At 44.6% G+C, this 121,896-nt stretch overlaps 3 protein-coding genes and 1 long non-coding RNA gene across 5 annotated transcripts; 1 reads left to right on the top strand and 3 right to left on the bottom strand.

The window, feature by feature from the left end:
- Positions 1 to 7,617: 7,617 nt before the first annotated feature.
- On the bottom strand, positions 7,618 to 13,002 carry LOC146302560 (uncharacterized). The gene is made up of 6 exons (XM_084698217.1): positions 12,280 to 13,002; positions 12,065 to 12,179; positions 11,262 to 11,379; positions 10,964 to 11,155; positions 9,548 to 9,738; positions 7,618 to 9,280 (listed from the first exon to the last, which is right to left on the bottom strand). Exons 1-6 carry the CDS (start codon positions 13,000 to 13,002, stop codon positions 7,971 to 7,973), a joined length of 2,649 nt encoding a protein of 882 aa, XP_084554343.1. The 3' UTR covers positions 7,618 to 7,970.
- A 4,254-nt stretch (positions 13,003 to 17,256) lies between these two features.
- Positions 17,257 to 28,623, top strand: LOC146302559 (solute carrier family 4 member 11-like). Its single transcript, XM_084692205.1, has 20 exons — positions 17,257 to 17,432; positions 20,413 to 20,463; positions 21,262 to 21,360; positions 21,751 to 21,794; positions 22,003 to 22,222; positions 22,490 to 22,571; positions 22,816 to 22,939; positions 23,085 to 23,285; positions 23,954 to 24,038; positions 24,187 to 24,312; positions 24,397 to 24,510; positions 24,637 to 24,769; positions 25,172 to 25,245; positions 25,666 to 25,936; positions 26,098 to 26,204; positions 26,308 to 26,473; positions 26,781 to 26,954; positions 27,060 to 27,255; positions 27,482 to 27,651; positions 27,835 to 28,623. The coding sequence occupies exons 1-20, from the start codon at positions 17,396 to 17,398 to the stop codon at positions 27,899 to 27,901; spliced, it is 2,541 nt and encodes an 846-aa protein (XP_084548331.1). The 5' UTR covers positions 17,257 to 17,395; the 3' UTR covers positions 27,902 to 28,623.
- Positions 28,624 to 30,279: 1,656 nt separating this feature from the next.
- On the bottom strand, positions 30,280 to 109,717 carry LOC146302557 (ecto-NOX disulfide-thiol exchanger 2-like). Of its 2 annotated transcripts, XM_084692206.1 has the most exons (15): positions 109,460 to 109,715; positions 84,701 to 84,844; positions 60,666 to 60,797; positions 53,575 to 53,730; positions 49,849 to 50,064; positions 48,131 to 48,364; positions 46,394 to 46,606; positions 43,071 to 43,177; positions 39,146 to 39,266; positions 36,748 to 36,932; positions 36,380 to 36,520; positions 34,299 to 34,355; positions 33,087 to 33,192; positions 31,245 to 31,330; positions 30,280 to 30,486 (listed from the first exon to the last, which is right to left on the bottom strand). In XM_084692206.1, the coding sequence occupies exons 1-15, from the start codon at positions 109,479 to 109,481 to the stop codon at positions 30,355 to 30,357; spliced, it is 2,052 nt and encodes a 683-aa protein (XP_084548332.1). In that variant the 5' UTR covers positions 109,482 to 109,715; the 3' UTR covers positions 30,280 to 30,354. The 2 variants fall into 2 exon arrangements, 1 of the variants encoding a protein (XP_084548332.1); XR_014747699.1 differs by lacking the exons at positions 30,280 to 30,486; positions 31,245 to 31,330 and adding an exon at positions 35,437 to 35,567 and having other exon boundaries at positions 33,174 to 33,192; positions 109,460 to 109,717.
- Positions 78,121 to 81,420, bottom strand: LOC146302558 (uncharacterized). The gene is made up of 2 exons (XR_014747800.1): positions 79,930 to 81,420; positions 78,121 to 79,400 (listed from the first exon to the last, which is right to left on the bottom strand). It is a non-coding gene; the product is annotated as an uncharacterized LOC146302558 (long non-coding RNA).
- Positions 109,718 to 121,896: the final 12,179 nt, after the last annotated feature.

Below are 121,896 nucleotides of genomic sequence, written 5' to 3'. Positions count from 1 at the left end.
GAGCTTGATCCACCAGAAATTGACCAGTCTGCACTACAGTGGCAATGCTACTGTAAACAGTAACCGATACATGACGTGCAACACACAAAAAAAGTATATTTCATTGGTACGAAATTCTAGTGGATGCTGAGTATGTACAGTCTGTGAATTAAGGCTTATACTTTTTCTTTTGTGCCTCCATAAATGTTCATGTCATGAGTGTCATGTCATTTATGCCAGTGGCACATTCGAGTCTGTTCCCACTTACATGTGTGTTTAGGGACCTGCCCTTCAGGCTCTCCATCGCTGTGATACATTTCAGTGCCCTCCTGTCTTTCACAGCTGCCCTGCTGAGGGAAGAATGGGAAGTCACACACACGTCTCAGTAGGCCCTTACCAGTGACAGCAAGTGGGTCAGGGACATACATGCCTCTGTGTGTGTTTGTGTGTGCCCATTTGCGTGTGTTCTTGCCTCTGTCTGAGTACACTGTACAGCATGTGGGTGTGTGAATGCATGTGTGCATGTTGGTATGGTGTGTGATTGTTTGTGTGCACGTGTGAGTGTGTATTAGTGTGTGCGTTAGTGTGAGGGTGTGTTCTCGGTGCTTTTATCATAGCAGCCAGCAGCTGGACTGTGGCAGATGCACTTATGTCTCTGAACAGAGGGGGGGGGCGGGATCAGCTGGACTCTCTCGGATGGCCTCTCTCTTCCCCCTCTCTCCGTTGGCCTATACTCCCACTGGACCCACTCATAAAACCCCAGGCCCCACATATGAGACCTTAGACTCCCTTAGAGACAACCAGATTGGCCCCAACATGAAACTCTGCCTGCTGGGTCATTTTTGAGCAACTGTTCCTCTTCTAGTCACAGTACTGTGCATTCATTATTTGTCATGTTGTATCATGGTGATATCTTGCTGGTATACTGCTTACAGAATTACAACACCCCAGGTTTGCCTAGTTCACAAGACTCCATTTCTGATTTACCATCTCTTAAAGTATGTGGGTATGTGTTGTAAATGTGTTTAACTAGAACACTGTATTTGTACAGTATGTTTCTTTCTCAATTGATAGGAGTGTCATTGAATAGGTGAGGCTGAAAGGCCTGGTATTGACAGTGGTTAAGTCACATAGGTAGCAGTGGCCACAGTTCAAGTCACTATTAGTCACCTCAACCAATTCATCAACATTTGAACCTGTGTATATTCTAGCATCCTTTCCAGCTTGGAATTCAATAAAAATGTATATCAAGAAGAAAGCCACATGTGTTCTTGACAAAGCTACAGTCTGTTTGTACTGCATATCTCCACAAAAAGACCACAGCCAGATAACTTTTTATGAGCATATGTTTTTTTCTTGTTCAAATTAATTGGAGAGTGTCATAGAATCATCTTCAACATTAGAATAGGAACAAAGAATGTCAAAAGCACTCTTCACAGCTAATACCAAGGCAAACCATAACAACACTAAATAGCATGTCAAGATTTCACAAGACTGCTAGTAGAAGTAAGTTTTAAAATATCTTGTCTGAATTGTTCTTGTGTACTAAATTCCTTAATCCATGTCTTCTGGCCCCTCTATGGTAAAGGAGGCTTGGTGTTCCTCCTGCTTAAAACCCATTCCAAACTATACCTGCTTTTCTGATTTGACTGGAGCTGAACGACTGATTTTAATCTGTCTGAGCGGTTGCCTGTGTGCTTCTGGTCGGCTGCTGAACAAGACATTCTGTATGCAACAGGCTGGTGGGGCGAGAGTGTGGTGATGTCAGTTTGCATCCTCTCCTGATCCCGATGATGCGCGCGCTTGGCTGCTGTTGTTAGGGTGAGCCGTTCCCACTGGAGCGAGGAACGCTTTTGCCCCCAGGGGACGTTTGGGAAACGAGCTGAGATTCGGTTGGGCTGGAGGTTGGCATGTTTGCTGCACATCTTTTTTTTCTCTATTCTGTCATCCACCACCGGTCGCAGAGACCCTTCCAACCAGGCAGCTTAAGCCACACCCCTCATCATCAGGGAAGAGGGAGTCACCTGATCCTGCCTTGCTTCTGGCCAACAGGCAGAGCAGATGTGTTGGTGTTAACTGCCTATATTCCTAGCCAAAAAGAACTTGTGCTTCATCAAAAATGACAGTCGATGAAAGAAAGGAAAACAAATCAGTCAGGATTTCCCCTTAGCTTGACATGTCACTTTTTAGAAAGCATGTGATTGTTTTTGTGAAGTGGTTCATTAATGTCAGTTAATGTCAATTGTGTCTCTCTGGAGGCTCCTAAATTGGTTGTGCAGGCATGGACTAAGCGTTGAATGATTTCCCACATGATTGTGTGGTGAGGCCGCAGGTGAAGTGGAATATGAGCACCAAGAACCACAAGGTCCCTGCACAGGTAGGGTGCAATTAGCAATCAGAACCAGAAAAGGCAATCAGATGATTATATAATCCTATCGAGATTTTTGTCATTAAGCTCAACAGTAAAAGCATTGACTACAATGTTTTTCTCAGCGTGAAAACCACAATCTATTTTGTAATTTATGAGCAAGATCCAAGTCACCACCTCTACGATTTTCATTGACAAGGACGGCCCTCCAGGACCATCGACTGAGTTGGCACTAGCCATAGTGACTTTACATCTGTAATGAGAATTCTGTTTGCACGGCCGATTGCACTTCGAATTGCATTGTTCCTCACTTTAAACTTTGCTTTATTTCCACTTGTATGTGGATATAGTTATAGTTAATGCTTTGTTGATTCATTTTTGTACTCTTTATACATCTTATCTTTATATATGGCTGCCACGTTGTTTACCAGAGCACTGTCACTCTATATTTGATGAATGAAATGACTGATGATGAGAAAGGTGGCTGAAGTCATGAAGACTTGATGCATAACACATTGGTCAGGTACAAAACTGCAGGCTGCAGATAGACTGCTCTCTACTGCTCAGATAATGTACTACAGGCCGTTTGTGAGAGGTTACAGAAGTACACCAGCATTCTGCATAACCTATGCTGTACCAGATCAACAAAAACCACAGCACTAGAGCCTGGCAGAGGTTGCTACTTAGTGTATGCTTTTAATAGATCTTCTGCTGCTTTCCACCAGTCCAAGTCTGTACTGGGCATGCTCAGAACAGCAGGGAGTCACTCTGCCTCTGCCACCATGGCAACCCCAAGGGACACTGATTGGAGATCTTTTAGAGGTGCTCCAACATTAATAATATCAAATGTCACATCTGATTTTGACCGAGAGATAGCCATCAGCAAATGACAAACAGGATTGGCACTTTTAGAACTGTGAGGAAAATAACTATTTTCTTCTAGCACATTCTGTGCATACAACACAATCATGACAAACACAAACAGATGTGTTAGACATAAACCATACGATCCTGCCTCCGCATGACAGATGTTGCACAGCACTGGTGTGTCTGAATGGTGCCGTCACAAAAAACTCAGGCCAGATCTGTGAGCCTGCCGTTGTTGCCAGGCCACTCAGCGATCTCACTCACCTCTGGTCAAGAGGACATGGCCAGGGAACTGAGCGCTGCCAGGCACAGTAGTCTGAGAGCTTTATGCTACATGGTGCTATTATTACTCTGCCATGGACATCCTGTGGGAGTGCAACCACATGCACTTCGTGACTGCTCATAACCTCACTGACCTCCTTCTTAAAAATGCAAAGCAATGTGGGTAGAGTGAAACATCAACCTGGGATTAACTTTAGTTCATGAAGATGTTTTGGAAGCTGCTTTTTCCTTGGTGTAGGGAATTTTGGTTGAACTACAATTGGTTCTATGAGGATATTGAGTTGTTCTCGACATTAATTTGACCTACTTACATTTGAAGAATGGACAGGCCTTAAAATACGTTACTTACCTGCATTATGGCATCTTTGCAAAGCTCATCGTTCATCTGTCTGGTCAGCAACCCTTGGTCATCCTGTTCAAACTAGCCAGCAGGTCTCAATAAAGAACCATTGTCAGTGTCAACAACACTGGCATCACTCATTATCCCATTGTTGCTCATTAACCTTAACAAAAGTATGTGATCTCTTCATAGCAGTTAGAACTATACACTCATGCATGACAAATAAAGCCATTCGGAGAGTAACACGTACATAAACAATAGACAAAAAGTACTTATTAACGGTAGCCTTCTAACATTGCGATAAATGACACTTAACCTATATGGACTGGTCTGTGAAGTAAATGCAAGGAAGGCTGTGTTGCTGAATAAACTGTACCTACATTTATCAGTTGTCACTGGGATCCACGCTGCTTAAACAAGTCACGTGCACTAGGCATTGTGTAATGTAACAAGAAGTGAATTACAGTGCAGCACTGTATTTGCCAAGCCTAACAGCAACTAACTCAAGATGTGATAATGCGTCAGCTCCGCGCCACAATTGGCTACCCCTTGAAATAGTCTACTAACACCCATCACTGTTGATTATAACACTAGCCTCCTGCTCTGCTATTTACCTGTTACAGTAATCAAGTCATTTAACTTTGTTGTGAGCATGACAAAGATGTGTGAAGTGTTGTCAGTTGGTTTTGCACTGTTCATGATTATGTTCTCCCCATTGACTTTGGTGTGAAAATACCTGGCGTGATTATCATTGACATTTTACTGTAAACTTGTTTAATTCTGTTAAATGCAGACTCATTCACTAAACTATCAAGCCAAAGTCTCTTTGATGATGGTGTTGTGTGTGTTTGTGTGGGCCTTTATTACCACACATTGTCAGTACAAGCAGAACACTGCAGGCAATTACAGTCTAGTAAACATACTACTGCAGTTGAAAATATATAATATCAATATATTAATAATAGCTCAAATTGAATCTATTAGTATCTTAGCTGTTTTTCCTCCTAAAATGAACATACACACAGACACACAAAGGTACAAACGTACTGCCGTATGATCCCTGCTTCTCATGGTCTTGCCTTATCTCCTTCTCTATGCTGTACATTTCACCGACCATGGCCTCATGGTCCCTGTGTACCGGCCCCCTGCCCTCAGACCTCTCTGATAACAGTGTAAAAGTAGAAGAGCTTTGACACCTCGCCTTGAAGGAGCCAACACTGACCTTTCATAGACCAACCGATCCAAGGCTACGTTTCTCACTGGTCAGCATTTGCTGCAGCATGCTGACCGGCCATCACCTCGAGATGAAGTGACCTCCAGTGAAGTCAGAGCCATAGTCAGACAGGTAGAGGAGATAGGTGTAGTCAAATGATCTGTACGTCACCTGGGAGACACATAGAGAGACGTGTGTGTGGGGGGAAGAGAGGTAAGGAGGGAGAGAGAGAGAAAGAGAGGGGTAAAGGGAGGTAGAGAACAAGATAAAGTGAAAGAGAGAGATAGAAAGGGAGAGAGAGAGATGGAGGGAGAGGAAAAGAGTCCCAGGGTTGCAGATAGGAGTCCATGCCACAACTGGCATGATGAGAACATCTAAGTCCATCTCACCGCACAATGCCTCCAGTTACATAAGAAAGCAACACACTCAGCTGACAATTGGAGTTTGTTTTGCTTGTTTCGCCCAGCAGATCTGTTACATAGGACGATTTGAAAGTGAGATTCGGGTGATAAGCTGGGGTGAATATGTTCTCGGTTGAACTTGTAAGTTATAGCCTACCTTTTGTTGCCTCTCTATATGTAAAACATTGTCACCTTTTGATTGTGCTTTTGCAATTTCTCAGAGTGTAACTTGTAGAAACGCATGCTGACTCTCTTGCGCTTGGCTTCACAACAGAAGGGGCCTGTTAGTGAAACAGTAACTGATAGTGTGCAACAATGATCACTTCTAAGTGAGCGGGAGGCTGCCCAGTAATCTATGTCTCCAATGTAGCTATTTATACAACTCTGACCTTTTCCCCAATGTCTGTTTGTCTTCAAGAGAGAACGGCTACTCTGTGCCAAAGTGGCATACAGTAGCCACAAATGCCTCAACGTGGAGACTATCTGTGACAAAATGACTTACTGTGACAAGGGGCCTGGTTTTAAAGCAGTCACTTCTCAGACTGTTTTTTGGTTGCACACCTTTGTGTATTGCAGATTTCTATTTTGTGATGAGCCTGTGATTGCTTGCTCTCACATGAGAAATTCAATGAGAAATTCAATACCAATATTTGACAAAGCTTCTCGAGACTTGAAAGTACCTGGATTGATTGGGCCATTATCTGATAATACATCAAGGGTACTTGTAATCTTAACCAAAACCAATTGTTCACATAATTTTTTACCTTGTTTTACTTTTTGTCATTTTTTTACAAAATCGAATTATTTTGTGCTGAACTCTTCAGCACTTTGGATGGCACTGTGTGTCAGACAAAGAATGAACAAACAAGGGAAAAGCACATTTTCTGTATGTTCAGGCCATCAATTTCAAACTGAAAGAGGCCTGGAGATGGCCTGGGGAATCTGTATGCAAATATTCCAAACTATAGAAACAACATGTGACATAATTACATCATGGGATGCCCAAGATCATGTGACGGAATGTACTGTACTGGACGTCCTGATAGTTCCCACCTTTATGTATCATCACACAATCGTCTCTTGATAGACTTCGCTCTAAGTAAGTAAGTGTTAGTATGATAAATACTGGCATTCTTCCATATACCAGTCCCATACACAAGTATATACTTGATGAAACCAATTAACCAAGCAATACCAGAGTATACCGTGTAAATTCATGCTTTCACATTGACAACATTTCAACACTGTTGAAAAAGTACAACTTTCAAAACTTAGCTCAGACTCGCTGGAACATTTGAGCCGTTCTTGCTGGGAGGTGTGTTGCATAACAGGAAAGGTGGTGTTGTGCGAGGAGAACAGTGATAATAAGCCAGTCCTGGGGGAGATTGTCAGTCAGACCAACACCCCCAATGGTCCCTGCCAGATATAGACTTTGTTAGGGGTCAACAGCCTGGACATGCTAGATGTTCTGGTTTATCCAGCTTGAACAGCAATACCAGACAGTCTGCATTGGTGGGGTGAGTTGAGTCTCAGGGTGAATAAAACCATAAAATATAAGTCCTATTACACATTTTATAAAAAAAGGTGGATTTGTCTTCAAGTATTTGTATACAGGTAGAACGCTAGTGGGAATTATGTGTGTACAGTATGTGAAATGACGAATGTTTTTCGAAGATTTCTCATAAAATATTCATTCAGCCTAATGATATTTTTTGTAAAGAATCAAACCATGCACAGTACCATATTAACTGTAGTGTAGGTCTGAAGAACAGAGGAGGAGGTAGAAACAGGGGACCTTTTCCTTGGGCCAAAAAGCAGGTACACCACAGAGAATGATGAGAGCAGCAAGACACATGAGCCATGTATGTTGGAACTGTGGCTCTAAGAGGGACTTGCTGTTTGCACAGCCACCGACACGTCGCTGAGAGGAGAGGTTAAGATGCCTAACCCTGGAAATATAATGAGACACTAAACAACAAGTACATGGTGACAGAGAAGAGCACAGGGTTCAGCAAATGGGCACCACTTAGATTTCACAACATTGTAAATATTCGAAAAAGTCGGAGAATGGCTTTATATTGACAAAGAAATCCATACAACTTGTGTGCATTAGAAAGGGCTTTTATTCTTCTTCAATTGACCGTTAAGTCAGCTCAAATCACATCTGTTTAGCAGCGAATTATTTATTTATTCATATTATTATCACAATGGAGCAGCAACCAAGTTTGTCAACCAAGCACCAGGCAGATACATACTGAAAAAAGCATAATATACTTGATTGAACACGTAATTAATAAATCACATCGCAACAACAAAAAGGGTCTTCCAAATGAACATATATTGTGCTTATACACTGTAACATCACATGTAAGCTCAAGACTACTTCGAATAACATGACTTTCTACAATGACTACTGTTCAACTGAACGCCTAAGGTGAGCACCTAAATGTACTTTTCAACAAGAACTTTAAATCAAACAGCATCTTAAAAAATGCCCTCCCCCTCTTTGTCCAATTAACTCTACATTTCGTTCTGCTGGCCCAGTACATCGAAGCACATGATGATGGCCATGTCTTTGGAGGTCCCTCCAACACTGGCAGCCAGCTTCACCTGGGACACTCCGGCCCCGGTGAACACCTCCCCTTCCCACACCCTGCTCTTGTTGAGTTGCAGTTCCACCAGCTGCTCTGCCAGGACACTCACCCTCCGGGCCCCGGGGACCCTCACCCTGAAGTGGACCCAGGACAGGGGCTCCAACAGGCCCTGGCGGGGCTCCAGCAGCACGCTGCCCTTCCTCCAGGCTGCATAGGTGCAGGGGAACGGAGGCAAAGAACTCTCACAGGAGGTCCTCAGCACAAAGTCACACAGAGGGCTGAAGTCCTGGTTGGTGGAGGTTTTAGAATAGAGGCCCAGCTTGTAGACTCCTGACTCTGGCAGGGCGACGCTGACAGTGACCTTGCCGCTGTTGTGAGTGAAGAAGACGTGCCGGGAGAGGGGATGGCCTGGTCGCCTACGCTGGTCTTTGAAGAGAACAGCATGGAGCTCCAGGTCTGGTTGACTCTGGAAGGTGATGTTGCATTTGCCCTGCTGAGTACTTACTAAAGCTCCCGTGTGACTGAACTTGGACAGGCCGGCGGCCTGCGTCCGAATGCCAGGACCACAGGATGTGCTGAGGGAAGAGGGAAAGAGCTCATTGAGGTTGACAGCACCAGCCGCGCAGTGCAGGACGAAGTTGCCTACGTTCTGGAAGCCTTCTTGAGTCTGCTCGTAGTCCCTCACAAACACAGACAGCCGATAATAACCAAGGTAAGGACAGAGAACGTGACAGGTCAGCTTGTCTGGTTCTATCTGGGTTGCCAGACACCTCTTGGATGTGGACGGGTCAAGGCTTTTGTGGGTCAGCTCACACAGCATCATTAGCGGTCTGGAGGTCTGGAGATCCAGCTGGAGGGTTCCCGTCTCCAGGACCGCTGGTTCGGCCCCGTGGCTGCATCTGATCACTCCCAGGCTCTCTGTCGTTCTCTGCAGGCCCCAGGACACAAAAGGGTTCTCAGGGAGCTCCTCGGATGGCTTGGGCTCAGAACACTCCAGGAGGAAGGAGCAGACCCAGGTGAATGTCCCTGATGAGCTCCCAGGACGGGCGAAGATCATGACGTCGTAGGTTCCGCTGGCAGGGGGCATGAGCCGTAAGCTCATGGTGTCCTTGGTCACTGTGAGAAGGCCGGATGAGCTGCTGACCTGCACAGGCTCACTTGCACTACGCTGAGAGATCTGGTAGGTGAAGTCTACAGATTTGAGGAACTTTATGGACACAGAAGCCTCCCCATTCTCTGTCAAAACGGTCAATATACAAAGTTAATTCATATTTACTAGTGTATTGAATGCTAAAAGCCAAGGTAATGTAATTCTCTTCTCAGTGGGACTCTTAAGGTGTGATGACAGGTATAAAAACTGCTAACAACATTGTGTTACGTTTCCAAATGGGCCACTTTCATCACGTTTTAAAGTTAAAACTGTTCAATGTAACTGTGAAAACGTAAACAATAGCATACCATGTTAAAAGTGTGAATCTAAAAGTGTGCATGGTGAAGGCAGACCTGTTAAAAGCAGGAAGTGTTTGGGGTGCTGGAGGATCAGTTCCATCCTGTAGAACTCAGAGGTCCTGAGGACCCTCTTCTCAAACTCCTCCAAGGGGATAGGCACGTCCAGTAGCTGCCACTCTGCTTCATCTGGGCAGTGGGAGTTGATGAAGTCTTCTGGGTCTGTCAGGAAGTAGAAGTCATCGTACCTGGACCCAAAAAAGAAAATATTTATCAATAGACAGAAATATTCTGGAATTTAATTCAGTTGATCAATTCTGAAGGAATGGTGTTCAGATAACAGTATGTGCACAATTACAGAATAAGAAGGCAGGTAAAGTTACACACTGAAGAATGTCTGAATAAATTAATAAGAATGTTAGAAAGACTGCAATGGAGTTTTTACTCATATACTGTATACCAGCGGTCTTCAACCCTGGTCCTTAGGGGACCCCGGTCCTGCATGTTTTATATGTTTCCCTGCTCCAACACACCTGATTCAAATGAGTGGTTGTTACCAGGCTTCTGCTGAGCTAGATAACGACCCACTCATTTGAATCAGGTGTGTTGGAGCAGGGAAGTGTCAAAAACATACAAGACAGGGGGTCCCTGAGGACCAGGGTTGAAGACCTCTGGCATACAGTAGATGAGTAAAAACTCCATTGCAGTAGGATACAGCACAGGGGGAGAGATACATTTCCCTATGAAAAATAACATTGATACTGTGCGTCATGTTCCTGTCTAGTGCAGTCCTGGGTGTGTCTGTCAAGTCTGTGTTCCAGGTCACATACCCCAACACTCTGGTCCACGTCTTCCAGTTCACCTCCCAACCAGACACACCTGTTACCCATCCATCATTACTTGCACAGTTTATCTACCCTGGCTTCCCATAGACTCATCACCAGTTCAACGTTGTTAACTTGGTGGTCGTTGTTCTTTGCCTTGTCTAGTCTAAATCCAGTCTTTCCATTTCCAGGCCTGATCAAGATATGTGTTACATTCAAGATTATTAATCCGACTCTGTCTCTGCTTACTACAGACCTCATCGACCACCTTGTACCAATGCTGTTACCTCCTACCAACGGCTCCCTCCTCACTCCCTCCTGTGTAGCATCCACGGACCTTGCCTTCATCGTTACCCTCTGTGTCTGCAATAAACCTGGTTCATATCGCGTCAGCGTCTGAGTCTTGCATTTGGGTTCACCTGTCATTCCCCAGGCAGCCGGGATCATAACATTGTGGGTCCATTAACACCAGTATAGCTTCCATAGATCACAGTTTCGTATGTTTACCTCAGCCATCTTTACGCATCTGTTTTAGGATACAAATACTTATATTTTTGCCCACCTTAATACCATCAAGTTTATATGTAAAGTATGCCATGTATCACTGGACAGTGACAATTTCTGTCTTTCACCAGACCCTTGTACTGACCTCTTGATGAAGACTTTGTTGTCCATGTCAACCCTTCCTGCACCCCAGCATGCGTCCAGCAGGTACCAGTGCCCCCCCAGCAGCACAGCGTTCCACATGTGGCTCGACTTGCTGTTCTGGTAACTAAGGCCTTGCCGGTAACCAATGCCTTTTCCATGGCCCGATACCTCTTTACACTGGATTCCTGCTTCCCTATAGCAGAAGCAAAGGAAATAGTTTGAAGGAACTGGCTGGAGAGAAGCAGGTGAGTCAAGATTTATATTTTTTTCTCAAATTATTCGGTTTTGCATAATCTTACTGGCACATCTGTAGGCAGACACTGGAGTAACCACAGCAGACACCCCTGCCCGTCTCAACGACCCTCTCTGGTTCGCACAGCTTGTCCGTCAGACCCAGGTAACCACTCACGTCATACTCTGTCAAATGATCCCACCCACAAAAACATGATCAGGAACGATCAAAGATCAATTTATTTTTCAACGTTTTACAAATGTTCAGTACCTAGTTCATTATGTATTCAATAACCTTGGAAAGACCCCACTGTTAATATTGAGACTAGGAAAAAAAAACAAAGCCACTATGTAATTGTGAATGTAGATTGAACTATAATTGCCTAATCCTACTTTGTGACCACTGGGAGTTCTTCCCCATTTAGAGAGATAACAAGGGAGCGCTTATCATATGACAGACCAAACTGGACCACTGAAGCCGCAGTAGGTTTTCCATTTCAATTTCCAACCGACCCCAGTCCCCAGAGTTAGGATTAATGAATGTCTGTCTTAATGAACGGCTGTCCCAGTATGCTTGCACTGCAAGATCTGATCCTCTGGCAGCTGATCCTCTTGGCGAAGCTATCATGAATATACACAGGGAAAGTCCTTTAAGAAGATTGTTAAGACAGCTGGAATGGAAGGGTTTCAGTTGTGTTCCCAGTACGTGAATGGAATCAATGCCTTGACTTAAAGGGCTTCAGAGAAAAGCCTGCTAATGCATATCTTTTTATTGGCACAATGCTGTCCTGAGGAAGCTGTGTGTGTGTGCGTGGGGGGAGGGGGGGGGGTGCCTGTGTGTGTGTTTAGTAGTTGTGGTTCATTTACTGACCGATGTTTTGGCACAACCAGATCCAGATGGTTCTCACTTTCTCCATCTCGCTCAGTGCTCCTTCTGTGATGGCCTGGGTGATCATCTGAATGGAGAAGATGCCTTGACTACGCAGCTGCAATGATAAAAAAATATATACATATACATTCCCTTTGTGCTGCAGACACCCACACACCTCCACACGCACACATCATTCTCAGGAACCATCTGCTCACCGTTTTTCCAGTACTGATCGTGCGTGTGTCTATTTCACCGAAGACCTCAGAACTCGAGAAGAGTTCTTTTCGAAGTTTCCTCTTAGAGACTTGTGCATTCTGCCGTGTGCTTGCCTGGGTGGCGCTGGAATTCTCTCTGAGCTTTGGCTGCAGATGGGAGCTTGTGGTCTTCACTGTGCCTCCTCCATGCGTCTCCTCCCGCCTCGGCGTACTCTTCTTCACTTCCTTGCAGGAGCGTACGGAGCTCTCCGCTGACAGCTGCCGCTTGGCCAGGGGTCTGTGGGCTTCTAGCTCCATGGCCGCCCACTTCTGAAACACAGAGCTTTTGGTCTGGATCACGCTGGCGTCGGTGGTTGTGGAGATTGCGTGGCTTTTAACATTGTTGTTGTTCTTTTCAGTCAGCACCTCGAGTTTCCATTTCTGCTGGACCGCTGAAGGCCTGTCGTTGTTTGACAGAGTTGATGTGCTGTTAGGTAGGATCTTTATGGGTTTGGAGGCCATCTTCACACTGCTGTCTTCTGATTGGATAGTCTGACTGAAGGTATCTGGCGTGGCCACCAGGAAGGAATCTTCGTTGACTTTGACTTTTGTGTTATTGCTGTTGTTGCTATTGCACTGGAGAACATGGTTGATGGTAGAGGAACTGCATTGAACAGGTGGGGTTAGGTTGGATCTCTGTGGGTGAGAGACCTTGACTGATGCAATCTGAGGAACATCTCCCATTTCACTGTCTTTCTCTTTATGTCATAAACCGTTTTCTTGTCATAAACTTTGTGACAAGAAAACTGTAGAAAAGCAGGTGCAAAGTTGTTAAGACTCCCTACTTAAAAGGTGAGAAGAAGCTGAAGAAGAGGTGAAAATGACACATTAACAAATATTGGTACTTGAATTAAGTTGCAATTAAGATGTGAGAGGTGGAATATTATCACCTTAGAAATTGGGAGAATATGCATGGTGCAATATGCAAAGATTTTCCCTTCATATGCACAGACTTGTAGACATTATGCCAGAGATGACAAAATGGATGACATGTTAAACATGAAAGTAGATGATTGATGTACATAATGGAGGCATAATGAAAAAACAAAAATGTATAGCTGGTTCAGCTTATATTTCTTTATCCATCTACTGCACCGTCTGCTGTAAGGCAGAATGCGACTGGCAGCTTAGTGATTTAAAATCACCCATAAACTTATGATGTGCTGTTCTAATGTGCAAGGGCAGTTGAAATAATAGGTGATTAACTAGAAAACTTTTGTTTCGATTTTGTTAATCATTCCTACCTGATGTGGATGCTTGGTCAGCAATGATCAGTCTGTCTGGCTGTCCGTCTGGCTGTGTCCTAGTACACCCAATGACTTGTCTCCATCTCTCTCAGGGAGGTTCTTACCTCTTGGAACTCCTGCTTGTTTTATAGCCTCTTACCCCAGTGCTGGGACGTGTAGGGTTTACACGATGAGGGGATGACAGACCTAAAAATACTACAAAGCAGCTGATAGAGACCAATGACACAACTTTCCACGAGGGCTCTGAGAAGGGTGGAGTATGGTAAGGTGACGCAGGGGTGAATAAGGCAAATGTTGGGAACCCTGGTAGTTGCTTGTGTGTGTGTGTGTGTGTGTGTGTACAATATGTGTTTGTGTACTGTAGATCTGTGTGTGTGTGCGTGTAGGGGGCTGCCAGATTTGATGGTTAGTGTAGTTGGATTAAGCATTAGACTTGCATAAGTGGCAATATTCAATCTTAGTTAGACTTCATGTTTGCAAAAAAGCGATAACCACAATGGGCCTGCGACATTTCAATGTTTCAAAGGTAACAATGACACAATAACCTTGCCCCTCCCCAGCCTCCCCAAACACTGACATGACCAGCATGCAAGTTCAGAAACAACTGTGACTGGTTGAAACGACCCCCCCCCCCCCTCCCACTGGTCTTTCTACCTGAAGGCCATGCCTGACTGAACCTCTGATGTAACCCACAGCCTCTCAGACACATCTACCCACATGCGTTGCTCCCTCCACTCCATAACTTACAACTAGGGCTGTTTGAAAACTCTCCTCATCATCAATTTCCGATCAGGTTCAGCCTGAGATGAAGACTGAGAAGGCAGACAGAGAGCAAGATAAAGTCAAGGTGAATGTCTTCGCTGAAGGTAAGAGTTTTGACATGCATGATATTTAGTCCTCTCTGGCAATATATATTTGTAAATGTTTGCTGTGAGTTGGATTTATGATGAGATTTTTAAGAGGCTGGTATGGAGTAGTCGCAATAACCTTCATCTTATCATCGGGTCAGCTTTTCCCTGAAGCAAGATAGTGTGCGTCAGGGGGCACAACAAGTTCAATACCCTGCACCTTTACCTCCAAGCTCTTTTCAAATATTGAATCAATTCAATATTAAAGCATACAAATTAAAGTTTCATACATTGCTCTGCAACAAAAAAATAAGTACATACAAATATACATGATGATGGGTGAAATGATTGGTAGTCTCCTCTTTCCCAGTGCTCTGTGCTAGAAGCAAATGTTTTATTGTTCCACTTAGTCAAAATGTTCCTAATCTCTTTTCTGGTTTGTTTTTTTACTTATGATGGGGGTAAGGTTTATGAGTTCTGCTTTATGTCTTAAAATTCAATGGTTGACTGGAGGGCAGGAAGTAAGTTTATACAGAGCTTTATTCTGCTTTCAGTTAGACATTCACAGCTGCCAAGTCACTTATTTCTGCCTTCACAATTGTAAATTGAAAGAATGGTTCATGATGACATACTACATGATTGATTTGCAAAGAAGTGCGTTTCACCTTTACGTATTTTACTTTATACTATATGTTTTAAAATATGCTTTGCAGACTATTTGAATTTGTTATTTTTTTGTATTCATGTATTGCCTTTGTGTTTGCTAACCCTTCCTAGGATAAACAATTGATTTGACTATAGTATTAGAGGGAAAGGCACTGCATGGGTGAGTGTGAGGCCAAACAAACACAAAGCCTCAGTTCAAGGACAACCATTCTCTTCTCACATGGGTCCACTGCCAGTTGTTGACAAGCTGGTGTGGTAATAATCTATGTAAATTGCATTGTTTTCACTGTTCTGTCAGTTTAACACAATTTCATTTTCTTGGATTAAAGCAAACCGAGTAACAACTCTGGGCCATGTTACTGGAGTTGGGTTAAATGAGGGTACTGTGTGCAGCCATGCAAGATATGAGCAGACAAGCTGTTTTAATTGGAGTCATGAATGGACCATTTGCCTGTTAAGCTTGAGGCAGATCAGTTTCACTGTATGGCCATTCTCTGTAAGCCCATCAGAGGGAGCTGTTTGAGAGTAAATTCATCCTCATTTCCAGTTAATTTGACTAAACAGTAATCATGCAGCTCAATGTTACCCAGCCTAGGGTTGAATATCACCGTGTGTTTTGATGACATGTACTTGAAGCAGGTATGTGCCATGCCTATATGGTCACAATGTATGCTTCATGTTTTGACTACCCGCAATGTTTGGGGCTATCTCGTTGTTATGATCAGTGACCTATGCACTTTTGTAAAGCTCTCTTTTGGAAGTCGCTTTGGATAAAAGCGTCTGCTAAATGCGTACATTTATATGGTCCTGTGCAGACACTTCATCATTGGTTCAACATCCTTTTGAAAAAGTTTGTTTTCTTCATGAGTGCATTACAAATGGCAATGCAAGGAGAGGAAAAAGCTTTGAAGCTTTAATTAACTTCACTTTGCTTTTTAATTGGAGTCAGAGTTCTTTACATACAACTCCTGTGACAGAAAGTTTAAGTTAGTAAATTGCAAAGATCATTAATTATTGCTTAACTCCACTTGTGGTTTTAATATATATAAACTAAAATATAAACTGTGGCCTTCTGCAGGTGCACTTCTCTGAGTACCTCTCAGATTTGCCTTCTGGCTTTAGCCAGGAGCAAACTAGTCATGGGAGGGACTAGAAGATACCCATGTGTAGCCCAGCTAGCACAAACAGCTTTACTGTCAAGGGGTCTGTTTGATTTTGTTCACATATACCGGAGTGCAGGCTGCTTTGTACAGCCTGAAATTAAAATTTACTGAGAGCCCTTAAGGTTTGTTGTAGAACAGCCTTTGATGTCAATAAATAAAAGGCAATATAGTTTTACGAGGCTTGTAACCTCCATGAAAATAACAAGCAGGTACGCCAGGAGTAATTACACCAGGCTGAGGGAAATGCAGTGGAATGCTTAAGTCTACATGGAGAGAACCTACAGGTTTATTCAAAAAGAGGGACTTTTCTGTGAATATAAGTTTCACAAACACATCAGTCAGCCAAGAATAAACTTCAGCAAGGCTTTCTCACAAAAGTTCAATAATTTGGTGCCAGTATCTGTCATTTGCCGTCAAATTAAAATGATTGGTGGGATGTTAATGGTGCACTCAAACGCGGATGAGGAATAGGTATTCCTAAACAAAACATAAAATGGTTTCATTCAAATGTCAGTATAAATAGTGAAAAAGGAACATAAAACGTGACTTCAATCAAACAGGCCATGGTGACCATCCACTTTCCATAAAACATGGCCTGAATTCATGCATCAGATTTTTTAAAAGGTGATGCACATATCTTTTAAGTGTTGAAAGGATACCGCATAATGCTCCAGTAGTAATCACATCGTGTCCATGTTTGAACATCAAATTAAGTTTAGACTTCAGAGCTTTTGGTATCCAAGACCTTTCAATCAGTTTAATAATCATGAACCAGATACCTGATGATGCACATACAGTTCATGAAACAATGGATTCACTTGTGTCCATTAAGATACACAAACAAAGTGTCACGGGACCCATACTGTTTCTAGCATGGTTTCTAGTGCTACACAGTAGAATAGGAGAACACACCCAGCAGAGGCAGGCCCAGCCTGGCCTATCCCCTTCCTCTTTTCTCTGTGCCTCCTCCCCCCTGTCCCTCCTCCTTCCCCATGTGCTAGGGAGCTTCTGGGAGGTGATCCTACCTCACGGGTTAGACTGACTGGGAGCTCCAGTGTAGACTGGGGGTAACAGTGAGTACAGAGTAGGTCACCCCTGAAGAACTTGACCTTAATGATGGGTTGAAAAACAACACTTGAAAAACTTTTAGATCATGGAAGCCAAGAGGGTCCTCCATTTTGTGCCATCTGGTAAGTTCCCCCCGGCAACCTCACATGCAACCTGACACACCTTGTGCCAAACATGCACATGCTACAGCCATGTGTATGATTTCTCTGTCGCTAGCAGTGGAAGGTTAGGTTTAGGGTTACCCTAACCCTAACCCCAGCATGGCCAACAAGTTATACAAATTATACAAGTTCTGTAAATAGTTTTTGACTAACTTGTTTTTACAGTTGTTTAAGAATGCCTGTCATTGAGCTGTTGGTACATGTACAGCCCTGGCCAGGATGTACAATCTGGGACATGGTATGATTTGATATTTTACCATTCTGTAGCTAGGTATTAAAACCATTAATTCCGAACAGATTGCTTTATTGCCAGGCAAACTGAAAAGTTGGAAAGCAAAGGGTACAGGTCAATATTTGCAGTTCAGCAGTAAACGGAACGCTTGCCGGCCTGGTGAGATAGTGAGGCGGTAGCCTGTTATCCTTGTGGAGTGTTCCTTTTGTTTGCTTCTGTCACTCTGGCTGTCCATAGGAGAACATGAGATTGCACAGAAGCAAACCAAACAGCTCAAACTCCTTGGAGTTGTTATTTATTTGGTGCCAACTTTTTTATTTATTTTTTTTACTACTTTTTTCTATACAGAGGTTAGTGTTGTGTTGAATTTATGAATTTAAAATTTCACCGTTCATCACAACAGGGTTTAGTCACCTCACCAACTGCAAGTCTCAATCTGTTCCTTTCTGATCTATCAAAGTGTTCAAGCCCCAGCTCCCTGTCTCTAACAGCCAGATGGTTGTGTGGGCAGTATGTGTGTGGGGCAGACTGTACATACGGTGTGCAGGGACACCATGCTAAGAACATGTAATAGAGGTAGGGTATTGGTAGGCCTTGTTCTGATGCTCTTTGTATTGCGAGAGTCTGTTGGTGGTTCTGCTTGTTTCTGGGCCATGAACTGTTTGAGGGTTTAATGCTTGTAATGGGTTAACCTACCCTTGCTGAATTTTCTCAGCAAAGGATTAAGTAGATTACCACATTTTTCATCTGGATAATCTTGAAAATGTTAAAGTTCTTCCCTCTAACCTCGGCCATTACATTCAATTGAGTCTGAATATGTATGATAATACAATTACCATGACATTGGTAATACAATTTACAACAGTCATACAAGGACTGTGATACCACTAATTGGGGAATTTTCTTTGTCACTGTCCACATCTCAAAATCCCTGAATTAAAACAACATGTTCAGGCTTACAAAGTGTATTTAATCCACTTATAACTGAACATTAGCAGGGTTCTGTCTCTGAAAGACTGTCTTCAAGGGGATTATCTATCAATGCCGTGCCGGATCACAAAGTCAGAAACGGTTGGTGTATACTGCTAGTCAACAGTGAAAAAAGACTACAGTCAGTGCCCCATCATTTCATTATACTCTGGGGTTAAGGATGATGCACGACACACATTTTGTATGGTGTGTGTGAAGCTTTGCATTACAATTGGCCCAGAGCAGTGGTCCAGAAATGTGTCAAAAGGTTATGTTCAATATGATGTGGTTGTGTTAATATGCTGCTTTTCTGAGTAATAGTTGTGATGAATAGCTGATGATTACAGCAAAATATGTTTATTTTATGTTACCCAAGGCTATGGCCTTGCAGAAACGAGGATAACGTTTGGTAGAGAAAACAGACAAGAATCAAACAGTTGATGCCGTCAAGGAAATTCTCAGCAGATTTGATGATCTGTCATAGCATTGCATATCCCAAGCATACTATTCATTTTCTTCATTAGTGGAGTCTATTCAACTGCATTCACGATGCAAACCACAAAAATTCACCACTACGCTGCCTTCAGAATCCTGAATTCCTGAATCCGAAATAAACAAGTTACCTAACATAAAAAGCCTGGCAATGACTTAAAAATACTTGAAAACAAAATATTTATACACCAACAGTGTTCAGTTATCGCATAAACACATATTATTGTGAGGCACATCTTAAATAGATGAACAATCCAAAGTTCCAAATTTTACGATAGTAACCTGCCGGATAGTGACTATTTCAAGGAGTTCATTGAGATTGAGTTGCCATGTCTCTTGAGGACAGCTTGGGCCTATACTTGGAGCTGCATCCTCGTCATCACCACCAGACAGCCTCATCAGCAAAAGGAAGTCAGCTAGCCCTCTAACAGGAAAGCCACAGGCACATGTTGAGGAGAGGGCTCCCTGGGAAGGGAATTGCATTGAGGTCACATACCAGAGGAATACGAATAAGTGAGGCATAGAATAGAGCGAAGCACTGCAACGAACAGCATAAAAGTTGCCTCAGCGTTGCTGACGTCCAGTGCATCTGATGCAGTTTTGAGATCAGACACTTTCAGTTGTCCAATGACAGACTATCGCTATGGAAAAAAGAAATCCTAAAGTTTGCAGGTCTATCTTTCCCTCTCTTCACTTGTCTCACAGAGCTGGTTGCCAGCTGTGAGACTCCCCATCACCGAGGTGAAAGGCTATATATTGAGGAGGCATGGGAATGTTCTCTTTAATCTGCTCTGAGATATAGCCCTGTTATAACCTGGGCCGTGAAGACTCGCTCTCTGCCAGGGAAGGAGAGATCCCCTGCTATGTTTCTGTCTCAGATACCTGACTACACAAGCAAACACTAGGGTTGGTTACTGTAGTTTCTATTTCACTGAAAACTCAATCCATGCGTGTCTTTGAGTTTCAATTTTCTTATTACTTTCAATGGGACAATCCTAACAGTCATTGCAGATCTCCTCAAGGATGCTGTCTCCCTCACACCTGGTGGTTCCTCAACCTTCTAAACTCAGAATCTGATTTAGCCCTGACAGCAACGTCAGATGTTAGATGTTAATTTGATTTCCGCTTCACCTCAGGCTTAGAGTGGTTCTAGCCCCCTCTGTCCTATGAGCACTATTTGAAATGATTCCCCCTGCAGTTATTCACCTTTCCAAAACTGACTCTGGACCCACTCTTCTGTTTCCACAGAGGCTCCTGCCACTGGGAGGTCTAAGAATGGATATGTTTTCCAAGAGATGGGTGAGTATATGGGATCCATATTCAATAGTGCCTTTTATTCCCTCTGTTCAACATTGCTTGCTTGGTGTCATGACACCTCATAACAGCATGCTAAGACCCTAAATGTTATTTTTCTAAGGACATGTTAAGTAGATAACATTTATTTACAAAGATAATGAAACATGCTTTTACATACTATCTGTATATGAGATGTTGTTAAAAACCAGACTAGATATTCCGAGATGTTCAGTTTAAAACTGAGAAGCTAATAATTCTGTCCACTGAGGTTACTTAAGCTAATCCTTAATTTCATGTGCCATTGAACCCGACCCTTTAACATGGTAATGGAGAGTAAATAATGAGGTTGTGATGGATTAGTCGATGGAGCGATGAGCGTATAGTCATACATCATGTTCGCAGCTGTAAATCAAAAAAAGCTAATTACTGAATTGGACAACAATGTTGTTTATAGATGCATTCTCGATTTTCTTTCTTTTTTCCTTTTCCCCTCATAAAACATGCTATCAAGCAGCCATATTTCTCTTCTATACGATAAAGGAATTTACGAGGAGCTGCTATTGTTATATTGCAGCGAGTCTGGTTTGAGTGGGATACTTTATTAAAGCCTCAGTGTTGTGTAGTCCTCAACAGATGGCGAGGTGCTTGGAGGGTGGGGCGATAAACTTGTACCGTAAATATTGTTGAACCTGGTCCAGTGTGTTAAGTTTGAGGCCAACATTGTATTTAATTCCTATAGAGTAAATGAGACCTTGTGGAAACATTATGACCCCTGACTCCTGCCTACCGGTATGTCCACAGAACTGTCACCTGAGGAGCAGGAAGACTGCGCTGAGGAGAAAGACTCCCCAACTCATAAGGACCACAACGTTGACAGTCAGAATCAGACTGGACCCTCAGGTTAGTGTGTGTTTGTCTGTCTGTATGTCTGTGTGTTCCATTCAGTCAGTAAAAACTCAAAATACATAACTCTTATAGTTTATGCAAGAACAGTAAATATAATTTCTCACATTTTGACTCATGCTAGTAAGTCTAATCAGATGGTTCTTGCCAAGTCTCTTTCAAAGCCCAGAATCAGAGATTGGTAGTTCAAGGACATGGACAGTCTCTCGTGTGTACTTCCATCATCCACCTGGCCTTCAGAACAACCTATTAATAGTGATCCCAAAGAGAAGTGAGCTGCGGGGATTTGGACGGAGATGAAAAGCTGAGCTCAGGAGAGTGAAGTATATGAGTGAAGCTTCCATTCTGATCTCAAAACAATACTGACTCAAAACATTTCATCTGTAGATCCTGACAGCTCTGGGTTTGGGCTCCTGAACACAACAAGAAAAGTAAGCAACTCTCTTTTTGCTACTTTCCTTTCCTTCCTCATAAATCGCAGAAAAATGAAATGGACATCACTTTCGCTACTTTGTCTGAAGTTCAGTCAAAGTTCATCCCATTATGTTTAAGAAAGTTATACTTTCAAATAAGTGAATAACAAGTGCACAGGAATAGTTATATTTTCCCCACTGACAACAGCATCTCTTTTTCCCTCAGTATGTGAAGCCCATGAACTTCCAGGAGGAAGTCCGTGCCCATAGAGACCTGGACGACTTCCTGGCCCAGGCCAGCATCCTATTGGACGAGAAGGCAGCCACACTTGACGAGGTTCTGAGGCACATGCTGAGCCGTGTAACGGAGGAGGAGCACGTAAGCTGTGACATGGATGAGGTCATGAGATCGCTGTTCGCAGACGCCGGGGGGAACGAGGTCAATGGTGAGCAGTAAGCAGCAGCAGGTTCACACTGATAACCAGGAACATAGTTCATCTGGTCTTGTTTGGGTCCAGTTTACTTTCTGCATAGATATTGACAGGATCTGTATGGATGTATAGATTGGATCCGCATGTGGATAGAATCAGCATAGATATAGACAGGGTCTGTACATAAATATAATCTGTATAGATGTAAATAGGATCTGTATATTTGGAGGGTTTGTGTATATATGTAAATCTTCTCGTTATTCCATCTCCCCTCCCCTACAGTTCACCTGTTGACAGAGACCATCCAGGGAGTGAGCGCTACTGCTATGGGTGTCCGATACCAGCAGTCATGGCTCTGTATCCTGTAAGTTACTGGCTCAATGTGGCAATAGAGGGTCGCCTATAACTTATACAATACTGTAATTTCCTTGATTCTTAATACCCAAATAGTTTGACCCTGTCTGTTCATCTGACTGTCTGTCTGCCCCACTACCTTCTGTCTGTCTGTCTGTCTGCCCCACTATCTTCTTGTTTGGTTGGTTGTATGTCTGCTTGCCTGACAACCTCCCTGTCTGTCTGCCTGTCTGTCTGTCTGTCTGTCTGTCCAGCTCCAACGTGCGCAGCCTCCAGAGGCGTCAGGTGTGCATCGCCCGTCTGGAACGCCCGCAGAACTGGGGGGTGACCTGCCGTGAGGCTCGCTACGTCATCCTCATCCTCACTCCACCCAGAACGGTGACCCCTCACGTCCTCCTCTGACCAACCAGATGTGTTACCATGGGTTACCAGTCCCAAAACCAAAGATCTCCCAGAATTATACCTAAACATCCATCAAACACTTTAAAATAACCTAATCATCTTACCTTTTTTGTTGTTGCAGAAAAGCACAAAAACAGCAATTGAGCTGGGAAGGACGTTCGCCACCATGTTCTCAGACATCTCCTTCAGACAGAAGCTTCTGCAAACCAATACCCAGGAGGAGTTCAAACAGGAACTGGTGTACCAGAGGCATCAACTCTCCATCGCCTGTGAGAAACCAGCCATCGAGGATGAAGACATGGGCAGCAACAAACCTCTTCAGGTATCATTATCAACAAGCAATGTTGGCTAACATAGCAAAATACCTGTGTATATTACAATTGTTTGTTAATTGATTCAGAAATTGTGCTTTTGTCACGGTAAGCTAAATCACAGGCTGTGTTTTTTGGGGACCAAGTTTCTCTGATGGTGTTTCTCCACATGTAAAGACCACCCTCTCAGTTCCTGTTCCATCCAGGCATATAAAGAGAAGCTCCACTGAGAAATGTGACTTCAGCCAGATTCTATTACCCACAACAAGACAATGAGGAGCAGCTGGACTTCACATTTAAAATGTCGGCCAAGACTGTTGTAGTTGCCTGGCAGCCTAACAGCATGCGGGCTCTTAAGATGATACAAGTATTTCATTACAGGGAAACATCTCAGCTTAGTGAGGGCAAACACCAAAACAACACTAAAACTCTTGCCCAGAAAAGGAAGGACAATGCTATTGGAAATATCATATTACGTTGTAGATACACAACACAAACACGCCTTAATCTTGAACATTGTACAACCAGGCAGCCATCCTAAACATAGGGATTTTTCTGACAGTATTTGCCCATGTTTTGGGGCTCCCGGTTGAATCCACTGAGGTTCTTCAAAGCCTCTCTCCATCTGACCGGCATACATACCTGTCGTTTAGACTAACGCCTGCCTGTTACTCTCCAGTGCCTAGACTTCTTTAAAGCCGGCAGGGGAATCTATAAGGATCTCCGTCGAAGACTCCCCCTCTACCCCTCAGACTTCACAGACGGTACGTTAAACCATTCTCGAATGATGTTATCAAAAATAAATGTGCCCATTGGTGCAATACATACCTTTTCAATGTTCAGCTGCTACCTCAGTGATGTAACATTCTATATCTTAGTAATTTAAAGTGATAATCTGATTGTTTTCTACAGGTATTGTTGGGAAAGACCGCTCCCTGTTGAAGTACACCACCACTGCCATCTTTCTGTACATTGCCATTCTACTTCCTGCCATAGCCTTTGGTTCTCTGAATGATGAGAGCACTAGGGGAGAGATAGGTATCAAACATTTCTATCAACATTTCTAGTGGGTCATTTCTATCTGGTGACATGTAAAACGAACCAATTGCGTTTTCGGGACAGATGTCCAGAAGACCATCGTTGGCCAGAGCATTGGAGGAGTCATCTACTCTCTGTTTGCTGGCGCTCCTCTCGTCATCCCCCTGACCACTGCACCCCTGGCCATCTTCATAAGCGGTATGCAAAACAGCCAGGATAAGACATTTTAAAGAAAGGTTTCCACATTTCTGAAAATGTGTGCGCGTGTGCATGTGGTTCACTATGAGGATGATGTGGTTTTTGTGTGTGTGTGGTGTGCTGCAGTGGTGAGAGGAATCTGTGATGAATATGATCTGGACTTCCCTGCGTTCTACGCCTGCATCGGCCTGTGGAACAGCCTCTTCCTCATCCTGGGTGGGATCTTCAATGTCAGTCTGCTGATGAAGCTATTCAAACGGTCTGTGGAACACCATCCACTCACACTGAAACACACACTATTTCTAAAGATCACAATATGAGACACCATACTGTGGTACATGCAAAACAAGCATGTCAACATGAACAAGTCCAGTTCTGGTGTGCCAGTAATGTTGGATATTCAATATAATATTGTAATATTATTCTTTTTAGGCATTCAATACTATAACATTTTAATATTTAAGTCTTTCGCTTGTCTGTCTTCAATGTAACCCGACTATAGGTTCAAACTTGCCTATTTTGACTCTCAGTGTGTATGTTTTAGTAATCATTGTATTCACCTCACCTTGAGTTTCCCTGTTTTGTCTTTGTCTGAGGCTGACATTGTCCTGATAAAGCAGGAATGATCACAACACGCTCACTGTGCTTCTTTTCCTGCTAGTTCCACAGAGGAAGTCATTGCACTGTTCATATCCATAGCTTTTGTCGGGGATGCCGTGAAAGGAACTGTCAAAAGTGAGTTGAGCGGTGGAGGTGGATTACATTTACACAACATTGTATTCCAAGCTATGCTTCTTCCAGTGTACCATCTGAGTTTAATGCAGGGGAATGTTTAAACTAGCTGCCTGTCAAATGTCTTGGTAAGTGCAGCTAGCGAATATCCATCATAAAGTCTTTACAGGAGCGCAACAGCTGCCATCAAACAGGCTCTCTTTGGGGCACTGAGGGAACTGACACCCTTATAATGTCCACACGCTGTCGCCATGTTCCTCAGCTCTGTTTACATCTGGAGGGTATTCCTGAAGTATGTCAAGGCTATGTGGGAGGGAGAGTGCCTCCTTCAACCTTGGTCTAATTACAAACGTACTTTAACCAACTCCACATTTGTTTTCCTTCTCAACGCCCCACCCCCCATCCCTTCCTCCTCACTTCAAGTCTTTAAGCACTTCTACCACGATCCTACTCTGGCTACAGCCAACAGCACAGCAGTGCTTCAGCAGATCCAGGAGCTGCTCGAGAAGGCTGCTCACGCTGGTAATGGAACAGGGCCCTTGCTTGGGAATGGTACGGGGCCCCTGGTAGAGCATGTGTCTGTGTTCCTGCCCAAGACCCTGGTGCTGTGTACCAGAGAGAGGCCTGTTCTCTGTCTCCTGCTCATGCTGGGGACTCTGTGGCTGGGGTACGCCCTCTACCTCATTAAGAGGAGGTAGGTTGCCCAACATTGTCTGCCACAGTGTCTTCATTTGTATTCATTTAGCAGATACTTCAATATTTATCCAAAGACAATGTGGTTTTGAGCTCTACTGTAATTGTTTGGATATAGTATGAGCTTTGGTTGACATTTCTCTGGTGGCTTCCTGCACACAGCCCCTATCTGAATGGCAAAGTGAGAGAGGTGGTGTCGGACTGCGCCCTGCCCATCGCTGTACTAGTATGCTCCTTCATCGGCTCCTACCTGTTCCTCGACATAGAACGTAAGAGCCTATTGGTCAAAGCCTTAGACATGACTTAGATGGTGAGGAATAATCACGACTAAAATGAAGGCGTGCCTGTGGATACTAACGACCTCTACTACAGTTCCTGTGTTCAATGTCCACAACGGCCCCGTGTTCAACTTCGCCCCCTTCGACAAGCTGACAGGCTGGAACACGCTCAGTGCTGCGGGCCTGGGCTTCCTCCTCGCCCTGCTCATCTTCATCGACCAGAACATCGTCATCTCTCTCACCCACGTACCTGAACACAAGTAAGGCACTCGCACACTCAGGCCCACTCACATTTCGGGTCGGGATTACTCATAGATATGCTAGTGGAATTTTAATGCTGAGTAGAAATGTGGGAGCAATGTTTGAGGTTTCACCAAGTTTTTCCCAAGTTGAGATTATTACTTGTAGTTCTGAGCGTACTAGAAGCACAGCAAGTGATTATAACTGGTGTCTTTGTCTGTTTGTGTGCACAATTTTGTATGGGTGTGTATATTTGTGTACATGTTTGTTTGAATGTGTGTATCAATGTGTGCGTCTGCTCATGTGTGTGTGTGTCTTTGCCTCCAGGTTGCTGAAGGGAACAACGTTACACTGGGACCTGATGTTGACAGGCTTCATCAACATCCTCATGTCCTGCCTGGGGTTGCCATGGATGCATGCCGCCTTCCCACACTCCTCTCTCCATGCCCGACAGCTCGCCAAAGTAGAGCAGCATGTAGAGAACGGACACCTCTACGAAACGTGAGTACACCACGAACAACCTGATTTCTTCACACACATACATGCAGTTATTTGCTTCAGTCCATCTAAAAAGAAAAGTGACTGTCTCTGTGTCTGGGCCTGCAGCATTGTGAGCGTGAAGGAGACTCGCCTTACTTCTCTGATCGCCAACATCCTGATTGGCCTGTCAGTGTTCATGCTGCCCATTCCCCTGCAGTGGATCCCCAAACCAGTCCTCTACGGTTTGTTCCTCTACATCGCTGCCACCTCCTTAGACGGCAACCAGATGTTTGACCGTATGGCCCTGCTCCTAAAGGAACAGGTGAGACAATCTGACAGCTAAAGACTACTCTGAGGATTTACGTACAGGAAAGGTACCTCGCTACCGGAATGTTCTTTTCAACTGAGTATATTGTAGAATACTTTTGCTTATGGTACCTCTCTCTCTTTCTCTCGCTATTTACCCTTCTCCCCCTCTTTCTCTCTCTCACCTATCTCTGTCTGTCTCTTTCTCCATCTATCTCTTCATCGCTCCCTCTCTCCCTCAGACGTCCTACCCCCCTACCCATTACATCCGCCGGGTGCCCCAGAGGAAGGTGCACTACTTCACCGGGTTGCAGATGATCCAGCTGATTGTCCTGTGTGCCTTTGGGATGTACCCTCTGCCCTACATGAAGATGGTCTTCCCTCTGCTCATGATCCTGCTCATCCCCATCAGGTAGGTCCTCCTCGCCACCAGGGGGCGGAGGAAGCGCACACAGACGGGATGGGCTCTTCTTGGATGTTCTGCTTGGTGTTGGTAGAAATAAATACATAGTGGAAATGTTGCTCAGTACAAGGTCCAGAGCAATGCTGTAATGATCCTCTTTTGTTGAAACAGAACATTGTTTGTCCTCCACAGAAATAACCTGCTGCCAAAGATAATCGAGGCCAAGTATCTTGACATCATGGATGCTCAACACATGTAGAGAAGAGAAGGAAAAACCTGCGAGGACAGATACACGAAGGCACCAACAACCAAATCAGTTTATTCTCTGATGACGTGTTAAAATGCACTAGAATGACACTAGTACAAGAGGGGGTCAAGGTGGGTGCTGAGATTTGTTGGAAGTGAGAATCTCAGGATGTACTACGTTATTATTCCTTATGTCTGCTCTGTTGATTTAAATACTGTACATTCACAATATATATGCGGGTGCTTGTATTTAACATTTAACATATTCGCATATTATTTTGTTCCCTGTCATATTTAATACACAGACACAGATAGTGACTGTTCTTTTCCTTCCTACATATGTGTCAAATATAAATATAATTGTTACACTTGACTTACACTAGAGACAGCAACTCCAAATTATGGAATTGTTTGGTTTATCATTGTTTTAATACTTTGGTCAAATGTGTTCGCCATACATTAGGTCTGGTTTGGCATTTTTGAAAATATGTGTCTGTTCCGCACTCAGTAGTCATGTAAATTGTCCTGGCTGTTCCATGTATTAAAATAGCAACAGAAACATTGATATAGTCAATGTTCTTTTGTTAACGTCTAAGACTGTAAGATGAATACTAAACCCAAAGTAAACCTGAGTGTTAACTGCATTACAGAAACATGATGTGAGTTTTGACCATGGATAAAACCCTTTGATATGGAAAAGCGCTATATAAATAAAATGTATTATTATTCATATTATGGAAGGGCCTCTTGGCTAACTTGTCCAATGTGAAGCTGTTTTGAGAAAAGTTCTTCACCGTTATCCCTCCAGCAGAGGGCAATATAATCATTTACAAACACTTTTAGATTCACCATAGCTGGGGAACCCATTCTTTCTCCACAAACCAATGCATGGGACGTTTTAGAAAAATAAGCTACCTTTATTAAACTCTTCTCTTTCAAAGCCATGTATTTTGTGCCAACAATAAACATGAAAACAGACACCCTCAACAGCCAGAAGCAGAACCAATGGATGCAAATGACATTTCATCAGATATTTGTGTTACTTAGGCCGTCAGAATATCACAGCTAGCTCCATCTTTGGGTTACTTTGATTGCAGCAAACAATTCCAACCTGTGCTTGGTAAACTAACTGTCAGCAGGTGTGCCCACAAACAGAGCTAGGATTCCATTTCCACTGCAACTTGCAGCCCCCATCTGTGTGTGTGATGCCTCAGTGCACCACGATCACACCAGCGCCAGCACAACTCCCTGTGCTGTGATTACTGCAGTATGTTTGAAGTTATTTGATATTGAATAATGTTTGTTCAGTAGGTTGTTGGAACCTATTCAATCTGTAGCTCTCTGTGTAGGGTACTGGGAATCAGTGGACGTCTCTACAAATGCCTCTCAAATTGTGGACAATGAATGGATGTCAACAAACTCACATACAGAGTGAATAACAGGAAAAAATGACACACAGACTAAGAGCAGCAGTAGAAGTTGATGACACTTATAATAAATGTTCAAGTAGGGTATTTCAGATGTACCAAAGGATCCATAAAAGACCCTAAACAATTATAAACAAGAGCAGTTCCCAGTAATGGACTAGACTAGGCAGGCACCATGTGAAAGCCTTGTTTGAAAAACATCCCAAAACTGATTTTAGAATATCTTTCTAGAAGTCCCTTCCTTCCTACCATAATGTGCCTGCTACTCACCCTGGAACATCATCCCTGTGATTGCCAGAGAGTGTGTTCTCGGTAGTAATGAACCTCCAATAGAACAGATTATAATAGCCTTTCTGGGTCTGTATCTGCAAAGTTTGGCATGTTCTACTCCATTGAACACAGATAATGATGAGTCAATGTGGCACAGAATACTTACAGAACAGCTGAACCCTCATCTAGATGAGACCCTTATGATTGAGTTTCATTTACATGGGACCTGAAATCATAATATGTGTCTGCCACAGCAAGCAACAACTTTGCCTTGTTATTTCACAACCTATACATACTGTATATATATATAGAAATATATTAATTTTGCATGTAGTACTTTACAAACAAGGGACCAAAAACAAGAATACTTTGAGGTAAGAGAGGGGTTGGAAATTTAAAGTGGTCCATTGACCCTGATAACCTCCTTATGTAAAAAAGAGTTATAACAGACTTGGCCAATGAATGACTCAGAAAAATGGAGTGTCCCGCCCTCGTAGCAGAGAAGCAGCCAATCCCAGGGCTCCTTCGGGATGGCGGCCGTCTTCAGGAACCCCTCCAGAGGGCTGAAGTCTCCCACGGAGCTCTGCAGAGACAGGCTCAGATCAGCGCCTCATGAGCCGGAGTTCTCTTGTCAGCAAAACAGAACCACTGGCCTCTCTGCCCCTCCCTCTGTGTGTCTCGCAGGTCCCGTATGTCCCCGCCCTCCCCCTCCCCCCGTCCTCTGAGGGTCTGCTCCGTCCTCCGTCCTCCTGAGACGTCCCCAGCAGCTCTATGTGCTCTTGATACCCTGGAAGCCACAGAAGCTCCAGCGTTTCTCCAGGCTGGCTCCCACCCCGGTCAGCTCCTGTCTGAAGGTGCAGGGCAGCCGAGACAGCAGAGCCTCCACCTCTGGAGGGTGGATCTGCAACACACAGCCGCAACAGGAAAGCTTTATGTGCGTGTGTTTGTGTGCATGCATGCGCGTGTGCGTAAACCAGACCAGTTTTGGCAAGCAAAGAGAGGTCTCAATTATCTGGAAAAAGAATACTGTCCCAGAATCACTCCGTACTTGTCCTCCTGGTTATGGGGGAGCCAGAGAGAGGGGTCTCATTCTGTCTCATCTCTGGGCCTCAGTTTGTGAGGCAGTGAGATGGTACAGGATTATCTGAGGGAGCAGCTCTGGAAGCCTCCAGAAGGAAAACTGGCAGAGGCCCCTCAAGGGGCAGAAGAGATGGGTGTTTTAGCAAAGCTTCGCAATAAATGAAACCTATCTGGCAAGGCTGAAAAATCCAGCTCAAACACGTCTCCGAGTGCCAGGGGAAATCAGATTGACACCCTCCCTCAACTGTGGCGGTAGACTGTGAGAGATCCTGCAGTCCTTAATATGGCAGGGAAACTGATGGAGCTGGGTGGCTGAGCAAGCTACAGATAGGTCCACGAGCAGGCCTGCTATGTGTCTGAATAAACAGTGATTCAATCTGCACCAAGGGACCCTGCCAGTGCCAGCAGGCCCAGCCTGAGCAGGGAGACTCTGGCATACATCAGACCCATACATCAGCCCTGTGGGGTGCTACCTCCTAGCTTAGTGTCTGGCCTGACAGGGTGTGGAGTGTCAGTCTGTGCGTGTGCGTATTCATCCATGTGTGTGTGTGTGGTTGAGTGTGTGTGTGCCAAGTCTACCTTGGTGTCCAGACGCTGTAAGTAGGAACAGATGTACTCGATGCTGGCTCCAAACGGGTGGACATGGAGGAACGTTGAGATGATCCCTGGAGAGAGAGAGAGAGAGAGAGAGAGAGAGAGGAACAATGGGTGAGAGAGATGGAGGGAGACGGAGAAAGACACATAGAGACAGAGAGTTATAACCCTAAACGGTCTATGAGAGTGTCGTGCAGCTCTTGAGAACTGGTCTCACTCCGACTCTCATTCCCCCATCTCCACTGTGAAAGACAAACCCCAACAACCGATCCAGGACCACCGCTCTGGAGAACTCCTAAGACTGATATGGAAACGTGTCTGAACGCTTCGAGTGTCGTCGTCCCAAAAATCACCGCTGTGTGGATGACTCTTGTGTTTGAAGGCTCCAGATGAAGAGGAGTGTTTAATGACTGCTTTGATGCTGTTCTCTACATTCCAGCTCTCTCTGCAGAGTACCATGGGCTTTCATCCAGCCCAACAATCCCATCTGCTAGCAGCTCTCTGATATGATGGCCCAGCCGTTATAATCCTCCACCTCTGGACAACAACCACTCTCTGAGCCTCAGGAGGTGCCCAGAACACACACACACACACTCAGGCGTATACACACACACACACACACAGACACACACTGCTAAATGAGACTTTAGAGGGTGAAATGAGCCAGGTGAGACTTCAGAAGAAGAACTCTTGAGCCTTTGATCAGATTGTGTGTCTGTGTGTGTGAATTGTGTGTCTTTGTCTGTTAGTTTGTGTGCGTGTCTGTGTATAATTGGGATTCAAAAGGAAGAATCCTCCCATTGTATTTCCTTCAAAACACATTGTTATATCTTTTTGATTTTGTAACCTTACATTTTAGGAAGAGCCTAGAGATACTTTAAGTCATCTGTTTTCTGTTCAATTCCAACCCTATCTGTATACGTTTTGCAGCGTAAGGGACAAAAGGGAGACACAAAAGTGACCCTTGGTTTCCTGGCTAAATGTGTTCTTTCTGGAAACAAAGTCCTTTTTTAACTTCTGTTGTGCTTACTCGAGCACAGCTTCAGACAACACATCACACCGAGTGGTTCTGACAGAACTAATTCCCAGAATCCTCTGGGCCAGACTCTTCTTCACTGAGCCACCAGACGTGGGCGGTCACAGGCTCAGCGGCCCATTGGTTACCTAACTATCTGTGGGCCAATCTCACGCTTATTCTGCTGAGAGAGACAGAGGAGGCATCCAGTCCATTCTTTGCGATGTAGGCAGCAGACGTGAACAAAAACTGTCTAACAAGCACACACACATGCTAGTCTGAATGCTGCCATTTGGCATCTTCTCTCATCACAAAGTCTCCAACATTTGTGGATCCACAAGTTTTTTTTTTCTAAACTTTGTATTTTCCTTTGTTTTATGTCATTTCTTTTTTCTGCAGAGGTGTGTCCAAAGATTGAAAACAGGTCTACAAAAAGAATATATATTTCATTGTACACTGAATCCAGGGCCTTCATTTTGGGGGTAGGTATAGCTCAGTGGTCGAGCATTTGACTGCTTTGAATAAAAACATAGTCCTCAGGGACCTCCTGCCCTGCATGTTCTAGATGTTTCCCTGCTCCCCTACACCTGATTCAAAGGAATGGGATGTGATCAAGCTCAGCAGATGCCTGATGACAGCATATTCATTCATTTGGTTTATTTGAAGAGGGAAACATCTCAAACATGCAGGGCAGGTGGTCCTTTGCGGACCAGGGTAGAGACAGGCTGCACTAAATGACAACAATATGAATCTGGCTCTCTTCTGTACGTAATGTCCTATACTAATGTGTGAGTGGAGTGGTGTGGACGTACCAACTAGCAGGGCCTCTCTCTCAGACTGGACAGGACTGGACAAGCTCCTCTCTGGTGCACCCTCCTTCTCCTGACTGCAGGACACCACCGACGGCACTGGGGAATCCTTGACACACACACACACACACATCGCAGGTACATACATACATACATACATAACAAACACATGCAAACCGATCCACACACAAACAAAATATCACTTCAATGTCAGGCAACATGCACATCACACATGGGCACAAATACATTGATACTGCTGACTTTGAGTTGAAGCTGTTTGATCCAAAACAAAGAACAAGATCAGAGACATGAATGACTGGAATAACCGTTTGAATAATCGCTTGAATATGAACTTTCACATCAGAGGTACAGATGACATAGACAAGGGTGCACTAAAAACGCCAGAGAAGAGAGAGAGAGAGAGAGAGAGAGAGAGAGAGAGAGAGAGAGAGAGAGAGAGAGAGAGAGAGGGAGAGAGGGAGAGAGGGAGAGAGAGAGAGAGAGAGAGAGAGAGAGAGAGAGAGAGAGAGAGAGAGAGAGAGAGAGAGAGAGAGAGGCAAGAGATAAAAAGGGAGATAATTCACAAATGGTAGTGCAGGGATGGAATTCAAACAGAGGAGAGAAGAGAGAGAAGGAGGAGCGAGGGTGTTGGTAATGCTAATGAGCAAGCTGTTGTTTACTGTAGACCGACAGAGAGGATGTGGGGTGGTCAACAGGGATGTGTGTTGTTGTGCTCACTCTCTCCCTAAGTGTGTGGGCGCTGCCCTGGTAAACCCCTCGCCTGTAGTGTTTCTCCCAAGATAACACTCCCAACTCATTACTGTGTGTGTGTGTGTGTGGGGGGGGTTGGGGGGGGTCCTTGATTTCTTAACCTCTTTGTGTCAGGGTGATTTATCCTGCGACAAATAAAGTCCCCTGTTCTGGGTTGGCCTGTAATGATCTGTCATGTCACTGGAAGAGGTTAGAGGAGAGGAGGAGGAGATGAGAGGAGGAGGGGATGAGAGGAGGAGGGGATGAGAAAGGGGTAATGTGGAGAACAGGATGGGAGGGTACGGAGACGATGGAAAGAGAGATGAGTGAAGATAATGAGAGCAGGAAAGTGACGGAATTGGGTAAAGAGGAGAGTGAGCATGAGTGAGAGTTAGACAGGAAGAGGGGAGAGAGAGAGACACTCCAAACAGAAGGATGGGGAGGCCACAGACCACTTCCACTTACACTGGTTTGATTAGCACTCTCCTCGCTCCCTCTGTCATCTCTCTGTGACGTCTCCAGCTACAGTCAATTAGAAAAATGAGAGGAGCCGTCAATGAGAAACACGTCACACCCTAATGCATCCAGACACACGCACACAAACATACACACAACACTTTCCTGCAAGTTAAAAAAAGGCAAAAGGGTGACGGACACTAAAGGATGTTTTCGATGACAAGGCACTCTCCCTTTCTCTCTCTCCCTCTCCCTTTCTCTCCCAGGCTGCTAGAGTGGTTGTAGAGGCAGAGGTGCAGGGGAGAATGGAGTGTGATGAATGTTGTTCTGCATTAATGAGCTGAGATGATAATACCTAGGGAAGTTGTGGTGACATCCAGGACAATGGGGGGAGGGGGGGACAACATCCCACAGAACACATGCACACACACACACATGCACACACACAAACAAATTTAGAGAGAAAAGGCAATCTGCCAATCGATTTTACTTTGTTCTATCAATAAGACTGTCGACAGTGATTTATCCACATGCCTATGTATGGCTTTAATTACCATATTTCCCATGAATCACTGCTGAGGCGACACATTTCACAGCCAAGTGACATTCTAATCAACGGCATCACCATTAAACCTGATATTGACAACTATGTCACTCTCTCTGAGGTGAATTAATAATCCAGTCAGCAGGTCTGGATGCACCTTCACCAAACTCTATCAACGCCGCTCCCCGCCCACGACCAGCCAAGCAAGTGTACCGCGGCACAGACCGGAAAACTAGCAAATGTGGAGCATGCTTCATTTGACTGCTTCATGTTAGTATTATCTTGATCCAATTAGTTTGTTGACTGAACCAGAAGCTACTGTTCCTGTTAACCCTTTCTTGAATCATTATCAGACTGAGCCTAAGTAACCACAAGTAACACTAAACTCCTCTGCAACTTGCTGGTAAAATTAAATATTATTCCTGGGCTGTGTATTGCTCTTTATAAGATCCTTATATTTAGCCTACTGCCTGTGAGAGTGAACATGCTGGTCTGAAATGTGTGTTTACAGTGAACCTGCTTGAGTGAGTCCTGGTAGTGCTGCCTTCTATAGCCAGCGGGTAAAGTAGAGCTCAAGGCTGGTGTAGAGAGTGTGAGGCTAACTGCATGGATGTAGCCTGGGGTGTAGCATCCTAGCTAGCTTCTCAGCAGCTCCACTAGTCTTCATTAGAGTCCAGACCAGCAGCAGGGGGCATGGCTCACAGGGAGAATGGACCTCTAGACCTCAGTACCAGCTGAGGAGAAGAGGGAGGGAAGGGAAGGAGAGAGGGTGGGTGAGAGGTAGGAAGAGACAGTGTGAGGGAGGGAAGGAGAGAGGGTGAGAGAAGGAGGGTGAGAGAGAGGGATAGACAGAGAGAGGGAGGGTGAGAGAGGGAGGGTGAGAGAGGGAAGGTGAGAGAGAGGGAGGGTGGGTGAGGGAGAGGGAGGGTGAGAGGGAGTTTGAGAGAAAGATAGGCAGAGAGAAGGAGGGTGAGAGAGAGGGATAGACAGAGAGAGGGAGGGTGAGAGAGGGAGGGTGAGAGAGGGAGATGGGAGAGGAAGGGGGGTAGTATAGTGGCAGGGTAAGCATACATTCTGACTGGTAAAGACTGGTACAGCATGATGAGCATTTAAATGACCCGCTCTAATATTGCATCTCAACTCACCTTTTTCTTTCTATGACATTTTTATTGACCTGTTATCTCTACCACAGAATGTGGGAGTGGAATTAGGAACAAATTATTTTAAAATGATTTTCTAAAGAAACTGGATAGGATAGTAAAAGTCTGGCCCAGTCTGGGCTGCAGTATCTGATGAATTATATCCACAATGTTCTTGAAACAAATTTTCAACTAATTTAATTCTAATTACAGCACAAATCAGATAGGGTGATTCCAATTCAAACCCGGAGAGTCTCACCAGTGATTTCCAGGACACACACAGAATTCTCTCTAGACTAAGAGCCTTCATCCTCACCTTCCTCATCCTCAGTCCCAAATAGACGGTGTTAGTGTATGAATGTCTGTGTAAGAATGTGTGTGTGTGAGTGAGTGTGTGTGCTACTGACCTGCAGAGTGTGTGTCGTCTGCAGGTTCTGCACTGCTTCCTTCAGACTCTGGACCTGAGTGTCCAGCAGCTGTTTGTCCTCCAGGCTCTTCTCCAGCTCCGCCTCCCTCTGCTTCAGCTCCTCCCTCATGTTCAACAGTTGCTGCAGACAGACGCCAGGCCAGCAGGTCAGCCAGGAACAGCAGCTTCTGATGCTAACCCTGATGCTGCTGCCATAGAGGACCACTAGCCTCATGTGCTCATCATCTCAGCTATGCTGTTGCTACAGACACCAAGTAGGGAAAGCCTTGTACACACACAGAATTCACAGAATACTTTTCTCTGTGACAGTTTTGTTGTGATCCACACGTGAGAGGGTGTCTGTGCTACCTTCTGCATGCCCTGCAGAGCCTGCTGTAGGAAGCTGAGCTGTTGGGAGTGTGTGCTGTCCTCCTCGCTCCTGATTGGCTGGTTCTTGCCCTGTTCCTGTTTTAGCAGCTCCACCTCGTTCCTGTAGGCGTCCAGCTGGCAGCGCAGAGAGTCGTTCTCCTCCTTCAGAGCCTCTACCTGGGACACTGCTCCGGAGAGAGGAGGGAGGGAGGCAGAGGAGAGAGGAGAAAGAAGAGGGAAGGAGGGAAGAGGAATCAGGAAAGAGAGGAAAACAGGGAGGGAGAAAGAGAGGCAGGGAAAAATAGGTGGATTTGGGAGGAGAGGGACATTAGAGGAGGAGAGGAGGGACGAGGGAGAGAAAGTATTGGTAGAAAAGAGAGATAGAAAGACAGAGAGACAACGAGAGAGAATATGAAATTGATCCCAACTATGGTGTCAATAGAGTAAAGACAGCCAGACAAAAAGTGTGCTAATGATCAGAGGATGTACCATATCTTTCTGAGAGGTTTCTGGACCCGGACCTGTCCTCTTGAACACAGAGGAGAGCGTGAGTGTGTGATAGGAAACCTGCTCAGCACATCTCCTCTGGAACAATCTTTGTTCTTCAAAGCCGTCTGAGGGAACGTGTGTGTGTGATGTTAATGAAAGTGTGTTTGAGTGACTGAGCTGGGGAGATAAGGCTGTGTGTGTACTTTTGTGTTTGTGTCTGTTTGAGTGTGTGTGTGTGCACATGTTCATTCCGTGATGATTAGTGTTTGAGCTGAGGGAAAGGGTCCCAAGTGTGAATATGTGTGTGTAGATATTTATGTATGCCAGTGTGTGTATGCCTGTTTGTGTTCTCTTTCTCTGTGTGTATGTGTGTGTGTGTGTCTGTGTGCGAGGACGGCCTGATTGATTCCGGCAGAGTATGGTGACTCAGTGTGATTGGCCACTGTTCAGGATCATCTGAGCCTTAATGAACACAATTTAATCCCAAAAAGTCTGACCTTTGACTTGGAAGACCTTTTGGCTCAACACCTTGTTACCCTGGTGTGTGTGTGCAAGGGTTTGTGTGAGCCTGTGTTTTAGTGTGAGTGTCGATGTGAGCCTGTATGCGTGTGTCTTTGTGTGTGCGTTTGTGCCAGTGTCTGGTAGTGAAAGGCTTCAGGTGAAGTGAGTATTGATCAGGAAGCCTCATCAAGTCACTGGCCAGGCAAGGCGGCCTATTCCCCCTCTACAACATGACAGGCTGAGTATTGACCCACTAAAACACACACACACACACACACACGCTCGTGCACATTTGGTCACGCACACACCTGTTTGCACACACTTGCTTCAGCGTGCAGACACACACATACACACACACATGCACGCCTACACACACACGCTCGCTTGCACACACACACAAACAGACACACACAGGCAACCAAAAAAGAAAATAAACGCACAAAAACAAACACAGACAGACATTCTCAGAGAACACCCTGTACTGTTTCACTGAGCAGGGGGGCACTTAGCCGTTAGCATTGATTCGCTTTTAAAGACAGAAACAGAGTGGTTGAAGACTGCAGTGGCAGTACAGGTGTTCCTCTTCAAGCAATGACATGTCTAATTGCTGCTAAATACACTGACATTGATTTGATACAATACCTAACGGCTTCTAAAGAGTGATTGAAGAACATGTGAACACAATCCCTGAGCAGGTGTAACATCGCCCTGTTAGCAGAAATAGGAGTCAAATTAACACCTGTCACCTCAACCTACCCTAGGCTCTTTTTCAGGTTGACATCAAATATCATGACAGGCCCTTGACAGTGATGCTTATCATTGTTTTCTAATAACCAAGGTCATACATGAGAGGAGGGAGAAATCACAAACCTGGCAGGAATATTATTCTATTTGCTTATATCTACACACTAATTAGGGAGGCCGTCTACAAACTGGAGAACGATTAAAAAAACATTGACAAAAATTAAAATAAACAAACTGATTAGAAGGAGGAGGTGATGTTGGCAGTAGCATCTCTACCCTGGCCCTCTGCTGTAGAGAGAAGCAGTAAGACCCCTGAATGCCCAGGTGAATATTATGGGCTGTTTGAAGGTGTTTAGCATCAGTATTTCTGTTGGTTCAGCAGACCTGAACAGGCACCTCTGAGCAAGCAAGGCCCTAATGGCCCTTCAGTGGTCCCCAGAACAGCCCTGAGGAAGCTGGAGGAGCAGCTGGCACACACACAGACACAGACACACACACACACACACACACACACACACACACACACACACACAGACACAGACACAGACACACACAGACACATAATATATATGATGTGCATCTGTACTGCTTTTATCTACACATAAGGCATAATCAGCTGATGGGGGAGTGCATGTTCTGGTTGGCTGGCTGTGTGTGTGTGTACCTGAGTGGTCCGAGTCCTTGCTGTCGGGGGCGTGTGTGTCCTCCATGTCATCGTCAGACATCTCCATCTCCTCCTCTCGTCTGATCCCCATCAGCTCCTCGTTGTGCATGTTTCTGACCTCCTGGAACACACAGCACAGACGGCTCAACATCGCCCTAGGAACCCTGGGTAATGTAGGCCTCTGGGAGATCCCCTCAGAAGACAGGCCACTGGTCAGTTAAACATTTTGGAATCCCTATAAGGTCACAACCATCCCTCCCCTCCCTTCCAACTCTCCTTCATAATTCATACTCCATAGAGTATGAAGCCAGAGTCATGTATACGTAACACGTGCTGTGGACAGGGTGTATTGTTTTGTTTTTGCCTAATAAAATCTGGGATAGTGTACCCAGATGGAGGCCTCAGTGTGTGTTTCTCAACGAGGCGGCCAGATGGGCAGGGCCTCTCCATGGCTAATGGGCCAACAGGCTGCCAAGGATGACCAACCATGTTGTACCATCACACACTGGCATGCACACGCACAAACTGTTTGAGAGAGAGATCCACGATGAAGCTGTGCTTGGCCATTGAACACACACGCACAGACATACACACACACTCAGAACGCCAGGGGAGACAATGACCCCACGGCAGCAAACACCAGTCTTGGAGTAAACATCACCATATGCCTGGTGTCTTCATCACCAGGAGTTGCTGGCTAACCAGAGGTCAAACAGGTAGTCTGAACACACATGACACCCGTCTGGCTGATCTCACACACTCAAATTCACACACACAGGCACACACACTCCTACACATGCATGTGCATGCAAATACACACACACAAACATGCATGCGCACACAAACACACAGAAGCACACGTTCGCACACACAGACACACACGCTGCTCATTGTGAGAATGTAAATATCCAGTGGATCATGCAGGAGGGAGAAAGACAGCTGTTGTTGGATCCTGTCTCAAGTGTTTCACTCTCATCTCCAGCCCCAAGACACACGCTGCTCTGAAACCCGACTTCATGTTTTGACAGAAACAACTGACGTCTTCCTGTCAGCTGACTTCCTCTCTACAGGCTGTAGCTGCTAGCCTGCCGGTGCCATGGCGACCAGGCTTCAGTCATGGGCTACAAGTCAACAACCCAACTAAGCTGGAGGTTTGTGTGTGGAGACTTTTCCCTTCAGCTGTGTGGTAATACCCAGCCTATCAGAGTCCAGCAGGCTGCAGGAGTCTGAGAGAGCTGAGGTAAAGACTCTGGATCAGCAGCCCTGGTTCACTCTGACTCCGACCTGTCTGCCCTGCTGTCACCCTGCTGTCTGCCAGCATCCTGACTCTGCACATACACATGTACAGACACACACACACATACATACACATGCACAAAATATACACACACACAGCCCCACACACACACACATACATACACATACACAAAATATACACACACACAGCCCCACATACGCACACAGACTAACCAAAGACAGACTGCTAATCAATACTCACTAGCTACAGTTAGACAACGCTAAAGTAAAACATTGATAGAAGGAAGCATAAATGGATTAGAACAGGATGTTGAAGCCTGGATGAAACAGATTACTAATGGAGGTTGCTTTTCCCTTGAGGAAAGAACTTTTAGCTGTTATATGGAGGTAATATTCCTTTTTCAATCTATTTCCCCCACCAGCATGTGTGCGTCTGTCCAGGAGGCCTGTTTTCTTCCCTGCTGAGTCACAGTGGGCTGGAGCCAGACTCCCTGGGAGGGGGGGGGGGAGGGGGAGATAGAGCCTGACTGACAACAAACACAGAGAGGTAGAGGAGAGAGACTGCACTTCAGAGGTGGATGGATGGATGGATCGGTGGATGGACGGGTGGATGAAGGGGTGGGTGGACGAGTACATAATGTAGATTTAGAAGGATGGATAACATGACTAAAGTGAGCAGACAGATGGGGGAACACGTGGAAAAGGACAGATGAATGGATGGAAGGAGTGATGGGTGAATAAATGAATGGAAGGATAACAGATGTGAGCAGTGAGATACAGAATGTTCCTGTGAAACTCTGGCAGACTTACGTGGCTGCTGTAAACATGAGGACACACAGACAAACAAACATACAGGCAAACACAGACAAACACACACAGACAAGAACACAGACAAACAGATGCACAAACACACACACACACAGACATGAACACAGACAGACACACACAGACAGGAACACAGACAAACAGATGCACAAACACACACACACAGACATGAACACAGACAGACACACACAGACAGACAAACAGATACACACACACACAGACAAGAACACAGACAAACAGATGCACAAACACACACACACAGACATGAACGCAGACAGACACACACAGACAGGAACACAGACAAACAGATACACACACACACACAGAAAAACACACACAGACAGGAACACAGACAGACAGACACACACAACAGTAGAGTAGGGAAAAAGCAGAATAAAACCCTGCATGTCCTTGAGGGTCCTCACTAACATCTCCCTGAAGAGAGAACGAGGAGGAATGAAAGACGGACAGAGAGAGGAGAGAAAGAAATGTATACTCTGCGGAACATGCGTCACCATCTCAGGACATCCTCAGACGCAGGATCTCCGTGTGTACTGAGACCTTACTTCCTGCTCTCGGTGCTTGCATGTTCGTGACAGTGTATGACGACGCAGGGATGATCACAGCCTTCGGAGCTTGCTCATATACACCAGCACACTAGACCGTTCAGTGCTCCTCCCAGAGTGGCTTAGCATGCCAGAGCTCTATTCCTGGTGTCATTATCATGTCGGATAGTTCTAGAGGGGACTGCCAGTTAGAAACACATGAATATTCACAAAGATTGAGACTTCATTAAAGATGCGTGATTAGAACTGGTTGAACTCCCTGCTGTGAGGAGCACCGGATGGGGAGGATGTGGGCATGCATGCCCATGACTGTGGGCATGCATGTGTGTATTTGTGCTGGTGCCTTAAACAGTCAGTTTTGCTTTATAATGTACTATGTTGTGTCACAGATCACCCATCACACAAACGCGCGCACACACACACACATACGTGCACACACACACACACATTAACTTTGCATCAGAGTCATTTGGATAACAGAAGTGAATCTCTTTGTTACACTAGTTTGTAGGTAGCATCTCTCCCTATGAGAAATGAAAAATGTCCCCTTATGATCCATGGCAAATGATTATGTGTGGTTTAGCCTGATTAGCAGACTTTAGATTGCTCATTACACAGCTCATCTAGTGTTGACAAAATTACTCCCTTACACACATCAAACTTACCAATTTGGCCCTAAAATGACGTTGCCATCACACGTTATTGCCCTCTATTAAAGAGAAGTGTTTATGATAATGAATGTGACATTTGCTTTAGAGATGATAAATCTTGTCAGGTTTCATGAAATTAAAAAACATCCAAGCCGGGAGATGACTGACCTAATTTCACCAGCTAAAACACATGATGGAAATCAGTCATTAGCTCATGTATTTGTCAACACAGTCTGAGAGAGAAGTGCAGTTGGGTGTGTTTGTGTAAGGTGTTAAAAGGATGGTTCTGCAGTTACCTGTTCTGTTCCTGGCAGCTTTATGAGACTGAACACTCACCCAGCGGGTCTCCAGAGGAGAGAGAGGGGCGAGAGGCCGGGACCTGGGCCTGAGAGGAGCTCCCTCTCTGGGGTGAACTGAAAAGGGGAGCCTGGGTGTAGCCTAGCCTAGCTTTGTGCCTAGCACTGAGGCTGTCTGTCTACCTGACTAGCCTAGAGAGACAAGGTTACTCGTACCTTTGGTCATTGTTTTGTCTAAAGTGATCTATGTACCTAAATCGAGACAATGACGATGAACGAGGGTTTTCCACTTGAACAATAGTAGAAGAGTAGTAAAAGAGAAAGCACCAACCTCAGCTTGTTTGCGCCACACATCCAGGTTCTTGCGTTGAGCTTTGGAGAAATGGTCCCATGCCTTTTGTTTGGAAGCAGCGTGGAATACAGACACAATCTGCTCAACTGTGGAGGGACGCAGGGGCCAGTTACCGTCCAGAGAGGGAGAGAAAGTGGAATCAGGAAGTGAGTCAAATAACTGTGTGCCTGATTGTGATTCTCATGTTCTAATTATTGTCGGTGAATGGCATGTTTGTCTTTTAGCTCAAACACATGGACCCAAACAACCACACCACACCACACACACACACACAACCAAAACCACACACACACACACACACAACCAAAACCACACACACACCCACCCACCCACCAGCAAGAGGGGGTCCGGGGGTGGCCTCGGCCCCTTCATTTACATGTCCGGCCCCCCCTGATTGTTTTTTATAGGAAAATATATCAAAAATAAAACTCTGGCTATGTCCCTGACGCACAGAAACAGTAAGTGAAACTATATGTCTTCATAATTAAGTGTGTCACCTTGTCACCTCCACTGACTCTCAGATGGATGGAGTGCCATCATCAAAGACCACCTCTGGAGCAGAGATCTGAGCAGCAGTCTGTCTCTATCAGAGCCCGGCACCTCTCATTACGGAGCTCCCATCTCAACACAGCGCCTATATCTTCTCTGGTCTGACTGTCTTTATGCTACTTTGGCTGTCAGGCAACTCTAATGACTCATTAACAGAAGCTTCAAGAACCAGATTGAACTGAGACAGGAGAGCGTCAGACGGACGGGCTCCTGGAGGACTGATTAGGAGATGAGAGAGAGATGGTGGGTGGTCATGTCTCCGGGGGAAACAGGGCCCAGACATGGAGTGAGGAGCTCTGCATGAAAGACAGACGACTGCTGGGAGACACTTGTTTATCATTCTCACTCTCTTGCTGGAGCAGAATCAAGCATTTGGGGCATTTAATGAGTTCATTTGTTGACTTAAAATTGCTTTTACTCACCATTATTTCGATGCCAAATCCTCAAATATATGGTCAGACAATGCTTCTAAGATTGATATTACTGCAATGTTGTAATGTTACTGTAAAGTCTAGCTACATGAAGACCCATAGGGCAGCTTGAACCTTGACCAACTGAGTACCACTGAAGCAGAAGACAGTATGTTCTTACTGTAGTTCACAGAAAACTCCTGCTCAGTTTTAGGACCACATCTACCCCACAGTTGCCAGCACAGGACTGACAGTAGCAGTAGTGGACAGGGGTGCAGAGTGTGTGAGACTGTGAGAGGGTTCTGTTGATTCTCCCTACTCAGCGGTCTATTGTTGTCTGTGAGAGGATGTGTCTCAGTGGGGGGGTCTCTCTCTGGATGCCCCCAGTAGGGAGTCAATAACAGCACCAGAGTTGTGGACTTGGCAGAGGGACTGAAGGTGGGTCTCTGGGGGGTTGGAGGGAGAGGACCGTGTCCAGATCAATAGTGGCTTCTCAGAACTCTGTAATTTGATGGAGGGAATCAATGAGGAGAGACAGAGGAGAAAGGAGCCAGTGCAAGGTTGTGGCCGAGCGTTTACGTGTGTGAGAGAAAACAAATAGATAAAAACTTCCAGCTGCCTAGCTACCACAATTTGTATATAGGGCAGCATGCTGGCAGAGTCTAGATAGCTGGATGCTAGCAGAGTCTGTTTATAGAGCTAAATGCTAGCAGTCTGTCTCCAGCTAGCATTGTTATCAGTGTGGCCTCAGGTATATGGGTATATTCTCCCATCCTTTCTAAATGAGGTCATTAACGGAGAGTCATTAAGGTTCATCTCCATGATGAAATATGCAGTCAGGACCACCCGACATGATGGACACAGATCCACACCCACCTGTGGAATGATGTCATGTCTTGTAAAGATCATTTTGAAACATGAGCGAGGCGTCTCATTGGCTAATAAATCCTTCCAGGCTCAACCGGAGGAGATTTCTGCTGCCAGACATTCATCAATAGGGCTGATTCAAATAACCTGTTTCAGAGCAGGAGCAATAGTAGGGGTCTTATTCCAGGTGACAACCAGAGAATAGCAGCAGCAGGGCTGGGTGAGACTGCATAAGGACACAGAGGGAGAGAGAGCATGGGGAGGCCTGCATGCAGCTGTGAGGAGCCTGGGACAATATGGATGGATCTTTTGTTCACTGATGACAAAAGCAAACCTTCCTTTTGGGACACCGATTTCTGTGTCGACATTTGTATGGGAGGAACCGCAGAGACAGACATAAACTCATGAATAGAAATATGTTTGTATGGAATATTGTGAGAGGAAAGGGAGAGAAGAAAGAGAAAATGTGAGATGTGGGAGACTTGAGGTGTGACCCACCTCCCTGCCTATATTAGGTGCATCTATATGTCAATACCAGCCTACTTCAGAGTATTCAAATTAAAGTATGGGTTTCTAAACCCGAACAGAAACACACAAACACGCTATGCAGTTGCTATAGTAATGCTAAGCCAGGTCAGTTATAGATTATACCTTTGCACATGTTCAACTGATTTATTCCATTCTTCTCTCGTTCCTTAACATGGGTAGGACTACTTAATATGATCAACTTTGTCTCTATGGATGTGTGTCACCTTCATGTCAGCTCCATTCAAACTGGAAGAGTTACTGGAGACACTTTACACAGCATCCCCTAATGGTACATTTCAGACTGACCATCTATCAATCTCCTACATAATAACTTGAATGAAGTAGCAAATTTGTGTTGGACCAAAAACCTACAGACTGCTAGCTAGGATTACAGGCTTTGAGCAGCAGTGCATTGTAGCAGGGACTACTGGACCAACTCACTTACCTTCTCTCCAGCCACAAGCCTTGTACAGAACCACTGAAATGAAGGTGTGAACCAATGCATGTGACTATGTGACTCACACCCTATGTGAGAGGGTGTGAGTGCGACGGGTGAAGCACAGCGTCATGTGACACATGTCAGTTCAGCTAGATGCTGAGATGTTGTTGCGGGACGCGTCTGAGCAGAGCACCTCTCGGTATCTCAGTGGAATCAAGTATCTTTGATCCAGTTGCCTGTCAACACAGCACTCACCTGTGGCAGTACTGACTGTGACAGAGATGAAGTATATGTAGGCATGCTATCACCTGGTGTCAACATTTCTGCCAGTACAAGTGTCACCCTGAATGCACGAATGGATGTGACTGGCTAGACAGAGTCGGAGGAAGTGATGTCTAGAAGGCTTTCACAACGCAGTGTTTGTCCATGTATGTGTTTGAGTATGCTGCCTGAGAGTGTGTATCTGTCTGAGTGTGTGCTGAGGGCTAACAGCTCTGGGAGGCACTCACATTGAGCCAGGATCCCGGCCAGGGCGGTCTTGAACTTGTCCTTGGCCTCCTCCATCTCCTTCTCGTGGGCAGCCTTCTCAGTCATCAGCCGGCGGATGTGGCTGTTGGACAGCTGGATCATGGAGTAGAAGTTGTTGGCGTTCCTCCGGTTCACCTCGCCTCGCTCCACCCAGGTGAGCAGCACGCGCACCGCCTCCGCAAACTTGCTGTCGTCTAGGAGGAGGAGGGGGAAGAAGGAGAGGGGGAGCAATACATAAATAAAATTAGTCCAGGGATGCGTTACAGTCAGTTAAAATAACAATAAAACATATTTTAAATGTTTACAATTATGCAAAGGGCCATCACAAGTCTTGTCTTGCTTGGCACAGCCCACAAGCCTTTATTAACACCGTAGATCAGAGGCTGCTTAGCATTATTCATGCTCTGGGAGGGGAATTCTAAGATGATGTCAGGAGACAAAAGCAGTATTGATTTCCATTGCAAAGAACCCAGTGAAAAATCAAGGGGTCCCCATATTGAGTACCTAAAGGAACACACAAAAAAACATACACGCACACCCTTTTATGCCTAAACAGGACACACAAATCCCCACCCACTCACCCACCCACACACACACACACAAACACACACACACACACACGCACACCCCAACACACACAGAATAAACAGCTGGAGGGCCTCTGATTTATTAATGCTGACTACTGCAGATGCCTATGCACAAACAAAAACTAACAAACACACAAACATCCACTTCCACTATAAAGAAACCACAGTGTGTTCATTTGCATGAATGATCCATCACAGCTGAGAGATTGAATCAAGGTGTCATCACTGTAACTCCCCGGGGTTCTGTTCAGTCTTTTTAGAAGGATCCAGCTCCCCAGGCTGTCCCCAGCCCCCAGAGGAGCCCAGCCCAAATAGATTAATATTAACAGAGTACCTCCAGCTATATTAATGCTTCTCAGTCACTGACAAAGGCAATGTTCCAAATGAACGTTAAGATGTGAACTAATAACCTCCACATGCATCTAGATTACATCTACATTTAGTAATTTAGCAAACGCTCTTATCCAGAGCGACTTGCAGTAAGTACAGTAAGTACAGGGACATTCCCCCTGAGGCAAGTAGGGTGAAGTGCCTTGCCCAAGGACACAACGTCATTTGGCACAGCCGGGAATCGAACTGGCCACCTTCTAGATAAACGGTTACTGCAAGAGTGTCTGTGAGCCCCTATCAACCATAACCCACAGAGATGTGAAAACGAACAGTTTCATAAATAAACACCTATCCTGCTGTCTGGGCATTGGAGTAACCAACAGTGCAGACCCAAACAACTCTCCCTCTCTCCCTCTCCCTCTCTCTCTCTCTCTCTCTCTCTCTCTCTCTCTCTCTCTCTCTCTCTCTCTCTCTCTCTCTCTCTCTCTCTCTCTCTCTCTCTCTGTCTTTCTCTCTCTACCTCTCTCTGTCAGCTCACGCCCACAGACAGAAGCAGCAGTCCATCCCAGGCAGACAGGTAGCAGATGGAGCTCTTCACTTGACAGCTACTTTAAATCCACAGAGGCACATTCACACTTCATTCAGAGTCATCAGATGTCTATAGACAACATCACACTCCTCTGTGGCAGGAGAATACCTCACGCAAAACACAGGAGGAGAAGAGTGTGAGTGTGTGTGTGTGTGCGTGTGTGTGTGAGTGTGTGTGTGTGTGTGTGAGAGTGTGTGTGTGTGAGCACCCACCTTTGATCTTGTCCCCCAGCTGGCTGCACTCGTGCTCAGAGTAGTGAACGATGGGGGGAGGGGAGGGGGGTCGGAGGAGGTCCTCCTCCATCCTCCTCCGGTGTCTCTCCTCTCGGGCCAGCATGCGCTGGTGACACTCCCACTCATACAGGTCGTCTCTGGCCTGGGCAAAGTCCACGTGGAGACGGCCTGTGTCCTTCTTGTCGGTACTGGAGCCCAGACGGATACGGTAGCCTGGGGGGAGGAGAGGAGAGGAAATGACATGGAGAAGGTAGCGGAGGAGGAGAGCAGGGGAAAGTGGGGGTGAGGAGAGGAGGGGATAAAAAGGAGAGAAGAGGGAGAGAAAGATTAGGTAAACAGTAGTCATGAGAGAGGGAACAGAGACTCTAAGAAGTAAATAGAGCAGGAAGAGTCTAGTTATGGAGCAACAGTCTGCTAAGAGGAAGCTAAGGATCACATTTGGGCCAGCGTTGTCTCTCCAACTCTCTAAATCTCTCTCTCCAGGCGTACATCTCTCTCCCCCCTCCATCATCCCTCTGACATATCTGTCAGACACCTGCATCATTTAGGCTAAACTAATCTGTCTATCCAGCTGTCTCTCTATCCATAAGTCTCTCCCTCTCTCTTTCTCTGTCTGTCTAAAGTAGCCTTGGGGCTTCAGAGTAGACACCCTGTCTCTCTGCCTGCTGGTACACAGAGGACACTGAGGAAGAAGCCTGCTGCTCCAGTGACACTGCTGTCAAACCCTGCTAATGCTCTAAACACTGAACAGGAATTCACACTGTACTTGTTTGACACTAATACGAATACTGGATTGGCTTACATGATCACCAATTGCATTTGTGTCTCTCTTTTTTGTGTCTTTTTCTCTCTCTCTCTCCATCTCTCCCTCAATCACCCCCACGACCCCCAACTCAAGCCTCTTACCCTTTCTTTATTTCAACATTTCCTTCTTTCCCTCTATCTCTCATCTATCTGTCATTCATCCACTCTCTCTGCATCTCTCCAAAATATGAGTGAGTCACGCATGTCTGCTCTGAAAAGGGAAAGAAATGAATGTGGGCTGGCAGTTTACTTCCATCTGCTATGTGCTGTAGGCTCACAGTCTGGTTAAATATTTCTTGAGTTCTCTGCTCTGTGCTGTGCTGTGTTTGTGACTGTGTGACAGTGGGGTTGTGTGGCTGCTAGACTGATGGGTGTGGGAAATGAATAACATTATTTATGGCCAAGCTGCACAGCTCTGGCTTCAGGACAAGATATATGGAGCAGAGTTCCAGTCTCACCAGAGGGAAGAAATGGACAAAGTCGCAGGAGACCAAAAACACACAGTCGCACGCACCTTCAAGTGTGCAGCCATACAGTAAATAATTCAGAGGGTATTATTGGAAGGGGCCGAGCTTTAAATGTATTTGGTGAGACAGGGATATATGTCCTCCAGTTTGCATACAGAGAGACGTTTAAGATGTCTGGGTCGACTGACTGGGAAATCGAGATAAGATGCTGGTGTCACATGACTGGTCGAGAAGCTCTCTCCTCTTGGTGATTCATGCCCTCCCTTGTAAGGAAATTTATCCTAACACACATCTCATTGTCTTTTAAAGAGAAGGTCTCTACCTTCTCTCTCCCAGAGTCTCTCTGAACTTCCAGGACCCTAGTGCTGAACTACAAGTTCCAGTTCCAAAGTGTTGGGGAGGACAGTTTTCCAGACAGGAACTCACCAGACAGGAAGAGAGCCTTGTCCACCGTGAACTCCTCTGCGAATCGGATGTGGCAGAAGTTCTTCTTGCTTTTGCGGATGGCGATGATTTCACCACACTGGCCGAACACCTCCACGATGAGCTGCTCGGTGGAGTTCTCTGGCAGGCCGCCCACGAACACCGTTTTACAGCCAGGAGGGCGCTCCCTGGTGGCGGGAGGGGGAAGGTCTGGGCAGCATGAGGAGGAAAAGGAGCCACAAACGGATGTATTAACTTGTTGAATATATGTGTACAGTTTTTTTTATGTAAAAAATAACTATATATTCTAAACCAAACAATTCCTTTTGAATTGTGCGCAACATGTTGTGACATTGATCCACTCAGTCAGTGCAAAATAGGCTTAAACCGCTGGAGTTTAAATAAAGAGAAAACCAAGGTAGCTAACGTGGATGGGATGAGGAGTAGATTTTTGATTGGACCAAAAGCTCACACTGCATCATATTTAATAATGTGATCTAAGAATGTATGACAAAGAACATATTCAGGAGCTTCATTCTGAATTCAGAAAATCAATTAAAGCACATTGACCATGACCTGAAGTAATGAGCAGCAATTTACAGCAAGAGTAATAATAACATGCGGCATTATGCTTGAACAGCTTCCATTCAATTCTTTATTCATCAAAATAGTTTCTTATTGAGCAGAAATCTAGCTCATTTAATGGGGATGGTTCTATGCTTGACGGATCCCACTAATCTAACACAGATGAGTATGGACTGAACTAATCTGTATAAGAGCAGGCCTCTAGTCTCTGATAAATGAGATTGGCTGAGTCTACATGGATAGAATAAGGGAATCGATAAACCACTGAGTGTGGTGTATGTCTGGATCACCATCTGGGCCTCCCCATTCTGCCTCCACACACACATCTCAGTATAATTTAAGGCTAATGTACCTGATATAACTCAGTTACGGTGCAGGCACAGCACTGACACTACATGGTTCACTGGAGTACTGAGTGTTCTCAATAGGAAAGATGTGGAAGAAGAATATCTCCCTCTCTCTCTCTCTCTCTCTCTCTCTCTCTCTCTCTCTCTCTCTCTCTCTCTCTCTCTCTCTCTCTCTCTCTCTCTGTCTGTCTCTCTCTCTGTCACACACAAACATACACACACACACCCTGCGTTTGAACATGCTCACTTCCATACCTCCTGAAGACATCGGCAGTGTGAGATCAGATTAGAATGACAACGGAAACCCAGCATCGGTCACAACAATGAGCACGTCTGTGGGTGCACACGTGTGAGTGTGTGTTCACTGTTGATGAATTTGGATAGAGACAGCAAACGTCAAGTCAAGGACACTCCATGGCCTGGAGATACTGCACAATTCATGTGCACACACACTCACATTCACACACTTGACATTCCTCTTTTCCCCCGGGGCGTTGGAGAGCTGAAGGGCATCCCTCTCTCCCTCCCCAGGGTAATTATGGACAGGCTGTCTCCCACATGACCAGGCCTTCAACAGGCTGAGGGATGGAGGACGAGCCTCATGGGGGAGAGCAGACTGATGGCCCCCTTGACCATCACAGAGGGCCGCTCGGCTTCTGGAGCAGCAGATAAATCTGGACCACGAAAAGGACTGGTGACACAGCATGGGGAGGGGTCAGAGGGAAGGATCGAAATAGCTCTTAGTGGGAGAGAGATGGAGAGAAATGGAGTGAGAGCGGGGGAGGGAGAGAGAGGGAAAAAGGGAGAGAGAGCGAGATGGGGAGAGAGAACGAGAGTAGAGAGAAAGACGAAAGATGAGAAGAACAGAGAGAGATACTATAGAGGGAGAGAAGAGATAGAGAGAGAGAGAGAGAGAGAGAGAGAGAGAGAGAGAGAGAGAGAGAGAGAGAGAGAGAGGGGGGGGGGGGGCTACAGGCTACTGTTCAGATAAAGGTCAATGGGCGGGCTATTGTCTCTGGCGGTGAGTGTAGCTAGGAGTGCTACTCCATGTGATAGGTAACATATGCAGCCTAATGCCCTCCAACTCACTCACACACACACACACACACTTGATGATGAGAGCACCTGAGACAACAGGCCACTGACTCATTGTTGTCCTCTAGCCTAACCCTGACACACACAGCATGCTTGGGCCCTGAGGGGGAGGGGAGTCAGAGGTGAGAATATTATTCAATTACCTATGCCCTTCTCTCACACACAATCTCTCATACTCTCTCCTTCTCTCTTTTTACCTGTCTCCCTCTGTCTCCTGTCTCCCTGTTCCCTCTCTCTCTTTCTCTCTCTCTCTCTCTCTCTCTCTCTCTCTCTCTCTCTCTCTCTCTCTCTCTCTCTCTCTCTCTCTCTCTCTCTCTCTTACTCTCTCTCTCTCTCTGTTTCTCTGTCTTTTTCATACATATTCAGTGCAATGAAATTTCCACCTAAACAAAAACACCCATCGTGAGTACAGTACACACACACACACACACATACACACACACACACACACACACACACACACATGGTGGCTATACACCAAGCATGAGTACACAGCCAACTTAAAAGAATGTGTGTGTTTTGGTAGGCAGAAGGGGAACTTCACAGTGGGTTTTATGTTAGGTGAAAGATTCTGTTTCGAAAGCCTGCAGAGACAGAGAACTTTAGTTGTTGCTTTAAGTTAAGTCTGATCTCTCGAACAATCTGACAACCGAGTCGGCCTTGAATGAAATCCCCAGGCAGAAAGTTTCCTGTGAAAGAAAGCATTAAAGAAGAGGTCTCAGAAGGTCCCCATCACTGAACACTATCTGTAGCAGCTGACACGCTAGTGTTATACTCACACACAATGGAAAACAATGTACATTCTTATGCTCTCTATATTCCCTCAATGGCTCTGTGTGTTTGCAGTTCTTCCTGGATGACTTAGTGAAGTAAACCATTTCCAGGTTGCTTAGAAGTGGAGGAAGCAAATTATTTAGTAAAGGGGTGATGTGTAAAGGTGTCGGTCATGTGTAAGGTGTCAGATTCAAGGGATGGCGGCGAGAGGAGTCGTATGGCCCTCAACCACGAACTAAACTGACAGGACCTTGAGGGCAGAGAGGGTCAGGTAATCAGCAGCGTCCGAACCCTGTGAGAAAAGGAAAGTATGGGGGGGGGGGGATGTGGTGGACGGGGCCATGCAGCCTGGCATTTTACAGACGATGCAGCATCTTCTCAGAGGTCACTCTGCCAATTACAGGCAGAGCATTACCTCCCACACCTCACCTTCCTCCCCTCTCCCTCTATCACTGTCTCTCCCTCTCTCTCCCCCCTTCTCTCGATCCCACTTTATCCCACTCTCTCATCGCCCCTGTTGTTCCCTTTCTTCCCTACCCCCTCACTCCCCCTCCAGTCTACCCGCTCCTTCCCTCCATGCATGTGATGTGAATGTAGATCCGCTGAGCTCAGCTCAAAGGAGAGGAAGGATCTTCTTCATGTCTGAGTCGACACAACCGTTTACAGTGCATGAGGGGAGGAGGCCTGTCTGGAGAGAGGAACAGGGAGGCGATAGGCCGACCTGCTCACTCTTAACTGTCAGCACAGAATGGAGCTTAAAGAATGGAAGGTTCGTATTCTAAGAGTCTTCTTCATGTATCCTTGGTCAGAGATGTTCTACAACACGTGAGAGGGATAGTGTAGTCAAGGGACATTTCAAGGTTATTAGACTTACAGGGGTTGGGAGGGATAGTGCAATAAAGGGACATTTCAAGGTTATTAGACTTACTGGGGTTGGGGGGGAACAGGGTGCAGGTCTTGCAGTGGATGATCTCCTTGATAACGGGCAGGTCCTGAGAGAGGGGCGGGGGCACCATGCCCAGGCCGGGCATCATGGGGTTCATGGGGGCGATGCCCGTCATCATGCCAAGGCTCGGGTCAAAATCTGCCGGGCACACAGGAACACACGGATGAGAATGCTGCAAGACACAACGTCATGGTACACACTGGAGGAAACTCCTCCTGAGGCAAACCTTCTGCCAGACATCAGAGACAACACACTGGCTTCTTCAACCATGTTTTATTGTGTATTTCCTCCCTCACCACAATGTGATGTTTCTGTCAACAGCAGAGCCAAAAAACTGTCTATAAATAACTGAGCACATACTCTCATGAATAAAGGAACAAACAAACTTCTTGAATATTAAAAGGGGCAACAGAGGCTTCAGTTGGCCTGCCTCTCCTCTCTACAGCTGCCTGGACGACCTCTGACCCCAAATATGTTGTTCTTAGTCACAAAGACCGAGTTGGATCTCGCTAGAGGACAGAAAACACAAGCTTTTGTTCTCTGGTACTAATTTAGACTGCACTGTCCCCCCTCTCTCTTTCTCTATCTCTCTCTCTTTCTCTCTGTGTATTTATAGCTTATACATATACAGAATCAAGACTTTTTAAAATGGAAATGACATTGTCTTCTCCCATGAGTGCACATTGAAGGTGTGTGTGTGTGTGTGTGTGTGTGTTTGTGCAACTTTATTCTCTGTGGTCTCCAAAATAAAATGAAATGCAAAATACTACTTAACGCCATCAAGAGTGCTTAATGTTTACTAAGAAATAGGAACACTTTTCTTTACTATGAGACATTGAGGATTAAAAAAAAACTAAATTTTTTATTGACCTTTAAAAACCACTAACGTTAACATGAAACACAATGTTCACTTTGAGAAAATAGCTTGAAAAATCAAAATTAATTAGACAGCATGAAACTGCCAAAATAAAGTAGCAGGGGGAATATTACTTGGGAAAGAAAAAAGGAGGGAGGACGAAAGAAAGAAGGCCAGGGCCCAGGAGACAGATGTGGAGGGAGCCACACCAACAGAGTAGAACAATGAGGGAACAGAAAATAAGTGCCCTGCATCTCTCTGTCTCACGTTGATGACCTCATCATCATTAGTGCGTGATTGAGAGGAGCAGGTGATAAGAGACCCTTGTTGCCTAGGTGACGACTCATCCTCCCCAGGTAAGGCAGAGAATAGATAAAGGGATGGCAGGAGAGGGAGATATAAGGAAGAAGGGAGGGAGGAAGGAAGGAGGGAGGGAAATATATATATATAGACAGAAAGACAGAGAAAGAGAGGGAGGTGGGGAGGAAGGAAGGAAGGAAGGAAGGAAAGAAGGAAGGAAGGAAGGAAGGAAGGAAGGAAGGAAGGAAGGAAGGAAGGAAGGAAGGAAGGAAGGAAGGAAGGAAGGAAGGAAGGAAGGAAGGAAGGAAGGAAGGAAGGAAGGAAGGAAGGAAGGGTGGACAGAGGATAGAAACCAGGCCTCCAGGCCACACAGAGAAAGCTCTGGTTATATCAGACCAAAGTTGTTTCACTGCTGCTTCTCTTTTTACCACCAGTGTGTCTGTGCCCCTGTGTGTATACATGTGTGTGTTGTCCAGTATTCAGATCTTGAGACAGCAGACATGTGCAGCAGAGCTGTGCATGCTGTGTATTTACTTCTTCTACTCTACATCAGGGTTTTCACAACACAGGAAACCATGGAGCCTCTGACCCAGATCTGTTTCATCTCATGTCATCACCTAAACATACACACACACAGACTTTCAACACACTGGTCACCTCACATATACACAGTCTCCAAGCCAATGCTAAAAATCTCCAGATATGCAGAGAACCAACAATAAGATCTGCCACCTGCAAACACTTTGTCTTTTGTGTAACCAAATTCATGCAATTTTATCTGCATCACTACACCACCCAAAAACCAACACGTACACACACACACACACACTGTCTCTTTCTCTTTGTCACTGTTTCCTGGAGGTATGTGGACGGTAATTACATTTCAAGCTGCCCATCAATCAAAAGTGTAGGGAGGAATGACAAATCTGGCATTTGAGGGTAGAAACCTGCTGGCTACCGCTGTCACATCCCCCCTCCTCCTTCTCCTCCCCTTCTCCTCCTCTCTGATTTCCAGTATAAACGTCCCCATCAGCAATGGTGGTGGCAGAGTGACACAGGATGTGCTGCAAGGCACGCTGGGTAACATCGTCTAATGAGGCGAGCAGGGCCACATCCCCTGGACCAAGCTGGGAGGCCTGCCCATCTGTCTGAAGAAATAACTTATCTGACAGCAAGTCTCAATCTAAATATCAGCCTTAATCTCCCCTTTCATGTTTGTGTCAGACATGGGTCATTTGCTGGTCACCAGGGTGACTAATAGTCGATGGTATCCGCCTGGCCCTGGACCAAAATTCAGAATCAGAATGATTGTACTCTTCGTCTGTAGCCTTAGAATTCTCAACCACTACACATATATCTCCACCATTCTGTAGGTTTCTCTCCTTTTTTCATGTCTTTATTACTATAGACATTTCCACCACTCATCACCTCCCTCTCTATGACACACACACACTCACACACACACACACACATCAACACGCAGGACCTGGAAAACACATCTCCTCAGCAATAAGACAGATCCATGAATGCAAAAATGCATAAAGGGCAACTAAACTTGGTGTGTTGCTGTGCTAAAACCTCAGTGTTTGTGTGTATGTGTGCATGTGTGTGTACAGTGTTGTGTGTGTGCAGTTGTGTACGTGTGTGTGTGAGAGAGAGAGCTGAAGGAGAGGAGCCCACAGGGATGCCGACGAAGCAGCAGGAGTGTGGGACCAGTCCCTGGAGACAGTTTATGTATTCACAGAGGTGTGTGTGTGTGTGTGGGTGTGAGTGTGTGTGTGTCCCGGGGTAAATGACTCCTGAGAAGTGTGTGGGTGTGTGTGTGTGAGTGTGTGTGTGTCCCGGGGTAAATGACTCCTGAGAGGGGGGTGGGTGTGTGTGTGTGAGTGTGTGTGTGTCCCGGGGTAAATGACTCCTGAGAGGGGGGTGGTGTTTGTGTGTGTGACGAAGCTAAATGCCTTCCTAAGGGTGTTTATGTGTGTGTGGCTTGCCAATGAATTTCCTCCCTCCACAAATGCATCTTCCTTAGCCTCATAAGCAGCCAATTGTTCTGGAGGACTTAATCCAATGACAGCACTAAACACAATCCAAACCAACAAATCAATGACATGATGACTATGAGGAGAACCATCTATCTGCATTAGTAAAGCTGAGTCATGACTCTCCAAGGCCCACGGTCACACTCTCTGCAGCCCTACAGTCACTGAGGTCTTGAAACTCACCAGCGTCTCCCTGTAGCTCCACAGGCACCATGGGGTTCGAACCTGCAGCTTGTTGTCTGACTCATGTATGTGTCTCCTGCAGGCTGGCTGTGGTGAGGACGAGGGAGTCACTCTGCAGCAGCCAGACGCTACACAGCAGAGTCAGGCTAGCACACTCTGGACGCACAGCCAGCTTCCTGTGTCAAGTGCCTGGGATCACACATCTTTGTTTCTTGGGAGGCCTCCAGACAGAGACAGAGGAGGAGGCACTAGAAGATTCCACATGGTCCTAATCACAGCCTGGATGTGTTAGTCTGGATTGAGGTTTCTAACAGGCTTGCCAGGCGCTACTGTGCCGTGACGCCATGTCTCTCTGGGGGCCGGAGGGAGCAGGTCTGGACTCTGGTCCCCTGCAGAGAGACTCCACGAGGGAGAGCTCTGCCCGGAGGCCAGCTTCTTCAGTCCAGATCTCTCAGAGCTGCACAAAGCATGAGCTCTGGAGAACACAGCTACAGGGTATCAATACTGAACCACAGCCTCTATTCATTAACAATGTGTGGTCTGAGTTACAGTGTACTGTTTCTGTAACAAATCAGACTTCACAAACATAGCTGGGCAGTATATCACTGATAAATATACAACCTTTATTCAATAGTACTGCCTAACACCTGGCTGTGTATGTAAGTGATACAGTAATCACTTAAGGCATGCTGAAATAAGATGGCTTTGGAGGGAATCAAGGCCCCTGCGTAAACACACACACACACACACATACACAATGCTTCTCTGGTTTCCCACTGCAGTTCGAGATAGCTAAGGTTACACTTGGATTCTCTTTCAGCTAAACTCTGAGGTAAGGTCACACAATCCAGCTCCAAAACAATAACAAACAGACTGTGGAGTTCTACTCTTGTATTCATTGGCAGGGGAATTTGTACTGGCAATACACAAAGAGAACCCCTTAAACCAACAAAGACACAAAGGTACAAACAAAACACATAGGTACACATTCAAACACACACAGAGACATAGATACAGTAAACACCCACATGCATTGACACATACAGTAGGTCCTGTACACACACACTCACAGACACACACACACACAGATACACACACACAGACACACACAGACACACTGGGAGGTTGTGAGGGGCAGAGAAGGAGCGTTCTAACTTTGGTCAGAGGAAAAACAAACAAAGGATGAGACCATGAAGGACGTTCCCTCGTAACGGAGAATCAATAGAACATCCGATTAGTTCAAAGGTAAAAAGCAGACTTGCCCAAGAACAAAGCCTCCAGTCTAGCATCTAGCACATAACAATGTTCAGATGCCTATACTAACTATCACTGTTCTGCATTGTGCTTGAATCCAGTCCCAGCATATGTGTGTACGAGTGTGAGTGAAGAGGAACACAGATAGACTCAGGCAAACATCTATCAGTCCTAATCTGGTTGAGCATTCGGAGGGGCTGAGAGCAGAGAAGACGCTAATGAAGTGGCAGGATCCAGATCATCTGGGCCTGATGGAGAGAGAGACGGGGGGGGTCTGAGGGAGAGAGAGAGACGGGGGGGGTCTGAGGGAGAGAGAGATGGGGGCTGGGCCTGAGGGAGAGAGAGACGGGGGGGGTCTGAGGGAGAGAGAGAGACAGGGGCTGGGCCTGAGGGAGAGAGAGACGGGGGGGGTCTGAGGGAGAGAGATACGGGGGGGGTCTGAGGGAGAGAGAGATGGGGGGGGTCTGAGGGAGAGAGAGATGGGGGGGGTCTGAGGGAGAGAGAGATGGGGGGGGTCTGAGGGAGAGAGAGATGGGGGGGGTCTGAGGGAGAGAGAGACGGGGGGGGTCTGAGGGAGAGAGAGATGGGGGGGTCTGAGGGAGAGAGAGATGGGGGGAGTCTGAGGGAGAGAGAGATGGGGGGGGTCTGAGGGAGAGAGAGATGGGGGGGGTCTGAGGGAGAGAGAGACGGGGGGGGGTCTGAGGGAGAGAGAGACAGGAGGGGGGGTCTGAGGGAGAGAGAGACAGGGGGGTCTGAGGGAGAGAGAGATGGGGGGAGTCTGAGGGAGAGAGAGATGGCTGATGGAGGAGTAGGAGCAGTAGGAGGAGTCCATCAGCTGTGCCCTCCAGGTGAGGGGGGGAGCCCAGATGTCTGTCTCACTCCACGCTCTCGCTATGGCGGATGGTGGGGCGGGTTTCCATTCATGTACGAGCGAGTATTGACTCTGGGGATGTGGTTTAGCTGAGAAGAGCTCAACTGTTCGGGTTCCGTGTGGAATTGTAACACCAATCAGAGGCCCGATGTTTCAAAACTCATGCAAAGTAGCTGTAAAAGTGATGAGCTTGCACGGAGGTCTGCAAAAGTATGCTGCAGTAAGAACGTGGTGTTTACTCACACTCTCGTCCTCCTGTGCCCCTCCCTTCTCTTCCCCCTCTCTACGCCACCGTCTGTGACACAGTCCATCCCAACACCCTCCATGATAGGTGTCTCCATAGCGATGAACTCACGAGATGCCAGGGCACCTCCCTCATGCACATCTCTCCGTGTCTCCTTATGCTTCCTCTCTCCCACCAGAAGACAAAACCCTCCATCACGCCACGTCCACAGCAATCACTAGCTTGGCAGAGCCATCGCGTGAGCAGTTAGCTTGCAGAGAGCAGAGTGGGCTAAGCCTGCCAGCAGTAAATTGTGCAAATGAAATTGAATAAGAAAATCACAGCGGGTGGGACTATCGTTCTCCAAAGCTACTTCAGCTGAAATATGGACTGTGAGTGGAGCTCTCAGCATATTTCCGTAGCTTTGTTGAAACGAAGGAGCAGAATAAACAAAGATGGAGGAGATGATTTACTAAAAGGCTTCAGGAGAGCTGTTGCCAAGAGACAGAGCTGGAGACCAGGCCTGTCCAGGGTGAACCTCACACTACCCAGACATGTGATCATGCTGAAACAATCACAAACAGCAGCTGAACACGGCTCTCAGTGGAGCTTCATTCATCTTCACCTTCTCTGGTCCAAACCGTTAAACCGACGCTGGTGGAGCATGCTCAGTCTGGAGGTAACTGGCGTCCCCCTCTCACTGTCTCCTCCCCTCCGCCAAGGACGGACCAATGACACGTCTCTGTGATGCGTTGCTAAGTGACAGACGACACAGTAATAGCGGACGCGCAGTCCCACACGGCTGTCCTCCCCGAGCTGTGTATCACACTGGGGACTTGTCCCTAATCCTCCAACTCACTAAACACACTGACTGCATCCAAATGACATTATTTCGAGGCCTGACGCGACTGTCTGGGCTCAACAGCCATCTAGTGGAGCTCGGATTCTGCTGCAATCAACGCACCCATAATCCATCGTGTCAATGAGCCAAACAAGTGGCTGAGGCGGTAAGGATCCATCTCTGTCACACTGTGACTGTGAACCACAAGTCCTCAGCCTGTGAACAAAGTCCTCGACTCCTTTGCATTCATATCTCACTGGCTCAGCTCTGTTGGCTCACTGTGATGGAAGGACGGAACGTGTCTGACGCTGGTCAACATGAGGCGGAGCTTCCAGAAGGCTCCAGCGCTCCACTGAGAAGTCGGAGACGGCCAGGTCATCGCGGGCACTGCACGACTCTCGTCGATACAGATCAATACGCTTCTCTGTGTTCCATCGACACTAACCTGAAAGTACAGTTTAGTGGTGGAGCATTTGACTGCAGATCTAGAGGTCGTAGATGTGTACCTGGCATGAGGGGCTGTCCGGTCAGGCCCATGGGAGCCATGCCCAGGTTGTTCATGGCTGTGGCCCAGGCGTTAGGGTCTGTCATGGGCATCGTCATGGCACCGGAGTCCATGGCCATGTTACGAACTCCTTCTGTGAGAGAGAGAGAGAGAGAGAGAGAGAGAGAGAGAGAGAGAGAGAGAGAGAGAGAGAGAGAGAGAGATAGGGGGGGAAGAGAGAGAGAGAGAGAGGGAAGGAGGGAGAGAAGGAGAGAGATTGGGACAATTTATCTATCTCCAGAGTTTCGGTGCTTGCTCTTTTATTTGATCAAACAGTAGACAGTCACAGTTCATCTCTATTCTGCTCTGTCAGGCCACATGACCTTTGATCCTCCTGACACCACCTTCACATTCTACTCAGAGGTTCATCAATCTTCCCTGTGCAGCACTTCCTGTTACTATGACCTCTGACCCACACACACAAGCACACACACTTAACTTGGAGAATGAACCTCACAGACACAGAGGGAAAGTCATCCCCACAGCACTGCAGAGAAAAACAGTTCTTTTTGGGCTGTATGACTAAATCTAGTGGAATTACTCCTGGGAAAGAAGATTACTATGGTACGATTCAAAACAAAACATTGGTATTAGAGCATGACCACGTATGAAATCTATGACTTAGCATGACAAATACACACAACAGTACACACACACACACACCCTCCAGCAGGACAGTTCTGTACCTATGTCAACGAGAGGAAGTCAATATAGATCTTCAGCCCCCCAGACTGAGTTTCAGCACCCTGAATGGACAGTATTGGTCTGGTCTCCATCATTCCATGACTAAAATGACTAAAATGACTAAATGTGGTCTCTCAGACTAGTCCTCTGTCACAGCTGGAAATGCTTCTGTGCGCTCTGCTGGCTGACACACCAGGCTGCTCTCCTGTCTCATGATGCCAAAACACACACTGGGTGCTAAAATCAAGCAGTGCTGAAGACAACACTTCACACCTCAAACGTCTTGGTCACCACCCACACTGGTGAGCTAGTGTGTTTGTGTGTGGGTGTATGTGTTTTGTGTGTGCAAATGTCCCAGACGGAGCTTATGAAACGTGTTAACCAGGTCTGGACTGGGACTGAAAAACAGCCCGGGACTTTGAAACACAGACCGGCCAACGGCCGTGTATTATTATTAATATTAATTTTTTTTTTTTTTTTGCATTGTGCTACGGCCGTTTGACTGGGTGTTCGGGAAATCTCCCAACGGCCAGTCTGAACCTGGTGTTAACCAATTACAGCCACATTAGCTGTTCCACTGGGTGTAGGGAGGCTTTAACAGTTATATGACCAGGGAAGAGAAGGGAGGAACTGCTTTACAGCAGTTTTACTGCAGTTTATTGTGGTTTTACAGCAAGTGCCATGGTGGCAGCCTGGGGGTAAATCAGGCTGAGAGGCTTGTTTAGATACTAACGTACATTAACAGTTTCACTGAGAAAGTAACAGAAGCTGTTAGTTTTGCCAGAGTAGTGTCAGGGACTGGAGCTGTTGTGGTTTACTGCCAGACTACTGCCTTCATATGAACAGTCTGACTGACCAGTCACAACAAACAAGGCCGAGAAGCCAGCAGGAAGACTAAACAACATGAGGCCATTTAGAGCTTGAGACACATTCATTATCCACTCTCCATCTGCATGGTTGAGCTTTTCATTCTAAACAGCCAGACTTGGGAAAGATTTTTGCTGGGTCAAGGTTTGCTCTGCTTGCTTCATGACCTGTATGATGATCTGGGGTCCTGGAGGGAAAAACCTCCTGAAGATGCATGCATTTCCTCCCTCTAACCCTCATATACTTTCCCTCTCCTTCTCCTGTTCACCTCATTTTCCTCCTCCTTCTTCCTCTATTTCACCTCCTTTTCCTCTTCCTCTAACCCTTCTCTCTCAAATGCTGCTTCTGCCTCCTTCCTTCTCTCTCTACAAACCCAGCCCATTGTTCCCTCCCTCCCTCCCTCCCTCCCTCCCTCCCTCCCTCCCTCCCTCCCTCCCTCCCTCCCTCCCTCCCTCCCTCCCTCCCTCCCTCCCTCCCTCCCTCCCTCCCTCCCTCCCTCCCTCCCTCCCTCCCTCCCTCCCTCCCTCCCTCCCTCCCTTCGTGCAGGTCTCTCAGGGTTTCAGAGTGCACAGTGTGACCTTGAGGGCAGAACTCTGGCAATGCTCCCCTCAGCACGCGTCCATCCCATCAATAGAGCAGAGGCTGTGTTTGAATAGCAAACAGAGGAAAAAGGTTGTTACAAACTCTTACAGCTACAGATAAAACAAAAGCCTCAGAGTGGTGCCTGGTCTCTGCTGGGATCCCCAGTCCCAGGCCTCCCTGGTCTCTGCTGAGGACCCCCAGTCCCAGGCCTCCCTGTGTATCTAGGCTCTGATTGACCAGGAGCTGCAGGACAGTAAACTCACCCCTAGGGGCTGATGGGAAATGGGAAACTTTTTAACTTATGTTGGTTGCAGGCCTCCCAGCAAGCTAAGAGGAGCTCAACTTGTTTAGTTTAATAGGAGCAACAACCAACAGGACAATTTGAGACCCTTAAAAAAGAGAGAGAGAGAGAGAGAGAGAGAGAGAGAGAGAGAGAGAGACAGACAGACAGACAGACAGACAGACAGACAGACAGACAGACAGACAGACAGACAGACAGACAGACAGACAGACAGACAGACAGACAGACAGACCAACAGGATGAATATGGAGAGTAACAAAGTAAGAGGTGACCTTCCAGGGAACCTGGAGTATCTTCATCATGACAATTTAGTCTGATTATAGTGATCATTTGTTATACAGAATTACAAACTAGATTGGCTCAACCTATAATTATCATTGAGTATTTTGTCCTTACATAATTGCACAGCATAACAACAGGGCACCATTAGGTTTCCATTGCATGTACACATTTCAAAGTGAAAAACAACCATGACACTAAATGACCCAGATTTCCATTGAACACCAAATCTGGGTGTGTGGACTCAATATTGGAGATGGCTGACAGCTGTTATAGAGTACATTCCACAGAGTAATCCATCTGTGCTTATGAAAAAACACAAAGCAAGCAAAATAAAATGTATGCACAGTGGAACAGCATATAGCGAGGGTGCCTTTTTGACCTTAATCTTGTGTATGCAGGTGTGTGTGTGTGTGTGATTGGCTTTTGGCTTGTAGTTGTGTGTCAGCAGAGACTCTCCCCTCCTAAAGACAACATCGGCACAACCACAACAACACAACTAAATCAGCACAACGTGCCAATGGAGGGATCATCCCAAGTAGAATATAAAATCGATCAGCATTTCAAAAAAACACACATACTGTTTCTAAAATGGATTAACTGTATGTATACTTATGCAACACAGCTCTTTGTAACACATACATACACACACACACACACACACATGAATCCTCTGGTCCGGGGAGGCAGCTCTCCTTTCAGTCCTTTGGTCAGCCCAGCGGCAGTCTCCCGGCTCTGTCAGACCTGCAGTCCCAGACAGTTGATGTCCCATCAATCCACATGCAGCAACATCGTTACTTTCAAGCCTGGGTTTTTCTTTGCTGTGCTTGAGCTAACAAGGCAATAATAAAAATCAAAAGCAGATTAGCTTTAAATGATTTCTAAAAAGTCAATCGTTAAGCATGAACATATTCATAAAAAAGACACTGCCATCTGCCAGATGAATATTATCCCCGTTCAACAATACCGTCTTCTGTTTTACTTCAATATTGTTCAGTAGTTTGAAGGTGGTAACCACCTGTTTTGATTGGAGATGGCATAGCACATTCAGTTTAAGTTGAATATTCCTCCCAAGACTGTTAGGTTTACAAAAAGATGGCTAACCCAGACTCTTTATAAGAGATAATACATATCACTATAACAATGTTTCAGCCAGCTTTACACAAAACAATGTGTTGTGCTTTATAGTATGTAAAGATGTTGTGCTCTGAATCATTCCTTTTGACTTAATGTTCTGCCTCGTTGATATGCACAAACAGAACCTCAAAGCCTGATATTGCAAATGTGTATTTCATCAACCTTTGTCATCCTTTCAAATTCATCTCTGCTTTTCCTCTAAAGAAAGAGATTCAATGGAGATGACTGTGCTGGGCTGAGTGGTCTGCCATAGTCTTGAGGAACACCATGTTACTGTACACATACCCAGGTCTTAAGGATTATTCAAGACAACCTTGAAGAAGATGAGAGAAACAGCCATGTTGAAATATCTGGATGAGTCTTCCCTGTGTAGTAGGCTACTAAACAGCATTTATTACATCTCTTATCCTTGTCCATTTACACAATGCAGAAGCAGTTGTGCAGCGTGTCAGTGAGAGGCAGACATGTCAGGAGCTTTACTTCTGCTTATCAGAGAGGAATGTGAAGGACAGAGACACAGATTACACTGACAGATAGCAGAGATATGGATGGAGAGATAGGGTCAAAGACGGACAGAGACAGAAACAGAAACGGATGCAAAGAGAGAGAGAGCAATTGAGAGAGAGAAAGGGGGGACCCCACATAGACAATATTACTGTACCCTTTGTGCTCTTAACTGGACACAATATGCTTATTTTATTGGTGCAAATGGTCACCCAACTGTAGATTATAATATATATTTTTTAAATGTAATGATATAGCAAAATTATTTTGGGGACCCCCTGGCTATGGTTCGTGGACCCCTAAGGGTCCGAGAAACACTTTGAGAACCACTGGTCTCATCCCCATCTACCCTTGAGGGTCGACAACCCACAAACGTGTCTTCAATAAATGCAATCACCATTGACAAAACAATCCAACACAGACAAATGATCGACAGTTAGAAACAGGATGGTTAATTGATGAGAGATTAGATCGCAGGGCACATTGATTGGTTCATTGATTTCAATGATGCAGCATGGTCACTGGCCCCCAAAGAAGAATTGCTTCACAAAGAACAATGTCTCAGACAATAGAACTGGGTTGTAAGATGAAAGGTGGAGTTTTGCTAATATGTGATGTTTGTTGTCTTATTGATCTGTGCCATGTCCAAACCTCGCGGTAGTGTGTTTGTGTACAATCCTGCTAGTGAGAGTGAATCTCAAACAGATGAGATGGGCGGCAGGTGGAATATTGATGTAGGAGCGGAGGACACCGTCTGCATCAGATAGAGAGCGGTTATGAATACAAGAGTTGTGGGATGTGTTGAAGATATTGACTCAGATCAACAACTTTATAAGAAAATCACTACGCTTGATGTTTCAACATCTGCAGATACAAAAGGATGAGCTTCACAGGCACTCTTCAGAAGGCTGCTGATCTGATCACAGAGGGGTTTTATGATGAGCTCCACTCCACGTCACAGAGCCTTGGCCAGGACCCAACATGGCTGAATCCAGCAACAACAGCAGCAGCAGCAGCAGTCTGTTAGGACCTGTCAAGACCTCTCCCCATCCCCCCACCGTTCCACTATAAGGAATCACACCATCCCTACTGGATGCTGACACAGACAGTAATAGGATCTGCTCAGAGCGCTGTGCCTACCAGATCTAAGGGGGTTTCTGATGAACACCAGGGACAGGTCACAGAGCTTTGGCCAGGACCCAACCTGGGACCAATCACTTTTAGAGTTGTAGATCTGACAGTTATGACAGCTACTAGGAGTGCTCTTGAGTTCTCTCCCACCAACCCTCTACACCAGATAGTACATGAGAGTAATCTCAAAACTAACCCAAGTGATGGACATCCTACTTATTAGCCCTGACAAACATGCCTCACCTCAAGATGAGGGGATTTAGCAAAAGCAGTGATGAACATAAGGTAATTACAACAGCGAACAGTGGAAAGACCTCCCCCTGAAAAGTAATTGAAAAAGTTCCTGTTGAGTTTCCATCATTAAAGTGAATTATTCCAAGGGAAAGATGAGCTGAGCTCACATGTTGCTAATAAAAAGACAGATTCAGTGGTTGCTTTCTTTCATGTGATCTAATCTATGAAGACTGTGATCCTCATAGCTGAAGCAGAAGTGACATGGAGAACGCAAAGAGTTATGAATGAAAAGAAATACATTATAAATAAATATGTTATTAATCTTAATCTTCTAATTATGTTATTAATATTATACGGTATGTTCTACTGATTCCATTGGTTCCTTGATTATAGAGCATACACAACAGTGCTTGATGGACTCATCAGTCATGTGAGTGAATCTAAAGGCTATTCAGATCCAGTCGGAGGTTCATTCAGATGTTCCAGTCAAAAGAAAAGATCAGCAAAAACAAGCTTCTAACCAAATAGTCAAAACAAGGCTGCCAGTCAGAATACACCAACAGAGACTCCAGCTTTACCTCAGAGAACAAACAGTTACTGCTACTGAATCTTCTCCCTCTCAGCCAGAGGGGGCGTTTCTGAAGAGACAGAGCAAGGCCGATGTGTTCATTAATGAAGTGACCTTCATTCAGGATAGAGAGACAGACATGAGCAGTGTGGTAGATCAACTTCCAGCAGGCTCCTGAAGGTGACTGTTATTAGCACTGTTCTCATTACCTCCCCATCTCCTTAGATCCACATTTATATCAATAAACCCATCAGGCATTAACATCCATAAAAGTGTCACTTCAGAGCAGCTCAGGGCCCTTTTAAGGCAGGACGGGGTCATCTGGGATGTTCTGGCAGACCGCACATCAAATCACACATGTCTGCATTAGGTAGCCAATCAACACCCTCCTCTTCATCCAGACTTGTGACCTTAACAGGAATTAGCTAGGGCACATAAGAGGTGAGTTCAGCTGGTGCTATTGGCAGAAACCAGGCACTGGGGATGGTAGCATCCTTGTAACGCAGCTTTCTCCCTCGTTGATTATATTAAGAGACATCTTCAAAGACAGACAGAAGCTGATTGATGAGAAAGTGGCCAGTGATTTGACATCCTACATAATTCATGCAATTATCTTACACTTTGCCTTATGTCTGTAATTCAAAGGGGCTGAATCTGTGAAAAGGCCTGTAAGACACACACAGATTTATGAGTGATCTTATCGGACAAATGTCATGATTGAATTATTCGTATCCATACTTTACTTGAGAATTGTGTTTACTACTGTATAATTTAACAATCTGAATGTAGAGTGTATAAAGGCTACATGCAAGAACTTAGATTTTATCTAACAAACTGGTAGACTGGAGACTGACAAGGGCCAAAAACCTGACCTTGTAATCAATCTATCCCAAGATTTAAACAAATCAATGACTGCTCTGAAAACAGTTCTACCTGAAACCTAAAGGTTCCAAATGGAACCTTTTTTTAGAATGTTCCTCTGCTGTTACTAATGGTTCCATTTAAAGTGCCGGAATGATAACATGCTCTTGTCTAAAACAATGATTGCAACCGAATCCACACTGACAGATGATTGTGTGAATAGTTCATTGATGTACAAATGAGAGGGTTGGGGGCTGAGCTGGAATTTCCTCCCATATACTGGAGACGTTTGTTCTGTAGCCTGTGGTTCATTCTGCTCTCTCTCCTCCTCATTCATTTCCATTAATCAAAACAGCTTCATTAACAGACATTAATTACAGCACACTGACGAGGCCTTTGAAGAGGGAAGGCACGGCTATAAAATGTAGTCCTTGCAGAAATAAATGTAATTAAATAAATGATGTTGACTTGAAAGTCAGATTTGCATAATGTCGGTCTGACATCTCAATGAAGCGTATCTTTCAGCACTCCTTTTCATCTACTGCTGTTCAATATTGCAACATATTGCTTTTTCATCCCATTTCAATCCAGTATCATGGAGCGGAAATCTATATACTCTATACACAGTATCTCGAATTTAATCAATAAAGGTCTGGATTAGTTTTTTTTTCTTGAAGGGCTCTGTGGTTTCCTTTGGCAACATATATAATCTACCAAAAAATGGAAGCTGTACCTCAGTGTAAGCAGGTTTCATTTGTTTGCTCACCACATGAAGGAATACCATAACAAATTGAAGCAGATATACGAACATTTTCCCATGCTACTGCTGAAAATTCCATTGAGAACTTGCAATTAGCTTGTGAGAAGAATTTAATTAAAAACTCCATCTTTTCAGGAGGCAGTCTTTCTATAAGGTTATTTGAGCAAAAAGTATTCATCCAAAACATTCACCAATCAACTCAAACAAAAGCCTTACAGAGAGAGAAAGATAGAGAGAAAGAAAGAAAGAGAAAAAGAGAGAGGGGAGAGAAAGAGAGTCTTTATCAAGGTGAAGCAGGAAGAATTGACTGTAAAACATACTTTTACAATATTCAAGTTTTTTCACTTTTAAGGTAACAGAAATTGGATAGTGAGAATGTTGGTTTAAATACTATCGCTATAACTGATGAATATTAGCCTTGCTCTGTCCTCCTACGTACTTCCGCTCAATTTAGATTTTGCTTCTGTACTAGGTCTGGCCATAAGATACGTAAGTCAGATGTCTCCGGTTAATTTTCTACCGGCCTATCAGCGAACAGAGGGAGTGGCGCTAGTTTGTGTTGTAGTTTCGTAATGGCGGCGGAGATAGATGCGAGCAAAGCCATTTGGCTGTTGTAGCAACGCTGCCGAATATCCATAAGCTAAAGCCGGAGCAAGAACAAGTTTTGCTGAGTTTTGTTGTGGCTGAGTTTTGTTGTGTTTGTTTGATTTTCCAGCTACGGCAGCTAGCTCTGTTACAGTAGTGGTGAAGGAGTTGGCTAAGGCGAACGCTAGCGATTGGTTATGGCAGATCAGACCACATCTCTGGGCAGATCCAATTGTTTTAAACTTCAACAGAGTACCCGCCTACAAGGAAGTCAACGCTTGTCAATGGAGCGAGGCAAGACTCTCTGTACAAATGAAATGTACGAGAGTCTGGTCAGGACCAGGCTAGACACAAACAGATCAGAAAAGACTTGGATGTTATCAACATCAATATCTCTTTTTTACTCTCCATGAATTCCAGACTCCTGAAAGTGGCCAGGCCTGCAGCCCCGATTAAACATAGTTCTTTACACTTGCCAGTTTCCTCCTCCTTTGTCTCTCTCAAAGACAAGCTTACAGAGGGGATCCCCAAACTCAGAGCAGAACCCCTTTCTGAGGAGATACAAAGTCGATTCCAGCCCCAGGGATGCTACACTACAAAGAGGGTTATAAGGCGATACCACAGAAGAGAGCTCTGAAAAACCAGATTATCTATTTGGCTCACTCTTATCTGTTCACTCTGGTTTTCGGTGCAGAAAAGACTTCAGGAAGAACATTGCAAGTCCTGTGAATTGAGCTGGATTTTTGTACAATGACACACACAGACAGACAAGTCATCATGTCCAGGCCTGTGACACTAGCTCTGTTTAACACACAACACTCCACGGGCAAAACCCTTGTTTACTGGAACAGAAACACAAATAGACTTTTGGCACCTGGAGTAAAATTTGACACTCAACAAGAGTTCTTTGAATCTATTTTTCTCTTTTGAAGTTGTATCTGTCACAACAAGATAGTGATGAGAAAGATGAGAAAGACTGGAGTGCTATCAAGTTAGTCTAGTTGGAATGACAGAACCAGGATATAAACCTCCTAATTACTTGTTATCTTATGTATGGGAGATGGCAGAGGGACATCTTTGATGGGGGCTGGTAATTCAATATGAGTAACTAAACGGCCATGTAACAAAACACATGCTGCGAGAAAATTAGAGGGGACTTTTGTGACAGAACATTTGCCTCAGCGTGGTGAGCAGAAGTGAAAGTCTTGTGCTCCAGAAAGGTGGCTCTGTAAGTGCTTGTCTCAGATGCCACAACAGGGCTTGGACTCCTTTCTCCTGTGTTGTCATTGGTACAGCTCACTGGCTTGAAGATAATAAAAGACTGGAATTCCACATCAATGCCAAACCCAAACAGTTTGATCTTTTTTGATCAAAGCTCACCAACATATTTTGAAGCTATGGCTTCTACAGTCAGTCTCACAGGCAAGACTGCAGCAGAAAAAGCATGCAAAAATGTTAAACGTCCTCTGTGTTGGTTTGAAAGTGGATGAATTGTAAAATGAGTAAATGTTATGTTTCAACTTCCTAACTTAACAGAGTGACATGACTCTCATGGCTCTGAATGTATAGTGAGTGAGATTTGATCCATTCACCACAGATCAAGTGACTGTCTCTCTGCCCTCACCCAATACCCTGGGGACACACCCTTGGGAGAAGGTGGACAAAAAACAGGCCTGAGAAATGTGATCCTGTTGGAGATATTGATCCACCGCAACTCCAGAGTCCACTGGAGACCCCTGGCAGAGGCATGAAGAATCTCCACATGTGTGGAGGGGGGTGGTGTGTGTGTGTGTGTGTGTGTGTGTGTGTGTGTGTGTGTGTGTGGAGAGGAGGGGGGGTATGGGTGGTCATGTCTTCATTTCCTGCCTCACGTGTGGAGAACGTACAAAACACAACTAGACACACATCCATTAGGTGGGCTCTGTGGAACGTGGTGTGTGCAGGTTATAGAGATGAAGGTGCATTGTCTCATAGCTAATGGCTGTTCTCTGCTCCATTAGGCAATAACAGACAGACACACAGCTATCTGGAAACTAATGAACACAGTCAGTCACCTCATGCATGGAGATGCATACAATCTGATCTCATTGTACAGAGGACTTTCAAAAGAAAATACTGTAGATGAATGAAAGAAACTGACCTGAGATGGAGAGGTGCTATCACTTGTGAAACAGACTAAGATACATTATTTATATACAGTTTTAAAAAGACAGGATCCTAAACCCTTTTGTCAGTAAATTGCATTTAAAACACAGGTGACTTACATTGTGCAGCTAATGACAACATCTCCCAAGACTATGTGCAGGGAACCCTGCCAAGACAAAGTGGGAAATGGCAAACCTAATAAACTTGAATACTCAATTTTTTATTGAACAATTTACTGTTGTTGAACCTATTAGCTGAACAGAGCATTACTAGCACACAATTGTGCAACTCAACAGACTAAAACCCAATTGTGCCAGTCTATCAGTAAGACGGTAAATAAAACACAACTATTCCCATGTAATGCCTTTTGCAATTTTACAGCCTTGAACTAATTGCATGCATTCAACACAACATGTTCACATGAGTGTCAGTGTAAATCCAGTCCTGGAAACACGTGTCATCCTTTCATTGTCCCCTGACATATCCGTGGGTAAGTTACCAACATCTCACTCAGTTGCTGGGCACGATGACAGCATCTTATCACTAGCAAACAATTACAGCACATGGACGTTATCACTAGCAGCTAATTACAACCCAGGAAGAATCCAGGAAGCTGCCAAAAGCTCAGTGACCTCAAACCACTCTTATCTGCCCTCCCCCTCCCACAACACTCTCACCCAACTCTTCTCCAACCTCCCACCACCAGATAGCTCTCTATTGTCACAGTAATGGCCAGTGATGGAAGACATTCACAGGACAGAAGGTACAGGTTGCTTTTAAAAGGGCAAATGTCCCATAAACCTTCACTCTGACTATCCACAAGATACATTTCAGCTACACTCTTGACGCTTGGCAGTTGGTCATTAGAACACAGCAATATTTATTCCCCCTACTGTAGACTTGCTGAAAAGGCAGCAGCTACTCAGTTTCTGTGTGTGTGTGTGTGTGTGTGTGTGTGTGTGTGCGTGCGTGCATGTGTGTGTGTGTGTGTGAGAGAGAGTCTGTGTATGTGTATATGTGCTGTTTTATAACACCAGCTAAACACACAGCATAAAAACTAAATCACCAGAGGGTGGAAGAGATAAGCGTCCCGTCATACCTCACGTTAGCCTCTTGATAGCACAGTCTTCCCAGATTGATTATGTGGGCGGAGATACAGAGATGACCTTCTCCTCAGCTTACTCCCCTTGACATAGACGACATGAATGATGTATATCTTCCCCTGACAGCATCTGTCTATCAATCTCCATGTCTACAGGAGCCAATGTCAGGGCCAAAAGTCAACTAGCTACTGTATATGCTAGGGTGATTGCATCAAAGGTAAATGGCACACTTAGAACATGAGATCGACATCCATAAAAAATGCAGGGCAAAATGCTTTAAGTTAATAAGATGTATGAGAACCTTACCTTGAATTTTAAATGCCTTGCAAACATGCATAAGCAGACACACAGATGTATGCACATTTTTCCTTTTCAATAATCAATTACTCCAAGCACAAAATCTCTCCTTCACAGACCAACAACAAAGGGATCATTCAAAGTCAACTTGCTACAGCAAAGTCATCTAATAAGGGTCCTTGGCCATTGACCGCAACATTTAGGACCAAGGTTGTTGAGTGACAGCGAGTGACAACGTGACAGCCTGCCCGCTTTAAGTAGCACTCGGAGTGTGTAGTGACCATGTCACTGTGCTGTGTGACATGGTCAGGTGACATAGTCAGGTGACATGGCTGACAGTCAAGTGACTGTTGGTGGAGATGTGCTCAGGCGTGTCATTGCCCCATCGCCAGTCATCAGAGCTGACGGGGAGACAAGGCAGACCCGTCTGACATCTACTATAAGTCAAGCAGGTCAAATTCTTACTAGCCTTCACATAGCCCAACATCTACTGCTGTCTGTCAATTTAAAGTGACAGTCTTTCCAGTAACGTCCACTCAACTGTCAGCCATAATGGTCTACTGCTCTGGGCTCCATTGCGTTGGGCTCTACTCATCCAGAGAGACACAGCTATAAATGACGGCCAGACACTATGTATTGTATCTCAGTTGTCATAATGATAGTGCACAGCGTTGATGTAATGGTTAGGCTGTCCTTTCATGGTCCATGGTTGACTGGTCTTCTCGGGTGGAGAGGTAGGGGGACAGCAGAGGAAGGTTTGGGTGACCAGAGACAAAGCTTGGTGAAACAGACTTTTTCAGACAGAAGGTGTGCTTATTGAGCCTACATGACTTATGGTTACTCCCCTCTAATCATTTATTGCATAGATTTTTTTTTATCTGAACCACTACATGTTTGTGTTTGAACATCTCCGCAACACAAACGTACACAGCATAAGGGAGGAGCAAGGTTAGAAATGCGTAATGTGAGGATGTCAACAAACTTGACAATGTCACTATGGTGTTGAAACATACTTGTCATAATAGTATACCTTGAGGCCTTCAGATGTGTAGAAACCCATCAAAGAGGGACGGCTTGTTCTCAATTCAGAACTGTAAGAAATCTGTATGAAACTACAGCTAGATGAAAAGTACTCTGGCCTTTACAACTATACAAGCTCGTTCACTTCATCTAATTACTATACAATCCCTAGAATATGTTTTGATTTAAAATGCATGCGCACGTTTGCCCCACTTTATCTGTAGTAAATATAGGTTGCTGTGAAACTGCAAATATTGTGCTCCTTTTATCTGAAATATTGTACTCATAATCTGTGCACTAATGCAAAATGTGGCTATTACAAGTGAATACAAACATCAATGTTTACATATGTATTATTGTCTTTGATCTTGCAATTTCATTTTTGTCACAGACAATTGGATGTGGCCGTCTCCAATTACCACAATGAGTTTTGACATCTAAGTAGGACATACAAATGTGATATTCATGCCAACATGGCCATCCCTTGTCAAGATAATGCGTGTTTGAGACACAGTGTACAGAATAGCAAAAAGGTACAGGAGCTCTTATAAAATATGAAACGCTGTCAACTGAACTCAGTCACCCACGCAGAGGGGATGATATGCTGCAAGAGAGAGAAACAGGGAGAGAAAGAGAAAGAGCGAGAGAGAGAGAGAGAGAGAGACCGAGAGAGAGACAGAGATAGAGAGAGAGAGAGAGAGAGAGAGAGAGAGAGAGAGAGAGAGAGAGAGAGAGAGAGAGAGAGAGAGAGAGAGAAAGAGAGAGAGAGAGAGAGAGAGAGAGAGAGAGAGAGAGAGGGGGAAGAAGGAGAGAGGGGGCGGGAGGAGTAAGAAAGCAAAAAAGAAAAAAAAGAGGAGAGCAAAAGAATAAGGAGCGAAGAAATTGATGGGAGAGAAGGGAGAGCAACAACCCAAATCTCGAGGACTGTAATTCCTTGTTTGAAAAGAGGTTTCCAGGCAGATGATTACATTCCCAAACCGAGATTGATATCTGTCCTTCCTATGTGTCAAGGAGACACGGCAAGAGCAAGAGTGAGGGAGACAGATGGAGAGGGAAGGAAAGGGGAGGATTCTTTGCATTTAAACCATTAGCCTCCCAAAACTCATTGTAAAAGACATCCCTCTGTAGTGGAAATGTTCAGTTTATCTGAGTGGGTGTCCAAAGGAGGCTGCAGTGCACATTCAATGTATTTTAAAAACCAGAGGACAGTCGGTTTGGATAAGAATACATGTTTTATAGGAGGATCAGTCATGAAAGAAGGGTGATGTAGAGGATAACACACCGTTCTGACTCAGGGACATTCAGCTGCATTAAGCATCTACATCAGAGAGGCTTTACCAGAAGAGATGATGGCAGACAGACATAAACACCCCCTTACTGAAGACATACACAGACACACATGTCCCCTTCCTGAAGACATACACAGAGACAAAGACAGAGACAGACCACTTTACTACAGGCAGACACAATGCCTAAAAGCAGGAGCAGACACAAGCTGAAGTCATGGGTGTCAACTCTGCAGGCTTCACTGGACACACAGCAACCTGCTAAAACTAAAGCAGACCGATAGAGAGGGTGGGAGGGGGCAGAGGGAGAGGAAGGAGAAGAAGGAAAAGAAGGAGAAGAAGGAGGGATGCAATGGAGGTAGGTGGGAAGTGGGTCTTTCTCACATTGATCGAGGTCGGTTAGACTGATGAATGTTAACCGGACCAGACACCAAGTTGTAGTGTAAAGATGATTGAATATTGTAGCAGGTTGAAGTGGATGTTGGTGGAATCCAAGAACTCCATTACTGTAATGAGAACTGTGGAGTTGCAGTAAGTGTTTCATACTGGCACTCAAACCCATACTACTGAACCCACTCACCTTTCTCCACTGGAAAACTTCAAAGGCTTTTTTACTCCCTCTGAAATCAATTACAAAACACAATTAGAAAAACGGGCTGAACGAGGGGACTGATGAGTGTTTAAAAATCTCTACTCTTTCTCGGGGAACCTATTTCTCTCGTTTTCTCTCTCCTCTCCTCTCTCTCACTCTGTCTCTGTCTCTCTCTCTCTCTCTCTCTCTCTCTCTCTCTCTCTCTCTCTGTCTCTGTCTCTCTGTCTCTCTCTCTCTCTCTTTCACACACACACACACACACACACACACACACACACACACTCTTTCTGTCGTTCTCTCCCACAGTGGATCAATACCCTTCTCATACCGTCTTTAATTGAAAAGCTGGGGGCCTGGGGTGATTTAGTTGGCGCTATCCCTGTTACGTTATGAATAAAATCTGCCTCATAAGACCATGAGATCTGGTCATCCATCACTGTCTAGCCATTTCATTGAGCCACCAACACACCCCACCCTCTTTTCCTCCTATCTAACTGTCTGTATTCATCAATCAGCACCCCCCAGCCCTCATAGTGAATTGCAACTTGCCCTCTCTTCGCCTCTGGCAGTGTTAAGGACACCCCATCTCTCTACAAACCAGGACATTGGTAAAGAAGGGGTGACAAGTGTCTCATCTCCTTCCTTGCCCTCTTCACAGGCGTGCCTCAATCGCTATGAAAAGAGGGGAGAAGAAAAGGATGGCAGGATGATGATGAAGGTGATGGAGGAGGATGGGGGAGAGCAGCACCTTGTTAAAGCATCGCTGTGACAACCGCTGTGAGGCAGCTGCTGTGGGTCAGTAGAGACAGTTGGAGGTGGAGAAAGAGAGAGAGAGAGAGAGAGAGAGAGAGAGAGAGAGAGAGAGAAAGAGAGAGAGAGAGAGAGAGAGAGAGAGAGAGAGAGAGAGAGAGAGAGAGAGAGAGAGAGAAATGTGTTGATAGAAAAGGAAAGGAGAGGAGCAATGGGGTGACTCTTTCATTTGTGTGCTGATGTGTGTTGCTGGGCTAAAAAGATTCCTGCACTCAGTGAGATAGATATAGATTTTTTTTAAAGCGCGTGCGAGAGAGAGAGAGAAAGGGAGAGAGAGAGAGAGAGGGGGGGGGGGGAGAGAGAAAAATGGATGGAGGGAGAGAGGGAGAGAGAACAGAGGGAGAGAGAAACAGACACAGAGAGAGAAAGATAGAGATCTGAAGGCAATTGGATGAGTCCAGTATAAAAAGTATTTTCTATCTCCTCAGTCAGACCTCTGCTATTCCAGCAACTTCCTTCTCATACATATACAACATTAAAAGGAAATACCAACAGTAAAAAACTCTTAATATGCTAATAGAGACTTTTTTGACATAACCCCTGAGGCCCCCCTGTCTGTTTAAAGGCTGAGATAAGCTAGTGGCACAGTGCTGAATTCCATCATTTGTATATGGTCCTTTACACTTCCTTTGTAAAGTCAGATCCAATTAGAGCAATGGTGGAGGTGACAGTGTGACCGTCGCTGGCCCTTAGAAACCTCTTTTGCTTTGATTCAAATGCGGCCAGAAAGAGCCTGGGGTGACTCCTGCTGTTCTGAGACTAAAGCTGCCGTTTGGTTCACTTGGGCAGTGAGCTGTCAATGGGAGATGCATAATTCAACTGGCCGGCCAATCAGAAAGAGTGTTACTCTTCTGGTGTTTGGAGCTTGTCTCTAACAGAGGCGTAAATCCTCCAGTTTCTGCTCCCTTAATGAATGACACTGGGATAAAACGACAAAGCAGCCTTTGCATTTGAAATTGAACTGTGATTCCTGATAGCTCAGGAATACTTTTAGGGTACTGGCAAAGGCTTTTGACCAGGAGGAAGGTTCAGATTCTATTTCACCCAACCTAGGGGTGGGGGCTGGGGAGGAGGGATGTTGAATTACTGTTGCAGTTGAGGAGATCTGAGGAAATTGAGGGATGTGGTTCAAACCTTCTAAACATCTCCTTCAACTCTGACATACACTACCACTCCCATGATTTTTGCCCCTGAAGCTCTCGGCTAGTTTCCGTCTCAAACCTCCTCATTCCTTTCTGCTCAGCCTAAGCAGTGGACTGGTCCATGTCCAATGTTTGATGTGGAGGACATTTCTCATCAACATACCATAAACCACGCTGAAGGTAACAGTAGAACTCAGGTCTCTCCACTTCATGCTGCAGAACATGTCAGACCAGCTGAGGACGGATGGTTTAACGGAGCGTTTCACACAGAAACACCTCTGCTCCCTTTACCTCCTCCCCAGTCTCACCCCCCCTCCATCTCTCAGCTCAAAATCAGTTCTTCCTCCAGGCTGAAAAATGACCAGATAACCACCAGACGACTGATCCGGGCTGGACTGAGAGACATGTTAATGTTACAGTAAAAGACTGTAATGACATAAAGCGCCTCAAACAAGATCAAATTAGAAAATGGCTTTCCAACAGTCTCATAATGGGATCATTCTTTTATTTCAGTCAAGACAATCACGTATTAGATTTGAGCATTTATTGTTACATGACATGGACATGTAGATTTACTTTGGCGGAGTGGATGATCTAAGGGAAGCACTCCCTGCCTCCTCGATGCAACACATACATCCATGACATATGAGGCAGGGAGCAATAGAGATATAATCCCCCTGTTGGATAGATACACAGACAGCATGGGGGAGAAGGGGATGGTGGAGGGTGGCAGCAGCACTGATCATACAACGACCGGGGTGATTGTGTGCATATCCGCACGTCTTTTAAAGACGCCTTATCGGACGTGGCCCAATGGATATGCGCTGCTACATGGGTGTGGTAGTGGGTGGAGTAAAGGAAGGTGGAGTAAGACGCCTTACGTCCCCGATACCTGACTGACGCGCGCTGCCCGATTGCCCTGCCAGAACTAGCTGCGCTTATGAAGTGCCTCAAACAAAATACATTTTAAATTGTTTTCCAAGAGCTTCTTTTGGTGGTACACAATTTTTCTGTGCTAGGTACATATAATAGTCACCTGTTCTTTTCTCCTGAAATCACACCATCGTACTTTGAATGTTAAGCTGGGAACAACACTTTATAATTTTTTATCTACGGAAGAGAAACGTCTGCAGGGTCTGCAGGCATGTAAACTGTAACAGCTCTAGCAATTGCGCTGTACAAAAAATATTGTCAAGGAGTCAAGAAACAATTTTCAAGTTGAAAATTACTTCTTAAGTTTTCGAAGACAGAATTTCAAGAAACTGTTGATAAATACAAAAGAATCTGAAGCTGACCATTACACGGCAGGAAGACAGAAGTGATTCAGCGTCTCCAGTCCTGCAGGGCGGCCATGTTCCCCAGGCTGATAGATGGAGGGAGAAACTCATCACAGCTCTAATTGTTTATCTCCCCTCCAGTGTTGTGTCTGGGTGGTTGAAGCAACACAGCCATCTCTTCTGATCATGTAGAAAACAAACAGGGCTGTAAGAGTCCAGACAACCTCATTCTTCTCCTCATACCAACCTCTACAACTAGGGATGCACTGATAACAAAAGTCTTCTCTTCTTGAACTGCTGGCCGATTCATCGGTGCACCCCTACCTACAACTCCTGCAGCTTTAGAAGTAGCAGAGAGAGGAAGAAAAAGCACTAGTGATGGTAGCATTAGTTAGCATAAGTGTTATCATGCCATTTTGTTCAGTGAGAGTGAAGTCTGTGTCCTCTGGCACTCTGAGCTTCTCAGATCCTATATTCATGTATTCAGGATGGAGAGAGCTGAGACACTGCAGCAGCCCAGGGCTCTGCAGTCCTGAGAGGAAGGATGGAGAGAACAGAGTAAACAAGACATGGAGGAAGAGAGAGGAGGGGGGTATGGCAAACCCTAGCTTCATCTCTGCATTGATGAATCCATCACCACTGAAAGGCTGGGGTGTGACAGCTCCACGCAAACTAGCGTCAAAGTTAAACTAGCGTGAAAGTTAAACTAGCATCTGGTCTTCATGACCCGACTGGAACCACACAGTCCCTTTCACTGCATTAGTTCATATCTTAGTTACAGACATTGTTTCAGTGTAGTACAGAGTGGACCCAAAGTCAGAATCTAAGATCTGTAGTATTGTAAAGGTTAAATAAAGTGCCAGCTTTCTACAACACAGCACACAAACACACACACAATCCATGTGTATATCCATCTATAATGTATACAGAGTATAACTGAGACAAATTAAATATGTTCTGGTTAAACAAAATATGGACCTGGAATTACCGGCATGCTGCATGTATTAATAAATGAACTGTGCATCCATATGCATACAAATCACATCGGTACACACACTCACATTCACATTCTCATGTTCCGGTTCTGACTGAAGCCTTGGACTCCCTGGAGAATACAGCAGAAAAGGGCTCTTCACAGCCTGTTATGCAGATTCAATCACCCAGCTCTGTCATCATGTCATACACACACACACACACACACAGACACACGCACACACACACACAAGTAGTCAGGACAACACTGCAAGCTCTCAATGTCATTGCATCAGCAAATCTAGCTATACAACATTATAACACATTGCAGCTCCATGAAGATAATGAGCAAATATTAAAATCAATGCATGTACAGGCAGCTGAAAGACTGATACTGCACTGAAGACTCAGATCAATACATCCCAGCTGAGGGACAGACAAAGACACTATGTGTGTGTGTGTGTGTGTGTGTGTGTGTGTGTGTGTTTAAGTGAATGTGTGTCGGGGTGTGTGTGTGCATTGGAACTTTGTCAAATCAGTCAGTGTCAGTGGTAACTCTGTCTGTCACCTCCTGCCTCCTCAGTCACAGAGACGATCACATGCAGCCGTAGATCTGAGCCACTGAGAGATGAGCTTACAGCCTGGCTTTACAGAGAGCCACGAGGACACTCTCCACACAGCCACAGTTCTCTCAGCAACACAGACACAGCCATATATCTCTGTGTATTTCAGACACAGCTTAGCTCTGACAGGTTGAGTGGCCCATTACTTTGCTTACTTTTAAACTGCGCTCCCCATGCCAACACCTGAGAAGAATCCAGGACCTCCAAATCATGGAGACATATGGTAGGCTAGGTGTGAAAGCATGACAAATCATGGAGACATACAGTACAGTACAGTAGACTATCACAAATGAAAGTAACACCTTCTCCTGTGTGATCTATAAAGGGCATGGGTCACACATGCACTCTCCATGAGGGCATGTAGTTGTCCCCAGCAGCACCACTGGCATCTGGGGACATTATGTCTGAGGTCCACATATCTGCAGTGTTCTAACTTGCCCTCACCACACACCAACACTCGAGCCCTAACACACACCACACACCAACCCTCCAGCCCTAACACACACCACACACCAACCCTCCAGCCCTAACACACACCACACACACACCGTCCAGAGCTAACACACACCAAACACCAACCGTCCAGAGCTAACACACACCAACTCCCAGGGCTCTTACACACACCAAACCCCCAGCCCCAATACACACCAACTGGAGACAACACACACCAACTCTCCAGCGCTAACACACAGGCAGACAGCTGACACATTCCATAAGACAGCGGGACAATGTGGGGCTCCACTCATGGAGAAGGAGAAACCCCTTCTGGAGGAGAGAGTTTGGGCTCACAGTCTGATACCAGATCAGACATCTAGGCTTAACCCCCCCACACTCACACTCACACAGTTTGTCTGAAATGAACCCGTCAGAAATGAATCTGTGAACAAATATACACAACAACAAACGCACATAGCGGCTAGACACTGACAGCACACATTTTCAATGTGGCAGCTGACGTGGCATGAATGTGCACATGATCGGTGGTTTAGAACCTCTACACTGTGCCGTCAGGGCAAAGCCTACAGACGTCATATGTAAATAAATGCTCACTGAATGCTGTATGTTAACCCTTGACCAGCATGACTTCCCTGTCGACCTCTGCCAGTCCACCACACAGGGGAGAGACATCACACATGAAGCAATTCAGACAAACAGGAGCTGTAAGCCTTTGCATTCTGCTACTCCCACACACACAGGGTACGCACACATATGCACATACACACACACAGGGTACGCACACATATGCACATACACACACACAGGGTACGCACACATATGCACATACACACACACAGGCTTTCTCCTTTGGGTCTCGAATCCAGTTGGAGAGAGCGTTCCTGTTCAGTCTTTCCAGAGCTCACATCTACATTCCCAGTCATGGGAATCATTAGCATTGTACTCAGCATTCCTCCCCTAGTGCTCACTAAAGCTTATTGCACACACGATTGAATTGGAGAGAAAGCATAACAATTATGTCTGCCATGGCTAGAACTGTGTACCGATGTCTCTTTATACATTATAATTGTCTTTGGAATAGACATGACAGTGAAGTGGTTTATGTCATTCTGAGTTTGAAAACTAGGCTCTGGAATGGAGTCCCAAAGTAAATAGTGGTTTTCAAATGAGAAATGTTTGCTTCAATCCAACACAGCTGCATGGAGTGGTCCCTGATACAGTTATTCATCCAAAGCTTTTCATCTATGTGTGTGAGTGTATGTGTGTGTGTGTGTGTGTGTGTGTATGTTTCAGATGTGCCATATAGTTGGATTGTGTGGGTTGGAAGTAGGAGAAGCCATACTGCATGGACCCTGAGGCTCTGCTTATTATGGGATATTGCACAGCCAGACGTCCTACAGAAACACTCAGAGATAGAGACAGGGGGAGGAAGAGAAGACTTTATAAGGAACAGATATAAACAACCCTTAAGAGTGTTTACTAATGAAAGGATGGCATCGTGTTGAAAAATGTAGTGACTCCATTTTACCAAGCCCAAGGCAGAAGCATAACAAAACATTGAATTTACTCCCTGCATTTCCTCTGAAGCCTGTCTAAATGGGTCACAGCCCATCAATGTACCTCTCAGTACTGGAGGGCTCTGTCATCCAAAGTGTTGAGTGGGCAGGAATTATATTAAACTTAACCTACTGTTATTTGTTAGCTGTTTACTGTAATAGTTGGCCTCATGTCAACCAATAAAACGTCAACTGAAGTTAAATATGATTTGCTTAATTTTAAGAGTGCAAGTTTTATAGTTGATTTTAATAGTTATTCTTATTAGTTTAAAGTGTGAAAGTTAATCACCCTGTACTTCATACAGTTGCAGTGTCTCTTAGGTAGATAAAAACAGACACTCATTAGAGCTGGACTCTACGGCAGCAAGACACTGTTGTTGGTGATTTAGACGAAAGGTAGTTTAAAGTTTGAATGGAGTAAACATCCTGTCAGCAGTAATGTGTGGGTGGTGGAATCTTAGAGCCTAAATAATTATGCCCAACACATACACACAAAAGTACACATACACACGCATACACATACAGTAAAGGAATTTGTGTCTCCTTGTGTGGGGCTTGTTCTCAGTCTCACTAACGGAGCGCCAAACCCTAATGAGATGAATCTATCCATTAGGGCTGTTTAACGAGGGTAAATCCACATGGCTGCTAATTAGTCCTGGCTCTGTCTGGTCTCCTCAGAGGGCTGGAGGACTTCACCAGAGACACCAGAAAACATTAAAGGAGCTAAACGTACTCTGCTCCAGATGCAGCAGATTGTCATCATTTAGCCGTTGTTCCATCATGAGGCTGCTTACTGCTGCAGCAGGGGGGGTGGAGGGCTGAAGGGAAGCATCTCTGTCACTCTGCTGCCCTCATCATGATCCTCTCCTCTGGTGAGGGGTGAACACACCACGGAGGCCCTTCTGATGCGCCACAATCCTCCCCGCTCCCTGGAACCTCCTCTGGTGACACGGCGCTGCACCCAGACTTAACACTTTGTGACAAACTAACAGAAACCGAAACACCACACATTGAACAACCTGCAGTGTCCACACACACATACTTTTCTGCACCCACCGACAGTCAAGGTAGCTTTTCTATGAAGTTTGTCTATACACTGAGTCAGAGTCACTGCTGCAGTCTGTGAAAAGATTATGGAAACCAGTCCTCTCCCTCTCTCCTGCTAAGATGACTCATCCAGCACAGGAGAAATATGACAGGATTCCCTAGAACTAGTCCTTACATGACCACAAACTACATCATGAAAGACATTGGAAATTAACTAAAACACAAGCTTTCGCACTTAGGACAAAAACAACATTGAAACTTTAAACTCCTTCGAACGGTATTTCGAACTCCTAAGTTGAACTACCGTTTTTATTAAACCCAATGAGGAGCAATGAGCTGCAGAGTGGATCGCCAAAGCTTATGTCATGCATTCTATTCTTGATCTACTTGACATGTTGTTTTGAACCTTAATTTACATTCACACTCATTAACTTAACATTTGATTGGTAATGATGCATAATTAGATTACATTTTCAGAACCGTAATTAAAATCAGCTCAATGAGGTTCACTGTAAAGAGGCCTATGCTTAATATGACCAACTAAGATTCAGGTTATAAAGAGTGGTCCATTAAGACAACTAAGTCATTTTGATTAATTAAAGTCACAGAGACAGCAGAGAACAGAGAGCAACACCTCTCTGCCTTGAGGGCCTCTTCACTCAGCTCCTCATGATGCAATTCATTAGAGGCTCTTCCTCTAATTAGGCAAACTGTCATTGATTAGAACTGGACCCACACAGACACACAATTCCATACACAAAGTACAGAGATGCACACAAACCGACACAAAAAAGACACACACACCTGTCGAGCATGTCACACGTGAATCCCACAGGTCTTCGCCTAAAGGCAAGTAAGAGTTTTGATTGGCTAGCGTTGCTGGCATGGTAACAACTGCACCCAGGTGTCAGAACTGCAATCCCAGCAGAACACAATCCCGAGGTTCGTTCTCACCCTGCCGGACGCAGGAAGCTAATGAAAACTAAAAAATACCTTCTTTCATACCAACCTAGCAGGCTTCAAATATAAAGGATTAGAGTCAACCACTACACAGTTATGTGCTTTGGATGTGCAATGTGACTAATAATGATGGTGTCTGTGTTTTCACTGATATGCAGCAGTGTAAGGGCTTCAGAATTCTTGTCAGTATTTGAGAGTACAGAGCGTTCCTGCGGTACCTGGAGGCAGGCTGGGCCTCTTCCTCTTCTTGCTGTTCTCCGCTCCGTTCTCCAGAGGACAGTCGGACACCAGTGGGCCGTTGGAGCTGCTGAACTGCAGGGGCTCGTTGTTGATCGAGGGGTCGAAGGGCAGCGTGTTCAGCCCTAAGAGACACAATACAAAAACGTGCTGTTAGACACAGTGGAGCTCTTCTATCAGCTGCAGCATTTACATACAAACTCCTGGGACTTCATATCTAACACTTGGTGTTGGCCGGTTGAAGGCCTGCCCAGTATAACCAGAAGAAGAAAATACATTTCAAACAGAACTTCAACCATATCATGTGATGCACTTCTATCCCTGTATGTTCCTGTCATTATATATGAACAAAAATGGGATATTGTCAAAAAAGACCGAAAAAGATCCCCCCACACACATACACACACACACACACACACACACACACACACACACACTCAATAAGATTCTATCACCAAAATAGACGGAAGGTTCAGGTGCAGAAGTGGGCCAATCTGCCAAATAGCCTCAGGCTCAATAGTTTCTAAAAACATCTTATATCCCTCTTCCAGTCTTTGAGAGCATAAAGCTCTACAGAGATTAGCTCCATTGAATTATGGAAACAATAATAAAGTGGATAGTGCCCCAAATCCCAGGAAAAATAAACACGTTAAATTGTATTCTGAGTCTAATCAATTTGAGATTTTCTGGTCCAAAAATAACAAAAGGACATTTATTATTCAAAGCGAGGTCTGCAACTGTTCTCATAAAAAATTAATGTCATGTCTAGGTTTACACTTGTTTGTTTGAGTCTTTGTGTGTTTTTCGTTTTTATTTTTTTTGCAGAACAAAAAAGCTCTGAGGATGAATGAAGTGCAGTCAAACCATTCCAACAGTCCATATCAGTCCTACAAAAGATGTACATTGCTCTCATACATAAATGTACAAAAGACACGAAAGAGAGAAAGAGAGAGAGAACTGCATATCAGTATTCTGTTGTTGTGGCCACATTTCCATCACAATAGGAAGCATCTTGTTTTTAGTCATCAGGGATTTCCACATGAAGAGAGGCGGGGGTAAACAACGTGGTCATGAACACGACAAACTGTCGCAGGAAAAGTGCAGAATTGTCTTTTCTCAAACCCAAGGAACTCAACAGGTAAAGGTGGCCTGTGAATATAGATTTAAACAGTGTTTTGGGGTTGAGTCTATATAGTATATAGTATATATATATATATATATATATATATATATATATATATATATATATATATATATATATATATATATATTTAGATTAGATGATGTGCCAATGTGCTATAGGCGAGCATGTGTGTGTGTGTTTGTGTTTGTGTGTATGTATGGTCCAGAGCCAGTGTGTCTTTGCTGGCTCACTGCCTCTGCCTCTCTCATCTCTCTGTGGTCCTCATGTGTCTGCAGCCTGATGGATGGTCTGTTTGAGCTTTCACATCTGGACCAGCCACCGCTCACAGCCACCAGGAGGAGAGGGGGAAACATCCCTCCCCTGACCAACGGAGGGAGTGAGGAAGACGAGGGTGGAGGGCAACCGAAACAGCAGAAGGGTGGAGGAGAGCCGACGAAATGGGAAGAGAGCAGAAGCAAAGAAAGGAAGGGGAAAAGGAGGAGAAAAAGAACCAGGAGAGGAGAGCAGAACCAATGGAGGGAACGACAGCACAGTAAAGAGAGTTAAAAGAGACACGAAACATCAAACAGAAGTGTGCCGGACATGTTACGGAACAATGCATCTATGAAACAGCCACTCTAAGGACGGAGGCTGTTGCACATTAGAGCCGTACAATCAGAGAACAGTAACAACAACACAGGCACAGTAAAACCGGACCAGAGGTACACTGGTTCAAACAATTTAAGGAGGGGAGAGGCAAGTGGAGAAAAGCGCAGTCACCAACTGAACTATGAAGTCATTAAAAAGCAATCAGCTCCCTGGAAAACCAATGTATATACTTTATGCCTAAGTGCTGATGCTAGTGAAAGCAATAACGCTATCAGCTAACACCTTAACAATGACATCCAAACTACTGCTGAGGCTATAGGTAGGACAGTAATGCTGCAGTAATGCTGAGTGAGCATTTGAGTTTGGATTGTAAGCAATGGATCACGGCACACAGTAATATCAGAAGACTGTGAGAAAGATACATGGAAGCTCAATGCTCTAGGTCCTTGAGGACAGAAAGAACGGGACAAAGAGAAAGGGAGAGAAGGAGAGAAGGAGAGGGGGGGAAATAAATTCAATAGTCGATGGAGAGAGTAAAGGCATTCCGAGAACAGGGTGTGTGATCATAGTGATCTCATAAAACCACAGAACAGAATAATAACAGCTCCAACTTCACTCAATAACATTGATTCAGCCCTGTGTATGTGTGTGGGGGGAGGGAGTACAGGTGTGTGTGTAGGTGTGTGTGTGTGAAAGTGTTCAGATGCAGTGTCGGCTAGCCTGTCACAGTAACCCGAGTGCTCCTTGTGAAAGACAGGGAGAACGCACAGCTGTTAGAGAGACCGTGTCTGGCAGGAGGGTTACAGCAAGGCTACACATCACAGTCGAGACCACAATGAACCCTTCACAAAGGGTCTGGAGCATGGTGGAGGAATGTCTCTCTTTTTCCTCCTTTCTCTTCTCTTTCTATCTCTGTCTCTTACTTTTGCTCTCCATCAGTTTGTTTTTCTCTCTGTCCCAATCCCTTTCCTCTTCTTGTACAATTCCTAACAAGAAGTAGTGTTTCATCCCGCTTCTTAACTTATATGTGACTAAATATTTCTATGCAATCTTTATAAATAATGCAGGAAATGAGTGCCTGAGTGCAAGTGAGTATGTCAGTGTCTGTGAGTTTCTAGGTGGTATGACCGTGAGTCAACCATGAGTCTTGCCAGAACAGGAAGAACAAGTGAAGGCGTCGATTAGAGTGTTCATGTGTCTGCGAGGGGAGGAAGACACACAACCAGAACACATCACTGACCTCATGAATTGGATTTGCTTGTCTTTGACTTTTCCGCTCCATTACAAAGTCAAAGCTGTCTGTCCCCTCAGACCTGTGGGCCTCCCTGATGCACACTCATCTCCGTGGACTTGTCTTATTACCCAGCAAAGTGTCGACACAGCACTTCCACCTAGTGTGTGACTGGAGAAGATTCCTCCCTCAGACTCTGGAGGTCAGGTCTGTCTCTAGACGCTGTCCTTTATCCTGCCTACACCACCCAATAGCACATCCTTCAACTCCTTAATATTAAGCAAAGATGCAAAATATATATATAATTTCCAAACAGTCCAGCTACTTAACAAAACCACTTGCAAAGCCAGACATTAAAGATTTCATGTTTCCCAAAAAATCACTATTCACTAGTATGTGTATAGTGAAAGAAAACCCTCCAGACTGTTATGATCCATTGGAGGACAGAAGGGGATCTCTTCTTTCTGATGATTTTATCACATTACTTGAAGCGGTTTGTCTGTGGAATTGCTCCACAGGGAGTCATGCCTTTGTGGTTATCAGCAGAATGAAGTTATGCGACCCTCTGACCTCTCTGATGGTGTGGTGTGATGATGCATCACCTGAATCACCTGCTTCCTGCCTTGACAACAACGACCTGCCAGAGATGGAAACGTTCAATAAGGGTCACATTCTCTACCCAGAAGTCATTAGTGACATGGGCCAGGGGTCATTCGAAACCCCAGAGACCCACAGTACATTTGCTCTCCGCCACCCTGAGAAATAAACAGCACGAGGTTGGCTGTGATTGGTCAAGGTCAGGAGACCTGACTCTGGTCTTGGCCTTTGTGTTGACAGTTGGCTCGTCAGGTGGCCTGGTCCTAAATTAGCCTCCACAGCTATGTTCTAGCTATGTTCCCTATAACACCAGCGCTGCCAGCAGCTATGCTAATGCCTGGAGGGAGAGGATGAAATCCAGTCACAAGGCCTACAAGACTGAGCAGGAGATGAGAGCCAGCAGAGATCAGGCAGACAATGGAAGGGGGAAAGCTCTATTCATAGTCTGTCCAGCAGCCTGAGGAGATCTAGCACATTAGTGGGGTCCAGGGCCCTGGACATTAGAACACCATGCTGACTATGTGGAGTGATGGATGCTCTGGGCAGATGGGTAAACAAGGTGGCTGACTGCTCCAGCTTAGCACGGCAGCACAAGCATGCTAGTCTGCTGTAGAACTCTCGTAAGGACATGACCTGAGCTTTTCAATTAGTGTATTTATGGAAGGAGAGAGCAACATGGCATTCCTCTTCCTTACACAGCACTAATGGTCGAGCTCAGTGTAACAAAGTAGAAGTTAAGGCATATTTAAAGGCTTATTTTTGTTTTCTGAATTCTTGGCATTAAAAGCACAGCACCTAGGAGAACACAAACACAGTAGTCTTCACGTCAACAAACCTTCAATCCATCAAATATTTGTCAGAAAAAATACTCTGGTTATGAATCAGGATATTTGGCTCTCGATGCACAAACGCACTGTGTTTGGCCAATCCCAGCACAGCAGGTTCTTTGTCGAGTGTGAGGACCAAGGTGGACCTGAAAGAGAACATGCATCAATAGCTCCTCAGTTTGCTTCTACAACACCTGCCAGTGTTGAGGAAATGAAAGGCCCCATGTCCAGTCTGGGAACCAACATACCATTAAAAAGAGGACGAGTGTTGCTAGGGGCAAAGACACAACTGACCAACCAGAAACTTACTAAACATGACCTTACTGTGGTCTGACTGATTTTATAAAGTTTCAAAAGAAAAGTTCCCTGCTCTCCACAGACTTCCATGATTGATGCATTTAAAATCCTCCAATGAAAACAGTTAGACGTTAGGAGTTGGAGAAGAGACAGTTAGGCCGCAATTTTGGCCTCGAGGTGATTTCTTCATTCCAGCTCACTAATGAACACAGACAGACACAGAATCACTGAGTGGAACAATGGGGTTGAACACTTATTTGGGCTGGTTTTTCTTCAGTCTTCATCGCATTCCTCCGTCTCCATTTCTGTCCCTCCCTGTCCTTCTCTTTGGCCCTCTCCCCCACCATCACAGCCCCTCCTTCACATTTCAGACATCTGAAACGCCTCTTATCCTGCAGAATGCCGTGGTGACAATTATCAATGGAGGGAGTAAAGATGGCAGCCCAGTGATGAAAGGAAGGGATTGGCTAAACCCTCTGAATAAGAGTATGAAGAGCTGTTAAAAGACTGTGACTGTGGCGAGCTGAGAGAGGAAAGGCCATGCAGAGTATTGGTGTACGGGGTCTCACTGTAACCAGTGGTGACAGGTATCCGTTGGCGACGGCACTGGCTGCTGCAGTTGCTCAGGTTTCCATGGAATCCACTGAGGAGCAGGAGAGTGAAGGTCTCTGTTGGACAAGCTGTTATCCCTGCATTCTACAGGCCAGCAGGATGTGGGAAAGACACTCACCCTCACACACATGCTCCATGCACATGTGCACACACACACTCACACATGCCTTCACACACACAAGTGCCTATGAGCTTACATACGCACACATATATACACACAAACACACACCATTTCAATTTCTATGTCCCTCCTCTGGATCTCTCCCAGACATATGGACACTTGCATGGTAGCAGACACCCCCACATCTCCTAAGACAGCCATGTTGATGTATGAAGATGACACCTTTTGTGTGAAAATAGGCTTAGAGCAGACAAAAAACAACTCCACCTTATTTTTGTTGACATTGGGGAAGATGTCCAAGTTATATTCAAGGTTGCAGGGAAAATGATCATCACACCGTAACATTCAAAAGTCAAGCCAAAAACCAAGGAGACATTGAGGGACTTCTAAATATCTTAAAAGGATTTGATAGTTTTCCTTCTTACTGGAATTAAGTACAATATCACTAAGAGAAAAACTGATCGCTGATAGCTTCATTCTGAGCCACAAGTGGTTTCCAGTGAATTCCCCAAAAAGCCATTAATAAAGGTTAATTATATGAAGAGAGTGATATAAAAAAAAACTCAATTTTTCACTGCTGGGATTTGTTAAAAGTTTGTAAATTCCCTGCTGAAGATGTGACATTTGCGAATAGTGCTAATTTCTTCAATCTCCATGTGTATTTCCAGTTTCACTTGGCTTGGCACTAAATATAGCTATATTTTGCCCTTCCATAATGAGGCAAACATCTCTCTTTTTATCTCTCCCTCCCTTTCCTTCTGTCTTTCTCCTTCTCCCTTTTCTATCTGTCTCTCTCTGCAACATGTTGGTGTCCGGGGTTGTCTGACAACAGACTCGGACACAATAATGTCATCAGTCTTCATTATATCAGTGACAAGGGTAGAAATCCTCATCAGCCACCTCTGTCATTCCTACATGCCTCTGGGAATCCAGTGAAGGTTAATTTATTTAAATCTTTCGTCCACTCATTTCAATTCCATTCAACCAACTAATGAATCTTTGGTCTGCAGTCTAATCAACTATCTACTGTCAAAAGCTGTCATCTCTTTAGGAACACCGTGGCTGTGTGTGGGAACATTCACAGATTCCGTTACACTTGGCAAGGCTGCGTTACCTCTGATGGATAACAATGACTGTGCATGTGTGTGTGTTGTCTTTGTGTGTGTCTGTCAACAAACAGAGAGCTCTGCATGTGTAACTCATGACCAACCTTTCAAATTACACTGCGCAGAGGACGATAAAGTCTGGAGGAAGAAAACATCTCACTGCTGATTCTCCCCCTGGACCTCTAAACCACGGTCTGTCACCTCTCCTCTGCACACTAAACCCTGTCCAGATAGAATGTGGTAGCAGCTATCTCATCATGATATCAGTATATGTAGTCATTAAGTCCTGATGCAAGGAGACCTTGAGGACATGTTCTGCATCATTATACAGCATGGAATGTCAGAGTTATGCCAGCGACAGATGTTCCTATGGATATGACTGTGACAAGGAAACCACGTCCGGTTAATTGTCGGTGAAGCCATTTGGCGGCTGTTTCAGATGGTTTCCAGCTGATGTCAAAGTGCCTCTTTGGTTCCAGTGGTCAGGCTGATGGGAGAGGCTCCAGAAGAGGACAGAGGAGTCAGAACCCTCACAGCCCAGCTGCTTGTGATGGGTCTCAGCCACGACAGGCTGGGTGATGCACAGGTTTCATGTCTCACCGACGGCCCATTCTCTATTCAGGCCTGAAGCACTTCTCCGGCTCCACAAGTCTGCTTCAGTTCTGCTGGCTTAGGTTCAACCATCTAAAACAGCTCTGGACTCAGCTAATTTGAGAAGGGAAGGAGGGAAGGTAAGCAGAGAAGTGTGTGTCTTCAGGGGCTGACCCACTCCAAGAGCCAGACGCTGCTGTAATTTACGATGAGCAGTCTGGAATAACAGCTGGGGGATTAAGGCATGCAGCGCTGACCCTGTGACAGACAGCATGCAGCGCTCACCCTGTGACAGACAGCATGCAGCGCTCACCCTGTGACAGACAGCATGCAGCGCTCACCCTGTGACAGACAGCATGCAGCGCTCACCCTGTGACAGACAGCATGCAGCGCTGACCTTGTGACAGACAGCATGCAGCGCTCACCCTGTGACAGACAGCATGCAGCGCTCACCCTGTGACAGCCAGCATGCAGCGCTCACCCTGTGACAGACAGCATGCAGCGCTCACCCTGTGACAGCCAGCATGCAGCGCTCACCCTGTGACAGACAGCATGGAAGGGAAAGGTGGGTGCTGGGATTGTCAGGCAGTGTTGGGTTAGGAAATACCTCCTGATTTAGACAGAGCTGCTGGACACTGCCTCAGACACACAGTGGACCTTTTAGGACGACAGACATACATCACCAAGTCACACCATCTGCCATTCAAACACTCCATCTCTCTCTCTACCCCCTGCTGTCTTCCAGTATCTCTCTCTCTCTCCTGCTGTCTCCGCTGGTCAAGAACGTCTATTTTGGAGGAGGTCCGGAGGTAAACACTGCTGTCAGACTAATGCTACTCTATTATTTGCATTGCTCCCATTCACTGTTATCATATTCTAGGGTTGACTGTAATGGAGAGAGCAAGAGGCCAGACAGAAACAGAAGCCATGTGAGCTTTCATGACAAGCTGTCATAAGATGCCAGTGTCATGGTGACAGAGGCTCAACATTGTCAACAAGTGCCCTGGCAGGCATTTCTGGCAATACAAATATTCTCACACAATAGCACCGCAATTATTACTGGAAACATGACTGAAAAACAGCCTGGTATTATATGATGCCAGATATATTTTATCATATTTCATATATCAATCGTGACTGCTAGGACATTTTCAACACAGTTTTCACCCAATCACTTCATAGGTTCATGCTATTAATTGATATCAAATAAGGTCGTATCACATAAATTAGACAATTATCTTTCTGACAACCAAGTGAGCATGTTTATTTTACAGAGAAAAGACTTCTGGTCTGTTTGCGCCATTACTACTTGAAAAATGGATTGAAGCTTTGATTATGATCAACCTATATTTTGTGCTCTACTCTGAGTGGTAGTCCATTGCTGGTTGAAAGTGATTCATATTTATTTGAATGATGGTAATCTCCCCTCAATTGTCACCCGAGAATGGGATGGGATTCAGAGATAAAAGGATGTTATTTGGTCCCCAAGTATGTGCAGGTACATTATCGGAACATTGTCCGTAGAGAAGAGTTTCCCAATAATGTAAGGGATGGCAAAATATACCTCCGAACAAATCAGTGAGACTGAAGGTGATGGTTACACAGAGATGAGATGGGCAGGATCTGACAACAATAAACACAATCACATCAAATTATATTCCAACCCCTTCAACATAAAAAAAAACACCATGAAACTTACAAAGCAACATTCTTTCATTGTACAAAATAAAGCATACTGATTGTTTTTGCATTAATGAAAGAAATCTCCCCCTTTTCCCTTGTGAACTAATTAATAACTCTTCCCAGTGACCCTGTTGGAGAGGTTGTCTGTTTACCATCTTATCAGTCTCTGTGACATTCATCTCCCTCCAACCCTTCAATTGAAGAATTTTCTCTTGGTTCATTCTCCATGGTGAGGATGAGTCTGTGATTGAATCGGTCTCCAAATGAATCAGCTCTACAGAGAGATTGCGTCAGGGAACGCCTTCTGGTTTATCTCCAAAAGCCTTCTTTCAAAAGGAGAAGCTTTCTGCTTTGAAGCTATTTCAGGATACAGTTACTGTATAAGCCAGGGGAGACGAGTAGCCAGTTGCCTGCTTGTCATTCTCCATGAGTGTGAGTTCTCCAGTCTGGGAGTCAGTTCCTCACTGTGGAGGCTGATGCTGACCCCTGTCTTTACCATGCTGGAGATACTGTCCATCTGATTAGGCAAGACGCCATGTAACTGTCCCTGGTCCAGAGCTCTGTCTGTGCATGGCAACATGGCCATGTCTGTCTGTGTCTGCTCATTCTCTACACACAATGAAAACAACCATCCCACCAGCTTCCAGAAGATCACATGAGCCTACTATACATGAGACAGTGCTAATGTATAGATCTTTGTGACAGCAAAGCTCAATGTCTATTGCCTTTGTTTTTGCAGTGGAGAGAACAAGGATTCATGTTTGGGGCAAAGTGAGGTTTTGAAAACAACAAATTACGTTATTCTGTTGAGTGCAGGATTCTGAAAGGGCAAGTGAGGAATTTAAGTGTGTTCACTTCCATGCCAAATGGATATCCAATGAATAAATTAAAAAGGCATACAAAGTAGGGCAATAAAACTCTGTTTCAAAAAAAAAACTATCTACTCTCCACTTCAGGGGAGCTGGGAGATGGGAGTGATGGCAAAGCAACAAGAGGTCACTGTGGGTCAGATTTAAATGCACGCTCAGTGCACACAGCAGTAAATTGATCTGATTTCAGGTATTCTGAAGTCTTGTGTTAGGATTAATACGTAGTGACACCAAGCTCATTCTGAGTCTATCTGATAGTCATCATCAAGTACAACTCTCATTCACTCCAAAATCTTTGACTGAAAAAAGACAAGAGACACGTGTTATATAATGAGTGAACTGAATTAGGCTTTGTCATCCTCTATATTTCTATGCTCCCACCTGAGGCAATACAGCTTGAACAGCTCTTTCTGACAGAAGGTTGAAAGGCTGACAACATTTGAGGGCATGTTTGTTCTGATAGCAGATATAATCTTTTGAATCCTCCGTGGTCTAAATTAGGTGTATAAAGCAGCTCCTTGTAGCGCTCCAGTGAAAGCCTGTCACAAACACACAAACACACAAACACACAAACTCTCTGGGCTTGAGCAGTCCCAGTCCTCCTGTAAAGACTGGGGCTCTCTCTGCTCCCTCAGTCCACCTCTTCCTTCTCTGGTTCTGACCCAGTAGAGGACTGGTGTGCCACAAACTCAGCATGGAAGGATTGTGAGGTCTAATAACCATCTGTGGGGCTCCAGTGGAGTCTGTTATGCATTCCCAGCTGTTGGACCTTCCCATGTTTCTGCTTGGGCATCTGGTTAAAGAGGGGGAAATAATTAAAACATATAACACAATGGAAACATTACATTATTCCACCAACTTCAGTCCTCTGCTTAATGAGTTATGACGATGGGAACTATTGAACCCAGACGGGAAACGACCTTTCCAGACAGGAGATGGCCACTTCAGAGAGGCCATAACAGTTAAGGACAAGGACAATTAGCCTGTTCATAGATCACAATTTAGACACTCTGGGAGAGGCAACCAGGCCTGCAGACTCTATTCTTCCACATAATAGAGATCTCTGCAAAATACATTCACTGCTCTCCTGACATCATAAAGTTTATAATTGGACAGCCCCCCATTAAACATGATGAAATGTATGGAGCTGATGAGAATGATATGATGCTTCTCTATACTATATAGTCTATAGTGAATCTCCTGAAGAAACTGTTATGAAACTTGAGAAGACAGAAGATGTTACTTCCACGGTCTCTGATTTGGATATACAGTACAGATACAGATGCAATTGCAATCTATGATTTCACATGAATACAAAGTAAGACTCAGGCTCAAGAACAGGCTGCTGACATGGTACAAAACTTTTTTTTTTTTTTTTTTTGGGGGGGGGGCTTGTAGAGTAGTGTACAGTAGCACTTTCTTGATGCTCAGGAACACAAGCTTGTTATTGTATCAAGGAATGGCTCCTCTAAGGTTCAGATATGTTATAGTCCCTCACAAGTATTCCCTCTGTACCCCAGAACAGCTGGCCTGGGTTATTTCTGTGCGCTTGACCAAAGGGGACCACTAATCCTGTTTGAATAATAGGCCAGCCACCCACAGTCCCTGTGCCCACCAAAGGATACCATCAAAGCTCAAAGAGAGAGTCCACTGTCACCATCACAATTCAGTTTGGGTGACATCCACAGCAAATTTCCTTTTGGGCTCACTCCACAAAAATGGTTTCTTGGATGGAATGTCAGTTTAGTTTTTCTAGTCATATCGAATATGAAATACTAGATAATGTCTTTCCTTCTGTAAGCTTGAACATATTACTTTTTATTCACTTGAAACAAGAATGCCCAAGGAACCAAATCAGTGGGTGGTTTGAGGATGAATAATGACTGCACTGGTATTCTCTAAGGCTTTTCAGCTTGGCCAAAAAGCTGTCTGAGATTTTCTTACTAATTTATCGCAAATTCTCAGCAAATTCTCACTTCTGAGGAATTCTACAGGGAGGTGGAGACACTCTAAAATGTAATTGAAGATGTCCTCCAGTTCATTCCCTGCCGCACGGTGTTAAAAGCACACCATAGGAGTTTAGGAGATTGTCGGTGCAAATGAATGCAGAGGCTGATTCATGTAAGAACCCTCGACTAGAGACCTCTTTGCTTCTTTATGACTGTTATAAAGCTTCCCATCTACCTTAGTGCTGGGCGCCGGCGAAGACAGTGGGAGATTTAAAGCCAGTCGCTACCCCCAACGACTTGACAAGGCAAGGAGGAAACAAGAAGGAGCAGTCTGTCCATCTGGGACTGAAGTACCAAATTGTGGTGTCACTGCTTTAGGAGAGTATCTCCCTTTCTCTCTGGCAAACACACACTGTCACACTACCAGTGAGGTCACCAGCTTCATACAGACCCATCATGGGTCACAAAAGAACACTCTCAGTTATGGATATTGATATCTCAAGTGTATTCTATCTGGGGACTACTCAAGTTTATGAACTTTACATTCTGAACTTTACAACACTAACTGAAGAAGGGGGCGTAAGCAAACCATAGGGGGTCAGAATCAAATGGACGAACAAACACATAGATTATGGCTAGATTGTGTTCACAGTCACAGGCAATACATCCCAAATGTATAGCCAATACCACCAAAGTGGGCCAGAGAAGGGAGAGAAAGGGTATATAACATGTTTTACTAGGGCCTATATAAATGCTTTAAAAGAACCCAATCAGGTTTCAACATAAGAGTGTGCCAACAGCAGTGGAAGAGTCAATTTGGAACCAACCCAGTCTGCTGTGGTAAAGGAAAAATCTTTAGTACTATCACTGGGAGAGAGTAGTTCATTCATTCAGGCAATTAAACTACAACACATACAAGTAATACATGATTTTATGTCTGTGAATGATAAGACCTTATCAAGATGAGAGAACTTCATCAAGGGAAGCCAAGTGCTGTGACAGGATTCCTGTAAAGATGATTAATTTTGAGGTTGAACCTGATGGACAATAAGACCTTCGGCCCTTCAGGCTGTCGTGAGAAAAGAAAGGAACAGAAGCACTTGGCATCTAGTGCCGGCTCCTGTTTTTAGAAGTGGCGCTGAGGCAAAAGCTAAGATAATTAATAGTGACAAAAACACTGCTAAATAAGGAGATGGCACGGAGGCCTGTCAGGTCTGTGCACTCTCTTTTTTTTCTCCCAGCTTGCTAACATCTTGATGAGTCACATCAAGCCAACACCAGAAGCACCAGAGAAGCGTGTTCCCTGACGAGAAGCAGTCCACCAATGTGATCGACAAATGCAAGAGGCAAACGTCTGGGCCAATTAAAGAGAGAGAGCTGCCGCAGAGCTGGTGCTCTGGCTAAGCTGCCAACATGGAGGTGGGGAACTCTCTGACTCTTACGTTGATGCGGTTGTAGAGCTGAAGACCGTTCCTTGATTCGGACCACCGAAATAGTGTCCGAATCTATACACTTCTGATTCTTGATCTTCTGCTGTGCTATTTGTACATTGCTTTGGAGAAAAGTGTCTGCTAAATGAAAATGTATTGTAATTTAAAACCACCTGTCCTGGTAAAACAGGGACTAACCTCCCGTAGCACCTTAGTCAGACCCAGAAGTCTCTGCAGCCAATCACAGTGTCAAGCCTAATTTACCATCCAATCACATTACTTTCTCTGCTTGTTAAACCTCTACAGCGCCACATGAGTGAAAGTCAGAGAGACAGATGACCAACTATGGCGAGTTTATCCAGGGCCAAGTTAGAGAAGATAGAATTGTTCAAATATAAACACAACTTTGTACCTTCAAGCATCTCCTTCTCCTGCTCCTTCAAGCAGTCCAGATTAGACAAGCATTGTGTTACTCATGCACTGACACTTGGTCTACCCAAATGCAGTGGAAATACCACATTCTAATGAATGAATTATCTCACTCAATCGCTCAATTGCTCCTCTGCGTCCCCCTGTCCTACTCTATGACTGGCAGTAGAACCAGCCCTCTCTCTGTCCTCCAAACCTGTTAGAGGGGTGGTACCTCCATACCTCCCTGTCTCTGCTCTGCTAATGAGGGCCTGGCTGAGATCCTACCAGTAACAGCTCCGCTGTTCAAAAGCCTTTGTCAGGTTTGCTCCAGGGGGTATTTGAACAGCCAGCTCCCATTGGAACAAGTGCTGCCCTGAGAAGCCCTCACAACTCCACACTGGCCTGTTTACCTGCAGGCTACATGTCTGCCCACTCACATCAATGCAGACCCACATTCAACCACGTTGTGTGCCCTCCACACTCCTTCAAAGGAGAGTATTGGAGACCGAAAAGAACAGTTGAAAGGATGGGCAGAGGACTTAGGTGCTTTGTTATTCTGCAGAGGAATTTCTAGGTATACTGCAGAAGAATTTCACTTCATTTGTACAGTAATGGATGTGTAAAAAACAGTACAGGACAAACAATATCTATCATTAACAGTAATTTATGTATTTTGGAAGTGCAAACAATTTGAATGTCCCAGTTTTGAGCAACACAGCAACCCTCCAAATTCTTGCATCTAACAAACAAATGACGACAACAAAGCTGGATAATTAGGCAGCTGCATGAAAACACTTTAAGCTGTTCATCTCCAGACTGGACCAGAGCCTCATATTTCACTGAAAGGATGCCTGAACCAATGTCACAACCCCAAATCTTGGATTGCCATGACAGCACAATGACCTGGCCCAGATCCTAATAGGGAGAACAGCATGAGAAGGAAATTTGGATAAACAAGCTGAATCCGCTCTATTAACACAGCAACCAAGGGTTCCCCTGCCACTCTGACTTTAATTATCTGGTCTTACAGGAAGATTAGAGCAGAGAAACACAAACAACAAGGGGAGGAGAGAGAAAATAACACACAGCCAAACTGGGTCTCCACTGTTAAAGTACCACAGCCTCAGACACTAAATAGAGGAGAACCACAGTCTTATGGATCATGCCCAGGACAGCGCTGCCGTGTCTGAGCTTTAACAGTATCTCTGTCTGTCTGTCTGGATCTTTCTCTCCCCCTTTCTTTCTCTCTCTCTCTCTCTCTCTCTCTCTCTCTCTCTCTCTCTCTCTCTCTCTCTCTCTCTCTCTCTCTCTCTCTCTCTCTCTCTCTCCACCATCTGTCCCTCTGCCTCCGTCACACTACCAGTCAGACAGGCAGGAGGCTGTGAGCCATCACAAGGCCAGAGATCTGGGCAGAGGGAGGACATGGTGGAGGAGGAGTGGGATGGGGAGGGGGGAGAGTGTGTCTTCGTAGGAGGGAGGAGGGGGGGCGTCTGACTGTGAGCACAGACACGGAGTGCAGCACCAGCTGTAGCCCCCCCCCCCCTCACACACCTACACCTCCCCCCCCCTGCACCCCCCCGCTGAGGGGTGCAGAGGAGGAGAGGCAGATCTTCAGGGGTCCAACGCTACCCGACTATTAAACTTTAATCCTTGAAAGCAGGCTAAAGCAAATGTCACAGCGGAGGTGATTGATGTGGACCTGTCATACCCTCAGTGGAATGTGTACACACAGATCCACAAGAAAAAACAAACACGCAAGGTCATCTGCAAGCTGGCAGATGGCACTTGATTATGGGACAGAATGCACGGGGTATGATATGGAAATGGCAGCTAATTAAATTGTAAAAATCTGTATGAATACTGATGCAACGAGTTTAAATTGATATAGCAAGGTGAGATGAGTGTGTGTATGTGATATGACAACTGTAATGTCTCTGCCGAGGTAAGAGTAAGAAAAACAAAACATTTTAAAGGGTTTCTGTAATGAAATCTCCAATCCATGCAGGGAACGGCATCATACTGAACTCAAGAACTTATGAAAAACCTATTGAAATTCTGCTACATTTGATCAGTCCCGTCAGGGAAAATACAACACATTCAATAGTTTTGTCTTGTGATCTTTGCATCATACAGTTGTTATACATGAGCTGAACCCATGTACAGCTTTAACGCATTTCTGTTGAAATAGTATGACCCTGTTATTACAGGGCACAGTTGTTTTGCACGGTACACAGTGTAAATCCTACCGGAGGGTAGGTGAGTGGAGATTGTTTAGTTTCCCTCCGCTCTGAGCATGTTCCTATCAGCATATGGGGTCACACCCCCACAGTGAGACTGCCAATCCCCTAAACCGGTGGGTAGCGTCACAATTTGAAACAAGTGTCTAACAGTCTAGCGATGTTCCCTCTGTCATCCCTCCATCATCCTAGGTCTTCCCTCCATCAGCTGGGGCACTCCTCCATCATCCCTTCTGGACTGATCCATCAGCCCAGTAACAGTCACAGGCTCCAGTGGCCTTCAGACAGGAGATTTATCACTCAGCTGTTGGACAAATCTGGCCCAGCATAGACAGTAGGCCACAGTACAAAGGGGTTACACATGCTCATAGCTAAATAAAATACATCACTTTGTTTTATTGGACTGGATCCATACATCTTTGAAAAGTCACAAGTTTATCTTCAGTCCAAGGACACAGCAAGGATAATATTGAATAATGTGTACAGTATGTGCGGCCTCAACCCCTATCTAATAAACTTCTACCTTAACTTTGGTGACACAAACTTTTTCAATCATGATTTAAGTATCTGCTCTCTAAATATGAACTCATCTGAAGTTCATTAGAAAGTCGTGGCTATTTAAAGGACGGTAACTCTATATTTCAGATGATCATTGCTGTTTCTCTTGGCATCTAGAACATGAGTACCCACTTCACTAATCTGAAAACCTTGTTACTTGTTTTCCCACAAAAACCTTAATGAAACCTGCATGTGACACAGGCCACACACATACACTTCAAAGCCCTAACTGAGCGTCAATAATCACCCCACAGACATCTAAATCAACGACAGCATTTTAGAGAGACGTCCTGAATACAACAATATCAGTGAGCTTCAGATAGCAGACTACCGTCTCTTCACAGATGTCTATGAAATGTTTCCATTGGCCAAATGAATAGAGATGAACCAATTGGTAGTCAGTTCTGCTGGGCTGGGCTGAGCTGAACACCAACATAGTGCCCTTGGAGCCTGGCCCAGTTCTGTCTCTCGGAGGCTCTGGGCCAGCGAACTCGCTAATACGCTAAAGCTAGCACTGCAGGAGAAACAGAACATATTTCAACCAGCATATGGGAGATCACTGGTGCCCAGAATAAGCTGGCAACTGATGGTGCCCTCTGTACCTGCAGAAAACAATTAATCCTAATTTCTTTGCCTCGTTGACTACTGTTTGGAACCGTGTCAGCAATGCGGAGAAGGGAACGGGAGGTTAGAGGGAGGTCTGAAAAACTGAAAGGCACAGCAATGTTCTTTGACATCTTACTCTTACCACACACCCGCTTGTCCAGTGACCTTTGAATGACCCTGGGGGATTCATATTTCTCCTGGCTGAGTAAAATAATGTTACATAGAAGAAAAAACAACAACAATGAGGGCAGAAATGTTCTGGCCTGCACACTGACTCTTCTTCTAATCGTCAGAAGGGCTGAGAGGACAACAACAGCAGGCGTTTTATTCTTTCAGTGAAGCCAGGTGAGTCAGGTGGCTGAGCGGTTAGGGAATCGGGCTAGTAATCTGAAGGTCGCCAGTTCAAATCCCGGCCACACCAAATGACGTTGTGTCCTTGGGCAAGACACATCACCCTACTTGCCTCGGGGGGAATGTCCCTGTACTTACTGTAAGTCGCTCTGGAGAGCGTCTGCTAAATGACTAAATGTAAATGTAAGCCTCACAGAAAGATTCACATTAACTTTCAGACATCAAAGAAATCTGTCAAAAGAACCCTGGTAAGCATTGCACCTGACCTTAATATCATGACACATCCTTACAATATGACTGAAGTGCAGACCTTTCACCAGCAGTGTCTCCTCAGCTGAACTACTGCTGTTGTCACCTGGTGTGAACACACACACCTCTCCACCCAACCCATTGGCCCCCTGTTGCCTCAAAATACCTATGACAACCTCCCCAGCGGGCCCTGAGATATGGCCCATAAAGTTGAGCGCCACCATAAACCTGTAGCTGATTTGTGAATCCAATTACGCTTCCCCTGTAATGGCAGTGTTCAGAGCCATGATGTTAAGTCAGCTGTTGTCAGCACATGTCCCACAGGCTTTGACCTCCAAAAAGAGAACACCTCAAGCGCCGGTGAGGAAAGGACAGCACTTTAGAAGCACGCTGAGTCTTCCACCACATTGTGTACCCTCCTTCTAACCTGGAATGATCCATTGAAGGAGGCACCTGAACAGCACGGCCCCTCGGTTGATCTTCAATCAAGTGTGGAATCTAGTTTAGCTGGACCGCATCGGGTATTCATCCGCTGACAGACCGAGCCAAATGGATAATGACCGTGACAAACGGCAGACAGCCAAACTCTGAAGGGAGGTTAAGTGAACTGAGGGTGCGGGTTGAGAAAGGAAGGTAAGGATTGAGGAGTGAGAAAGCCAGGCCAAGCAAAGATGAGCCCAGATTAGATCTCGGATCCTACACAGGGAGCTTGGAGGGCTGAACTTTGACAGGAGCCATAGGATTTCATGACTTCTGCTGGATTTTGGCCACTCAAGTTTTGATGTTCATGTTTTTTTCAAAAGGCTGTTGCACCAATTAAAAAGTCCTATTGTCTAACGAAAACATGTCCACAATAGAAAGCACAGACAGAATTATGATCGATGTACCTTGTTCTTAAGCATTAGTACCACTGATGATGCATGCAGTGAAGCCATGCTGAGATCATTATTTCATTATTATCATATTGCTCCAACGAACTCCATAATTTATTAAATGTTCACTTTATTTCTGGGACTTAAACCTTGGGCTGGCATAGAAGACCACACAGAATATATTGTATGTGAGTGCTTAGTACAACCATTTTAGACGGGGGGGTGGGAAGGGGATATAATTATAGCCAATAATTATAGCCAAGCTCAACCCGTAAACAAGCAGGTACAGGCTTTCCTTTCAGTCCTTATGCTTTCAGTCTAAACTGTGCCCTTCACACTATACCAGCTCCAAAGGACAAGTTGTATTTTCATCTTTAAGGGTTCATGAAAGAGCCTTCACAGTGGGGGAGTGTGATTGAATGTTTTTATGGGGAAATATCTTGAAAACCCCAAATAAGCTTTTCCATGAAACCCATTGGAAGCCAACGGAAAATTACTGGGTTACTAGAGTTGTAAAAGGTTCTACAAAATCTAAAATGTTTCGAGGCAAAAACAGACCATCAATTCTAACAAGATTTCTGAAAAGGGAAATGCACTTTCAGAGGAAGAGACCCATCCTTAATTCAATGCCAGAGAGCCCTTCAACTTAGCATGCTTCTGCATTTCCATTAATAATGTATTACAGAATATGGTGTCCATCTTATCCATCGAAATTCAATTTTTATTAAAAAAAATCTTTGAGGGCTATTATTCATATTCTCCTTTTTTTAAACGGACATCATGGCCCTTATGGGCTCTCCATCTCTATTACTGTACTAAGAGTGATGGCTGCTTTGCAGACAGGCAATCTCAGTGGACGCCCAAGATCCCGAGGCCTAACCAATTAACCACAACTCTTGGTAGTTCCTCATTCTCATCATAGGGAACCATTCAACCTGACAACATGGTAAAGAGTAAAACAGAAAGGTTGGAAATGGGTTAACTTTATAACCACTGACAGCACCATTAACAACACCGTGAATTAAAATTCACTGCAAAACTATTTTAACAGGGATATACTGTTTGATCATTGGGCATATGGCGGTTAGAAATGTACATGATGGGATTATTACGTGATATTCTTTTAGATATCAAGGTAAAATGTGAATTTAATCACCCAATGACAAAAATCCATTATCAGTGCAAATGCCAGCAGATGTATTTTTGTGCATCCTTAGAGGCAGCGGTGGACACAGGCACACTCAGAGATGTAGTGTCCTACACCCCTCTGGTAATCCATCATGGCCTGTGCTGTGCTACATCCAATTGTTTATCCTGGCAGTGCTGGGAAGGGGGGAAATGCCTGAGCAACAAAGAAAACTGTTTACTACTTCACTCTTGGTCAGTTATTCTCCCTATGTCCATCTACAGCACAGGGGTGAAGACAATGAAGGACAAACTAGGGTCGGTTGCTAGAGTCAACCAGTAGCGTAGCCACAAGGGGTCCTGGTTTACATGTTTGCCCCCACCCCCACACCCATACACAGATTTTTTTTGTGGCCTCCTCATTTAAAGATAAATACAATTCTGGCCACGCCCTGGTGTAAACTCATACTCTAGAGTGACCAGGGTCTGATCCTTCTTCTGACTATGATCCTTCTTCTGACAACTTCACCCAGGGGGTTAAATGACCAGACTGAGGAAAAAAGCGTGACTGGTATTGAGGACAGAAGGCCAGGCTCTGACTGGGAATGGAGGTGCAGAGAGGTTCCATCACACGCGGCAGTCACAGCTCCCTGGTGAGGAGTCTAATCCAGCTTCCTTCATCCTCATACAGATTGTCAGTAGGGTTTTACACTTCAGCTCTACGCCCTCAATCCTGTCCTATTCACCGTTATTACAATCAGAGCTGGGAAAGGGGCTGTCTCCTCCACCAACCCTCCTGCAGCTCCTGCATTTGCTGCAGACCTGAACTCCAATCGTAAGGCTTCCTGGAAGGCTTCCGGATCTTCAAAGTTGCTCCGACAAACAACTCCAGTCAATCAGCTAGGGTCCTACCAGGCCCACAGTTGATCCCGAGACGCCTCCACACTGCCATGCTTCCCCCTCTGCTTTAGACTGGACGGTTGGCTGCTGCTGCAGCTCTCAGGGCTCTGTCACACAGTCCTACACATTCTTCAACAGCACCAATACAAGTCAGAGAAAAACCCAGTCATCTCCTGAACCAGCCAGCTGGAATAGACTGGACCATCCAGCTCGCCTATCAGGCCAGCGCAGATGGGGTTTTCTACAAGGCACATTGTGAAGAAAAGATGTGAAACAACAACTACAGCACAAGCTGTGGAGATTACGGGGGACTGGTGAGATTGTTATTAGAGCTAAATAAAACATTGGCTCAACAGATGTGAAACGGTTTGGCTGAGCCAATTTCATCACAGTGCCATACACGCTCTGGCACTTCTCAGATAAAGTAGGAAATAACTTGACAATGTGTCTGGTAAAAATGCATCATTTAAACAGTCATACAGTTTTTTTATATAATTAAGGGTTCTGGGATTGTTCTGTGATCAGCTGCTGATTTGTAAAGATGGGTTCTTGAAGGCCTGTCAAATGCTCAGAGAAGCTTGTATTTGTTGTCCAGAGCAGCATGAAAGTCAAAAGGGTTGTGTTATTAACGAATCCATGTGCATTTTCTTCCAAGTTACAGGCTTCTCAAGCCAAGATGTTTATTAAGAAAAAAATGATTTGAAAGCACCTTCTGAGAAAGGATGCAACGCCTCTGTTTACTTGTATTGTTTCTATATTTACATCTCATTCCCACTTGGAGCCCAGACAGGCAGCGAGGATAAATATGGAACTTCTTTCATTGCGTTGTTAAAAATGGCCTCTTCTGACAAGAAACACAATGCTGCAAAAACATAGTCCTCAGACTGCTTTTCCCAGCAGGACACAAAGCAGCGCATCTCTCATTATCAGGGACAGGGCAGGATTTGGAGCAGTATCAATTATCAGTTACCCACCACTGGATGCCACCAGTCTAAATTAGATACAGAGAGCTGGAAAAATGTGGATTTGCAGGTCCATCCACCATGAGGGAAAACAAAAAACGAATTTACAGAAAATCAGGACTGACACCCCCTTATTTCATCAGTTACAACATCAAACACATTTGCTCTCTTGTGAATGAGGGTGAATTCAAATGAGTATTTAAAGTAAGATTTGTGGAAGAAGTGAAGGGAGGGAGAGTAAAATTGGCTTTCAATGTTATGCTTTTCTAACTTGAAAGAAGAGAAAACATGGAAAATAAGTGGGGAAACTAAACTGTTAAATAATTCAAGGCGTATCTGTACCTTGTAGCTCCCTGAGAGAATAATCATTGCAACTCATTTAATCAAATAACAGATGTATTTTGTACATCAAATTATGTGTCATCTAGTAATGAAACCCTTGGCCTTTTCATCACCTGGTTCCTTATTTGTGTACTGATTCAATCAGGAGACTCCAGAAGTATTTAGAATTATTTCATTAATTGTACAGACACATAATTTTGGCAGTATGGTTCTGCTCATCAGCTATCTACCTGAAAAATCCAACTTGAGACTTTGTTTCGATTTCAGGGAGCTCAGATATTCATCGTTCTCTTTGACAAATTGAGCAAAGTCAGACACAAGGGTGGAAACTGGGGTGGAACAATACAAATTATGAGCATTTGTAATACACTTTACACAGCGGCAAAGTCACAGGAGCATGAGATGATGATAGTTCCTGGTCTTAAATAGCCTGCCCTGTTAAAGTTGGTGGGGGTGATTGAATGTAAGTAACTTAACAGTGATATTGTGAACTGACTCAAGGCCCCTTGGAGTGTTACGGCCGAACCAGCTTTGCCTAATTGTGTCAGAATCTCCCTTAATTAACATCATCTCACATTTCACTGGAAAAATAGATGAACGAAAGGATTGAGTTCTACAATGGTTTCTGTGAAGACTGGAGGCTTAAGTGTCCTGCACTGACAGAGACGTACAGTACATCACAAGAGACTCGCATTATGGTAGTACAGTAATGCAGTTCAAGGTGAACTCCTTGAGGGGCAGTAACATTAATCCTTATCCTATTACTCTCTCTGCCCCATGGCAGCCAAATTGGCACACACTTAGGCTGCAATATGGCATGAAAGTGGCTTGTAGCCATATAAACTTATCCTGTGTTGTTACTTCTAGAACTCTGAAAGAGCACATCTTCTCTGTGGCCCCCAGGTTACACTGACTTTGTATGTTACCTCCTTAGAATTGGATACACTTATGAATGTGTTCACCAACAGCCTGCTGTCAGAGGTATTCACAGACTTTTCAGCCTTTCTAACGCACATTTCACATTTTGTTATGCAGCCTCTGTTTTTCCCAGACTCTTTTACCCACAGCCTACAAGAGACCCACTTACTGTTGAATTGTTAGCAAAACTGTTCTCCAGGTTTCTTTATTAAAAGGACTATTTTCTCAAGTGTTCAAATCTCTCCCTACATTCAACAATAAGTATTTCCTCTATAATTATCATGCAGCACCATTATCTTGGGGACATAGTGAACTTCAAACACCAAGATCTCCATCTCTTTCTCTCCTGACATAGCACTCTCTGTCTCTTTCTGCTTCTTATTCTTAAGTTCATAATATGCAGTCTCTCTCCTTCTCCCTCCATTAACTGGCAATTTAACAATGACTTTCCCATTGATCACCCCAGGAATGTAGAGCCCGGAGTGGCTGAATGGCTTTCAGAGTGCATGATGGACCTTCCCTCTTTCAGAGTGCATGATGGACCTTCCCTCTTTCAGAGTGCATGATGGACCTTCCCTCTTTCATGGTGCTCCTGGGTGAGCACTCAACCCTGATTCACTCAGAGTGATGCAAAGACCTATATGCCCCTGGCTTGTTTGTTAAATGTGAAATAATTTTACGAGCCACCAGAATAGTTGGATGTCAAAGACAAAACAGCAATATAATTATCATATACAAACAGCACCTTTGCATGTACAAAAACCAAAAGGTACACAGGTTTGATTAGATATGTCATGATGTTTGCTATGTGTTTAATATCCCAGAATTATCCCTTTCACCTCTTGTTAGGGTCATGTTATTTCAGGTGTCATTGCATAAAATATGCATTAAAAATGCTTCCCCGGAGTCTTATCCCACTTCCCCTTCAAAATGATGTTCTGAATAGTTATTTATGCAACAAAACGGCTCCATCTATGCACTGTTTTCAGAGCATAAACTTGAATGAGGCCTAGCCACTCATCTCTGATTGTGGGTCATGGGAACTATGCAATTACAAGCACTTATCCACCATTGGAAAGCCTATAAGAGATTTGAAGTAAAATACCCATGACCATAAATATCAGAGGCTAAAAAGTAGGGAGCAAAGTTCATGAGTATATCAGAGTAAGCAGGTTAATTTGAGGGCTCAGTGTGCTGTTCCCCTAATTAGACTAACGTTGAAATAAAATTCAGTTTAAGATGAGCTATTTTTGCATCATCGGTTAATTCTAGTACAGACAGACACGAATTTGCAAGATGTTAGAGAGCAACTCCTTCGCAAGGCAAATAATATTCAAGGACGACAAGGTCAAAAACAAGTCGTAAATCCCATATCTAACGAAAATGAATCACGTGACAGGTCAAGTTAAATACCTAACGGTAGTATTACAACCACATGAACATGGGGATGCTACTATTGACTTTGGAACAACATTTTGACTTTGGAACTATATTTTAAACTTTTGAAAAAGGCTGAATTAAGGATACAATGTATTATCATAATCAGTTGCATAGCCTACATGTAGCCTACATCTATGTGACATATTTCTCCACTATCCGGAAGAGTAATACGATATCGTGAGTTTAAAAACTGACAGAAATGTTATGTAATTGTATTGTACCAACAAATTAAATAAAAATGCGTTCAAAGAAAGTTCCAGAAGTGATAAGAAGAGTTCATAGGCAGCTTCAAACCAAGGACTAGTTTAGTACGTTACATCATTATAGCCTACATGTTAAGGTGTTGGTCGAAATGTTCATTTAATAATTATCTTGTTGATCGATTCCATTGTGCTGGTAATCACAATGGTATCTCAACATGTTTCTCAATGTGCGATGGATAGCCTAACACTGTGAACTTAACTATCGCTTCCTCTTCTAGATGAAAATATGTTAACATTATTTTTGCAATTATACCTTTAATAATTTGCCTGAGTGTGACATTTTTTTTTAATTATGTGCTGTCATCGTCGTAGAGAATGTGTCCACATAGGGGACATATCGAAGTATACGAGCAAAGGATCGCAACACCACGGTCGATTTAGCCTGCATAAAGACAAAACAGGCTGACGATACAATGCGTTTAGTGGGAATTATGTGTTTAGTGTAAGGTTGTGACACATACCTGTGTACTGCAAGAGAAACATGTTCCAAGGACGGAGACTGGCAGAAATGTTGCAGCTTTAACACTGTTGAACGAACAATGTGAAATAGATCCTTTGAGAAGTATAGCCTGTATGTTCTTCAGTTGGTAAGACGGCAAACTGGGCTGCAGTGTTCCAGGCGAATGAAGGAAAGTCCTCTTTCTTACCACAGAAATATTGCTTAAAGTAACCACCCCATGCCCGAATACATGCTCACTGAGCAAATTATGGTTCGCCCTGCAGATGCCTCGTGCAGACGAGCAGTGTTGGAGCGTCTGCAAAGGGCGCGCCTGTGATTTGTTCAGGGATGTGCCCGTCCTCGCCACTGAAGCTGTCAAGGTGCCAGTGTGTCGGGCTTTTCAAAGAGTTGGCGAGGAGAATACTGCATACTTGATATATTCGACCATTAAATGTATTTGTTTAGGCTATTTTACCTCTGTTTTGTTATCAGATTGTGTTTCAACAGCCTACCTACAGCCTCCCTCTAAGAAAAGAGTCTCAATGTGATTATTGAAATAATTAAGTTAACATTTTTCCTTAATTCAACATTGGCATAAAATATGCCCCTTGTTTGTATAGGCTATATTTATATCCATTATCTCCATAATCATCCATAATGAATGTTTCTACATTTGTGGGGGCTTGCCACGTGTGACATAGAATCTTGCTTGTTCTCGTGCTGTGAAACTTACAGTAGGAGGCCAAGGTGACATTATAATGTTACTGTAAATATAGCCTACAAATAAAACTAAATAAAAAAAGGTGCCACTACCATCATGCCATGTGGGGTAGAATCATTCCTAACAACACGCATCATACCGTAACACTGACTGAACATCTTGCATGAATGCATGCCAAATTATGAAGAAAAACAACTTTCTTCAACGCAACTGAGCTAGTTCAGTGTCAAACCTCCACATAACCTCCTAAGGGACCACACTGACGATTTGACATTCCCACAATGTTTTGGGCTCTGAGTGTGTGTGAGGGGGCTGAGGTATGTGTCATGGCTGTAGACAGCTGTGCTGTTTATCCCTGCTCTCGTTAACACTCTTCAGCCTAGTGCAGTTAGTATCTGGAAGAAATTTAGACTTCAACCTTCTTCATGTCCCTCATGTCAGGTATACAGAAAACCTCAGAACGTGAAAGGTTGTATGTTCTGTATATTCTGGTTGAAAAATATAATACAGAATCTGGCCACAATTTTATTTTGCTCTCAAAACTGCCTCCAACATCCTCATACCATGTGGCATTGACCTTGCTGTAAATGTAGTACGAGTTCAAGCAATAGAAAATTGAATGACTTGTCGGGACTATAGAATAATCTCACTTTTTGCACTTTGAGTGAGTGTTGATTTTTAAAATGAATTTACCAGGCAGCATCTGTGTCTCTTCAGCAAATGGTTTAAAATTGCCTTTCAAGCACCCAGACACTGTTAATATGAAAAAGGTGAAAGTCAAACTGTCAAGGTGCCTGTCAGACTGACACTGACATGCAAACCTGTGTAACATAAAGTGTCTCCCATGACTGCAGAAATGTTCTCAGCATTGATTTTTAAACGACTTCAACGCAGTTAGAGCATTAGATGAGGCATCTGTAGTTGGTGGAGCTGTAATGTTAACTCAGTGTACAGACTCATCTCCTGGATTATAAATCTCATGCTCATAGTTGTTTGCTGTTGTCAGAAATAAAAACATAAATGTATATGAACATTAATACAAAATACTCAAGGTGTAAGGCATGTGATTAAGTGTCCACAATAATGAAGAATATAACTAGTCATCAAGTGGAGGACATCTTGTTAAGCTATGTTAAGCATTCCTATGACCTCTAGTGACATGAAATTACCCAGGACCTCATGGAGACTTAAATGGAGTGGCTCAGTCAGGAGGTTTAAAACAGAAAGGGTTTATGACAGGTCATACTGAGCAGGTGAGCTCCAAACACATCCTTGCCATGTGGCAGCCTTCGTTTTCAATGTTTGTCACAAATGTGTTCATTGACAGCTGCTCTGTCCATGTTTGCCGATGCAGGGTTGTAAAGAAAGTAAATGCTGAACCGCCTGAATTCAATTACGTCTGTCACTGAAAGGGAAATGAATAAAAGGGAGTCTGTGGTCTTATTTTATTTACATCACCCTCGGGAAAGATGTTTGCCTTTCCTTTCAAACTATGGCCTGTCTACTGCTTGCAGGGTCGGCAAGTGCATTTAAATCAGACCCTAATTTGACTTTATGCCTTAACAAATGAAAGAAACCTTCATGGGTTTTTATAGTAAGCACTGTAAATTAACATCCCTTTTAGCCAAACAAACTGTGTAGCTTGGAAGTAGATAGTAATAAGTCACATTTTATACTTTCATTTCTTTAATAATGGGACAGAAAAATAACCAGTGCTGTTGCAGGAAAGTTCACCCAGGTGCCAACTCTTCAATTTCTGAGTTATGGGTGTACTAACATTGTGTTAATACAAACACATGGTGGCTCTGGAGTTTATCTATTCCAGCTCAACATCTTAGAGACAAAATATAACTGTTTGGCAAAGTTGATAGTTTCCGACTCAAATCAGACAAATATTAAGAGAGTCCTCATCCTATATCCAACCAACACTACCCCTAACCAAATATGGTCTTCAATCATGCCACAGTTCTCGTCTTCAGATATTACTGGTTTTATTGTGCTTTTTTAACATGCCTCACTGCATATGTCTGGATTAACAGAAGGGATAAGCTTTTCTCTTGTTAGTCAAATCCTTCAGTTCCTAGCTTGTGGACTCACAGATTATTCATAAAATCGCATAGCCTTCATAGGGGAATGTACAGCTGTCTTACTAAGATGAATACTCTAAATCTAAGACTGTGCCAGGACCCATCAAGTCAACAACTCGTCCACTGATTTCCATGTACCCTGTTGCATAGACTGAGTTCTACCAAAAGAATGTGCACAGTAGGAGAGAGGGGAGGGTAAAATAATAAGCAGAACTATACTGTAATGTTCAAGAAACCTCGGCTAAAATTATGTTTTCCATTGGCACGAAGAGAGCCTGAGACTAGGCAATGGCAACATTCCATAAATTGGATTCAATCCAAACACATCTCAAGAGGGAGCAACCCTCTCCCCCTTCCAGCATGAATATTGATGGGAGCCAGTTTCATATGGAGAGCAAAATACCTCTCAACCCCTCTCTACAGCTGAAGCCCTGTCAACAGCAGGGGCTCCCCATCATCAGTCACAGCCTGCAGGTCACTGAGCTCAAATTCACCATCCACATGTACACCATTATCCAAAAGATGAAGGACAGGGATGTCTTGTTGCCGCCACACAGCTGATGCCATTTGAAATAACTTAAGTACTCCATTAAACACAAGTGGCCCATCAGGGCAAGTGGGCACTGTAATGTATTTTGGCAGCTGAAATGTGCAGCGAGTTTGCAATGATATCCAGAAACCATGTGTCCAGATGAGCATTTACTCTACAGTCATATTCCTGGCAGCCGAGTTTCATAAATTATTTTTTTTCTTATCTGAATTGACTTGAAAAAAACAATATTTCCATGACCAGTACCACACCACTGAAGGGCTCTCGGGTTACACGTCCTGAGGCTTCAATGACATGCAGCCAACCAAGCCATTATAATTAGACCTATCAGCCTCTCTGCTCACACCTGAGCCTGCTCATTTCACTGTTGTTCAGAAAAGCACACTCCAGTTTCATTACCATCATCTCTCTCATTTCAGAGCATTCCGATGCCAGTCACAACTTGAAAAGAAACGATTGAGACTGTGCCCTGCCCTCCACACCCACACGCTCACCAATTAAGAGGTTGGGGTTTGTCAGCGGAGAGCCTCACACCTTCACTTTCCATCCGATAATTATGCCTCTGGCATCCGAGGCCACCGAGAGGACATGGACCTCAGTTGGGATCCAATTAATCAGGAGAGATGTGTGACGTCTTCATAATGTCAGAAACAGACTCAAGTCGACAGTGGAGGATTAGCACTAAAACATAGTCAAAGACAAGAAGTCTGCTTTTTGTAGAAGACACCAGAACACATTCATTATCACTTGGCCAACCTGTGAAGCACAATGGGTGAGAAAGGGATAATACTCTAGGAAAGAACACTCATCGTCCAAATCTCAGCAAGGAGGGAGCCTCTTTCATTTTCTCACTCCTGAGCTCCCCCTCTGTTTCCAATACCACTCCATTTTCAATTCCTCTTGTAATCCTTTCTAAGATGTTTCCTGTCTCTCCTTGTGCGCACAATTTTCTGAAAACCTCTACAGTAAAAGTGCAAGATTGTTCTATTGTTTGTCAGCGGTTTCTACATTCATAAAATGGAATGGAAATTGCGTTTCCATTCACCTTTGTACAGCACAAGTGTAAATAAGGATGTAGACCTTTGGCATACACACAGATACTTTTGCTAAGACATTTTTACCTTTGTAGACTGTTGACACTAAGACAAAAAAACATATTTAGTATATTTGCATATCTACCGTTTACAAGGAAAATAAGCCATATCTCTCCTGTGAGGTTTGAGTCGCAGTGGAGAGGTATGCGTGTCACTGCTCTGTCTGAAACAGGCCTGTGAGTCTGGATGAGCTGAACGCTGCTCGGATCAGGAGCCCTGACGGACAGAAACAAACGCAGAGAGAACAGCAGGTTCCAACGCCTGCCTGAAATCAAACTAAACGAAACATGGAAAACAGCGGTGATCAAATGAAAGCAGTGAAGATGAAAGCCTGCGTGATCGTGCTGCATCTGTGTGTGAAGGAGACGGTGGAGGGCAGCTCCAGGGGGTTGGGCAGAGAAGAGGAGGCTCTTCTGGATGGAAGGAAACACCCCCTCTAGGGGACAGTGACAGTCTTATCAGGTGTGAAGCAGAATGTTGCCAGTAAATCCTCTTTGTGCTGTGAAATCTGGACACTCCACCTGTCGTGAGAGGACCCCTGAGGGGTTGCGGTGGTCACACATACACACACACACACACACGCACACAGGTACGCACACACACCTGTGATTCAGACCTGTAGTCTGTTACCATTGAGGAGTTTTGGTATTGCTTTACTGGATCTCTGCTCATGCTACCTCTTAGTAAGTCTCCTGTATGATGATGTCAGAAAACATTTTGTACATTATATTTCAAACAAATGAGTGTTAAGAGAGCATCCATTCTAATTCTGGGAACTCAGCTCATCAGCTCTATGGCCCATTCAAGGACGCCAAGAGGACTGGGTTAGAAGGGCCACAATAATTGTGTTTTGTGTTGAATGAAGAAAGCATATCACTGAAACTGAATGTAATTCATCTGCTGCTTTGAGAGGCACAGCCCTCCTGCTTTGTGGAGCAGCAGCTCATCTGGGCCAGGGAGAGATGTGAGGCTCAGGAGGGTCCTATTGACTGTGTCATTAGCACTCAAACATGGGAAATAACATGAAGAAACACAAATCTACAAGAGGCTTTGCACCGGGAACAGGCTACTGTAGTGTATTACATTAGACAGAAAGGCCTTGAGGGCCTCGTGATGACCAGAGTAATTGGCTTTCGCACTGAAGCCACTGAAAAGGTCAGATCAACTCATTTTTGTCTACATGTCAACCCCAGAAATCCAAAAAGTATCTTGGAAACTAACTGCCTTCTTAATCAACATAACACAGCACAGGTCTGACAGCAGGAATATCTTCAGTCATATAGTCTTTGTTTTAGACAAAAAAATGCCCCCTGGTATTAAAAATGTTTGAGTCTAGACCAGAGATCTCAGACCCAACTCCAGACTTTAGAATGTAATAATCAAATTATTCAAATACTTTGATATTGTGCTTTTCAGTTCACAAGCTATAAAAAAAAATGGCACTTCACTAACAAACCATATCCCCCTCTTAGTTCCTACTGGACATCTTAGCCTACACTACAGGAGTGTACAGCAGAGAGGTCTGTGAGGTCTTTCTCAGTCAACCTACATGGCACGGGTAAAAATGACCTTCCAGCATGTCTAGTACACCAATCTGCATTATCTCATGAGGTGACATTAAAGAGCTTGAATAAAAGGTTGTTATTCACAGGGCTGTCGCCTTGTATTCACTGGAAGAAGAGGCGCTGGAGAATTGTATTTGATGAACGGAATAAGGTGCTTAAGAGAGATGGACAGAAGATTGGAGAAGAAGACCATCAATTTCTTCAAATGATAGAGGACACAGACATTATTGTGAACTGTCTCTCAGCAAGATGACACTTTTCAGAGGTTAGTTTCCAGGTAACCCTGGGAGAAATCAATGAAAACATTGTCATCTCACATCATCAAAGATGTGTTGAAATCAAACTGTTTGGTCTGATATTTGGTGCAACTCAGGGCCTCAACTATTATTTAATTTCACACATAAATGACCTTCCAAGGTCTGCTAACTCAAGACAAAACAACAACTGCAAACGTTTTTATAGGACCTCCTGGCCCCTAAACTGAGCATTATTTTCAATTGTTTGACTTTAATAAAGTTGAGGTCATGGATGAATTACAGCACTGCCCTTCACACTGAACACTAAGTGGGCCCCAACACCAAGTATTTTAACAGGACTCATAGCCTGTGTTGGCTGGCTGTAAACATAGTTTGCAGGGAACAGATGACAAAAAAATACAATTATATATATATATATATATATAGTAGGATGGAGTGGTTTACTAAAGAGGCAGATGCAAACCTTAAAGCTTGAACAGGTAGCCATGCTGGAGTTGAGTGCTGGTTGCCAGATATCTCATCGATGAATCAGCAAACTCTTAAGATGTAGGGTGAGAGGGGGGCAAAAGCTGTGGTACACAACCCAATTCTTCAATTTACTCTTCAGGCTAAGCCAAGATGGGAAAACCAATGACTACAGCAGCCTGTGTTCCATTTGGCATTCACATAACACTCCCAAGGAGAACAAGCTTACAGCAAAACACACACTCTTTCCCCCATTACAACTGCTCACATTCTGATGCTGTTAAATACGGGGTTGGAATTCTCCTAAAGTAGTCTTGATTCTACATTAGAAACATTTTCAGAAAATGTATGTTCTTTTCAATGATTTGGCATTATGTGGAAAGTAATTCAACAAAAATGCTGAATAAAACACGCCACACAACAACATCAACTTGCATTTGTTGATGTGCAAAACACACCCACCATTTTTATTACACATTCATTCTTACTGACATTTTACATATTTTCCCTCCTGTATGTCTCTCCAACAATTATAAGCCTGCTCACACTGCCTCTTCCAAAGTAGCAAGTAACTAATGATTACAAATGACAAGCTCCAGAAAAGCTACACCAGGTTTCTGTATCATATTTCACTGGGTGAAAGTAGCCAGCCACAAGGATACATGTGAGCCCCATAGAGGTGAACATAGCACTATTCAACTACTGTACAGTCTCGATTAAAGCGTAAATGTCATAACAATTGAAAAAAGATGCACACATCCAAAGTCTTCGGAGAAGAAAGGGTTTGAAATTCACAGCTTGATGTGATTGTCCTGTAGATGTGAAAAGACTAGAAATAAGTGTGGGATTGAAAGTGCTGAAAAAACGCTGAAATGCAAAGTACGTATACATGTATTCATCACCACATCAACAGTCCAATCAGACTCAAGGTTTTACAGTCTCATTCATAAGCCTTTCTTTTGTTTACATATATTTTCACTTAAAAGTTTAGTCCATCAGTCATCTAGATGAATGGTGACTGAAAGCACAGAGGCCAGAACCCGGTCTCTGTCAGAGACCAGAGGACCTCCTCGGTGAACAGTCTTATCAGAGAGAGTCAACAGGCCCACATTGTGATGGAGGAGACAGATTACACCCCAGCTCATCTGACTCCATCCATCTGTCCCTGTCGGCACCACAGGGAAACTGCTGTACGAGCCGCCAGAGAGAAACACCGGCGTAGTTCCAGCGTCAGTGTGTTACCAAGCACCGAATTAATCATACAAACTTTAAGAGAGCTGATCTGTACTTCACAAGCAGCTATCCTCCCCTTCCTGTGCCGTGTCTCTGCCTCAGCCTGCCAGGTTATCTGTGATGAAGTACCTCATCTCCTACACAGGGGCAACAATATGAAGCAAGATTTTCCCCACTATTGAGTACAGAGGAAGTTAGGATAAAGGAGGGAGGAACATGCGGAAATGTTCAGTTGAGTGCTGTTTCCTCTATGGAGATCCACTCCCGCCAAGCTGGTCATTAGACAAGGTAGGCCCTGTATTGTATTCTGCTGCATATTATACTGTGTTTTGACTATATTTATACAGTCTATTGAGACGGAGATATGAGCCATTGTTAATTGCATTCCTGAAAAAGAGCAGTCGGAGAAGGTATTTTGTCAAATTGCTTAATATTCCACTCCATTCCTGAGATGTGATTTTACTGGGCAGCGGGTTTGTGGCACAGATTTGTTAATCTAATGAGTCCCTCCAGACACATTTAAGACATGTCAGTCTCTCTCAGGCTTCCACAAAGGCAGCAGATACAACAGTACTGACTGCCAATGACAGACGTGTTTGAAATCTGGCACAATGTTGCATGCAAGCTGGATTCCTAGACATAATAAATGTCTCCCATCAAAATAAAATACAAATGATTGAAGTCATTTTGGGAGAGGAAATAGAATTCCATTGAACTTAAGTTAACATTTTCAGAGGTTAGAAATCTAAATTCCTGTATTTGCCAAATTGGGTACAATACAAATTGTAAGGTCTAAAGCTAACTCCAATTGAATGGCTTTCATGGTTACTTGTAAACACTGCTGTGTATTTCTGAGCAAACATTTCAGTAAAGAGGCAGTGTTTTAGTCCTGGTTACAGCCTTGTCGTGGGGGGAAGCTTCAGCTCTCACAGAATAGCAGCTCCTAGAAGGAGCAGCTCCAAGTGAAGGTGGGCCTGTGAGAGCGCTTCCTCTCGTTATTTACGAGTGGGCCTGGAGCCAGTAGGCCTTGTTTAACAGCCTTCAGCCACGTGTTCTCCTTGTATCCACCCTGCAAATCAGCACACTGGATGGGAAACCATTCCCAGCCCTCCATCTCTGTCTTTCTCTCACACACACAAAGCACCAACCCAGGAGCATATTTGGCAGGTGAGGATCCTGGCAGTGCTTGGGGATGTTGAATTTAACCCACAAAAAGAGAGAGTAACATAAATAAACATTATGAAACCAGATGGAGAAGAAAGGTAACCTGGTGAGATGGTAAAATGGCCCTGTGTGGAATTCTTTCCCTCAACAAATCACACAAAACATCTGCCCTTAATTTATCGTATTAATTAGCCATAGAAAAGATGACATTGAATAAGGATACAACCTAAAAAGCACAATTAATAGCTACCGGGTGTTTTAAAGTTAAATTAATTTATTGTTAGAGCCCTGAGAGAAAATGTAACTTACTGAAACCGTTTTTAAAATAAAAAGTATTAATCTTTTTGCTCTGGTTTGTCCCCAGAAACAGAAGTTCCTTGCCGGTGAAGTGGTAGATCAACTCCCCTCTTCCTGTCACTTCTTTTTACATCAGGATAACAGGTTCTCAGTGGGAAGTAGGACATGGATGAGTATGGAGGGAGGACATGGATGAACATACTGTAGGTGTCACCATAGGTAAAGAGGCTGAGCCTTCTGACTCTCTCAATTATCAACCTAAACATAAAAATGTATAACTGTGTGAACATTAGAGAGGAAAAAAAAAAAAAACTGCCTAAATGATCAAACTTGAACGGAAAGGTAATAAGGGTAGAAAACAATGTCAAAGTGAATCAGACACACCACCAAGGTAAAACACTTCAGCAAAGACAAACATGTCTTTATTCATGGGTATGGGCACAAGCCAGTGACCCAGTGTTCTCCAGGTTAATGATTTCATCCAGATATAAATCCTGGGGAATTGACATTCTGAATTCACCCAGCACCCTGGGTGTCCTCTCCACACTAGGGCCTTAAAGCTGCCTTTGATTTGGGAGCTGATGAGCTTGTTCTGGAGTTCATTGTCAGCCTCAGCTCTGATCTTAATTGTTTCAATATGCACTGAGGTCTGCTCTCCCTATCTCTCTAATGAGAGGGGTATATCCTTACTGAAATCCATCCTAGAGTGCTGGAATCTCAATGTGGTGGTGTGTGAGATAAAGGATTCACCATTTGTATGGGCGGCAGCCTGTAAGTGATACAATCCAGAAAAACATGGCGTCTTGAGAAAGTTTAATTCAACTTAAGCCTTTTACCACCCACTTACAGTTAAGATTGTACAAATTGTTATCTTACGCTGGCAATGAATGTCCCTGAAAAGTCTCTGAAGGGTTCCATCCCTATTTAATCTGTGAACTCCTAGATGATCTGGCAGCACAGTTCACTGAGACAGAGCAGTTGTGAAGATGACCCATAGCCATTAATTTGTTAATGCTTGAATTGTTTCACAATTTTCTCAACATTGCTGATGTGAATGTGAGACTAGATTTGTTCTTTTTTTTTTTACCCAAACTTGTATCCTCTCCCCACTTACCTGTAACAGTCCTTCCCCTCTTCACAGAGCCCAGCAGTAGTTTTAAGCAAAGCATAAATAATTCATTGTTTGAAGTGGACACAATGAATACCAATTCCCTCATATTGCCAAGCTCTATCATCAAGGCTGATTGCAGAACCTGAGGTCATTAACTTCATCTGTGGCAATGTGCCTGAAATTCCAAACGGCCAGTTCAGACTGCTGACACCAAGGTTAGCCAGCGAGCTGTTAAAGGCTCTCTCTGCTCGTCTGCTGGCCAGCCCATCAGAGGGAGCAGCAGAGAGAGGGAGGAAATTACATTCTGAGGTTCAAATTGTTTTCACATTAGACTTGCTCACTGCCCACCACCGCTAGAGTAAGGTGACTGTGCATAAAAAATGAGCTATGCATTGGGAAAAAATAACAACATGCTTTGGGTCAACAATTTATTCCCCATACATTGTTTCATAATGTACATTTTAAATGATCTTCATTCATTTGGATTTTCTCCATTTATGATACACCCAGGTCCTTTCAAAGTTATTATGTTTGAAACAACCACACCACTAACATAGCTTGACTGGCTTTACTTTCAACTGACTATTGGAGAAGAGATCTCCAGACAGAGATGACAACCAATAAAAACCATGCTTTTAAAACAACAATATGTAGGACATATTTGAATAGCTTTAGTTTTAACACTGCAGGAGATTCTCTGCCTCTGTCATCCTCTGTACTCAATGGCTGATATATAGCATGGCAGCTGGGTATCTAAGTGCAATATGACTTTCTGGCTCAAACGAACACACACACACACGCACACACACGCACATACCATCAGCCGTAGCAGCAACAGGTGCCCTAACATTGAGACAGCTCAGGTTTACTCACAGGGTCAAAAGGACAGAAAGATATTTTACGACAAGCTAAAAACAAAACACTCGGTTGCAATATTATCTAGGCCTACAGCCCTACATCCCCAAAAGTAAATTGTCTAGGTTGTTTAAGTCCAGCAATCCATAGCCACCATGGCCATCTCTGATATCTCATCTAGAGAGAGGCTTCTCCATCGGACAAACCCATGATGAGAGCAGTTCCATCACCCTGTCCCAGGTCTCCTCACACATTGGTCATGGCACAAGGCAGACTGCCCCCCTCTGTCCGGCCGGTTGACTGATGGATTTCTGTCCTCTGCATTGGCCCAAGCTATTAAGAGGTCTGCTGGAGGGGAATGGCTTTACTGTTCCTGGGGAGATGCAATTGGCACAGCAATTCCTGGCTCCTATTGTCTCAGAACAGTGTGACCAAGTTAATTCCTTACCAGACAAGTACAAACCCATTTCTAACACACACAATAAAGGACAGACAGCATTTAATACAGTTGCAATGTGAAGCTACACATGTGGACCATTTATTAATCCTATTTTATTAGCTCTAATGTATGTCAAAGGAGTTGAGTCAACCCAAACAAATGACAGAACAGTGACGATAACTGTAGCTAACCAACACATCTGATATCTTTGAGTTTTTGTCCACTGCTCATGCTCTTCCACTTTGATGATAAACTGAAAATGTTCCACTATCACAGTGTTAAAATGCTGCGTGTAATAATGTACAAGATAACTAAGCGCATCTGTATCCTGATTCATGTTTTTGTGATTTAGTATGATAGTGATTCTGGGGTTTCACGGAGTACAATTCATTTTTTCAAGCTCTAAATCGCTGAAAAATGTTTCCTTCTTATATATCAGCATTATGATAAATAATTTCTTCCTATTCATCGAGACATGCTGGGTAGTTTCTTCTTCCTATCTGTGGTTTAAGTCTGTCAGTTATGGTTGAGAATGCGCTAAAGTGATTTTCAGAAAGTCCAGAAGTGAATGACTGAGGCCTTGTCCCTTCAGCCTTGAAGAAGCCACAGGGGAGCTTTGCC

Source organism: Hypomesus nipponensis, chromosome 1 (genome assembly GCF_054491055.1).
Source record: "Hypomesus nipponensis isolate SF chromosome 1, ASM5449105v1, whole genome shotgun sequence".
Classification (NCBI taxonomy): domain Eukaryota; kingdom Metazoa; phylum Chordata; class Actinopteri; order Osmeriformes; family Osmeridae; genus Hypomesus; species Hypomesus nipponensis.
Note: the sequence above shows the minus strand (reverse complement) of the source record. Positions and strands in the feature narration are given on the sequence as shown.

Coding starts and splice junctions, on each gene's coding strand:
- LOC146302560 (XM_084698217.1), bottom strand. CDS start 13,002: ATGGGAGATGTTCCTCAGATTGCATCAGTCAAGGTCTCTCACCCACAG. Junction 9,739..10,963: donor AACAAAGTCTTCATCAAGAG/GTCAGTACAAGG, acceptor TTTTGGGTCCAG/GTACGATGACTTCTACTTCC. Junction 9,281..9,547: donor ACACTTCCTGCTTTTAACAG/GTCTGCCTTCAC, acceptor CCGTTTTGACAG/AGAATGGGGAGGCTTCTGTG.
- LOC146302559 (XM_084692205.1), top strand. CDS start 17,396: ATGGAAGCCAAGAGGGTCCTCCATTTTGTGCCATCTG. Junction 17,433..20,412: donor CCTCCATTTTGTGCCATCTG/GTAAGTTCCCCC, acceptor CTGTTTCCACAG/AGGCTCCTGCCACTGGGAGG. Junction 27,652..27,834: donor ATCCTGCTCATCCCCATCAG/GTAGGTCCTCCT, acceptor TGTCCTCCACAG/AAATAACCTGCTGCCAAAGA.
- LOC146302557 (XM_084692206.1), bottom strand. CDS start 109,481: ATGTTTCTCTTGCAGTACACAG. Junction 36,933..39,145: donor CAAGGACTCGGACCACTCAG/GTACACACACAC, acceptor TCTCCGGAGCAG/TGTCCCAGGTAGAGGCTCTG. Junction 36,521..36,747: donor CTCTGCAGGGCATGCAGAAG/GTAGCACAGACA, acceptor GTCTGTCTGCAG/CAACTGTTGAACATGAGGGA.